The sequence below is a fragment of the Bidens hawaiensis genome, unplaced genomic scaffold (assembly GCF_021521415.1).
Source record: "Bidens hawaiensis isolate Kalapana, Puna unplaced genomic scaffold, B.hawaiensis_p1.1 tig00002866_1, whole genome shotgun sequence".
Lineage (NCBI taxonomy): Eukaryota > Viridiplantae > Streptophyta > Magnoliopsida > Asterales > Asteraceae > Bidens > Bidens hawaiensis.
The window spans coordinates 343,923-488,101 of record NW_027491154.1 but is presented as its reverse complement, the minus strand read 5'-3'; positions in this window follow the sequence as shown (position 1 = coordinate 488,101).

The following is a 144,179-nucleotide window of genomic DNA, read 5'->3' as shown; positions in this document are numbered from 1 at the left end:
GAAGAGATTAAGGCCTTGAAATGGGATTATCTGAAGGAGTTGGTAATGAAGAGATTCTGTGCTGATGCCGAGGTTGAGAGGGCTGAGATGAAGTTTTTGAACTTTAAGGCGGGAAAGATGACCCACCGCGAGTATACTACTGAATTCAACCGAATGTCTAGGTTGGTGCCTGATATGGTTAACACTGAGGCCAAGAGGAGCAAGTGCTATGTGAGAGGACTACCGCAGAACGTCCGCACACTGGTCAGGGAAAATAAACCTGCTACGTCTGACTCAGCAGTGGAAATCGATGAGATGGTTTATGATGACTTGGCTGCGGATGATGTTGTGGTGGTGGAAGAAAATAAGGATAAGAAGTGGGTCAATCATGTCAAACGACCCGATACTCAGTTGTGGAACCCTAAGAACAAGTAGCCGAGAGTTTGGTAGAAGAGGTCGTGTAAGACCCGCGGAAAGATGCATGGTGGTGAGTGCAAGTGGAGTAAATGATCTGATGTTTGTTACAAGTGTGGTAAGGCTCATGGTGAAGAATGCAGGCTTGGATCGAATTCCTGTTATAAGTGTGAAAAGGTGGGGCATTATGCTCCAGATTGTACTGCAAAGCCCGCATGCTACAAGTGCGGTAAGACGGGTCATTTTGCTAGGGAATGCACCCATGGTGGAACTGGAGGGAGCGAGAAGAAGGATGCTGAGCAAGGGAGGCCAAGGACTAGGGCCTTCATGCTGACTCAAGAACAGGCCAAGCAGATTCCATATGTCGTGACAGCTACGTTTCTAGTAAACGGTATTTCCGCTTCAGTGTTGTTTGATTCAGGTGAAAATAAAAGTTTCGTAACCACACCATTTAGTAAATTAGCTAAAATGAAATGTTGTCGAGTGTCTGAAACGTTTACAGTAGAGACCGCTAGTGAAACCACGGTTAAAATAATGAAAATGGTTAAGGACTGTAAGATAGAGTTAGAGGGACATGGGTTCTCTGATACCCTGTATGTTATGACCTTAGGAGGGTTTGATGTAGTTTTGGGAATGGACTGGTTATCCGATTTTGAAGCTCAGATAGTGTGTAAGAGTAGGATAATAAGGTTAAAGTCCTTGGATGGTAGTGCGGTGACGGTTTATGGTGATAAAGAAAGTTCAGGGCTTAATGTCATTTTGATGATAAAAGCCGAAGGATTGTTAAGGCGAGAGTGCGATGCCTACCTGGCGTATGTTGTAAAAGCTACGGCCGAGATGGAAGACATTGAAAGATGTTCCTATCATGCGCGACTACCCAGAAGTATTCCCTGAGGATCTTCCGGGGTTGCCACCGGAGCAAGAGATAGAGTTCCAGATAATTTAATACCAGGATCCCAACCCATCGCGAAAGCGCCTTAGCGTCTAGCGCCATCCGAGATGAAGGAATTGATGTCCCAGCTGCAAGAACTCCTCGACAAAGGTTTTATCAGACCAAGTGTTTCCCCGCGGTGCGCGCCGGTGTTATTTGTGAAGAAGAAGGATGGAAGTATGAGAATGTGTATTGACTATCGTGAGTTGAACAAACTGACGGTGAAGAATAGACATCCGTTGCCACGGATTGATGATTTGTTTGACCAACTGCAAGGTTCAAGTTAGTTCTCCCAAATAGATCTCAGATCAGGCTACCATCAGCTAAAGGTGAAAGAGGCAGACATCCCTAAGAAAACGTTTCGGACGCGGTACAGACACTACGCGTTCCTCGTGATGTCATTTGGTCTAACGAATGCTCCCGCAACATTTATGGACATGATGAGTAGGGTGTGTCGGTCAATGTTGGATAAGTCAGTTTTCTTCTTTATTGATGATATATTGATTTATTCAAAGAACGAGTCGGATCATGCTGAGCATCTGAGGGAGGTATTGGAGACTCTAAAGAAAGAGAAGTTATACGCTAAGTTTTCGAAGTGCGCATTCTGGTTGTGAGAAGGGCAGTTCCCAGGTCACCTGATTAATCCTGAAGGGATTACCGTGGATCCATCTAAGATTGAGGCGATAACGAATTGGAAGACTCCGCAGAACCCGACTGATATACGAAGCTTCTTAGAGTTGGCTGGCTATTATAGGAGATTCATCGAAGGCTTCTCCATGATAGCCGCATCGTTGACCGGTATGACCAGAAATTCGGTAGTATTCAGTTGGGTAAGTTACAAGAAGAACCTTTTGAGGAATTAAAGAGAAGACTCACGCAAGCTCCAATCCTTGCTTTACCCGATGGTGACGAGGATCTGGTTGTTTGTACTGATGCTTCGCATCGTGGGTTAGGTTGTGTGTTGATGCAACGAGGAAAGGTTATAGCCTATGCGTCCAGACAGTTGAAAGTTCATGAAAGTACTTATCCAACGCATAATTTAGAGCTAGCAGCAGTAGTGCATGCTCTCAAGATATAGAGACATTATCTGTATGGTACTAAGTGTACTATTTACACAGATCATAAAAGTTTAAAGTACTTCTTCGATCTAGAAAGAGCTGAATATGAGACAGAGAAGATGGTTAGAGTTGATAAAGGACTATGACTACGATATTAAGTACTATCCTGGTAAAGCTAATGTGGTCACTGATGCGCTAAGCCGTAAGAATGAAGAAGTCATTGCAATAGTGAAGTCATACCAATTGATCATGACCTCAAGTCTTTTCGAAGAAATCATCAAGGTGCAGACGGAAGTACTGGTAGATGAAGGACTAGTGAAGAAGGAAAGGATTTTCGGTCAGCGAGATAAGTTTTGATGGAAAATACTCATGGTGTTAAGACTAGGTTTGACCGCATGTGGATTTCACGCCATGGAAATCTTAGAGGTCGACTTAGATGAGGCTCATAAGTCAAGATATTCAATCCATCCGGGATCCACTAAGATGTATCAATATTTGAAAAGAGACTATTGATGGTCGGGTATGAAGAATGATGTGGTAGATTATGTTAGTAAGTGCTTAACTTGTTTGCAAGTCAAAGCTGAACACCAGAAGCCTTACGGAAAGATGCAACCTTTGGAGATAGCAAGTACATGCATAATGACTACATGTTATGTTCATATACACATCCATGCAAGTGCATGTGTATTCTAACATCAAGTCAGTTGAATACCTTAATGATGATAAGATATTCTAAGTAGATTGTATTCTAATATAAGGCCATGCTTATGAATACGATACCTTATAAGGCCATTAGAATAGACCAGACTTAGCCATTTTGGCTGAAACTTGAATAATGTGAATAAGACAAATATTGACACATGTAACTAATGTACAGTTAGCCGAGCACAGTTAAAGAGAGGGATAACGATTAACAGGGAACGTAACAGAATCCATGTGAGTTTTAGTCCCACTTTCTTGTTATGATTTCGGGGCTGCGCGCATACTCGATGTGATAGTTAATACACTTACCTTAAATGGTAAGGGTATGCCATGTACGATTTATACGATAATTAATATATGTCTTGAATGTGAACGAAAGCTTGTCGGTACGTGAACGATATTCGGATATTGCACGTATTGACAAAGAAGGTATGTATATGAAATATGAATGTGTATGAAGGATATATGTATGACATATGAGTATGTATGATTGTTAAAGGAAGTATATATATATATATATATGTTATGTGTATATAAATACAGTATGTATGTGTAACATTATGAAAATTTCGAGTTCAAAATGTCAAAATTCCAAAGTCTAGGGATCAAATCTGTCAAAATCCAAACCTTAGGGTTTAAAGTGAAAATTATGTTTTCCTGACCCATCGCGATACGCGATGGATCAGAAGAGAGACCCATCGCGTATCGCGATGGGTTGTTTGACAACGAGGCACGTGGCCACACGTGGCACACCGTTCGCCACGTGGCCACGCGTGGCACATCATCCGCCACGTGTCAACACGTAGCACAACGTCTGCCACGTGTTGACACGTGGCAGACCTATAGGGTGACTGGCATGACCTACGTCGCGATACGTGACGGTTGACCAGGAGGCCATCGCGTATCGCAACGGGCTTCCAAATTTTGTCTATAAGTAGCAAGTCCGGGATCTTCATTTCTCACACCAAATCAGCTCACTCCTCTCTCTCTCTCTCTAACATCTCACTAGAATCCTATTACCATATTATCGATCCACCTCGAAAAGCGTGCCCCGATTCCTTGGTTTTCGTGTTCGTTTTCTCGAAGTTTGTGCCACTCTCCATCGACGTATCAACCAAGAAGGCGTTTGCTATTCCCGACATCATGTTGAATGATCTCGTGAAGCGTGACGACGAGTGGTGAAAGATTGGTGTTCATCGTGTTGCGTACCAAGGAAAGAGTGATGAGTAGAAAAGGTTTGATCAAGAAAGAAAAGAAGGTGAAGCGGCGTTGGAGCGCTGCTCGAGTTATTAGGGTTTCATAAGCCAACCAAGGTAGGCGTAACGCCGATGAAAGTAATAATAAAATATTATAAAAGGCTTAAAACCTTAAGTCGAGGTTAAACTCGATACCTCGATAAAATAAAATAAAATATAACAAAGAAAGAACAAAAGATAGAATTATGAATATTGATATATATATATATGTGTGTGTGTGTGTGTGTGTGTGTGTGTAAGTATATATATTCTTTGTTATGAAAATATTATTTAAGTAATAATAACTATTATTAAATAAAAAAGAATACGTTTCTTAGAGAAGAAGAAAAGTAGGGTTTTGTAAAATAAACTAAACATTTATATTACTTTTAAACTAAAGGTTTTAAAGTAAAAGAGATTTTGAACTAAAGGTTCATCGAGGTAAAGTTTATAAAATAAGACTAAAGGTCTTAAGCTGGATTGTATGTCCGACTAACAAATGGTTATACTCGTACTATAGGTGCGAGATAGCAACGGGAAAGACCCTCGGAAGGAGTTTGAAGCCGATCCAAACTGAAAAGGTGAATACGCCCCAACTTTTACAAACTTGTTTTCAAACGAGTCAACGTGTTATATGAAAAACTTTACATGAGACTAAGTGTCTCTAAAACATTTATAAACAAGAGTATAAACACTGGCCTCAGGCTATCATGTACGTTTGTCTGGATCCTTTCATATGTGGTGGACACACCACACCTGGTCACAATTATGCTCGCCTGCGGGGAGTATGACCTTGTGTATACGTATAGGCACTCAACTAGTCGAACGCTGCGGTGTTTGCTGGGGGAACCGAGTGTAGAGACTTGAGTTTATGAATTGTGTTGTTTTAACTTGATTATTCCTAAGCCACGTTGGGCCGAGGCCTGCGTAGTTAAATAAAAGAAAATATTTTAGCATCAGCATATTCACCAGCATTCGTTACTGGCGTATTTTCTTAACATTTTGCAGGTGATCAAGGTTAGCGCTTGGAATGACGAAGTGCTCAAGATATCCGATGGCTCCGATCTATTTTGTATAAACTTAAAATATTAAAATGGTGGTTTGTATTTAAAAACAAGTAATACTTTTGTTATAACTCAAACGAATATTTTATAATCCCATCTTTTGTAATGTAAATATTACATTTTAATCCACAAGTTTATAAGACTTCCGCTATTAAACCGAAACTCTGCTTTATTTACAAATGTCGTACCAACATATGTGACATACACCTAGGCCGTGGTTGGGGTGTGACAAGTGTTGGTATCAGAGCCATCGATCTTAGCGAATTTGGTATTACAAGATAATACTTAAGCTTCGATCCAAGTATAGGAAAATATTTTCGTTACTTATTTTATTTGAATTAGGGATAAGATAGGCTGGTAAACTTTTCTTTCCCTCCTCACTCTAAACCAACCAAAATGTTAGATGTCATTCAAGAGCATGATGGAGAATTATGTACGCAAGGCTAAGGAGGCTGGAATTGCCGAACCTCTCCCCAAAGATAATATGAGTGAAGACTATTATGAAGCATTCTTCGACCAAGACGTAGAACATGACTTAACCAAACCTGTATACTTTCCTGGAACCGAGCACTATCCAATCAATGTTCCCGATAGCCCACCAAAACAAAGGAATGAACCACCGAGGCATTCAAGCTACCATTCGACAAGCATACCCATGTACCACCCAACTGAAGTATCAACATATCACCCGTCCGAAGTTCCAACTTATCAACCATCCGAGATACCGCCATATTAAACCGAAACTCTGCTTTATTTACAAATGTCGTACCAACATATGTGACATACACCTAGGCCGTGGTTGGGGTGTGACAAGTGTTGGTATCAGAGCCATCGATCTTAGCGAATTTGGTATTACAAGATAATACTTAAGCTTCGATCCAAGTATAGGAAAATATTTTCGTTACTTATTTTATTTGAATTAGGGATAAGATAGGCTGGTAAACTTTTCTTTCCCTCCTCACTCTAAACCAACCAAAATGTTAGATGTCATTCAAGAGCATGATGGAGAATTATGTACGCAAGGCTAAGGAGGCTGGAATTGCCGAACCTCTCCCCAAAGATAATATGAGTGAAGACTATTATGAAGCATTCTTCGACCAAGACGTAGAACATGACTTAACCAAACCTGTATACTTTCCTGGAACCGAGCACTATCCAATCAATGTTCCCGATAGCCCACCAAAACAAAGGAATGAACCACCGAGGCATTCAAGCTACCATTCGACAAGCATACCCATGTACCACCCAACTGAAGTATCAACATATCACCCGTCCGAAGTTCCAACTTATCAACCATCCGAGATACCGCCATATTACCCAACTTGAGTTCCGACATACCTACCACAAAATCCTCACCCATTATATGCTTTCCTCTCCAACCGACCAATCAAGGAGGAACCAAGATCTTCCTCATATGACTGGATGCAATGCCATTCAGACCAACGTAGATGGCACACTGGAAGTTCTGCTATTGATTCTGTTGACTCCCATCCCAACAATGGTGAATGACCATCCCACAAGCCCAAGATGAGAGTAATGATGCCATACGAAAGTTTCCGAATGCCCCTGATTGTGAAAAAGACTGTTCAACCCATGGAAGAAGAAGAACCTGAAGAAGATGAAGACCCTGAAGAAGAAGAGGATCCTGAGAAAGAATCCGAGGAAGAATTGGAAGAGGAATACCCTGATAATCCAAATGAAGTGTCGACTCCAATGGAAGAATCGCTCTCCCCCCAAAATCCAAGATATAGATTTGTTGACCCCTACACGCAATACCTTGAAGAGCTGAAGAACAAAGCATCATCAAGCTTTCCACCCTACCAAGGCACAATCCCAACGGAAGAGGAACAAGCGGACGAAATCCGCCAACAGAATGAAGCTGCCGAAGCTTTCTTCCACTACTCATCTGACGTGAGCGCATCTCCATATCTGGACCCGAAGAACCATTTCGATATAGTGATGATGGGTTACCGCGACCCATCGCCAAGATAAGGATATCCTAATGAGATTCCCCAGTCACAGGAAGAACACTTGGACCGAGCCTTACATGAGACAGATGACTTGAGAAAGAAGATATCGGTGGATCGAAAGAAAAAGAAGAAGATAGGAGAGACGCTTCTTCGGAAATGCGACAAGTTAACCAAGGTTGTGAGAAAGTTTATGAGAGATTGAAGATATAATGATGAAGGATGTGATGTGGAAGTTGTATGTAATCTTATGTGTTATGTGAAAAATGTGTAATAAAGAACGTTGGGACGTTCTTCAGTAAAGATAGGTCTATCAATATACATATATATACCAATCAAACGATATATATATATATATATATATATATATATATATATATATATCATTTCATGATATATATATATTTATGAAATAAAATTTTATGTTAAGAAATAAAATTTGTAAAATTTCAGATATAAAGAAATATTGAAAAGAAAAGATAATGTCTCAACAAAGTAATAATATTGAGAAAGCCCGAAAAGAAGAAGAAATAAGAAAGGAAAAGGGGAAAGACCCTGAGAATAAACAAGATGAACCAATTCCCGATAAATATATGAGTTAAATACAAAGAATGATTAAAGAAGCGGTTAGGGAAGAATCTATGGCTAGATCTCAATCGAAACACTCTAAACATTCTCAATCTGTTGATCTTTCCCGTAAATCCGTTAAGTCTCGTCCGAAACCATCTCGTGTTGAGGAGAGTGTTCATGAATCGAATGCTGATGGCGGAATCCGTCAAGAGTTTAAGAAATTGTATATTGGAGGCTGCTCATTCAAAGACTTCAAGTATTTTGGGCCAAAAGAATTTTATGGAGATAAAGGAGCTATCACAACCGTAAGATGGCTCGAGGAAATGGAATCGATTGTTATCATAAGCAAGTGTTCGAGTTAAGAAATGATACAATACTCCGCCCAGATGTTCAGAGGCGAGGCGTTGGAATGGTGGAACACACTAATATTAAGCAAGGGACGCCAAGTTCTACGCGACCTTTCTTGGGAAGAATTCAAGGCAATGATAATGGCGAAATTTTGTCCAATGCACGAAACCGATCAAATTCAAAAGAAATTCCTTAATCATAAGGTTGTGGGGACAAACCTCCGAGAGTACAACACAAAGTTTCATGAGTACTGTCGTCTGGTTCCCTAGCTGGCTAACCCTGAATCCAGCAAAGTCACAAGATACATATGGGGATTGCAACGGGAAATCCGCCACATGGTGAGGTCTCATTTACCTCAAACTGCTGACTCCGCGATGGAGCTATCTGGATATCTGATGGGCAGTCTTGTCCGCAACAAAGAGGAAGACAAGAAGGTGTCAACAACTAACAATCAAGGGAGAACAGGAGGAAACGCAAACTTCAAAGGCAAAGGCGCAAACCAAAGCCGATGTGGGTTCAACTCAAATGCTCCATTTTGTAAGATTTGTAGAAAGCGCCACCGAGGGCAATGCCGACATGTTTCATCAACTGTTTGTGAATCATGCCAAAGACTGGGCCATGCTACGGCTGACTGTTGGAAGATAAAGATGGCATGTTATAACTGCAAGGAGATGGGACATCTAAGTTTCGAGTGTCCGAAGAACAAACCCGCGACTGGTGGTGCGGGTTGAAGTGGCCAAAACAAGAAGGGAAACGCAAGAGTCTTCGTACTCGACACGAAAAAGGCCGCTGACATGCCGGAAACCATCACCGGGACGTTTCTAGTCAACGACAGCTATGCTAGAGTTTTGTTTGATTCAGGTGCCAATTTAAGTTTTATAGAATATAGCTTTTGTAGTCTATTAAACGAACCTTTAACAAAGTTAAATAAAACTCTAAGCGTCGAGACTGCTAGCAGCGAAATCGTTAAAATCTCCGAAGCCCTTGAAAACGGAAAAATTCTCTTAGCTGGTTATATTCTGCCTATCCAACTCTTACCTATGACTCTTGCTGGTTTTGATATTGTACTTGGTATGGATTGGTTATCCAACAACCATGCTCGTATCATTTGCAATAGCAAAACCATCGAACTTCAAGCCCTCGATAAACGAACCATTCAAATTGAAGGGGATAAAGACACTGGCCAAGTTAGCAAATTTCCATGATTAGGGCTAACAAATGTTTGAATCAAGGATGCTTAGCATTCATGGCCTATGTCACTGAACAATCAAAGCCAAAGGAGATAAAGGATGTACCTGTCGTCACCGACTTTTCCGATATCTTTCCTAATGAACTTCCTGGAATCCCTCCCGATCGTGAAATAGAGTTTATGATCGATCTTATTCCCGGTACTGCTCCGATCGCAAAAGCACCATATGGTCTTGCTCCGTCTGTGATGAAGGAATTAAAGAAACAACTCGACGAGCTTCTCGAGAAAGGCTTCATTCGACCGAGTTCATCACAATGGGGAGCGCCAATTCTATTTGTCAAGAAGAAGAATGGATTTATGCGTATGTGTATCGATTATCGTGCATTAAACAAAGTCACAATAAAAAACCGCTATCCACTTCCTCGAATCGATGATCTTTTTGACCAACTTCAAGGTGCTAGTTTCTTTTCCAAAATCGACATTTGTTCTGGTTATCACCAACTCAAAGTTCAATCCGAAGATATTCCGAAAACCGCTTTCCGAACAAGGTATGGCCATTATGAGTTCACCGTTATGCCATTTGGACTTACTAATGCGCCGGCTGCGTTCATGGGCATGATGAATCGAATATGCAAGCTTTACTTGGATAAATTTTTTGTATCGTATTCATCGACGACATACTTATTTATTCTAAGTCTAAGGATGATCATGAAGTCCACCTTCGAACATTACTTGAAATACTTAGAACCGAGAAATTATACGCCAAGTTCTCTAAATGCTAGTTCTGGTTGCACGAAGTGCAATTTCTTGGGCATATCATAAATGAGAATGGTATTCAAGTCGATCCCGCTAAAATCGAAGCCATCTCGAAGTGGGAGATTCCTAATCGCCAACCGAGATCCGAAGTTTCTTAGGTTTGGCTTGCTATTATCGAAGGTTCATTGAAAAATTTTCTCGTATAGCCGTTCCCCTAACTTCTTTGACTCATAAAAATATAAAATATGAATGGGGAACAAAACAACAAGAGGCGTTCGATATACTCAAACAAAAACTCACCCAAGCACCCATACTGGCCTTGCTAGAAGGTACTGAGGAATTTGTTGTCTTTAGTGATGCATCTCACTCCGGCTTGGGATGTGTACTAATGCAACAAAAGAAAGTAATCTCCTATGCCTCTCGTCAACTCAAGGTGCACAAAAAGAACTATACAACTCACGATCTAGAGTTAGGTGCCATAATCTTTACATTGAAGATATGGAGGCACTATCTATATGGAGTAAGATTTATCGTGTACACCGATCATAAAAGCTTAAAGCATATCTTTGATCAAAAAGAGCTTAACATGCGCCAACGACGCTGGATGGAAACTCTAAAAGACTATGACTGCGAAATCGTCTATCACAAAGGTAAAGCCAACGTTGTGCTGACGCCTTAAGTCGTAAAGAACATGAAAAGCCAAAAAGAGTCCGAGCGTTAAGGCTAGAACTTCAAATCGATCTTCTCGAACAAATCAAATCTGCTCAAACTCAAGCGATCAATGAAAACCAAATCTCCGACGAAAAACAAAACGGTACCATTGACTCGCTAGTCAAGGGTAACGATGGTATCCTTAGACTCGGTAATAGGATTTGGGTACCAATCGTTGGGGACTTACATGAGAAAATTATGAACGAAGTTCACAAGTCCAAATACATGATGCACCCCAGTAGTGACAAAATGTATCAAAATCTCAAACCAAACTACTGGTGGAATGGGATGAAAAAGGACATCGCTTCACATGTGGTGAAATGTTTAGCTTGTTTGAAAGTCAAGACTGAACACCAAAAGCCTTCGGGATTGCTTCAGTAACCCGAACTTTCCGTATGGAAGTGGGAGTTAATCAAAATGGATTTCATCACCAAACTCCTAAAGACAACTCGATAACATAATGCTATTTGGGTTATCGTGGATCGATTAAAAAAATCCGCGCACTTCATACCCATTAATGAATCGTACTCAATGGATAGATTAGCACGTATTTATGTGAACAACAATGTTGCTTTGCATGGAGTACCACTGTTTATAATTTCTGATCGAGACAGTCGTTTTACGTCTCACTTCTGGAAAAGCTTCCAACAAGCGTTAGGCCCAAAGCAAAACCTTAGCACCGCCTGTCATCCACAAACTGATGGGCAAAGCGAAAGGACAATCCAAACGTTGGAAGGCATGCTCCGCGTTTGTGTGATTTATTTAGGAGGAAGTTGGGATGACCACTTACCCCTAATGGAATTCTCGTATAACAATAGCTATCACACAAGTATTCAAGCCGCACCATTCGAGGCGTTATATTGTCGTAAATGTAGAACGCCCGTGTGCTAGTCTGAAACCGGAGACAATCAATTATCTGGACCCGAGATAGTCCAAGAAACCACCGACAAAATTCTCCAAATCCGAGAACGACTTAAGACGGCATGTGATCGCCAAAAGAGTTACGCCGACATTCGTCGTAAGCCGTTAGAATTTAATGTTGGTGACAAAGTTCTTCTAAAAGTCTCACCATGTAGAGGCATCGTTCGCTTCGGAAAGAAAGGAAAGCCAAGTCCTTAATTCGTTGGACCTTTCGAGGTACTCGAACGTATTTGTACTATCGCATACCGTTTGCGAATACCCGAAAAAATGCAAGGGATACACGATGTATTCCATATCTCGAATCTGCGTAAATGTTTAGCTGACTAATCTCTATCGATGCCGTTAAAAGATGTTGAAATTAATGAAAACTTAAAATTTGTTGAAAAACTAATACAAATAGAAGATTCGAAAACAAAGAAATTGAAAAGACGAACATTGAAAATTGTTAAAGTAAAATGGGACTCACGAAGAGGGCCCGAGTATACATGGGAACTCAAATCCGAAATGAGAAAGAAATACCCCCATCTATTCTAAAGAAGCAATCTCGAGAATGAGATTTATTTCAAGGTGGGGAGGATGTAACATCGTGAAAATTTCGAGTTCAAAATGTCAAAATTCCAAAGTCTAGGGATCAAATTTGTCAAAATCCAAACCTTAGGGTTTAAAGAGAAAATTCTATTTTCTTGACATATCGCGATACGCGATGGATCAGAAGAGAGACCCATCGCGATACGCGATGGGTTGTCTGACAACGAGGCACGTGGCCTGCCACGTGGCACACCGTTCGTCACGTGTCCCGCCCCGTGGCCACGCGTGGCACTTTGTCTGCCACGTGTCAACAAATGGCACAACGTCTGCCACGTGTCGACACATGGCAGACCTATATGGTGACTGGCGTGACCTACGCGCGATACGCGACGGGTGACTAGGAGGCCATCGCGTATCGCGATGGGCTTCCAAATTTTGTCTACAAATAGCAAGTTCAGGATCTTCATTTCTCACACCAAATCAGCTCACTCCTCTCTCTCTAACATCTCACTAGAATCCTATTATTGATCCACCTCGAAAAGCGTGCCCCGATTCCTTGGTTTCCGTGTTCGTTTTCTCAAAGTTTGTGCCACTCTCCATCGACGTATCAACCAAGAAGGCGTTTGCTATTCTCGACATCATAATGATTGATCTCGTGAAGCGTGACGACGAGTGGTGAAATATTGGTGTTCATCGTGTTGCGTACCAAGGAAAGAGTGACGAGAAGAAAAGGTTCGATCAAGAAGGTGAAGCGGCGTTGGAGTGCTGCTCGAGTGATTAGGGTTTCATAAGCCAACCAAGGTAGGCATAACGCCGATGAAAATAATAATAAAATATTATAAAAGGCTTAAAACCTTAAGTCGAAGTTATACTCGATACCTCGATAAAATAAAAGAAAATATAACAAAGAAAGAACAAAAGATAGAATTATGAATATTGATAAATATATATGTGTGTAAGTATATATATTATTTGTTATGAAAATATTATTTAAGTAATAATAACTGTTCTTAAATAAAAAAGAATACGTTTCTTAGAGAAGAAGAAACGTAGGGTTTTGCAAAATAAACTAAACATTTATATTACTTTTAAACAAAAGGTTTTAAAGTAAAAGAGATTTTGAACTAAAGGTTCATCGAGGTAAAGTTTATAAAATAAGACTAAAGGTCTTAAGCCGGATTGCATGTCCGGCTAACAAATGGTTGTACTCGTACTATAAGTGCGAGATAGCAACGAGAAAGACCCTCAGACGGTGTTTGAATCCGATCCAAATTGAAAAGGTGAATACGCCCCAACTTTTACAAACTTGTTTTCAAACGAGTCAACGTGTTATATGAAAAACTTTACATTAGACTAAGTGTCTCTAAAACATTTATAAACAAGAGTATAAACACTGGCCTCAGGCTATCGTGTACGTTTGTCTGGATCCTTTCATATGTGGTGGGCACACCACACCCGGTCACAATTACGCTCGCCTGCGGGGAGTATGACCTTGTGTATACGTATAAGCACTCAACTAGTCGAACGCTGCGGTGTTTGCTGGGGGAACCGAGTGTAGAGACTTGTTGGTACATGTTTGTCAGTAGTTCATAGTCTAGTATTTGTTATCGAGTCTGTAATATAGTTAATGGTTTGTTTATGGTTTGTTTTGTAAACTAGCGAAGTTATCAGCAAGTTCGCTATGGCGAACTTGCTGATCTAGCGAGGTTACTGACAACTTCGCCAGTGGCGAAGTTGTCGTGTTTAAATAGAACGTTTCAGCAGAGAACGTGAGTTAGGGTTTTGGTTTTACGTTTTGTTTCGTTTTGTTCTCTGTAACAGTGACCTACTGTCACGTGTTTGGTTATTCAATATAACGTGTTTACCTTATAGCTCGTGTTCATTGTTCGTGTATTCAATCTATACAATATCTACGCTCGTATCTATATACGCAGGGATTCCGCACCTGCGTTGTTAGAGATTTCCCGTATACGATCCACGTCCAGGAACCTACAATTGGTATCAGAGCCATCGGCTCGATTGTGAGGTTCGGGATTTCACGCGGGTGTAGATTTCGTCTCATTTCGGGTGTTACCGGGACGAGTTTTTGGTGTGTTTAATCATTCAAGCTACCTACCAGTGTGTTTAAGCCTTTAAACCTTCAAAATTCTCGTTAAAATCCGAGTTTCAGATCTGAACTGTTCTTCGTGTTCATCGGGCGAAGTTACCGTTCATCGGGCGAAGTTGCTGAATTCAGGCGAAGTTGCCGTCACTGGAGATTAGGGTTTCGGCGAAGATATAAGGATTAGCGAAGTTAACCACAACTTCGCTTACCTCATAAGTTCGCCACAGCGAAGTTATCCGTAACTTCGCTTACCACCCAACTTCGCTTACCACCCAACTTCGCTTACATCCTAAGTTCGCCCATTTTAAGCGAAGTTATTTTTAACTTCGCCAAGCCAAGCGAATTTAAGATCCGCGAAGTTCTTGTTCAGCGAAGTTAACTTCCAGCGAAGTTATTCTTAACTTCGCCATCTGAGCTGTTTTAATATTTTTTTGTGTTTTTTCAGGTTTTTTTTTTCAGGTTTTTGCAAGGATGTCCGCGATTAACATCTCAGATTTAGTCAAGATGGAGGTAGAGGCGGGGTCAGCCACTAAGGCCCCGAGGTTGATGAAGGGAACGGACTTCGTGGCGTGGAAGGACAGGTTCATCCAGTATATCAAATATCAGGACGCCAAGATGTGGGTGTGCATGCAGGATGGATATGTACCTCCAACCATGCAATACGAAGGACGTGATGTGGTTAAGAAGTACAGTAAGATGGATGACGAGGAGAAGAAAATGTACGAGGCTGAGAGTAAGGCCCATGCTGCTATTACTATGGCACTACCTCAAGAAGTTCTTCATACATTCCGAAAGTACACTTCTGCAAGAGAGCTCTGGGATGCTCTGGAAAACAGATTCGAGGGGAACGTGGGTATACGTGCCTCAAAAATTAAACTTTTAAAAACCCAATTCTCCGTCTTCAAATATTTGAAGAATGAATCCTTAGATGATATTATCACCCGATACTATCACTTAATGACAGAGCTTAGCAACTATTCAATTGCCTATCGAGAGGAGGAGATCGTTGAAAAGCTTCTAGATGCTCTCCCACCGAAGTGGGAAATGTACACCGTGTTAATGAGGGAAGACAGAGACTTTCCTAACTGTGACTTAGAGACTGCAGTAAACAAGCTCAGAACTTATGAGCTAAATATGGTACGAAAGGAGACACCTACAGACCAGATACAAGACCCTGGTATGTATGGTGCTAAAGTTAACTCAGGCTCAAGTTCAAGGCCTGAATCTGCTGCATTTTATTCGAAGGGGGAGTCAGGTTCTGACTCTGCACATGAAGGAAATGTTTCTGTGAACTCAAATGGGGACGTATGTTTTGTTGCTGGAGGATCTAGTGCTTCAAAGCCTCAATCCTCTACAAGTGGTTATTCAGCTGGTCCCACAAGCAATAATTACACCAAGATGCCTATGAGTGTAAAATCTGCTGAAGAGCAGTTTGCAGTCTACGCTTCATTTATTGCTTCATACGAGAATTATATCCAGGGGAAGATTGTGGACCCTGCCGTTCTTGATGAGGATTATGACCAGATTGATGCTGACGATTTGGAAGAAATGGATTTGCAATGGCAAATGGCAATGATCGTGAGACGGGTAAAACGTTTTATGAACAAAACAGGAAGAAAGTTTGTTGGTGGTAGGCCTGGATTTGACAAATCAAAAGTAAGGTGCTACAATTGTCAACAGTTCGGGCACTTTGCTAGGGAATGTAGGAATGAGAGAGTTGAACGGGGACAAGTTAGGCCTAACCAACACTCTGGAATTAACCGCGAGATCAATGCCATGTTAACTAGAGAGGCAGGAGAATACAACTGGAACCAACACTCAAGTGGTTTGGGTGAACAAGCACACATGGCTGAGACTGAAGCTGTAGAAGTTGAGAAGGTTGATGGAGAGAAGAAAGCAAATGAAGAAGAAACTGCTTTCATGGCGAACGATCAGGATGGTAGATCCAAGGTATGTCCCAAAATTATTTGTGCTAATTGTGAAAATTTGACTGAGCAACTAACCAATATAACTGATCAGTATGTCAAATTAGATGCTGAGTTTAAAACTGTTAAAGAAGATCACCATTTCATTAAAGCAAGAGAAAACAGTTATAAAGTTAAGATAAAGGCTTGTGAAAAAGACATTAAAAGTCTTAAAACTAAACTTGCTGAGAAAATAGAAATTATTGATCTTAGTTATGAGGTTTTGGAAGAAAAGACAAAATTGATTGCTGATAGAGATAAACAGATTGCTGACCACCAGGTAAAGGTGGTGGAACTGAACCGCAAACTTGAGCAGTTCAGAAACTCCTCGGCTATCCTTGATCACCTTGTGAGTGATCCAAGTACCTCTGCAAAGAGGGCAGGAATCGGATACCACGAGGTTCCACCACCCTTTAACCATAATTACACTTATAATCCAAGTGTTCAGAAATCTGTTGATTTTGAGATTGCTCAGTCAACCCCAATTAGAATTACTAGTGTCAAACCAAGTGTTAGCTGTGGCGAAACAAGTTCGCCTGTTTCTAGTGTGAATATTTCTGTATCAAGTCCAGTCTCATCAGATTCGGATATGTTGTCCGAATCTGGTCAGACAAAAGAAAAGGTAGAATTACCCACCAGTGGAGATAATGATAAAGTTTCTAAAAAGAGTTCTCCACTCAATCCGTACGTCCCACCTTATGTGAGACGAACGGCTGGTAATACTACCTCTACATCCAAACCAACATTTGACAAGAAAATGGAGAGTAGATGTTGCTTTAGATGTAACAGGTTAGGACATCTTGTTGCAGATTGTCCTTTGAAACCGAGATTTAGAGATGTGAAGCCAAATAAAAATGAGAATAAGCGTCATTTTATTCCAGCTAAAAATGAAAACTTTAAAAATTGCCAAAATGTAACGAATTCAAGTTTTCATAAAAACCAACCTCATTTTTACAACCAAACCACAAGAAATAACACTTTCTATTCTCAAAGGTTTGGAAGGCATTACACTCAATCTGCAGGGAGATTCCCTAACAGGACGTACAGAAATTATCCTGACGCTAACTTGAGAAAGCCAGGGTACGGGATGTATCGATCCAAGACCAACTGGTCTTGGGTCCCAAGATTCTAACTCATTGTTTTATTGTGCAGGAACAGTTGAACAGGGCTGCCAACAATCTTTGGATTGTAGATAGCGGCTGTTCCCGGCACATGACTGGCAACAAACACTTGTTGCAAGATTTAAAACCTGTTCAGGGAGCTAGAGTTAGTTTTGCTGGTGAAAGTGGAGGACGAATAACTGGAAGAGGAACAGTGTCAAATGGGAGGATGACACTAGAGAATGTGAATTTTGTGGAGGAGTTAAAGCACAATCTGCTAAGCGTGTCGCAGATTTGTGATAAAGATTATACTGTCCATTTCACGAAAGATGAAGCGATTGTGTTAAAGCCTGGTTTTCAAATACCAGAAGAATGGATTGTGATGAAAGCTCCACGTGAGACAAACACTTATGTGATGGATATGAGGTCAACTGTAATGATAACTGGAGAATCATGTTTACTGACAAAAGCTAGCGAATCTGAATCGGAGCTGTGGCACAGGAGGATGGGACATATTCATCTTCGGAAGATGAACTACCTTGTCAGAAATGGGCTTGTGATTGGTGTTCCTTTAAAGAATTTCAACTTTGAAGATAAATGTATTGCATGCAAGAAAGGAAAACAACATAAGAAAAGCCATCTCACCAAGAAGATTAATTCAATAGGTGGTACTCTAGAGTTACTTCATATGGATCTCTTCGGTCCAGTGAATGTACAAAGTCTTGGCGGTACTTCCTACTGCTTGGTGATAACTGATGATTACTCGCGATACTCGTGGGTATACTTTCTGAAAACTAAAGATGAGACTGCTCAGATGGTAAAGAATCTAATTACAAAAGTTGAGAATATCATGAGCAAATCAGTTAAGTACATCAGAAGTGACAATGGGACGGAGTTCAAAAATTTTGAAATGGAAATCTTCTGTCTTCAGAAGGGCATTGAGCATCAATTCAGCGCTCCGTATACTCCACAACAGAATGGAGTGGCTGAAAGGAAGAACCGAACGTTGATAGAAGGAGCCAGAACTATGCTGGCTGACTCAAAACTTCCTGTGATGTTCTGGGCTGAAGCGGTGGCTACAGCCTGCTATGTTCTGAATCGGGTGTTAACGGTTAAGAAGCTTGGAAAAACGTGTTATGAGCTTATGCAAGGAAGGAAGCCCAACTTGTGCGGTCTTGAGCCATTTGGGTCTCCTTGTTCGATTTTGAAGCCTAACTCGAAATTTGGGGAAGTAGCTGATGAGGGAATCCTCGTTGGTTACGTTGTTGGGACCCCCAACAGACGGATCTTCAATACTTCCACTTGCAAGGTGGAGGTGGTCTGTAACACTGACATTACTAGTTACCAACCGCCAAAACCAAGCAATGGACCGGCGGAGCTCTTTGACTATGTTAAACTTTTTAAGTCGTTTAACGTGCCTGATCTGGAGATTTCTGAAGTGGAAGAAACTACTGCGACGAAGATGATTTTTGATGAGGAAGAGAATTTACTGCACCATCAGATGACTGAAACATCTCAACCTTCCACATCAAACCCTTTCAATACCCCTGCGGCCTCAACTGAAGACGAATTCATTAATCCGTTTCACTCTCAGCCTGAAACAACCATAGATGAGCTCTCTTCAAACTTAGAAGACAATCTGCATGTCGGTGCTGTACCGACCACGAGAATTCACAAGAATCACCCACTGGAGAATGTTATAGGTGATGTGTCCTCCGGTGTACAAACCAGAAGTAGTTTGACCGAGAACACCTGTGTCTATACCAGCATAAGAGACACAGGTATACTGAATGAATGTTTGTATTCCTGCTTTATAAGCCAAATTGAACCAAAAAATTATCAAATGGCTTTAAAGGACAGCTCGTGGGTCGATGCCATGCAGGAAGAGTTGGCTCAGTTCAAGAAGATGGAAGTGTGGACTTTGGTTGAAAAACCAAAGCATGTGCATGCTATAGGCACAAAATGGGTGTTCAAATGCAAGAGAGATGATAAGGGAATAGTCGTGCGTAATAAGGCGAGGCTGGTGGTTAAAGGTTTCAATCAACAAGAGGGTATTGATTACAATGAAGTTTTCGCTCCTGTTGCCCGGTTAGAAGCAATTCGACTGTTTTTGGCATTTGCTGCTTTTAAGAAGATGAAGGTTTTTCAGTTGGATGTTAAGAGTGCGTTCCTTAACGGGAAAGTTGATGAGGTTGTGTATGTTGAGCAACCTCCGGGTTTTCCAGACCCGGACTTTCCTGATCACGTATACAGGTTGAGCAAGGCATTATATGGGTTACATCAGGCTCCTCGGGCCTGGTATTCAACTTTATCTGATTACTTGCTGGAAAATGGTTTCGAGAGGGGGTTGATAGACAGCACGCTTTTTGTAAAGAGAGATGGATGTGACTTCCTGCTGGTTCAAGTCTACGTGGATGACATAATTTTTGCAGCCACAAGAGTATCCATGTGTCAGGATTTTGAGGACGTCATGAAGAAACGATTCGAGATGAGTGCAATGGGTGAACTAACTTTCTTTTTAGGTTTGCAGGTGGATCAAAGGAAGGATGGTATGTTCATTCATCAAACGAAATATGTTCATGATGTGCTGGAAAGATTCAAGATGGGGGACAGTTCTCCATTTGACACACCAATCTGCGTCAATCACAAACTGGGAACTGAATCAGACGGTGACGCGGATGTGGACCCTACTCAATATCGGGCGATAATAGGTTCTTTGATGTATTTAACTGCTTCTAGACCTGATATTATGTTTGCTGTTTGTCTTTGTGCTCGTTTCCAGGCAAACCCAAAGGAATCTCACATGAAAGGTGTGAAGAGGATCTTGCGGTACCTCAAAGGCAAGCCGAAACTAGGGTTGTGGTACCCGAAAGGTGGAGACTTTGAACTGATAGCATACTCGGATTCTGACTATGGTGGTTGTAATCAGAGTCGGAAGTCAACAACGGGAGGCTGCCAATTTCTTGGAGGAAGATTAGTTTCATGGCAGTGCAAGAAACAAACATCGGTTGCAATTTCAACATGTGAAGCTGAATACATGGCAGCATCCAACTGCTGCTCCCAGGTTTTATGGATTCAGCAACAATTGCGCGACTACGGTTTGAATTTTCTACTCTCTCCCATTTTAATTGATAACACTGCCGCAATCTCAGTCATTAACAATCCCGTGAAGCATAGTAAAACAAAGCATATTGACATTCGTCATCACTTCATACGGGATTGTGCTGAGAAGAGACTCATAAAGATCGAAAAAGTTGATACTCTTGAAAATCTTGCTGACTTGTTCACAAAAGCTTTTGATAAATCAAGATTTCTTAACCTGATTGAGCTTAACGGGATGGTCAATCCCGAGTAACCATGTTCTACCTTAAAAAAAAAAAAAAAAAAAAAAAAAAAAAAAAAAAAAAAAAAAAAAAAATAAATAAATAAATTTTATTCATGTATCATTTTTGTACTTATGAGAAATAGTGACAATCAAGACGAGAACCGAGACTTCTCAAGATTTCTCAAGTTTGGAGTAAGAAGAAAACGGGAAGCAGACAACAAGTATCTACAAGTTAATCAGACACTATGGGTCGAAGTCAATTCGGGGTGACGTGGGTATAGCCAAATACGCTTTGAGAATAGATAGAAGTCATCATTACCTCTGAGTTGTTGCCATCTTAAATTTTTGAGCTTAACTGAACCTTAATCCGTATCACAGAAACAATGATAACCATTTAAGTTATTACATGCTTACAACCTGTCTCTCTATGTCATAATACAGCCAAACACGGATCCAAGTGACAGTCACATAGCTAGTATGATTCCTGTTCGGATCTTTTCAAAAACGTAGTGGTCCCTGACTAGACTGAAATTTGATCCCTTATTTCGTTAAAATTATATAAGTATTTTCTGTTACGTAGTTATTTTATTTTTATTATTTTATTATTATTGGTTACTTGGAAATAATCAGTTTAGTTATAACTCTTTTTGGAAGTTTTCAAGGTTAAATGACAGATTTTTCAAACTTAAAGGGCTGATTTTGAAGGTACTGGCGAAGTTGTTGAATTTGGCGAAGTTGTTGAATTTGGCGAAGTTGTGCTTAACTTCGCCATGGCGAAGTTAATCGTAACTTCGCCAGACACAACTCCGCCCTATATACGTTATGTCACTGTGCTCATTTGTTATCTTCCGGCGAACATATATTCACTAAACCCTACGGCAATCTTTATACTCAATCGTCTTTTCGATCTTGTGTTTCTTGTTACTATTATTCGTGTGGTATGTGTTATCTCTTGCGTCTTACCTCTCTCGTTCGTAATAGTTTACCCGGTTCGAGACCTCGGATCGTCGGTTTTTCAAAACCAAGTTTTTCCGACCCTTTGTTACGTGCTCATGGACGAGCCTTACGTCTCAAATCCTTTGAAATATGTTGTTCTTCACTTATAAATCATCGATTTTGTCCGAAAACCATCGGACAAAATCGATTGAATCTCAACAGTCGCTGGTTCTGGTTCTGGCGAAGTTAAGGTTTTGGCGAAGTTATCATCAACTTCGCCAGTGGCTGAAGTTCGCCAATGGCGAAGTTGTCCCCAACTTCGCCCTCGGCTTAAGTTCGCCAGTGGCGATGTTAACCGTAACTTCGCCAAGAATTTAACTTCGCCTATTTCCAATGCCTTATCAGTTTTCAGACGAACTTAAGGACGACGCGAAGTTGTCTCCAACTTCGCCTCATCCTTAACATCGCCTGTACTGGTTACCTCACAACTTCGCACTTGGTAAACCGCGAGCTTGTGATTTCGGTTTTAAACGGTTCTAACTTGATTTGTTTTGTGCAGATATGGCTGCTGTTGGAGGAACTGGTGGTAATGACGGTGATGACCAACGACGACAATTCTTTCCATCCCACAACCAATATATCACCTTAGATCCGGATGCACGAGGCTTAGATGATTTCAGGGAGATTATCACATTTCTCCAGCGATCAAGGATATTTCATGCTATAACGACAACATTGCCCATCTCCCTACCAAACATTGAGGACTTCTGGGAGACAGCTTACCTTGATTGCAGGGCTGAGCCTTCGGTGATTAGAGCAACCGTAAATGGCCAAAACATACAATTCTCTTCTGAGGATATACGGTTGGCTCTGCAATTCGGTGCAGAAACCAGAGATGACCCTACGGAATTCACAGCTCCTTTCCGTGATGGAGCATATTTGAGAATGGGCTATTCGGGTCCACTGGGGGACTCACAAAGGAGGAAAGGCTTTCTGCTGGACCAATGGCGGTTCTTGATGCATGTGTTGATTGTTTGCATGTCCGGCAGGAAGGCGGGGACAGACGGAATGGGGGCGACGATGCAATCGGCTATGCTTGCGCTGACTTATAATCGCAGATACTCATTTAGTCAGATGATATTCTATGAGATTGATCGCCAAATACGGGCTGCGGCGCGCGAGCGATTCACTATGTATCCGCGCTTCTTGCAGATGATTATCAATCACATTGCTCCGTCTCTACCGCAACGGCGCCCAATCCGATACGTTGAGGGTGTATCCAAGCGTATCTTCGCTCAGTGCAGGACGTCAAGCACACGGAGCAACCCTGAGCGTCGTCCCAGGCATACTCCTCTTTTCGGGTATCTAATTAACCCAGAGTATGTCCATGCAGGCGGGGATGAGTTCAGGGATCCACAACAACATCAGGCGGCAGCACCTCCTGCTGTATCTGCTGCGCCTGTTGTCACTTCTGCTGCTGTGCCAGCTACTTCATCGCAGGCTGTGTCTACTGCTGAAAACATTGATCTGGATGCTGCTTTCAGTGGACACGGTCTGTTCGATATGGATCTCTCGGATTCTCAGATTTTGGGTACTACCTCAGCGGCTACTTCGGTAGCTGAAACCGAGCTGGATGAAACATTTGCTGAGGCCAGACGGTTGTTGGTGACTCGGGAGAGGACAACGGGTAAGCGGCCGAGGGCTGTGGATGAGGATGAAAATGATGAAGATGAGGAAGAGGCAGTCCAAGTTGTGCTGAGACGCTCACGTCGAGAACGACAAGGTATGGCCACTGGAGCGGGGTTGCAGGGGCGATGAGTTGAGAACAAAGAGACGACAAGATCATGACGATGATCCCAATGCACCTTCGGGTGCAGGTGGTGAGCTGCCAAGAACCTCTCAGGCTCTTGGGGCTTCCACAACTGAGGGGGAGTCAACTGATGCAGCGGGTGATGATGTTGTGGATGTTGATGACGATGCTGATGTTGAAGATGTCATCGATGCTTTGAAGGACTTAGATGAGGAGGAGGATGATGACTGTGTGAATGATGATGACGTGTTGCCTGTGGAGGAGATAGAAAGGATTGGAGAAAAGATTGATGTGGTAAATGTGTTGGAAGAAGGAGAGATCGTGGATGATGCAGTGGAACATGAGATTCCAGCTGTTGAAAGAGCAGATTTTGGGGATAAGAATGTGGTAGATGAGATGGTGTGGGAAGAGCAGCCTAGATGGAAGGAAGAATATGCTCATTGGTTTGTCAAGACCAAGAAGCCTGCTGTTCCAACCATGTTCAGAAAGAGCTACAACATTAAAGGGTATGCAGAGGCGAAAAAGGGGATTATTTGTTGGATTTATGATGAACAGCTCAAGTTGTTTGTGGTGAAGCGTTATGATGGCGTTCAATATTTCAAGAGAATGTTGAGATCGTTCAACACATTGCCTGAATGCGAAGTAAAGGACTTGGCCAGGTTGGGCCTGATAAACAGAAGCAACGACAATATGGCTAGAATGATTGAGAAGATAATGTGGAAAGAAGGAGTAAAAGAAAAGAAGTTCGAGTTGGTAAAGCCACAAAAGGGAAAATTAGTGAAGGATACAGAAAGAGGTATGAGAGCAGATGGTAAACCGTGGATGGTGATGAAGTACAAACCAGTCCGATGTATCAAGGAGGTACCCATGAAAACTATGCCTCAAAATGTACTGAAAGATCTGAAATGGTGGTATGTGGATTGCGAGACAGCTGAGGCGGTTATGGAAGATGAGGACGAACAAGAAGTACTTCGGGTTTATGACCCGATGCATCTTGTTAATCTATCGCAGGCTGATCTGGAAGTGCTGAACAACAAGAAGATCTTCTACATTCCTGCTTGGAAGGATCAAGCGAGGAAATATCAAGGAGTTGTGTCGGTTTGTGTGAGAGAAGGGGCGCACGCGTGAAAGTGCAAGATTACAAGACTCAGAGATCAAGATATGAAGCTACTGCCAAGGGGGAGTCTGTTGGTACATGTTTGTCAGTAGTTCATAGTCTAGTATTTGTTATCGAGTCTGTAATATAGTTAATGGTTTGTTTATGGTTTGTTTTGTAAACTAGCGAAGTTATCAGCAAGTTCGCTATGGCGAACTTGCTGATCTAGCGAGGTTACTGACAACTTCGCCAGTGGCGAAGTTGTCGTGTTTAAATAGAACGTTTCAGCAGAGAACGTGAGTTAGGGTTTTGGTTTTACGTTTTGTTTCGTTTTGTTCTCTGTAACAGTGACCTACTGTCACGTGTTTGGTTATTCAATATAACGTGTGAAGGTTCCTGGACGTGGATCGTATACGGGAAATCTCTAACAACGCAGGTGCGGAATCCCTGCGTATATAGATACGAGCGTAGATATTGTATAGATTGAATACACGAACAATGAACACGAGCTATAAGGTAAACACGTTATATTGAATAACCAAACACGTGACAGTAGGTCACTGTTACAGAGAACAAAACGAAACAAAACGTAAAACCAAAACCCTAACTCACGTTCTCTGCTGAAACGTTCTATTTAAACACGACAACTTCGCCACTGGCGAAGTTGTCAGTAACCTCGCTAGATCAGCAAGTTCGCCATAGCGAACTTGCTGATAACTTCGCTAGTTTACAAAACAAACCATAAACAAACCATTAACTATATTACAGACTCGATAACAAATACTAGACTATGAACTACTGACAAACATGTACCAACAGACTCCCCCTTGGCAGTAGCTTCATATCTTGATCTCTGAGTCTTGTAATCTTGCACTTTCACGCGTGCGCCCCTTCTCTCACACAAACCGACACAACTCCTTGATATTTCCTCGCTTGATCCTTCCAAGCAGGAATGTAGAAGATCTTCTTGTTGTTCAGCACTTCCAGATCAGCCTGCGATAGATTAACAAGATGCATCGGGTCATAAACCCGAAGTACTTCTTGTTCGTCCTCATCTTCCATAACCGCCTCAGCTGTCTCGCAATCCACATACCACCATTTCAGATCTTTCAGTACATTTTGAGGCATAGTTTTCATGGGTACCTCCTTGATACATCGGACTGGTTTGTACTTCATCACCATCCACGGTTTACCATCTGCTCTCATACCTCTTTCTGTATCCTTCACTAATTTTCCCTTTTGTGGCTTTAGCAACTCGAACTTCTTTTCTTTTACTCCTTCTTTCCACATTATCTTCTCAATCATTCTAGCCATATTGTCGTTGCTTCTGTTTATCAGGCCCAACCTGGCCAAGTCCTTTACTTCGCATTCAGGCAATGTGTTGAACGATCTCAACATTCTCTTGAAATATTGAACGCCATCATAACGCTTCACCACAAACAACTTGAGCTGTTCATCATAAATCCAACAAATAATCCCCTTTTTCGCCTCTGCATACCCTTTAATGTTGTAGCTCTTTCTGAACATGGTTGGAACAGCAGGCTTCTTGGTCTTGACAAACCAATGAGCATATTCTTCCTTCCATCTAGGCTGCTCTTCCCACACCATCTCATCTACCACATTCTTATCCCCAAAATCTGCTCTTTCAACAGCTGGAATCTCATGTTCCACTGCATCATCCACGATCTCTCCTTCTTCCAACACATTTACCACATCAATCTTTTCTCCAATCCTTTCTATCTCCTCCACGGGCAACACGTCATCATCATTCACACAGTCATCATCCTCCTCCTCATCTAAGTCCTTCAAAGCATCGATGACATCTTCAACATCAGCATCGTCATCAACATCCACAACATCATCACCCGCTGCATCAGTTGACTCCCCCTCAGTTGTGGAAGCCCCAAGAGCCTGAGAGGTTCTTGGCAGCTCACCACCTGCACCCGAAGGTGCATTGGGATCATCGTCATGATCTTGTCGTCTCTTTGTTCTCAACTCATCGCCCCTGCAAGTCGTCTCCCCCTGAGATGCCAAGAATTCCTTGAAGGCATCGATAACTCGTCCGTGTTCTACCAGGAGGGCGGCTTGGATTTGATTGGCTTCCACTAGGCGTTCAATGGTCTTCGATTGTTCAGTAACAATACGCTCCAGCGAAGCAATCCGTTCAGAGTCTGAAGCAGGCGATGGAGTTGGTGGAACCTCAGTAGCAGAAGTGACCGCAGGTGGTACCCTAGGTAACCCTGCAGTTGTTGTAATTGTTGATTCGACGAAGCGTGCAACTACCACCGGGGGATCAACCAGTTGGGGTGGTAGCGACACAACTACTGGTGCCGACGCCTCGACCGCAGTAACCTGTGCAGTAGTAGGCAATAGAGACATACCTGACAAGGCAGGCGGAGCAAATCGTACGTACCTTGAAGTCTCCCCCGCTCCAGTGGCCATACCTTGTCGTTCTCGACGTGAGCGTCTCAGCACAACTTGGACTGCCTCTTCCTCATCTTCATCATTTTCATCCTCATCCACAGCCCTCGGCCGCTTACCCGTTGTCCTCTCCCGAGTCACCAACAACCGTCTGGCCTCAGCAAATGTTTCATCCAGCTCGGTTTCAGCTACCGAAGTAGCCGCTGAGGTAGTACCCAAATACTGATTACCCGAGAGATCCATATCGAACAGACCGTGTCCACTGAAAGCAGCATCCAGATCAATGTTTTCAGCAGTAGACACAGCCTGCGATGAAGTAGCTGGCACAGCAGCAGAAGTGACAACAGGCGCAGCAGATACAGCAGGAGGTGCTGCCGCCTGATGTTGTTGTGGATCCCTGAACTCATCCCCGCCTGCATGGACATACTCTGGGTTAATTAGATACCCGAAAAGAGGAGTATGCCTGGGACGACGCTCAGGGTTGCTCCGTGTGCTTGACGTCCTGCACTGAGCGAAGATACGCTTGGATACACCCTCAACGTATCGGATTGGGCGCCGTTGCGGTAGAGACGGAGCAATGTGATTGATAATCATCTGCAAGAAGCGCGGATACATAGTGAATCGCTCGCGCGCCGCAGCCCGTATTTGGCGATCAATCTCATAGAATATCATCTGACTAAATGAGTATCTGCGATTATAAGTCAGCGCAAGCATAGCCGATTGCATCGTCGCCCCCATTCCGTCTGTCCCCGCCTTCCTGCCGGACATGCAAACAATCAACACATGCATCAAGAACCGCCATTGGTCCAGCAGAAAGCCTTTCCTCCTTTGTGAGTCCCCCAGTGGACCCGAATAGCCCATTCTCAAATATGCTCCATCACGGAAAGGAGCTGTGAATTCCGTAGGGTCATCTCTGGTTTCTGCACCGAATTGCAGAGCCAACCGTATATCCTCAGAAGAGAATTGTATGTTTTGGCCATTTACGGTTGCTCTAATCACCGAAGGCTCAGCCCTGCAATCAAGGTAAGCTGTCTCCCAGAAGTCCTCAATGTTTGGTAGGGAGATGGGCAATGTTGTCGTTATAGCATGAAATATCCTTGATCGCTGGAGAAATGTGATAATCTCCCTGAAATCATCTAAGCCTCGTGCATCCGGATCTAAGGTGATATATTGGTTGTGGGATGGAAAGAATTGTCGTCGTTGGTCATCACCGTCATTACCACCAGTTCCTCCAACAGCAGCCATATCTGCACAAAACAAATCAAGTTAGAACCGTTTAAAACCGAAATCACAAGCTCGCGGTTTACCAAGTGCGAAGTTGTGAGGTAACCAGTACAGGCGATGTTAAGGATGAGGCGAAGTTGGAGACAACTTCGCTTCGTCCTTAAGTTCGTCTGAAAACTGATAAGGCATTGGAAATAGGCGAAGTTAAATTCTTGGCGAAGTTACGGTTAACATCGCCACTGGCGAACTTAAGCCGAGGGCGAAGTTGGGGACAACTTCGCCATTGGCGAACTTCAGCCACTGGCGAAGTTGATGATAACTTCGCCAAAACCTTAACTTCGCCAGAACCAGAACCAGCGACTGTTGAGATTCAATCGATTTTGTCCGATGGTTTTCGGACAAAATCGATGATTTATAAGTGAAGAACAACATATTTCAAAGGATTTGAGACGTAAGGCTCGTCCATGAGCACGTAACAAAGGGTCGGAAAAACTTGGTTTTGAAAAACCGACGATCCGAGGTCTCGAACCGGGTAAACTATTACGAACGAGAGAGGTAAGACGCAAGAGATAACACATACCACACGAATAATAGTAACAAGAAACACAAGATCGAAAAGACGATTGAGTATAAAGATTGCCGTAGGGTTTAGTGAATATATGTTCGCCGGAAGATAACAAATGAGCACAGTGACATAACGTATATAGGGCGGAGTTGTGTCTGGCGAAGTTACGATTAACTTCGCCATGGCGAAGTTAAGCACAACTTCGCCAAATTCAACAACTTCGCCAAATTCAACAACTTCGCCAGTACCTTCAAAATCAGCCCTTTAAGTTTGAAAAATCTGTCATTTAACCTTGAAAACTTCCAAAAAGAGTTATAACTAAAATGATTATGTCCAAGTAACCAATAATAATAAAATAATAAAAATAAAATAACTACGTAACAGAAAATACTTATATAATTTTAACGAAATAAGGGATCAAATTTCAGTCTAGTCAGGGACCACTACGTTTTTGAAAAGATCCGAACAGGAATCATACTAGCTATGTGACTGTCACTTGGATCCGTGTTTGGCTGTATTATGACATAGAGAGACAGGTTGTAAGCATGTAATAACTTAAATGGTTATCATTGTTTCTGTGATACGGATTAAGGTTCAGTTAAGCTCAAAAATTTAAGATGGCAACAACTCAGAGGTAATGATGACTTCTATCTATTCTCAAAGCGTATTTGGCTATACCCACGTCACCCCGAATTGACTTCGACCCATAGTGTCTGATTAACTTGTAGATACTTGTTGTCTGCTTCCCGTTTTCTTCTTACTCCAAACTTGAGAAATCTTGAGAAGTCTCGGTTCTCGTCTTGATTGTCACTATTTCTCATAAGTACAAAAATGATACATGAATAAAATTTATTTATTTATTTATTTTTTTTTATTATTATTATTTTTTTTTTTTTTTTTTTTTTTTTTTTTTTTGAATCAACATCAGTATTTACATCGGAGTACTAAACTACTGCAAGTCCCGAATCTGGATCACTGCAGTGTCTTGAGATGCTTTCTTTACGGGAATCAGAACACTCACGGGCTCGTGTATGACTGGGTAGTCGCCTTTCTGCCTATCATTCGAAAAGATATGTATGAAGCCATGCAAAACTCTTAAGGAGTTTCCACATAAATTCGAGTAAATTTAAGTTAGTATCACATACACTTTTACGCACCATTAAAATCACCATGACATACAATGACTGTTCTAAAGCCTTTTAAGCCTAGTAACTTCACTAGCTAAGCACACACTATCAGTATATCTATCATTTTCCAAGGTTGGATCAATTTTCTGTTAAACATAGCAAAGAACTTCTTACGAAGTAATAGACTTGAAAAGTAATTTCATTTCCCAAAAAAAATTTTGACTTCAATTGCCCCAATCATGTCAAAGTCATCAGGTAAACGGCTATCCTGAAGATCCTTGGATCAACTGGACCGACCACATACACGTATGTGTCCTTCTTACTAAGAATGACCGACTAATTTTCAGCAACTGAAAGAAAACATGTCAAGACTGCCCCAGTTACTTTCAGTCTTCCGGTTAATGGCTATCCTCATCTCCTAAATCGAAAACAAGGACCAAAACATATCCGAGGAGATGTCCATCAAACTGAGATAACCGACTAATTTTAAGCAATAAAGACATTTTTTTTTTTTTTTTTTTTTTTTTTTTTTTTTTTTTTAAAAGGTAGAACATGGTTACTCGGGATTGACCATCCCGTTAAGCTCAATCAGGTTAAGAAATCTTGATTTATCAAAAGCTTTTGTGAACAAGTCAGCAAGATTTTCAAGAGTATCAACTTTTTCGATCTTTATGAGTCTCTTCTCAGCACAATCCCGTATGAAGTGATGACGAATGTCAATATGCTTTGTTTTACTATGCTTCACGGGATTGTTAATGACTGAGATTGCGGCAGTGTTATCAATTAAAATGGGAGAGAGTAGAAAATTCAAACCGTAGTCGCGCAATTGTTGCTGAATCCATAAAACCTGGGAGCAGCAGTTGGATGCTGCCATGTATTCAGCTTCACATGTTGAAATTGCAACCGATGTTTGTTTCTTGCACTGCCATGAAACTAATCTTCCTCCAAGAAATTGGCAGCCTCCCGTTGTTGACTTCCGACTCTGATTACAACCACCATAGTCAGAATCCGAGTATGCTATCAGTTCAAAGTCTCCACCTTTCGGGTACCACAACCCTAGTTTCGGCTTGCCTTTGAGGTACCGCAAGATCCTCTTCACACCTTTCATGTGAGATTCCTTTGGGTTTGCCTGGAAACGAGCACAAAGACAAACAGCAAACATAATATCAGGTCTAGAAGCAGTTAAATACATCAAAGAACCTATTATCGCCCGATATTGAGTAGGGTCCACATCCGCGTCACCGTCTGATTCAGTTCCCAGTTTGTGATTGACGCAGATTGGTGTGTCAAATGGAGAACTGTCCCCCATCTTGAATCTTTCCAGCACATCATGAACATATTTCGTTTGATGAATGAACATACCATCCTTCCTTTGATCCACCTGCAAACCTAAAAAGAAAGTTAGTTCACCCATTGCACTCATCTCGAATCGTTTCTTCATGACGTCCTCAAAATCCTGACACATGGATACTCTTGTGGCTGCAAAAATTATGTCATCCACGTAGACTTGAACCAGCAGGAAGTCACATCCATCTCTCTTTACAAAAAGCGTGCTGTCTATCAACCCCCTCTCGAAACCATTTTCCAGCAAGTAATCAGATAAAGTTGAATACCAGGCCCGAGGAGCCTGATGTAACCCATATAATGCCTTGCTCAACCTGTATACGTGATCAGGAAAGTCCGGGTCTGGAAAACCCGGAGGTTGCTCAACATACACAACCTCATCAACTTTCCCGTTAAGGAACGCACTCTTAACATCCAACTGAAAAACCTTCATCTTCTTAAAAGCAGCAAATGCCAAAAACAGTCGAATTGCTTCTAACCGGGCAACAGGAGCGAAAACTTCATTGTAATCAATACCCTCTTGTTGATTGAAACCTTTAACCACCAGCCTCGCCTTATTACGCACGACTATTCCCTTATCATCTCTCTTGCATTTGAACACCCATTTTGTGCCTATAGCATGCACATGCTTTGGTTTTTCAACCAAAGTCCACACTTCCATCTTCTTGAACTGAGCCAACTCTTCCTGCATGGCATCGACCCACGAGCTGTCCTTTAAAGCCATTTGATAATTTTTTGGTTCAATTTGGCTTATAAAGCAGGAGTACAAACATTCATTCAGTATACCTGTGTCTCTTATGCTGGTATAGACACAGGTGTTCTCGGTCAAACTACTTCTGGTTTGTACACCGGAGGACACATCACCTATAACATTCTCCAGTGGGTGATTCTTGTGAATTCTCGTGGTCGGTACAGCACCGACATGCAGATTGTCTTCTAAGTTTGAAGAGAGCTCATCTATGGTTGTTTCAGGCTGAGAGTGAAACGGATTAATGAATTCGTCTTCAGTTGAGGCCGCAGGGGTATTGAAAGGGTTTGATGTGGAAGGTTGAGATGTTTCAGTCATCTGATGGTGCAGTAAATTCTCTTCCTCATCAAAAATCATCTTCGTCGCAGTAGTTTCTTCCACTTCAGAAATCTCCAGATCAGGCACGTTAAACGACTTAAAAAGTTTAACATAGTCAAAGAGCTCCGCCGGTCCATTGCTTGGTTTTGGCGGTTGGTAACTAGTAATGTCAGTGTTACAGACCACCTCCACCTTGCAAGTGGAAGTATTGAAGATCCGTCTGTTGGGGGTCCCAACAACGTAACCAACGAGGATTCCCTCATCAGCTACTTCCCCAAATTTCGAGTTAGGCTTCAAAATCGAACAAGGAGACCCAAATGGCTCAAGACCGCACAAGTTGGGCTTCCTTCCTTGCATAAGCTCATAACACGTTTTTCCAAGCTTCTTAACCGTTAACACCCGATTCAGAACATAGCAGGCTGTAGCCACCGCTTCAGCCCAGAACATCACAGGAAGTTTTGAGTCAGCCAGCATAGTTCTGGCTCCTTCTATCAACGTTCGGTTCTTCCTTTCAGCCACTCCATTCTGTTGTGGAGTATACGGAGCGCTGAATTGATGCTCAATGCCCTTCTGAAGACAGAAGATTTCCATTTCAAAATTTTTGAACTCCGTCCCATTGTCACTTCTGATGTACTTAACTGATTTGCTCATGATATTCTCAACTTTTGTAATTAGATTCTTTACCATCTGAGCAGTCTCATCTTTAGTTTTCAGAAAGTATACCCACGAGTATCGCGAGTAATCATCAGTTATCACCAAGCAGTAGGAAGTACCGCCAAGACTTTGTACATTCACTGGACCGAAGAGATCCATATGAAGTAACTCTAGAGTACCACCTATTGAATTAATCTTCTTGGTGAGATGGCTTTTCTTATGTTGTTTTCCTTTCTTGCATGCAATACATTTATCTTCAAAGTTGAAATTCTTTAAAGGAACACCAATCACAAGCCCATTTCTGACAAGGTAGTTCATCTTCCGAAGATGAATATGTCCCATCCTCCTGTGCCACAGCTCCGATTCAGATTCGCTAGCTTTTGTCAGTAAACATGATTCTCCAGTTATCATTACAGTTGACCTCATATCCATCACATAAGTGTTTGTCTCACGTGGAGCTTTCATCACAATCCATTCTTCTGGTATTTGAAAACCAGGCTTTAACACAATCGCTTCATCTTTCGTGAAATGGACAGTATAATCTTTATCACAAATCTGCGACACGCTTAGCAGATTGTGCTTTAACTCCTCCACAAAATTCACATTCTCTAGTGTCATCCTCCCATTTGACACTGTTCCTCTTCCAGTTATTCGTCCTCCACTTTCACCAGCAAAACTAACTCTAGCTCCCTGAACAGGTTTCATATCTTGCAACAGATGTTTGTTGCCAGTCATGTGCCGGGAACAGCCGCTATCTACAATCCAAAGATTGTTTGCAGCCCTGTTCAACTGTTCCTGCACAATAAAAACAAGAGTTAGAATCGTGGGACCCAAGACCTTCTGGTCTTGGATCGATACATCCCGTACCCTGGCTTTCTCAAGTTAGCATCAGGATAATATCTGTGAGTCCTGTTAGGAAATCTCCTTGCAGATTGTGTTTGAGACCTTTCAAACCTGTTTCTATTGAAAGTATTATATCTAACGGTTTGATTGAAGAACTGAGGTTTGCTTGTATAAAAACTTGAGTTTTTCACATTTTTGCATTTTACAAAGTTTTCATTTTTAGCAGTAACAAAATTACGCGTATCCTCAGTTGTTTGTGGTTTCACTCCTCTGAATCTCGGCTTCAAAGGGCAGTCTGCAACAAAATGTCCTAATTGGTTACATCTAAAGCAACATCGACTTTCCCTTTTCTTGTCAAATGTTGGTTTGGATGTAGAGGCAGTGTTACCAGCCGTTTGTCTCACATAAGGTGGGACATACGGATTGAGTGGAGAGCTCTTTTTAGAAATTTTATTTTTGTCTCTACCAGTTTGTAACTCTGCCTTCTCTTTTGTCCGATCTGATTCGGGCAACTTGTCCGAATCCGATGAGACTGGACTCGAAACAGAGATATTCACACTTGAAACAGGCGAACTCGTTTCGCCACAGCTAACACTTGATTCAACCCTGGTAATCTTAATTGGAGTTGACTGAGCAATCTCGAAATCAACAGATTTCTGAACACTTGGATTATAAGTGTAATTATGGTTAAAGGGTGGTGGAACCTCGTGATATCCGATTCCTGTCCTCTTTGCAGAGGTACTTGGATCACTCACAAGGTGATCAAGGATAGCCGAGGAGTTTCTGAACTGCTCAAGTTTGCGGTTCAGTTCCACTACCTTTACCTGGTGGTCAGCAATCTGTTTATCTCTATCAGCAATCAATTTTGTCTTTTCTTCCAAAACTTCATAGCTAAGATCAATAATTTCTATTTTCTCAGCAAGTTTAGTTTTAAGACTTTTAATGTCTTTTTCACAAGCCTTTATCTTAATTTTATAACTGTTTTCTCTTGCTTTAATGAAATGGTGATCTTCTTTAACAGTTTTAAACTCAGCATCTAATTTAACGTACTGATCAGTTATATTGGTTAGTTGCTCAGTCAAATTTTCACAATTAGTACAAATAATTTTAGGACATACCTTGGATCCACCATCCTGGTCGTTCGCCATGAAAGCAGTTTCTTCTTCATTTGCTTTCTTCTCTCCATCAACCTTCTCAACCTCTTCAGCTTCAGTCTCAGCCATGTGTGCTTGTTCACCCAAACCACTTGAGTGTTGGTTCCAGTTGTATTCTCCTGCCTCTCTGGACAACATGGCATTAATCTCGCGGTTAACTCCAGAGTGTTGGTTAGGCCTAACTTGTCCCCGTTCAACTCTCTCATTCCTACATTCCCTAGCAAAGTGCCCAAACTGTTGACAATTATAGCACCTTACTTTTGATTTGTCAAACCCAGGCCTACCACCAACAAACTTTCTTCCTGTTTTGTTCATAAAACGCTTGACTCGCCTTACTATCATGGCCATTTGCCATTGCAAGTCCATCTCCTCCAGATCATCAGCATCGATCTGGTCATAATCCTCATCCAAGGCAGCAGGGTCAACAATCTTTCCCTGTATATAGTTCTCGTATGAAGCAATAAATGACGCGTAGACTGCAAACTGCTCTTCAGCAGATTTTACACTCATAGGCATTTTGGTGTAATTATTGCTTGTGGGACTAGCTGAATAACCACTTGTGGAGGTTTGAGGCTTTGAAGTACTAGATCCTCCAGCAACAAAACATACGTCCCCATTTGAGTTCACAGAAACATTTCCTTCATGTGCAGAGTCAGAACCTGACTCCCCCTTCGTATAAAATGCAGCAGATTCAGGCCTTGAACTTGAGCCTGAGTTAACTTTAGCACCATACATACCAGGGTCTTGTATCTGGTCTGTAGGTGTCTCCTTTCGTACCATATTTAGCTCATAAGTTCTGAGCTTGTTTACTGCAGTCTCTAAGTCACAGTTAGGAAAGTCTCTGTCTTCCCTCATTAACACGGTGTACATTTCCCACTTCGGTGGGAGAGCATCTAGAAGCTTTTCAACGATCTCCTCCTCTCGATAGGCAATTGAATAGTTGCTAAGCTCTGTCATTAAGTGATAGTATCGGGTGATAATATCATCTAAGGATTCATTCTTCAAATATTTGAAGACGGAGAATTGGGTTTTTAAAAGTTTAATTTTTGAGGCACGTATACCCACGTTCCCCTCGAATCTGTTTTCCAGAGCATCCCAGAGCTCTCTTGCAGAAGTGTACTTTCGGAATGTATGAAGAACTTCTTGAGGTAGTGCCATAGTAATAGCAGCATGGGCCTTACTCTCAGCCTCGTACATTTTCTTCTCCTCGTCATCCATCTTACTGTACTTCTTAACCACATCACGTCCTTCGTATTGCATGGTTGGAGGTACATATCCATCCTGCATGCACACCCACATCTTGGCGTCCTGATATTTGATATACTGGATGAACCTGTCCTTCCACGCCACGAAGTCCGTTCCCTTCATCAACCTCGGGGCCTTAGTGGCTGACCCCGCCTCTACCTCCATCTTGACTAAATCTGAGATGTTAATCGCGGACATCCTTGCAAAAACCTGGAAAAAAAAAAACCTGAAAAAACACAAAAAAATATTAAAACAGCTCAGATGGCGAAGTTAAGAATAACTTCGCTGGAAGTTAACTTCGCTGAACAAGAACTTCGCGGATCTTAAATTCGCTTGGCTTGGCGAAGTTAAAAATAACTTCGCTTAAAATGGGCGAACTTAGGATGTAAGCGAAGTTGGGTGGTAAGCGAAGTTGGGTGGTAAGCGAAGTTACGGATAACTTCGCTGTGGCGAACTTATGAGGTAAGCGAAGTTGTGGTTAACTTCGCTAATCCTTATATCTTCGCCGAAACCCTAATCTCCAGTGACGGCAACTTCGCCTGAATTCAGCAACTTCGCCCGATGAACGGTAACTTCGCCCGATGAACACGAAGAACAGTTCAGATCTGAAACTCGGATTTTAACGAGAATTTTGAAGGTTTAAAGGCTTAAACACACTGGTAGGTAGCTTGAATGATTAAACACACCAAAAACTCGTCCCGGTAACACCCGAAATGAGACGAAATCTACACCCGCGTGAAATCCCGAACCTCACAATCGAGCCGATGGCTCTGATACCAATTGAAGGTTCCTGGACGTGGATCGTATACGGGAAATCTCTAACAACGCAGGTGCGGAATCCCTGCGTATATAGATACGAGCGTAGATATTGTATAGATTGAATACACGAACAATGAACACGAGCTATAAGGTAAACACGTTATATTGAATAACCAAACACGTGACAGTAGGTCACTGTTACAGAGAACAAAACGAAACAAAACGTAAAACCAAAACCCTAACTCACGTTCTCTGCTGAAACGTTCTATTTAAACACGACAACTTCGCCACTGGCGAAGTTGTCAGTAACCTCGCTAGATCAGCAAGTTCGCCATAGCGAACTTGCTGATAACTTCGCTAGTTTACAAAACAAACCATAAACAAACCATTAACTATATTACAGACTCGATAACAAATACTAGACTATGAACTACTGACAAACATGTACCAACAACGTGTTTACCTTATAGCTCGTGTTCATTGTTCGTGTATTCAATCTATACAATATCTACGCTCGTATCTATATACGCAGGGATTCCGCACCTGCGTTGTTAGAGATTTCCCGTATACGATCCACGTCCAGGAACCTACAAGACTTGAGTTTATGAATTGTGTTGTTTTAACTTGATTATTCCTAAGCCACGTTGGGCCGAGGCCTGCGTAGTCTCAAGGGGTAATTAAGTAAATGAAAATATTTTAGCGTCAACATATTCACCAGCATTCGTTGTTGGCGTATTTTCTTAACATTTTGCAGGTGATCAAGGTTAGCGCTTGGAATGACGAAGTGCTCAAGATATCCGATGGATCCGATCTATCTTGTATAAACTTAAAATATTCAAATGGTGGTTTTCATTTAAAAACAAGTAATACTTTTGTTATAACTCAAACGGGTATTTTATAATCATGTCTTTTGTAATGTTAATATTACATTTTTATCCACGAGTTTATAAGACTTCCGCTATTAAACCGTAACTCTGATTTATTTACAAATGTGGTACCAACATATGTGTCATACACCTAGGCCATGGTTTGGGGTGTGACAGTATGAGTGTGGAAGAAGGAAGGGATCAGACCCTAATAATATCTGAGATAGAGAAGGAAGCGACCAGACCCTAAAAATATCTGAGATAGAGAAGGAAGGGACCATGCCCTAGAAATATCTGAGATAGAGAAAGGAGAGGGACCAGACCCTAATAATATCTGAGATAGAAAAGAAGGGATCAGACCTTAATAGTATCTGAGATAGAAAGGACAGTAAGTATATAATATAGAAGTAATAAAGTATGAACGTATGTATGAATGTATGAAATGAAAGTAATAAGTATAGTACTTAATGTGTATCTTCAGATGCATAAATGAAGGTAAATGTATGTATTGTATGATGTATGATTAACTAGAACTCACTCAGCATAGCTGACTTTTAGTATGCACGCATGTAAGTAGAATGAGGCAACTAGCTTGAGTGGGGCACATGGCAGATGAATAAAGAAGCTGGCATCCGAAGACTCAAGACGTTCTTATGTTTATTTGATGTTTAACTTGAAAGACAAGAATTTTGTTAAGACATGTTATGAAGTAATATGTGATGTTTAATGCAAGTTTTTATATTTTGTGAAAGTTTTAATTAACTCTGATATTTAGAACCGTGTTTATGAGTAAATCCAACGACCAACGTAGGGCACCAGTAACGGGGCCTTATACATTTCTTATTTTTACGCTTTAAACAGGGGCGGACCTAGCTTGACGGTGCGAGGTTCAGTGACCACTGTGAATAAAACTTTGAATAATGTATATGTGTTAAAATCTCGACCTGACCGCTGTAAATTTTGACACCTACCATTGTGAAATACTATAAAAAGGAGAAGGAAAAACAATGAATGGAAAAAAATAATGAAACATATGGTCATTGGAAAAAACATCTCATACCGATAAGGCTGGCTGGAGAAGAAGTTAGGGGGTGTTTAAGTGAGCTTTTCAAATTTGCTTATTTGATTTTTTGAAAACAAAATCATTTTTGAAAATTTTCATTTTGAAGTTTTTGGAGAGGCTTTGCCAAACACATTTTTCTTTTCAAAAATCAAAAAAGAAATACTTAAAAGCTCACCCAAACACCTTCTTATGCTAGGTGTAGTGGATGACTACAAAATATGGGGGGATTTTTGACACGTGATGCCACATCAACAGAGAGACTATTTTTATTTTAGGGGTGTAGTGGTTTGTAGCCCAAAAATCGTCTCCCTTACTTGTTTTATTATTATTTTGAACTCTTAACCGGCGACATACCTTTGTCTCCCTCAACCCCCCTCCCCCCCCCCCCCCAATAAGTCGGCTCTTTGTAACATAAGGGCGGTATTGTAGCCCATATCACCTAACCCCCCCCACCTTTATCGCACCCACTATACGTCACTAAAAAGACAATGGTCCTTTTGTTTTGTAAGCTAAAGTAGAGGCATATTTGTAATTTGATATATATACTAAAAGTTAAAAACAAAAGTTTTAAAGTATTACCGTTTTTGAGTATATAGAGTGAAATATTTATAAAAATTACCAAAATTTATAACAAATAGTTTATTTTAATTCAGTTTTCACTTATTTATTAAAATGTTCTATATTAATGTATTTAATTTACTTTAGTTTATGTAGATGTAAGGTATTAAACCCATCCATTAGTCAATAATATCCTTTAACTGGATATTACGACATGCGCTATACGTAAGTCGTGACGCCAAAAGTTATGTCTCTAGGCGCCAAACATTCCTGACACCTCGGGAATGAGAGCGCCAAAGATATCCATAAGCATGGTGCAAGAAGGAGATATAATCATCGAAAAGGACACCCATCCAATGAGGAATTGACAACACACAATCAATAATACTACATTGTATGACATGTCAACATCAGTCGGCAATGCTGCCCTCCAACTATCCTGAACACACGTCCAAGGATCCTGATTGGTAGATGGCCTACATTCTCTCTCCTTTCCACCGGATATAATTACTAAACTACCTCCAAATGGTAAAGCATCCATAATTTTACTTGTAATTATTCTCTAAAAAGTATTGTATCTACATCGATAATGATTCTCACGCCAGAGGGTGGTTACGAGAGAACCCCCCCACATCTCCTTCTCGTAACTAGCTCACAGTGTTTTGTTTTGTAGGTGAATCTACTCATTCGTGCTGGATCATACATAACCCATCATGGGAGATACTTAATCATCACCGTGGACTAAGTAGTTAGACCAAAGGGTATTTAGTGTTTCTTCATTGGCACCATCCGTGCATTTTGCTAGAACTGTTCCCGTTTAATTTTTTGGTTCAAATGAGTGGAAAAACACCCACCAAAGTGGTTGGCCAGGCATCGACCGCCGACCAGAAGGAAAATCCTTGGGCAGACCCTATATGGTGAACTTCGAGGACATCACTGACGCGTCCAAACCTCGGCCACCCTTCACAGTAACGGCTGCCACCAGGCTACGACCGCGGCTACAACCACAAACGCCTCTACCACCAAGTGTCATGGCTTGGTGGGAATAAGAGCAAGAAAAACTCATGTCAAGAATGCAAGAAAAGTTTTCAAGTACCGTCCAACCTAGAAACCTGTTTGGCAGAGCCGAAAGTATTAGAAGAGTGGATGAAGAAGACAAAGAAGATTATGAATATGAGTCAACTCCTGATAGACGCAAAACCGGAGACTCACCATCCGTGAAAACACGACAAGGCAATGACCAAACGAATAGCCATGTAGGAGAGCGTAACAAAGCACAACGTTCACGTCATACGACTAATTTGCATCTAGACGACCCAGACTATGAAGAAAGCTGGAAATACCCTGAACACTAAGGTGCGTCGGTTAAGAAGCTTATCAAATATCATTCCGAAGCGAATGTGGACTTTTCCAAGCCATACAAGCCAATTGCCTCAGTGGGAAAGTATAAATTCACAAGATGGATCGCGGAGGCCGAGCTTCATGAAAACCCGAAAATAACACCGATAGTAGGACAATATGATGGCTTATCTGACCCATATGACCACTTACAAACCTACATCACTGCGGGTCTGGTCTCAGGATGGATGATGGTGTCACATATTTACATTAACACTCGTATGGGCGACAAGAGCTTGGTTCGAGCGCTAACTAGAGGGTCAAATTGCCAATTGGATGACTTAACCAGTAAGTTCTCTCAACATTTTAGCCAACAACGACGCTACATTAGTAACCCGGCAGATATTCTCACAGTCACTCGCAAAGATAACGAGATGGTAGATGATTTCATCACTAGGTTTAAGAAAGAAGGGCTTAATATCGACAGAGTAGGCGAAGAACTCATGCGACCAGCTTTCCGTCAAAACGTATGATGCGATGACCTTATCGCACCCTTTTTGGGAGTGATGGTATGCCTTAAAGCTGGGACGCTATCATGACAACAACCAAATGGTATGCGCTGGCCGAGAAAAGCCTGGGAAAGAATTGCCGCGTAATGACGCGCTGGACGACATCAATCGAGCCTGCCAAAACAAGCGAATCGGTTCCGTATGGTCAAGAATCAACCAAGAGCCTCCTTCCAAGGAGTCCATTTCATCTGTGGGACAAGGAAACAAATAGAAGGTGCATCCATAATAATACAATAGATGGACACCACTAACCAATAGCCCCTCAGAAATTATGTTTTTAGAAAGAACTGAATTCAAAAGGCCTCCACCGTTTAAGTAAAAGCCGAATACTGATATGTCAAGATATTGTGATTATCATGAACAACACGACCACACGACCTATCAATGTTCCAGTCTTAAAGATTCCATTGAGGAATACATGCAGAGTGAAACGTTAGAACACCTGGTAAAAAGCATCCGAGGTGGTGGAAATCGAGGCGCAGGCCATGAAGATGAGAGATCTGGAAAGAAAATTAAGGATCTACACGCCAACATGATTCGGGGTGGTACCAAAAGTAAAAAGCATCAACATCAACAGATATAACATGCCGCGTGGAAAGAAGAACATGCCATCTTTCCAAAATCTAAGGCGACACAAACAAAAAGGCACGACTTGTTATAACCGCTATTTTTGCCACTATAGAATCTCCCGCTTCTTCGTAGATGCAAGAGCGACATCCGATATCATGTATCGACAGTGTTTTGGCCCGTTGGAAGAAAAAGATAGGCACCGCCTCGTCTCTGTGAACGCCCCAATTACGGGCTTTAACCAGAGTGTTGAATACTCACTTGGTCAACTCACGTTCCCAATCACACTAAGTGATGGAAAAGATTCAAGGAAGAAAGATGTAGACTTCCTCGCCATAGAAAGTATGCATTCAAACTTTGACGTCATCTTGGGCAGAGAAGTGATCGGAGACTTCAACGCTAACCCATCCATGACACACGGGATATTGGGGGTACCAACCCCCACAGAGGTGGCAATGATTTACGCACTCCGCTGAACATAGCGCTGAAAGCGACGACACATGTGGAACAAGAGAAATGGGTACTTAATGGGAAGTTCCCTGAGCAAACCATCACCATTGGACCCACACTCTCTAATCCCACCCGCCTAGCACTCAAAAGGCTCTGCATCAACAGGATCGATGTATTCTCCTGGACACTCACAACATGACAGGTGTACCAAGGTCCAACGCGAAATATTAGTTAAAGGTTAACCTAGATTTTGTTCCTGTTGTGCAGAAGCGAAGGAAAATGGGCCCAGACCAGGCGAAGGCTTATAACAAACAAGTGCAACAGCTTCTAGACATATGTATCATTTGCACTATTCACTGCCAAACACGGGTCGCCAACCCTGTCATGGTACCTAAGGCAAACAGACAATGGCGGATGTGCATAGACTTCAAAGATCTAAACAAAGCCTGTCCTAACGATTGCTATCCCCTCCCCGAGATAGAATTGAAGGTGGAAGTACTAGTACCATTCCGTTACAAATTTTTCCTGGATGCCTATAAAGGGTATCATCAGATTCACATGGCAGCGATAGACCAAGACAAAACCGCATTCCGCACCGACAATGGCACATACTGTTATAAAATGACGCATTCGGGCTAAAGAATTCCGGGTCCGCTTATCATCGCCTGGTGGATCGAGAATTCCAGAAAAAGATTGGGAGGAACTTGGATGTCTTCATGGACGACCTTGTTATCAAAAGTAAAGAAGAGCCAGTGCTGTTAAATGACATTGAGGAAACCTTCAAAATGCTCCGGCATATCAGCATGAAACTCAATCCGGGTAAATGCTCCTTTGGAATGGAGGAAGGAAAGTTCCTTGGTGTAATCGTTACTAGAAACGGCTTTAAAGCCTATCCGAAGAAAGTAGGGGCCATTGTTAAAATGCCTCTCCCACCACAATCAAGTAGGTGCAAACCCTGAACGGGCAATTGGTAACATTGAACAGATTCTTGGCGAACCATGCAGACAAGTCTTTTCCGTTCGTATTGACGCTAAGAAATTCTCTTAAGAAGACGCAGTTCCTTTGGACAGCGCACGCAGAAGCCGTGTTCCAAGAAATCAAATCGTGTCTGGCGGAACTCCCTACGCTGACAACAACCTCACCGAAAGAGCCGCTAACAATGTATTTAGCCGCATAAAAAAAGGCAGTGGGTGCAGTGCTACAGGTAGATAGAGATAAAATCCAAACCTCTATCTACTATATCGCCGCACACTCACAGACAAGATATTCTACTTTAGAGAAATTGGTCCTCGCATTGATTCAAGTATCACGCTGCTCAGGAAGGTACTTCCAAGGCCACCCAGTTATTGTCCTCACCAACTACCAGTTACTAAATGTACTTTGTAAGACAGAACTCTATGGCAGGCTCGCCAAATGGGCTATCGAGTTGGGAGAACACGCAATAGAGTACAAACCAAGACCTGCGATCAAAGGGCAGATCCTGGCAGATTTTATCGCTGAGGTACCAGTGGCGCAGGAAAAAGAATGTCAAAGGGAATTAGAGCCTCCGACACAATAACAGAAAGAAAACGTTCAACAACTCTACACAGACAGGGCGTCAAATGACAAAGGATCAGGCGTAGGGCCGAAGTTAGTGGATCTCGAAGGCCACGAGTTTACATACGCTGTCCGCCTCAACTTCAAAAGCACGAATAATGAGGTGGAATACAAATCGTTTTTGACAGGCCTCATAATCGAAAAAGGAGCTAGGTGCCAGACATCTAGAAACTCACGTGGATTCTATGCTACCGCGACATAATTATTAAATCATTATTTATATCTGAATAAAATTACACAAATACTCAATCACTCACATCATCCAATCCCCCACCCCTTTGAAACATATAGAGAATAAGATGCTTTACCTTCGATGACGAACAATAGACCGAAATTGCTAGAAAGTTGAAAGTAAGAATATTCATTTTTATAATTTTTTTGAAAACACAGCTATTTTTAAGTTTATTTCTAAACAATATTTCAAAGTAATTCACCTCATGCCAAGTGTTCCACTATGAGATTTTATTTTACTTTATTTTATTATATTCTTACTTATATACTTAGTTTTCATATTTTAAAACTTATAGTTAATATGTTTCTTTTTTTTAATTATTCTTAAATTCTTAATATAAGCTTTATTCAAAAACAAATTATGGATGTTTACTTTAAAAAAAATTCAATTTGGTCACAAGTACAACAACCTTTTTTTTAGCCAAAACGTTTATTTTTGTGTATGCACAATTTTAAATTCATTTAAATGGACTTTACATTTGATTTTCTTTATGTTTAATATTTTTATGTCTATTTGGGTTCCATGATGTCAAATGTGTTTTTATTTTACTATGCTACTCGTTCACAAGTTATTTGTTATCTGTGCATGTATGTTGCTTGCTTTTGATCGTGAGTTTTTCTGAAAGCAGTCTCTGTGCGTCACAAATTCTCCATATAGCCAACCAATTAACTTCTGCTATACTATGTGCGTTTGTTTGTTTGTGCCTTCCCGCTGCAACATTTGGTCCTTCCTACCGCGACATGCGTTCGAATCCGCTATACCTCACGCAAGCCAAGGCGCTTAAAATCAGTCACATCGGCATGGCCATTCTAGGAATGGTAGTGGCAAAAATCATGAACACATGGTATTATTGGCCAGGCATGCATGTTGATGCAGTAAAAACAGATCCGCAAATGGCAGTCATGCCAACGACATGCGTCAAATACCCTCTGTCCAAAAAATAACATGATACCGGTCACGTCGGCATGGCAATTTCGAAAATGGGCTATCGATATTTCAGGCATGTTCCCAGAAGCGCGAGGGCGGTCGAAGTTTTTTATAGTCGCCATCGACTACTTCGCCATCGACTACTTCACCAAATGGATAGAAGCCAAGCCCTTCGCCACCATCAATGCCACCAACGTCAAGAAGTTTATATGGGAATTTATCATTTGCCGTTTTGGTCTACCATTTAATATTGTTAGTGACAACGGTACGCAGTTTGCAGACCAACACATCAAAGCCTGGCTCGCGGCGATGAATATACACTAGACATTCACATCCGTAGCACTTCCATAGGGGAACGGGGAAGTAGAATGCCCCAACTATAGCATCGTTGATGGAGTCAAACGAAGTCTCAATTGCTACATGTGTAGATGGATAGTATCACATGTTCTTTGGGTCATTTGCACGCAAAAGTAAACAGTCAACGCGGAAACACCGTTTAGCTTAACATATGGCACATAAGCGATGGTCCCTATAGAAACAGGCCTACCTTCTCCCCGCGTCTTGGCAATATAGTAGAATAATGATTAACAAAGGCGCATAGACCTAATGCTTTTGGAGGAACGGAGAGAGTTGGCTGCAATGCGTAGGCAGAATTAGAAGCGCCAACTTCAAAAATACTATAATGCGAAAGTAAAAATTTGTGTGTTCAATGCAGGAGATTATGTTCTTCGCAAAAACGAGGCATCTAGAGCACATGCGCTAGGAAAGTTGTAGCCAAATTGTGAAGGACCTTACTTAGTAGAAAAGGTCCTAGGCAAAGGCGCATATGCAATTATTCAAATCGATGGCTCACCGGAACACGACACATCTACGAAGGTGTTATATGTAAATTGATTTCATTACTATGTAAAAACGGGCTAAAGGCTGCCAAATTATTAATGAAAACGATAATCCACAGTTGACAATCTTTATTTGGCGAAGACATAAAAATTTAAATGCAACAAATAATATAAGAGATTCTTTAACAAAAGCCTTTCATTCATATAAAGGAATATTTACAAAAGCGGATACCAACACCCGCTAAACAAATACAAGGAATATTTACATGTCTTCCACTTCATCCTCCGTCGGACCTCGACGCGAAGCAGCGTCATCGCCAGTCGTCGAGGAAGGACCCGCCTTTTATGGCTCTAGCAGCTCCTTCAACTTTTGCACGCCATTTTCCTCTTTGGCGTACTGGGCAATAACATACAAGATGGGAGACGAGAGCGAATCATGTTCATCCTCTGTAGCTTGATATGCCGCGTCCACATCAATGCCATGAAGCGCACAGATTTATAGAGAAAGTTGATCTCGTACATGTGCCACAGCCTCATGGAATTCAACTTTATTCCCTGCTGCTGATCAGTCGTCACAAGCCGCCCAACGCTTTTGGTTATCGCATAGTCACTTATGATACGCTGGGAAAACTACAAAGTAAAATAGAAATTAGAAACATCACATGGTCAAGAAGATAATGAATAATAAAATCAAGACGACAATTTAACTTGCGGATGGCTTGCTTCAACAGCCAATCGCGATCATTGGCAAAGACATCACACTGAGCATTCAATGTCTCAATGGTTTGCACACGAGTTGGGATCGCATCTTCCAACTTAATGTCACATCCCAACATAAGGTGGAAATGCCGGGGCGCGAGCTGATTGCTCGCAGCTCTCAAGGTACTATAATGCAATATTTAAAAGGGGCAATATCTATTTAATTCAATTAAATGATTCAAATAAATCAAATACAAACAAGTACATAATCCATAATATACAACAAAACAAATTTATAATTCTAATGATCTTGATTAAAATTCTTCTAACTTAAATTCTTCACTAAGCATTCACCAAATCTAGTAACTATTCAAATGATAACCTGCATATGCGCATAAAATAGAAATAATTTTGTCAACACATGGTTGAGTGAGTAAAACACCTGATTTTGATACTACAAAAATAATATATAAGAAAAAACGCAAACTGTTCCCGTGAGATAAACAATTAAGCCATAGCATATAAACAATTCACATAGATAATAAACAAAGGGCTAAACCATTGCCAAGCGAATCGAGCATTGGTTACCAAAGATGGGTTGAAGTCCAGAATCTGGATCACTACAATATGGTATCAACCCGAACACGATGTTAGTGCGGAATCCTAACACAGTGGTGATTCAAGAACGATGTAGAACAATATGAATATAATAAACACGATGTAATACTCCAAATGCACACGATTATATTATTAAACCGTCTGGTACATGAGATTACACAGAATCGTTACTGATCTCTTGATGGTGGCTTACGTTTTCTCACAATGTGAATAGCCCCTGAAAACCTATACAATAAGATCTATTTATAGGGAAACCAAAACACTAGCCCAACTATAGCCCAAAGCCCACCGAGAACACAAGTGTGTTCTCGGTTTACATAGCAACCCGAAGCCCAAGCCCAATACAAGTAGACTAAGTACATATATCACATACAACCAAAACCAATTAACTAGAACTAAGTACAAACCACCAAATATGGACCCAACAATCTCCCCCTTGGTTTGTAGCTTCGTTCTTGTTTATTTCACTTCAGAGTAGCCTAACCGAAATCCATAGCGATTTCGGTATTGCACCAATGTAATTCTTCAACTCGTCTTCGTTTGCATTACTTTAGTCTTGATCATGTCGAGGCCTTTTGATATGCGTCAGTCTAACCAATTTATGACCCAACAATCTTGCCCTTAGACTGACGCTTTCAAGGTCTTCAGAATCTTTACTAGAACATAATCAGTAACTTCAGTGATCAGCAACTCCAGCATCTGCATCCAATAATCTATCATCTCCTCCTTTTTGATAGCATCATCCAATTTGAATCTCAGATACTTCATATGCTTCCGTTGCAAGAAATCAGTCTTGAAAGAATAATCAACTTTGATAGAAAGCTCAACCAAAATATTTTGAAAATAATTAAATAAAACAAAATAAGACAGACATATTTTTTAATTTTTATTTTTCTAATTTTTATGATTTTCTTGAAAAGACTTGAAATGAGATCATACAAGCTAAACTAACTATAACACACATAACCGACATCAGATTTCATGAGCTGAAAACTTCCAAACAATTTCTTAACACATTTGTTTCGACAAGAGTAATCAAGAAGTAAAAATAAAACAAATGAAATAAAATAAAACCAAAAACAACAAATAAAACAAATTTAATCACCTGGTCTCCTTGTAATTTAGCAAAAATTTGGGATCAAATTTCAGTTTTCTTGATAAAACTGCCACCTTTATGAAAAGATCCGAACATGGAATCATATCGTTTAAGGGGCTTTCACAAAGATTCATGTTCAGTGTTATTATGACATAAAGAAACAGGTTGATAGCAGGTATAACGAACTTAGCATGATTTTAATTGCATCAGTGATATGAATTAGGTTCAGTTCGGCATAAAGCTTAGATGGACATCACTCATGGACCTGTGATGCCTCCTATCTCTGCTCAAAGCGTATTTGGCTTTCCCCAGATCACCCGAATTTGACTCCAACCCCCTAGTGCTTGATCAAAAGATTTTTGTAGATAATCAAATAAAATTTTTATGCTTTTAGATTGAACGTTGGACTTACAAGCCATCCAGACTTACAGGCCTTTCATTCGAGACATGGCAGGACTTATTTTTGTGCCCCCATCTCTGTAGTTCTAGTTTGACCCTTTAAGCTTTTGAAATACGAAAATTTTATTTTTGCTTCACAATAATCTTTTTATTTTTTTTCTTTATTTTTTTATTATATATTTTTCTTCCTTTTTTTTTACTTGAGCAAAATCTTAGAAACATATAATTTTTGGTGATCAAGACACTAACGGGCTCATGTATGACTGGGTAATTGCTTTTCTGCCTAGCATTCAGAGAGATGTATCTGGAGACATGCACATTTCTTTAAAATGACTCTCCACAGTAAGTTTAGCATATTTAGTTTATATCACTTCAACTTTTACGCATCATGGAAAGCTACCACACAAATCAATGACTGTTCTAGAGCCTTTTAAGATTTATAACTTCACCCGTTAGGCACACATAAACAATTTATATATCACTTTCCAAAGGTTGGATCAATTTTCACTTGAAAATGTTTTGAGGCTTCTGAAAAGCTGTTAACTGAATAAATATATCACTTCCCATAAAATTACAGAAGACACACATGTTAAGAACTCAGTCACCCCGGTCACTCTTCAGTTTTCAGGTAAATGGCTATCCCGTAAGACCACTAGTGGTTAACAGGACCAAACACATATGAGAATACGTGTCCCTCCAACTTGGAATTACCGACATAATTTTAAGTGAAAGAATTCAAAACACAAAAACACATCACAATCTCCCCAGATGCTTTCAGTCTTTAAATAAATGGCTATCTGTGAATCTACGAGTAGATCACCGGACCAAACATATACAAGTATATGTTCTTCAAACTTGAGCAGCCGACATAATTTTAAGCGAGAGTGAAGTTTGAAAGACATAGATAAAATTTTTTATTAAACTCACACACACTCTTTTTGAAATTTTTTAATTTTCTCTTCCTAAATTTGTGCAAAAATTTGACAGAAAGGAAAACTTTTATGTACAAATTTAACCTCAAAAAGACTTGTCACACCCCCTTCCAGGGCCTAGGAGTGTGACCCACAAGTTGGTATCGTGTTTGTAAATAAATCAGAGTTGCGTTAATTTGCGGAAGACTTATAAAACTTTAAGGATCAAAAGTGTAATTTATATATATATTCAAAAGACGGGAATTATAAAATACCCGTTTAAAGTTGTTAACAAAAGATTACTTGTTTTATGTTTACAAACCACCATGTTAAACTTATACAAAAAGAATCCGAGCCATCGGATATTAGTACTTCGTCATTTCCAAGCTCTAACTTTGTTCACCTGCAAAATGTAATAAAATACGTCAGCAACAAATGCTGGTGAACAAGCTGACGCAAAAATATTTCTTTTACTTTATTACCCCTCGAGAATTCGCCTGCCTCGGCCCAACGTGGCTTAGAAATAACAAAGTCAAATAACACATTATAAATATGAGCCTCTACGCTAGGTCACCTCAGCAAACACTGCATCGTTTGACTTAGTTAAGTACCCGTAAATATACACATAAGGTCGTACTCCCTGCAGGAGAGTGTCCTACGACCAAGGGTGGTGCGATCATGCCCATACATCGCATAGTACCACCTATGTAAGGATCCAGGCATACGTATACCACAACCTGAGGGCTAGGTTTATACCCTTTATTTATAAAGGTTTTAGGAACACATAGTTCCTTGTAAACAATTTCACAAAACATGTTGACTCATTTTAAATAAGTAAAAGTTTGGGGGTGTATTCACCTTGTCTCTTTAGGATCGGCTTCACTCACCGTACAAGGGTCTTTCCCTTTCTTTATCTCGCACCTATAGTTACGAGTATAAATATTTGTTAGTCGGATACACGATTCGGCTTAAGACCTTTAGTCTTATATCTCAATCCTCGATGAACCTTTAGTTCATTTTCTTTTACTTGAAAACCTTTAGTTTAAAAGTAAATTATAAACCTTTAGTTTATATTCAAAACCCGACGTTTCTTCTTCTCCAAGAAACGTAATCATTTTCTTTTATTATTTAAGAATACTCTTTACTCATTAAATAATATTTCATAACAAAGAATATTTACATATATATATTTACACACATATATTCGTATTCAACAATATTCATAATCATACTTTCATTCGTTTCTTTGTTAATGTTTTATTTCTTTTCTTTTCTTTTATCGAGGTATCGAGTATATCCTCGACTTAAGGCTTAAGCCTTGAATATAATATTAAATTATATTGAATTCGATATTACGCCTAACCTTAGTGGCGTATAGAAACTCTAGGGACTCGAGCAGCACTCCAACGCCGCTTTAATCTTCTCGACACGCAAATCGAGGAACGCCAAATCTTCAACACTCGTTGGCACGAACTTCAAGAACAAACACCATCTTGGTATGTGGGTGGAGGGTGATATAAACTTCAAGGAAACGTTGTACACAAACGAGAGATCGAGGCACGCTTATCGAGGAAATTGTTTATATAAACTCGGAATTCTAGTGAGAGGTTAGAGAGATGTGAGAGGGCAGGTTTGGATGTGTAAAATGAACACCCCATGGCTGCTATTTATAGACAATTTTTGGGCTCCCATCGTGCTACGCGATAGGTCCTTAAGCAGGCCTATCGCGATATAGGCTTGATGACGCAGAGGGTAGGTTTGCCACGTGTCGACACATGGCAGTCACCGCTCCACGTGGCGGCAGTGTTGCCACGTGGTGACACGTGGCAACACATGGTGCCACCGTGTGCCACGTGGCACACGTGTCACACTATGTCAAACACCCCATCGCGATACGCGATGGGAGTCTCTTCTGACTCATCGCGTAGCACGATGGGTCAGGAAAACCATATTTTCATTTTTAACCCTCAAGTTTGGAATTTGGCAATTTTAGTCCCTAGACTTTGGAAAGTTGATACTTTGAACTCGAAATTTTCACGTTGTTACAAGACTCAATCGTCGAAACGTGGTATTTAATAAAAACTTTTATGAAGAAGTGTGATAGTCAGCCAACAGATGTACTATCATTTCTCATGCATGTTCAAGTCATTTTCTCATTTTTAAATAAAACAAAATGAAAAACTGTATTTGAAAAACTATACGTGAACATATTTTTGTATTTTTATAAGAATTTAAAATTTTAAAAACTTTTTGACTGATCAATCTTTCATACCAAAGTGATACGGTTACCTTTTATCTTCAAGACATCATTTTTCATTTGTGAGAATCTCCCCCTAGGATTAAGCTTGTTTTGAGATTCTGCATCCTTGCGAGTTGAATGTCTGGAACAAACCTTTTAATATGCAATGTATTCCCTAATTTGTTCCTACACACTTAGAGAGCATATTAAAAACGTTCTATCACCATAAAATTTCCGTCCAGGCAACAAATAATCCATTTCATGGTTTAAAGATTTAAAAAACAATGGATATTTTCCCTGTCATGTGCCTGGAACAACCCATTTAATAAACAATGAATTTGTGGTTGTTCCTACACGCATAACGGGATCAGTTGGACATAGGAACCCAAGTCATAAATGTCTTGGGGTTCCCTTGAGCATCAACATATGTGACCTCTTGCCAACTCATATCTTTCCCATCTTTAACAAAATCATTTGTCATTACAGATTCTGTTTGCTGAGTTTTAAGTTTCCAAGTCTATCTTGGTTTAGTGAAATTTGAAAGAACAGACTTTGGAGTGGAGCAATTCGAATTCGAATTCTTATAACTCTCAACACTCTTTGACTTCTGAAAATTTATTTTTCTTTTAACAGTTTCTAAATCATTTGAGTGCAAACATGTCATATTAACTTTGAATCCTTGAGTATCTGTGACCCGTTGTACAGATACTCGTGGTTTTCTAAAATAAGCATTTTGTTTTACCACTGTATTCGGTTGAAACTTGTTACATTTCACCTGAGGAGCTTGTCTATTAACAGCACGGTAGTGACACTCCTTTTCCAAATGCCCGCCATTCCCGCAGACGAAACACGCCTTCATCCTTCTTCTAAGGTCAACGAAAGCGCTTGCTTCATGTTGGAATTCCTTCTTAGTCAAGGTTTTTCCATTCTTCTTGCCCCTTGGTACAGCCTTCTGATTTTGCTTGAAATAGGGAACATATAGACGATGAACACAATTTCTGGCTATATGTCCTGGTGTGCCACAGTGGTAATATGTTTGCCTCTTAATATAAGTAGCACCCGATGATTTATCAACACATGGACATCCGGAGGATCTATGAAAACGAGACTATCCTTGTTGTGCTGATTTCTTACGTGCCTTCCCTTTGTTGCCACAACTTTGTGTATTATTATTAGCACAATTTTGAGTTGTGGTGTCATCTGAGTTTGATGACACGTTAGAATGAGATTCATTTTCACTAGCCTGAACCCCTTTACTATCAGAAGCAACATCGATTACTATATCTGCACATGAAGTAGAAGCATCAAAATTGTTCACACATTTAAAATCAGGCTTGATTTCCTCTAGGGATCCTGATCCAACAGTTTCAGATTGAACCTGTTTACCATACTTCATGTCTTTTATCTTTTCCTCCTGTTCGTTGGTGACAGGGGTAGGGACATAATTGTGGTTGTAGGGTGGGGGAACTTGACTGTATCCTATTCCCTCACATTCGTTTTCCTTCCACCACAATTGGTTCTCAATCATTGAGTTAACTACGTCTGGAAACATCGATTTTTTTAAAATCAAGTTCAGCCGTTTCAAACTTACTAGTTAGATTCAAGATCTCTAACTTGGAGGCTTCCAGTTTTGCAGTTAACTCAGCAATTTCTTGTTTGGCATCTAGATGGTGACAACTTTTTATACTAAAATCAGACTTAAGCTTTTTAATGTCCTTGTTCTGAGCTTCTATTTTGTCTAGAAAGCCCTTTTCATTTTTCTTAAGTTTAAAATTTTCTGATTTTATTCTCTCCATATCCCTACTTAGAGTGTCATTATGAAGCTTATACATTTATATTTTCTCACCACAATTTAAAAATCATGGTTGAAACCTTATCTCAGATGAACTCATTTTTTCGCCAAATTTTTCGAAAGAAAAAAAATGATCGCCAAAATTCTTAAAAAGAATGTCCCAGTCAAGAGAAGTGTCTAGGAAAAATTTGGTTGAAGACAAATTTTTTCAAATTTCCCGCCAAAATTTCGCCGAAAATCACCCGAAAAAAATTGTCTTCGCCAAAATTTTCAAAAATGAGTTTTTACTTATTAGGAGTATTCTGGAAAAAATTCGTTCAAGAAAATATTTCCCGCCAAAATACTTTTTTTTCCTTCAATACTCCTTGACCGAGAACCCTTCCTCTTGACCGAGAACCTCAAAAATCAACCGAGAACCTTTGACCGAGAACAATTTCGTTCAAGAAAATATTTCCCGCCAAATGGGTTTTCTGTTCTGATTGGCCGAAAATGATGACTGTTTGATCAGCTAATTGGAATCTTTGACCGAAATCCCCAAAATCAAACAAGATTGCCCGAAAATAAAGTTGACTGATTCAGATTTGCAACCAACTACCTTCCATGAATTATGGAATTCAAATATTTTCCAAATCAATCAAATCTATAACCAGAAATGAGTCTCTTCTCCTCCGATGAACAGTTCGCCGGAAAAATCACCCAGCCACCAAACAAACCGAAATCTTGAATCTGTTGATATCAAAATAACGAGCCTGAATACGTCCAAGGCTCTGATACCAATTGTAAGTCCCGAATCTAGATCACTACAATATGATATCAACCCGAACACGATGTTAGTGCGGAATCCTAACACAGTGGTGATTCAAGAACGATGTAGAATAATATGAATATAATAAAGACGATGTAATACTCCAAATGCACACGAGTATATTATTAAACCGTCTGGTACATGAGATTACACAGAATCGTTATTGCTCTCTAGATGGTGGCTTACGTTTTCTCACAATGTGAACAGCCCCTAAAAACCTATACAATAAGATCTATTTATAGGGAAACCAAAACACTAGCCCAACTATAGCCCAAAGCCCACCGAGAACACAAGTGTGTTCTCGGTTTACATAGCATCCCGAAGCCCAAGCCCAATACAAGTAGACTAAGTACATATCTCACATACAGCCAAAACCAATTAACTAGAACTAAGTACAAACCACCAAATATGGACCCAACATGGGTTGTCAGTGAAAACATTGTCATGCGATTGGATGTCTTCCACTACGACGGTCGTATGATCATACTTATGGACCTCTCCGAATGCGGTAAAATAAAGCAAGTAAGCAAATAGAAAGTTATGCATAAACTGATATACACACAAGGATTAACAGTTGCAGTTCTATATAATAGGTAAATAGATAAAGTACGCATATATCCCGAAAAGTTTTAAAATACATAATAAGGGGAATGATTACTCACCTTACAAAATAAGAGGAATAAGTGCGACAAGAATGGTAATTGATAAACGTCACGCTCGATGAGGCATATCAACGACGAATTCCTAAGTAATATTAATTACGGAAATTAAATATGAATTCAACAACAAATCTAAAACTAGATAGAGATTCGGGACTTGATGATCAGTGTGTTCTTGCGAAAGCTGTTTATTTCTTTAATTTATTATTAATTTTATTATCAAAGTTTATCCTAAATAACATGACTTAATTATATAAAATACTTAAATAAATATTTATATAGTTTATATAAAGAGATTTGTTTTAAAAGTTTATTCTAAACTAAAAATACGTTTAATTTATGTACATATATTTTTTATTATTAATAAATATTTCTTTTTATATTAGTATTGTAGATAATTAATGATAAATAATAATATTTATATAAAATATGATCTTTTATAAAATACTTAAACTGTATTTTTAATACATTATAATCAACAAGATTATATTAAATATATATTTTAGATTAAGGCTCTTTCTAAATATTAAAACCTTTATAATTTTTTAATAATCTATTACATATACATACATACATACATATAACATATATAACATATATATATGGTGTTTAACCAAAGTTCAGAAACGTGACTAGTTAACATGTAGATTTTTTAACAAAATATTAAGTAGTTACAAGTTTTATAATACTTATAATATTTATATTATGATGTGTGTATAACGATGCTCTCACAACTAAACTTTAAATTTATTAAACGAAATTCCTAAAGAAGCCACACAAAACCGGCAAGTGTACTGATCACTAATAGTATAGCACTAAGGAAGTCCGAGTGTCGAACACAAGGACACGTGAAAACGCATCTAATACTTAACCCTAAATAAGACTCACCTAAGAATAATATATTTTTAAATTGATTTTTATATTATTAAATACTTAACCTAACTTAAATTAACTTAAAACACTTAAATTAAGAAAACTAAACGAAACTGTGAAAATACGATTTATCAATGGGAAAAACGTCACCTAGGTAAGAATCCAATTGAAGGTATAGTAAGCTATTGGATTGTAGAATCTCACGACACCGACTCCTAAGGAATGACACAACTAAGGTTCACTCAGGAAGCTAGATTACCTCTCGGTCTCACTAACAAACCCTAACCTACACTTAGTTGATTTTAAGAACAAACGGGTGACGAATTGTTAACGTGCTCTAATGCCGACTCTCCTCTCGGTCTCACCGACACACTACCCTAATGGAGAAGAATACTACGCAACCAAGGATAGAGGAACAATTTATTTCAACTTAAACTAGGTCAACTAATCGCTTACAAACCCAAACCCGACAAGAACCGAACCCGCTCTCGCGCGATCCTAATCCTAACAATTAAAAGCTATGAGACGACCCTACTTCCTATCACCTCTCGGTCTCTAAGAAGGTGTCTACCCGCTGATTATATTCAATTAATACACTCACTTAAACCTTACGGTTGATCAATCCGCAAACAAACCCTAAACACTAAGTAAAGTGTCCTAACAAGCAACAATCAATCAAAACTCATTCAATTAATCAAAGCAAGAGGTATATGAGTGTAATTAACAAATTCACAGCCACTAAAAACAACCTAATTCAATGTTAAAACAAACTTTACATTAACAAATCAAGCCATGATCATCAACAATCCAAACTACTTACTAAAACCTAACAATATTCATCTAACCTAGGTAAAACTAACTACTTTAGCCTAACATAAGTTTTGGACAACATCTAACAATGGATTTAAACATCATAAACATCAACATAAACATAATAAAACTCATTCAATGATCAAGAACAATCAAGCACAAGTCAAACTTTAAATTACTTGCAAAACAATCCAACATAAAAGATCAAGTTTAACTAGTTAGGGTTCTTGAACAAAAGACAAAGTTTATGAATGTTTACTATTAATTTGGGCTGAGTTTTTATGATGAAAAATACCCCGAGCTGCTATACCAAGACTCCCTCGATGATCTCCTTCCTTTCCTAGCCATCAAGAAGCTTGCACAAAAGATTTTTCCCTCTTTCCCTTTGCTGCAATTCCGATCGGCCAAATATATGGGGGTGTTTGGTTTTTGCTTTTATATTATAAATATTATTAAATGTTGAGTTGCTACGTGAGTTGCTTCTAAGAAATCAGATTTTTCAACTTGTCTCCTAAAATCAAACAACTAAGAATAATAATATCTCACTCTAGTCGACAACAAAAAAAACTTTTTTATGTTTTTTCTTCTGTCCGATCGCAACAAAAAGCAGCCAAGGGTTAAGGTTTTTTTCTTTTTGATTAATTATTATATTAAGCATGAAAGGATTTGAACTTGTGGGTTTGGGTCGGGCCTTGAGTAGTATTAAAACTTGATCAAATAAGCCCCTGGAATCTCCAAACTTTACTCTTTTATCCATCAAATCTCATAACCTACAAGTAATCAATCCAACTTTGTAAAATCAAGCAAAAATAAGCTATAACTCTTAATAATTAAATAATTAAGTACTTAAAACATGATAAAATGATACGGAAAGTAAGTGTGATTTACAACACATCATATTATTAATTTATGTTTTAATATGATTAATTAATAAACAAACAATGATTTTACAAAAATAAAGGGGAGGGGGGTTCGAACCCGCGCCCCCAGCGGCTTAACCACTGGACGCACTACCCTAGCCAACTAGGCTAGGGTTCTAGATGGTATAAGCACAACAACCAAATAACATAACAAGGCAGACACAAGATCAAAACAAACTATAAACCCTAACAATCCAATCAGCCAAAACGTTGATTGTTTGGCCGATTAAACTTAGGGTTAATGATTTGGAAGACACGACGATTACAACCGTATAATTATTACCTTAATCTACGATAACTGACTGGTTAATTAGAACTATGAACAACTGGCCAATAAACGATGATGAACATGCTATTTGTAGGTCGATAAATCAAATTAGACTTAGGTGTTATGACGACGATGCTCCAAAGATGGTGTGGGCAAGATTAATTATAATATAATATCGATATATTGTATAATCAGAAACAGGTTATAGGCGGTTTATTCCTAATAGTAATACGAATAATATTTGATCTTGTTTCCTAATTCCTAGTGTCAATAGGCCGAATATAGTATGAAGAATCATAAGAGCAATTAGATTTTGATTATTGACGAAGATTAAGTTGCAAGCTATCAGTTTGGGTAAACGGATTGAACGTGGATACATGTTTTGGGTACATGGGTTGATGAGTGAGAGTACAATAATATTACCAGATGTGCAATTTAGTCCCTAGACTATTAAGGAGGAAACAAAATAGGTTTAAAGTTTAGATTTGGGCTAAAAAAATGTAAATATTTCAAAGTAGTTTATATATAATAAATAAATATAATTATCAATTAAAATAATATTAATAATAATAATAATAATTACTCGATAAACACGATATTTTATTGATAAAATTTTCCAAACATAAAACGGGTCGGGTAGCGGATATAACATATTAAATTAAAATCCGAGTTGTTACAGTATCCCCTACTTTTGGGAATTTCGTCCAGAAACTAAAGAATAATATAACAAAACCATTAGATTTTGAGGAAAAAGAAAATATTAATATAAAATATAAATTTTATCATAACACAGAACTTTGAATAGTCAAAACAACGCCCCAAATGAAAATCCAATAAGGACACTTATATATAGGATGTACCAGCGGTGTAACACCCCTAAATTCTCATAAAACGAAAGACACGAGTGTAGAGTTTGTAAATTAATTTCTTGGGTTTTGCTTGAGGGCTCGGGGACACATGGACATGCCGAAGAAGTATTATATTCAGTTTGGGAACAAGGTGGATGAGTTTACAAAGTGCAGGGACCAATAGAGTAACATTGAAGATTATAACATAAACCCTCTCCCCCTTACCCTAGCTTGCGGCCGCAAGCTTCACAGCCCCACACCCTTCATTTATTATTATACTAAATCAATTCCAAGCTTCTAAAGGTTGTTCAAGGTGTGTACGACACTCCACTAATATTTAATTTCATAATATAGGTCGTTAAGATGGTCAATTAATCAGTTTCTTGAACTAGGGATAGATTCAGATTAAAATCATTTGGTATGCTTCCCGAGGTCAAAAGTTGGAGTTTTTGGTGTCATAAGATTCCCAGGTATGTCTAGTATATCATATTAAAATTTCATGATGATTGGAGTTGTTTTGATAGGTCAATCGTTAAAAGCCGATTTCTAGGGTTCTTGAATGTTGAAATCGTTAATTGTTGTCTTTTGGGTATTGTTTGAAGGAATGGTCTACCCGATCAGTTTGAGGCGTCTTATGTCAGTGTATGGACACTAGAAAAATTATTTTTTTGGTTATAGGGGCTGGTTTGGTTGGTGATTCCTTAATCGAATTACAACAACGCGTAAAATCGGTTAATTATGAATTAAGGAGGAAAATGATGAGATTTCAAACCCCATCAACTTGGGTGGTTAAATATTGATGAGTAGGCTGTAATAATGTTAAATGTTATCAAAATAGGTCTGGTTTAGTTGGTGGTTGGTTAATCGGTTCGTTAATGCACGAATTAGACACAATTAACGTAAACATGCATAGTTTGGGGAACCATTGGTGGTGCTTATATTGGTAGGGAATTTTGGGTAATTTAAGGTCTCCGGGGGCTGATGTGGATGAATATGAGTCGTTAGGATGTCTCGTAGAATAAGCGAGTCGTTGCAGTCTAGTTAGCGATTATTGTGTGCTTTAACGTGACAGGATTGTGATTTGTGAGTGATTAGCTAGAGGATCTAGTTGTAATATTTGTGTGATTCGTTTCAGGTGAGTTTCATGGTGCCCCTTTTTAAATGTTTTATGTTTTGGGCTAGCATACACACTTTATGACGATTTTACCCTATTGAACCGTTTGGATGGCATTGCATAGTTTATGTTATTTTTACTATCTATGCTTGGAAGTTTGTATGTTTGATGTTTGTTTTATTTGGATGTGTGTGTGTGGACAGCACGTGAATGTTTTTGTTAAGCCGTGACCGGGTCGAAGAGAAGTATAAAAATTCCTTAAATTCCCTGTTGGGGGTTAAGATGGGATTGCTGCTTGGAGGTGCTCAAGACTACCCGAGATCTCGAGGCAGTTCAAGTCGAAGCTCTTTACCATTTTAATAATTAAGACAGTCATAAACTACTCTTCTGGTCTTAAGAACAATGTTTGGATGTTTTTATTAACTTTTCCGCTGCAAGAATACTCTGTGTTGGATTTTGAATTACATAAAACTGGTTTATCTTTTAAAATTTGAGTTTGCTTGGAATGATTATCAACATGTAGGACTCCCGGGTTTTGGGGTCTTACAAGTTGGTATCAGAGCCAATTTTCGAGAGATCCGGGCACCGGTCTGTGTTTGGAGTCGAACAACTATGGAAGGGACTAGAATTGCCAATCGCGGGTAGCTGCACTCCAAGAGGTAACCTTTCACTTAACGAGTAACAAAATATATGTTAAGTGTTTACAATTTGCTTTAAGTGTTGGGTAAAATATTAATATGAATAGGAAGGGCGGGTAACGTAAACAACTAACCACACGGGCTAAATGTTGTTAGCGGTTACCATTACTTTCGATATTCTAGACATTACTTGTGCTTAAATTTATTAGTTTGAGTATGATATTTCTAGAGTTTATTAATTTAAAAAAAGTAACATTTATGTGATTACCGGTTTGTAACGACAATGGGTCAGGTCTGGCGGTTCGAATCATGGGTCAAAATGAATTAGAGGGAACATGTCAATACAAAATCTGGTTAATTTGGTTCGGGTCAGGATGGGTTCAGGTCGAAAGGGGTCATGTCAAAAGAGTATCGGGTCGAAACAGGTTTCGAGTTAAAACGGCGTCTGGTCCATATGGGTTTCGGGTCAAAACGTATTGGTTTGAAAATCGATTTATTTGAAATTGTTGTACATTTTAGGCATCAAATATGTGATGACATTGTTTAAATGTACCATACCCAATAAAAACGTGTCCAACACCACGTAACAAGCATTACCCAACCTTGGCAAGCACCCAACACAACACAACGTAACACACAAGTAATCAACGTGAGTTACACACATGATTTCGGTTAAGCATGTTTAATTCATGTAACATACATTCAGGTGCCAGTTATGCATGTTCAACTGTCAGTTACACACGTAATGGCTTTGCACATGTTACGCGTCCAATTATGGTGTTTGACCAAAGTTTGGAAACGTGACTAGTTAACATGTCGGTTTTTAAGAAAATATTAAGTAGTTACAAGTTTTATAATATTTATATTATTAATTTATGATTTAATATGATTAAATAATTAAACAAACAATGCTTTTCCAAAAATAAAGGGGTTGGGGGGGGGGGGTTTCGAACCTGCTCCCCCAACGGCTTAACCATTGGACGCACCACCTTAGCCAACTGGGCTAGGGAGCTAGATAGTATAAGCACAACAACCAAATAATATAACTAGACGGACACAAGATCAAATGAAACTATAAACCCAAACAATCCAATCTACCAAAACGTAGATTATTTGGCCGATTAACCTTAGAGTTAATGATTAGAGAGACACGATGATTCCAACCCTATAATTATTACCTTAATCGACGATAACTGATTGGTTAATTAGAACTATGAGCAGACGGCCAATAAACGATGATGAACAAGTTACTTGCAGGTCGATATAATCAAATTAGACTTAGGGGTTATGACGACGATGCTCCAAAGATGGTGTGGGAAAGATTAATTGAAATATAATGATCGATATATTGTATAATTAGAAACAGGTTATAGGCGGTTTATTCCTAATAACAATACGAATAATTTTTGATCTTGTTTCGTAATTTCTAGTGTCGGTAGGCCGAATATAGTATGAAGAATCATAAGCACGATTAGATTTTGACTATTGACGAAGATGAAGGTGCAAGCTATCAGTTTGGGTAAACGGGTTGAATGTGGATATGGGTTTTGGGTACATGGGTTGATGGGTTATAGTATAATAATATTACCAGATTTGCTATTTAGGGGGTGTTTGGGATTGCTTATTTTCACCAACTTACAACTTATAAACTTTTTGAAAAGTAGTAAGGTGTTTGGGATTGCTTATATTGTGAGAGGAAAAGTTCGATAAGTTACATTTTTGTAACTTATTAACTTAATGAAGAGTTATAAGGAGGCAAAATAAGGAATACCAAACACCCCTTAGTACCTAGACTAATAAGGAGGAAACAAAATAGGTTTTGTCGTACTCCAAACAACAGCCTAGGCTTGTGACCCAATGTTGGTACCGCTTTTGTAAATTAAAAAGAGTTACGGGTTATTGTTGAAAATATTAGCGTGGATTAAAATATTAATATATATCAAAATAGGGGATTATAAAATACCCGTTAAATGTTTACAAAAAATCATTGTTTATTAAACCACCATTTACATATGTTTATCAAAAGATTTATCTGAGCCATCAGATCGCCTAATGGCCACTTTGATCCCAAACGCCTATTCTTCATTACCGGTAAAACAGTTTAAAAATACGTCAGCAACATATGCTGGTGAATAAGCTGACACATAAAATATTTTATTTGCTTAGTAACCCCTCGAGACATAACTTAGGTCTCGGCCCGTCGTGGGTTAGGAATAATCAAGTTAAAAAACTTAAATCACAATTACAAACTTAAGCTCTACTCAAAACCGCTCAGCAAACACCGCAACGTTCGAGGTTACTTAGCTACTGTAACAACTCAGGTTTTCGAGCTTATGCTTTTACCCGACTCGGTTCAATGTTCGGGTTATTTTTGTTTTAAGTATCACGTTAATCGAGAATATTAATTATTAAGTTATTATTGTTTAATTATTTATATAAAATATATTTAAAACTTTCAAGTAAAGGCAATAGTTATCCAAACTTAAACTTTGATAATTTAATGTTCCCATCCCCAAATATTAAGGACTAAATTGAAAATATTATTATAACCCATCAGGATTCGGATACCCCAAGATCCAACCCAAACCCGTTACCCTAATCACACACCCGGTTGCAAATCTAGAAGACTTTGACCTCAATTCTCGACGTGTTTATGGAAATTGAACCAAAGATCACCTTGTACATATCTTATTCGGCCTAACCGACATCACTAATATGTTAATTGAATCAAAAATGAATATGCAATTAATATTATACATGCCGACCCTAACCCTATGTCGTTATACATATAAACGGTTATATAAACTCAATTAAATTTGCATGCACAATCACTTAACCCTAGCCGTCCATAACCCTCTAATCAATTGTGTTATATCATCTGTTTGATTGTTCATTCAGCAATCCTTATCGCCGGCCACCGTTCCGTTCATTTACACCACCATTTGTCGTGATAAGAGGTAATTGATAGGTGAATTTTGATATCCACACTTAGTTTAATGAACACCCTAACGTTAATTTGACAAACAACAATGGATTTAAACGAATTGGGTTTTAGGGTTCATAAGCAATTGGGGATTTCTTTTTGTTTCCGTTTATGTTTATATATAATGGTTTCTAATCTTATTTGCACGTCGCTGGAAGCCCAGCTGGTTAAATCATATGAGTCGCAGGGGGGGGGGGAAGGGGAGGTTGCGGGTTCGACCCCTGCCACCTCGGGTTTTTAGATAATTTTTGTTATTTTTTTAAAATCATTTAAGTATAATAATAATAATAATGAATAAATAAAATTATTTTTATTAAAAACCGATTATTGAACCTGTGTTTTTCTTATCTTTCGCGCGTGTATGTACGTATATGTAAATGATGTGCAAAACGGTCTATTAAAACTTAACCTAACTTAGACACTCTAGTTTTAAATTTATAAATCTAGACTATCCTAATGCTAGACCACTAGACAGGAAAGTGTACCTATCAACCGTAGTAAAGCCTAATGAAGTCCGGATTTCGAACCCATATGACACTAGTGAAACCTAAACTAGACTCTGACTAATAACTTAAATAAATTGATTTGATTGATTTTGTCTTTTTTAATTATTAACTATAAACTAAATAATATTTAAACTAAAACTGACATGGAAACTAGACACGAACAAACGGTTTAGAACTCAAATAGGGGAAACAACTACCTAGGTAAGGAATCCTACTAGTTAACTCGTAAACTCTCGGAATTGAATTTATGATTGGTACCGTATTCTAAAAATATGAAATTTAAGGAATAACTAAAGTACGCTAGATCTCCACCCTGTCACACCAACAATACCTAAGAACCCTAAAAATCATGTAAGCTCAACGGTTTAATGGTTCGGATCACCTCCCGGTCTCACCTTACCTAACTATGCTAAGGTACCCAAAGATTAAATTACCTCCCGGTCTTTTTAATTACAAAACACCCTATGGCGTAAAAGGGTATTTCTGTTAAATTCGGTAATAATTCGGATCTGTAAGAATCTAAAGGAATCTAGGGTAACTCACTCCCATGCAATCACTACCCAAACCCGCAAATAACCAAAACAGACGACACTTAACCTCCGGGTCTCTCAAGTGACAGAATATAAGGTACCTCTAAACTCTCAATTACCGTTCCTATGGAATACGTTAACTATAAACCATAAACTAGTTGTAAACACACAGTAAACAACCTAATTTGCATCCATACACGAAAGACATTCACAAAGACGCATATGGAACAAAAACTGATAATACATTGATACCAAATACGCATAAGCATCATAACCAAATAAAATAAAAACTTTACCAAAACATGAAACAATCAATAATAATCCAAGACAAAAAATAAAACGAGTCTAAAAAGTATTCATCCAAACCCAAACAGTATAACAAGTTTAGCCAACCATATTATTCGAATGAAACAAGAATATAATATATTTTATGGTTCATTGAAAAATAAATTAAAAGAGAAATAGAATGCAGCTCATAAAAAAATATTATTCAATTCTTCCTTCTTGTCTTCACGAGTTGCACAGTAACCTTCAAAAAGGAGGCGCCCCCAATATGCTGACCTCCTGTTCTCTCTTTTTCGTCATCCCTTTTTATAATTAGAATTGTCGTTTTATTTTTTTCTTGCACCTACTCCAGCCCAACTAAACATCCCATTCATTTTTTTTTCAAAGTCCAGCCCATATCAAATAATTTTTAATCGGGACTTTAAAAAAATCCAAAACCTTCATGTGGGCATATTCTAATTTATTAAAATGATACGAGCTGATTGAAAACCATTGTCTTTTCTTTATATTCTTTCATAATGTAACTCAACTTTAATTCTTCACCACATAAAATAACAATTCAATTAATGCCATTTAATTTCCCCATTAAATCCATTTTGTAAATATTAACAAGGTGAACAAAGTTTGAACACAAATATTAATCAATGAGTCATGATAACTATTACTTTTGATATAATTTTTTTATTAAAAACCAACTCATGAACTAGTAAAAGTGCAGAAAATATCTATGTATATTATATATAATTTAGCCCATATCAGTAAACATATATGTATATATACGTATATATATAATATCACGTAAATGGTTTAATATATATATATATGCAACAAGTAAAACTTTATATATAAATGTGTTTATATAATTTGTCAAACTAATAATATTTTTAAAAGATGTATTTTACTTATATAATATTTTTATGTATAATAAAATATTATAATATACTTATGATATATTTTTAAAAGGATTTTTACGAACTAATAATATAATATTAACTTAATAAATATTATAACTATCGACTCTCATATCTGATTCATTAACTTAGTATCTTTGTATTCTATTATCCTTATTAGGCTTTATCGTCAACGCGTGATCCGCAATCATATTCCCTTTTCACTTTAGTTCGTCTATCGAGGTGAGTACCACATTCCACCTTTTTAACCCATTTTTAACCGTTTTGGGGACGTATGCTTTTAATATTTATTTCTCTATTATATAATACACAAGCTGCAAATATTGTCACTTGTGCTTAACGATTTGTACCTTACTTGTTATATGCTTATTTGCTTTACGTGAACAGCATTCGGAGAGGTCCAACATAATCTCGAAATAGTATGATCATACGACAGTCGTAATAGCCTCGTGCTTTTCGACAGCTCATTTATTTACTCATTGGTTGAATTGCTTAGCTCATTTGACTTTGTTGCGCATTTATTTATCTATTATATATATACACCAAAACTGGTGTGTTACCCACTCAACGTTGTGTTGACAAATCTACTTTATTTTTAACGTATATGCAGGTCATCATGTGATGTGGAGTTAAGTTAGGATTGGAAAGATAATTTAGGATTCAAGATAGAGAAATAAACAAGACTTTTGATTTATGATAAATGTTTGTTTGGTGAATTATTTGATTTTGGATATTGTATTGAAAATTTATTTTTAAATGAATTTAATTTAATAGATATTGAAATTTCCAATATTACCTAATAGTACATTGAGAGCTGTGGGCAATCAGTTCACGTACCCGACATTTCTGCCATAGGTTAGGGTGTGATAGATTGGTATCAAAGCCAAGTTTAATATAGGTCGTTAGTGGTGCCTTAGTAAAATGCTTAGAAGCCTCATACTCGCTTATCTGTTTGCCTTATGTGTTCGAGTTAAATTGTTTACAGCTTTCTTAGATAATTAATTTATTATTGTATTGTTATGCGCACACACACACAACTCCAAGGCTATGCCTTAGCATTCAAATAAAACTTTTCACAATTAGATTGCCTTTTTATTTTTATGAAATTCCTTAAGAATTCCCTACTTTTGTTTTTACTCTACACCTTAAGGTTAGGTAGTGTGACAAGTTCCTGTCGTAACTGGAAGGGGGAGAGTACTGTGAGTTGGGCCAATCAAAATGCCATGTAACGCTCATGGGCTGTCCAACTCAGTTGTTTTTTATTCGTTAGTTTCGTTGGGCCATTCGAATTGCCACGGAAAGCTCATGGGAGGCCAACATCCACAATTTTATAATTTCGTTAGTTTATTGTAAACTTAATCAAATAAAAATCTAAATTTTAAATTGACTTATCTTCTCGTGTAGTCATCACACATTAATCATATTGACTACATCATTTAATAACTATTTACGCAATGTAACCCCTCATCTTATAATCTTTTACTTTTAACCCTTATGACGCATATCCTCCTACTTCTTAAGGCAACGTTATTATAAGTTATCTACATAATTAAACATTTTATTATTCTTAAGATTTCCTCAACTTATCCTTCATCTTATAAATCCTTATTTTTGGTCCCTATAGAATGTCTTCTCTAAGAAACCACCGTCGTCACCAACGTTCATCGATCGCCGCTTGGCTGCTAGGATCACAAAAGAATTCGCTGCTGTAATGCCCACGATAGTCACTCAGATCCAAAGCCTCAACTCCAACGGATCAGCCTCCTCGGCCGCACCAAATAACTATGATTTCCGTAACTTTTTGAGCACCAAACCTCCATCCTTCCGTGGGGAGGAAAATGCCACCGCCTAGCTTCAATGGTTCGAGGAAATGGAAAACATCTTCATCCGCGAATGTCCAGATGCCAAACGGACCAAGTATGCCTCGAGCCGATTCGAGAGTCGAGCTGTCAACTGGTGGAATTCCCTGAGGAATGATCAAGGGTCTTACTTGGTCGTATCCATGCCTTGGGAGGAACTTAAGGAGGTAATGAAGAAAGAGTTTTGCCCGGAACACGAACTACAGAGATTGGAGACTGAATTTTGGGAGCTTAAGCAGATTGGTGGGGATAACTCCACCTACTCTAACCATTTTCACGAGCTTAGTTGGATTGTGCCCCACTTGGTAACCCCCGATACTCTCAGCATCCAGAAGTACATTCGTGGTCTACCGATCAACTTCCATGATGTTGTGTTGAGTCGTGACCCTCTAACCATCGGTGAGGCGATGGACCTAGCCGCCTCTCTCACCGATAGTCATGTTTGGGATGGAACCTTGTCTTGCAAGGACTCCAAGCCTACACCCGACAAGACTAAGACCGACACCTCCACTGAAGCCAAAGCCAAACCCAAGCCTGCTTACAACAACCACAAGCGTAAGACGAACCACCAAAACTACTCCGTCTACTAACCCAACAACTAAGCTCCCAATTACCTTAATTCCCCAAACAAGAAGAATCACCTTGGTCCTTATCCTCTTTGTGCCAATTGTAACCAACATCATCCTGCTCAATCCCGTTGCCGACTGTGCACTTAGTGCAACCATTACGGTCACTTTGCTAAAATTTGTCGTGTCCCACCTAATTCACAAGCTACCCCTCATGCTCAAGCTTGAGTTCCTAATACTCGGTCTTGCTATAAGTATGGAGACCCAAATCATCTTCGTAATATGTGTCCCCAACTTATCCATGCCCATCAAGCCCAAACTATGACTACACCCGACTACTTGATCCATGCTCACCAAGTTCAAATCCATCAACCCCATATCCTTAACGCTCCACCCATCAACCAAGGCCAACCTTACCTACCCCAACTTTATCAGACCCCGCATCCGCAAGCTCAGGTGTATTGATATACATAACATTATACATCTTTTTAGCATCAAATAATTTCTAAAAACTGCAACTCCTATCAAATAATACAACTCACAAGGCTACTTATCACATTAAAATGTAATTTCAGATAAACCCAAGCCTTAAATGAAGAAACAAGAGAAACGAGGAAGAAAAACGAAAGAAACTTTCATAAACATTACATAATAATCCATAACTTTGTCTTATCGAACACATTGTCTTTCAAATCAAAAACATTAATTATAAAACGTCTAGAGTCTTCAGATGCCAGTCTCTTATTCATGTGCCACGTGCTCCCCTCAAGCGAGCTGCTTCATCCTACTCACCTGCGTGCATACTAAAAGTCAGCTACGCTGAGTGGGTTCTAGTTAATCATACAACATACAATACATTCATAACTACGTACTTCATACATTCATACTTCGTTCATAATATACATATTACCTTCATACTTTATTTTTAACTTTACTTTACATTATTCTATTCTGCCTCGAATATTATTAGGGTCCGATCCCTTTTTTGTCTCGGATATTATTAGGGTCCGATCTCTTTCTACCTTGAGTATTATTATGGCTCAGTCTCTTTCTGCCTCGAGTTTTATAAGGGCTCGGTCCCTTTTCTACCTCGAATATTATTAGGGTCCGATCCCTTTCTACCTTGAGTACTATTAGGGCTCAGTCCCTTTCTTCTGTACGTACCAAGCCATCTCTTTCATTCATTCATAACATACATACATATAATTTATACATTATACATAGCATTCATATCCATAATTATAACTTGACAATACGTGCAATATTCGAAGATCGTTCACGTACCGATAAGCAATCATTCATACCTTTCACACATATCACATATGGCATACACTTATCACTTAGGATAAGGGTATTAACATATCACACAGAGTATGCACACAACCCCGAAAACATAACAAGGAATGGGGCTAAAAAACTCACCCGAATGCGGTTACGTTCCCCGTTAATAGTTATTCCATTCTTTAGCTGTGCGCGACTAACTGTATAACAATTTCACATATCAATTAACTATCACTACTCATATCGCGTTTCTAGTCTAATTATAACCCTCAACGAACGGGGGTCCGGGGGCAGCGCCATTCACTAATTGAATCCTTGAACTGAATGTGTTTTATCTCACCACACTGTTGTGCATTCGAGTGAGTGTTCACTGACGTTGACCTTTGGTGAGTGTTTTTCGATAATCGAAAGACGATTGTACCCCGATATCATACATTTAGTCAGTAACCCATTTAAAAGATTCGTTGACCATTAAAAAGCTGTAAACCTTATTTAACTATGATTCATAACTATTTTAACCAAACACATTTATTGGCAATAACTATTTTATAAAAATCAAATATTTATTTTAGTCATTAATCTAACCTTATTATAATAAATACCTTACAACTTCAGATATAACATTAATTAAAATCATAACTTTTATAGATTTTTTTTCATTGAAATGGGGATGGGTGATATTTTATTTACTAAAATAAATGATTTTAAAAGTATTTAAAAAATAGGTTTTTTTTTCCTTTGAATTAAGATAATGTTCTATAATTCATTCTTTTTTATTTTTTTATTTAAACAGTTATCTCTTCACTATCTTTCACATTTTCATTTCATTAATCACATTACGAAATATAATTTACTTGTTTTATAGTATTTAATAACTTTTAAATATTCTTAATCAAACCATTACCTCATAATCTCATATAATAATATTTAATCAAACTATTAGAAAAACTATTAACCTTATATAACTATGATTCATAACTGTTATAACAAAACACATTTATTGGCAATAACTATTTTATAAAAATCAAATATTTATTTTAGTCATTAGTTTAACTTTATTATAATAAAGACCTTAGAACTCCAGATATAACATTAATTAAAATAACATTAATTAAAACCATAACTTTTGTAGCGTTTTTTTATACTAAAATAGGGATAGCTGATATTTTATTTACTAATAAATGATTTTAAAAGTATTTAAAAATGTATATTGGTATTTATTAATCTTAGCTATTGTCTTTTGATCACTGTCGATCCCAACTAATGAATTGGCTACTGGCGGTCCCAACTTTTAACATATTTGTTCATAACGGTCCGCGACTAACAGAATCTTAACGCCGTTAGTTTCAAGTCTCCGGAAAAACGTTTTTGGCCGGAAAAGTCAATTTTTTTTCGGAAAACATCACTTGAACACCACCGCCACCGCCAATTGACTCACCGCCAACCAACCACCACCACCACTTGAGCACCATCAACTGATGATTCCCACAATGGTTCTAAGGGTCCTGCAACTTTAATAACTGAGACTTTTGCTAGAAAAATGTTTATAAAGATTTGATACAAAGTTACCAAGATGTCTAGGATAAAAAAGTTGAGTTTTTGAGAAAAAAATTGAGTTTTCCGGCCAAAAACGTCTTTCCGGCGACCTTGTAAGGCCCTGTTCCCGGTGCCCTACATTGGCGTTGGATGTACTCATAAACATGGTTCTAAATATCATAGTTAAATTAAACTTTCGTGGAATAAATAAAACTTCAATCATTTGTTACAAAGCATTCAAACTTATCTTTAAAAATATAACATAAAAATATCTTATTTAAACATCATGACAAATCTTTCAGATGTCAGCTTCCTCAGTTCCTGCCATGCATCTCCCTCAAGCTAGCTGCTTAAGTCTATTTACCTGCGTGCATACTAAAAGTCAGCTACGCTGAGTGAGTTTTAGTTAAAACAGGTAACATACAATACATCCACATACTTACTATTACGTATCTAAAGATACACATTTCTTACTTAACATTTTCATTCTTTCTTTCACACTTACATTATTATATTTTAAGAGCATTTGGCCTTATAACATTCGCATATATTATTAGGGTCTATTCCCTACATTCACAGATATTATTAGGGTCTGTTCCCTTCATTAGCAGATATTATTAGTGTATGTTCTCTACATTCGCGGATATTATTAGGGTCTGTTCCCTTCATTCACATATATTATTAGGGCATGTTCCCTACATTTGCAGATATTATTATATTATTAGAGTCTGTTCCCTACATTCGCAGATATTATTAGGCTATGTTCCCTACATTCGCACAACCATACATTCATACTATCATTCATACGATTTCATACACACCCTGCTTTATCATTCATACATACTTTATACACAATTACATATTCTAACACTTACCTTCCTTGGAGATATGTGTAATATCCGAAGATCGTTCACATACCGACAAGCATTCATTTGTAACTTCGATAACTATCACATAAATCATATAACGCATACACTTACCATTTAAGGTAAGTGTATTAAATGATCACATCGAGTATGCACACACCCCGAAAACATAACAAGGAGAGGGGCTAGATACTCACCTGGGTCTGATTCTTTTCAGAGTTAATGGTAACTCATTTCCTTAATTGGGCATGGTTAACTGTATAACAATTACACGTATCAATTAACTAGCCCTATCCAAGTCATATTTCTAGGTTATTGTAACCCTTAGCTACGGGGTTCTGGGGGCAGCGCCCCTAGCAGCGGGGTTCTAGGGGCGGCAACCCCTAGAGGGGTCCAAGGGGCAGAGCCCCTGGCTGGAAAAACCTCATCAGAAAAACTGAAGTTCAATTATTTAATCAATTCAAATCTCCATTTTAAATGTTACCTTTTGATATTAATTATTTACTTATTCTTATCTTAACCATCATTTAAGTCCATATCTATCGTTTACGTACGTATGCGCTGGTTATCTTTCATTTATTTTAGAAAATCATTTAAGCCTGTATAAGTTTAGTGCGTGTAAGTTAATCTGGTGCATAAGTCCCTTTGGCGTGGGCATAAGTCATGCATATATGTTATACATATACGACATACATACACGCTATATGCATATACGACGTTACATATACATATACGTTATAAACATATACGTGCATACATATACGGCGCTATATACATATACGTGGACATATATACACGTTACATACAACATATACGGAGTACACATGCACGACGTATAGATATACGCTACTATACTTACACGTTGTTATACATATCAGCATATATACTTATACGCCGTATAAGTTCAGTTCAACTCTTATATTTGCGTTTTTGGGGTTTTTCTTTGATTCAGGCGCCGTCAACCACCGTTAACCACCATGGTTGGCAGGATTTTGATCGTCTATGAATTTGGTAGCTTAAGGGTGTCCAGATCTGAGCTAAGGTGGCCCTTAAGCTCGTATTTGGTAGATTAAACACCCGGGTAGAGCTTTATCTAGATTCAAACGGCTCATTAAGCATCACGGGGCTGCGGTGTCGGGTTCTAACATGTTGGGTCAGCTGATATAAATGATTTCTTACCTTCGGTTGGTCTCTGATCGTTAGATAGAATATAGTAGAGAGTGTTTGGCTTAAGTGTGTGTTTTTGATGGTGTAGGCTAATGTGTAGAATGATCAAGATGGAAAGGATTTAGGGCTTAAGGGGGTATTTATACTCCCTAAGCCCATGGACCTTAGGACCATATTTCCTCTAAAGTCCATATTGAATTCCATCTATCCTTCTATCTTTATTATTATGCCATTATTATTATTCTATTAACTCAATTTAATTCTTCCAACGTAAATAATATATTAAATATTATTCTTAGAAATTTCGGGATGTTACAACAAATCCTTTTTGTTTTTGTCCCCCTTTGCATTTTAACCTTTTCCTTTTAAAATATTATCTAAATCAAAGAAATAGTAGATGTCTATTTTGATAAATACTTTTATAACCACCTATTTTGATAAATAAAAATTCTCTATCAACATTAATATTTATATATGCCATTAATTAATAAATTTCAAAAAGTCCGGTTACTACACAACTCCGCTAATTTAAGTATAAATATCAAGAGGAACAACATAAAACTTCATCATAGCATAACAATTTTCTAATTTTGTAGAAAGATAAAGATGTCTCTTGCTCAAAAGACAACCTTATGCATCATGTTGATTTTCATCTCTGGTAAACTATATATTCTCTGTTGGTGTTCTTTTAATGCAACATAAATGATACATATATTTCTTTAATGGTAGCTAATGTTTTGTCCTTTTTTCTTTTGTTTCGACAGCAATGATGAATTCTCCCCAAGTTTCATTTGCCTACAAGACTAAACAACGTTGTCAGTTTCCTGAAGATTGTCATACATGTGCTATACACACGATTCCTATTTGTTTGTATACTTGGTGCTATTGTATAAGCAAAGCGGAGTTTTCACCCAAAACTCATAATGTTGACGGAGATAGTGATAAAACATCAAGAACATGATGTGTCGTGAATTCTAATAATCTACACTATTGTGTTTGAAGTTAATGTTGATAATGGTTTAATAAAATTTTAAACTTTTATACCATTTTCCCTTATTGTTTTAAATAATATATTCTGTTTATCATCAAAATCATAAAATAAAGGTTGATGCACACCTTTTTTAAGTTCCAACTTAGGTATTATTAATTTTTTTAATCTTACCACCTTATATTTTATTTTTAAGTAATTGTTTTGATCTTAGAAAAAGTTCATATATAACATATAAACTTCCTAAATATAATTTTATCCGTGGAAAGTTATTAATTTTCTAAATTTAATCATTAATCATATATTATTTTCTTTTTGTTGATACATGTGTTATTAGAGTTCCATTAGAAAATCAATTCATGATTTCAGATAGGCATATGATGTTTTTAAGTAACACAAATAATCTTTAAATATCCAAGATAAAACTTTTAACAACAATAAAAAAATAGCAATAGTTTATTAAATTATCAAGATATAATTTCATAGTTTAATAATAAAATAAATAGCAAATGTTTAGTGGTCGAATGGGTGTATCACGTGACGATAAAAATAGGTGATTATATACCAATAAATAGCAAAAGTTTAGAAAAGATGTAGTTACGATAAGATATATGTAAGGGCGGTTTCGAAAACTTGTACACTAGTATTAACAGAATGGTGTTCAAGTGACAATAAAAACAAGCAAGCCATGTGGTTAAGTAAACATGTATACGTTAAAAGTTCACTTTAATTATAACAATTAAGTTAAATAAAACTGAGTTAAATAAATATGAAAAAACAAACATATAGAAATAATAGAATAATATTGGTCAAAAAAGAATAAATAACCTTGTTAAAGGAAATATGATTAAAGGAAAAAAATATTTAAAGTTTATGGTCGTATAAGTATACTAAAAATTCAGGGATAGAAACAAACTAGGTGCAAATGTAAAAACATGTTAAAAGATTAAAAGAGAGAGAGAGAGAGAGAGAGAGAGAGAGAGAAAATTCAGGATTAACAAATATCCAGCCCTGCCTTAATATAGTGAAAATTATACAAACAATCAAAAATCCTATTAGTAAGTATAAAATTTGATATGATAGATGTTTTTAAAGTACATATAAAAATAGGTAAATAATTAAGAAAATTATAACTATTTCAACAAAATTTAAAAGTTTGAAAATTTTTTTTACTAATAATAATATTATTATAATAAAATTACATATAATATAATGGGACATGATGTGATATGATGTTACAAGGCGTATGCATATATTAGACGGTTTCTTATATTTCTTATATTATTCTATAAACAAGGGCGGACCAACCTTGACGGTGCGGGGTTCGATAACCACTGTGAAGAAAACATTTAATAATGTATACGTGTTAAAATCTCGACCTAACCCCTGTAAATTTTGACACTGACCCTTGTTAAATACTATAAAAAGGAGAAGAAAAACAATAACAGAAAAAAAATGTAAAATATGGTCATCGGAAAAAAACATCTCAGACCAATAAGGCTGGCTGGTGAAGAAGCTAGGGGGTGTTTGTGTAACAACTCGGGTTTTTCGAATTAATACTTCTATTAAATTACCCGACTAATTTCGATGTTCGGGAAGTTTTTATTGCGTTTATTGACTGTAATTTATTATTATAATATTATTGTTTAACTAAATATATAATATATAGTTATAACTTTCACTTTATGGCAAATTTAACCCAAAACATAAAGATTTGCCTATTTTGTACCCACTTTCTAACTCCAGGGTTCCTTTTGTAAATGTTATTAGAATCCATATCATCAAACTGGTTATCCAGGACCCAAAAACGACCCGTATAGAAAACCCATGACCCGGTTACGTTTCTTGAACCTTAATTCTCGCACTTAACTTGGAATTTATTTGTGATCTTTGTTAATCATGGCAAATTGGCTAACCAACGTGAATAATTAGGGAATTCAGGATCAAATATTTGCGAATTACTTATTCGTGTAACCGACCCTAACCTAGATTATTATATACACAATTGGAGCATCATAATTCAATTCATCGCATCTGTACAACCCTGGATACGTCGCCAAGCAAACCCTATGCCCAATTATGTTATAACAGTCGTTTTAATGGTGCGATTAGTCTGCTAGCTGCCGTTTTTGTATCGTCCTAATTAACCTTTATAAATTCATTGGTGTGTTGGATTGGATGATCTTGTAAGGCCCCATTACCGGTGCCCTACTTTAGACGTTGGATTTACTCATTTACGTAGTTCTAAATATCAGAGTTAATTAAAAACATTCGCGGAATATTAAAAACTTCAAACCAATATATTACATAACCATCAATTCTTGTCTTAACAAGCATTCAAATCGTTTAAACATACAACATTGTCTTTTAAATGACATAACATTTCCTTGAGATGACAGTATCTTCAATTCCATGCCATGTGTTTCCCCTTAAGCGAGCTGCCTCATTTTACTCACCTGCGTGCATACTAAAATTCAGCTACGCTGAGTGAATTCTAGTTAATCATACAACATACAATCAGTTCACATACTTGCACACATGCCCGAAGGTGTGTACATCATTCATACTTTACTTTACATGCATAACTATCCATACTACTCGAAGAGCCTTCCGCCCTATAACCTTACAGATATTATGAGGGTCTGGTCCCCAACATCACAGATATTTTATCAGGGTCTGGTCCTTACCCTTACAGATATATAAGTGTCTGGTCCCTATCCTCACAGATATTATTAGGGTCTGGTCCCTATCCTCACAGATATTATTAGGGTCTGGTCCCTATCCTCACAGATATTATTAGGGTCTGGTCCCTATCCTCACAGATATTATAAGGGTCTGGTCCCTTTGTTTCGCGCAACTGTATCATACCTGTCTTTACATACTTTCCTTAACAATACGTGCAATATCTGAAGATCGTTCACGTACTATGAACATAACATATATACATCATTCATACATCATATATATCAATCATATCTTTAACTACCACCTGGCGGTACATGCTATATCCGAAGATCGTTCAAGTACCGTCAAGCAGTCATCATACATGGCTCATACAAGGCATACACTTACCACTTAAGGTAAGTGTATTAACTATTACATCGAGTATGCACACAGCCCCAAAAACATAACAAGGAAGTGGGGCTAGAAACTCACCTGAATTCGGTTGCGTTCACCGTTTATGTTTATTCCTTTCTTTGAGCTGTGCACGACTAACTGTGTAACAATTATACGTATCAATTTTACTATCACTACCCATATCGTGTTTCTAGTTTAATTATTACCCCCAACGAACACGGTCTGGGGGCAGCGCCCCTGGCAGCGGGGTTCTAGGGGCGGCAGCCCCTAGCGGGGTCCAAGGAGCAGAGCCCCTGGCTGGAAAAATTTTATTTTCATTAACTGTCTTAACACATTTTCCATTAGGATTTCATGATAATATTTATTGTTAACCTCTCAATCCTTTAAGGTATCTTCTCTAAATTAATAAAGTTCAAGGGCTATTTTGTAATTAATTCATTCTTCCCTAAGTCCAGGGACTGTTCTGTCATTATTTTAAACTTGTAATTCATTATCCAATTTCTTAGCGAATTGGGGTTCATTCGTTACTTATGTCTTTCATAACGAATTGTCTAATTTGTTACTTCATAACGAATTGACCTCCATAGCGAATTGGCCTTTAAAACGAACTAACCCTTATAACGAATTGGTCCTTATCACGAATGATCCATTTTATAACGAATGACCCTTCTAACGAATGAGGGTTCATTCGTCATTTCCCATAACGAACTGTCTGACGAATTGCGTAACGAGTTGCTTAACGAATCAGGCTAATTCGTTATTCTTCCTTAACGAATTACATGCTAGTTCGCTATTTTTCCTTGACGAATCGCTGTGATGAATTACTGCTAGTTCGTTAATTTTCCGCTAACGAATTAGGGTTAGGTTGTCAGAGAATGTCAGAAACATTCTCTGACACCTTAACCTCGTACCTGTCTTTTCCGGCGCCGCCATTGCTGGAAAACCGGGATCTCGCCAGAAAAGCAAGATCTCAGCCGTTTCCCACCGTTTTACACCGTTTTTCATCCCGTTCGTTCCAGATCTGAGCTAGGGTGACCCCTAAACTCATCTTTTGATCGGTTTATAGCCGATTCCATCCGGATCTCGTGATTTTAACGGTTTAGGGTGTCGGCTCATCGTTTCACGACTAGATCTAGCGGGTTTGGATCTATACAATATCATACTATCATTACCTCGGGTTGATGCTCGGTTTCTCTTGGTGATTCATCTAGAGAGAGAAAGTGGGATAGGAGAGAGTTAAGTGTGTGTTTTTGATGGTGTATGAAGTTAGTGGAAATGAATGGATTAATGAATAAGTATGGTTTGTATACTATGGGCCATGGGCTCAAGCCCATGGTCTTTTCTTCCTTTCTTTTTAATCCAAGTCCATAACCCATATCTATTTTACCCAATACTAGCCCGACTCATAATAACTCATATTTTTATTTTATTAACCGAAACGAGAAAACGGGATGTTACAGATCCAGTGGTTAAGATTGGAAGTTGGTTTTTTGTGGGAGTGTTATACTTTTCTACTAGTTTTATAACACTCTAAGGGCATAATCGTCTAATGTGTTACATTACATATATTGAAACTATTAATAGGTAATTAATAATTGCGATTTTTTTAGGATATATAAAATTTAAAATTCCAAATATAATTTTTTTTTGGAAATTCATTGTGTTATTTTATGCATACATTCCAAAATGTAAAAATTTTTGTTGATTCGTTTATGCCGATCGGTGTGTTATATTTGATATTTTGTTGATTCGTCCATGATGATCATTGTGTTATATTTCATTTTTGTCATAACACCAATACCAGAAACACATCAATATTAAACACCAGAATATAAAACACTAATAAAACGATAAGAATACAATAACATAAACACACCAATAATTTATCGAGCAAAAAAAAACTAAGAAAAGAAACGAATATACATGGCCCATATGAATTAAAACACGCCATCAACAATATCATAAACCCTCAATTCTATATAATATCCCGTCTCTACAAACTCTTCTTCCTCAAAATGCTGCAATATTCATATGCCTCTCGTTCTTTTCATCTTCCATTTTTAGAATATATACACAATATTTTCTGAAAAAGCCAAAAGAATCATCAATTATAAGATAAACAAAGGATATAAATTATTGCGTTTTCATTGATAAAATATTTTATAATATATAAAGAGATGTTTCTCAAAATAATAAGATGTGAACACGGACATAATTAACAAATGATTGATGAAATATATACTATCTATAATTATTGTGTATTTGAGAGGGAATGAGATGAATGTTTAATAGCAGGTAAAGAAACATCATATACCAAGCACACCAAACATACAAATCAAACTCATTCAAGACATATATACAGAGTACATAAAATGGAAAAAAATCAATTTTGTTTCTACACACAATAGAAAAAAACAATTTTGTTTTACAAATTAGGTGCAATATCGGCTCAACCAATTGATGATATTGTCTCAACGTAACAGAAGGTGGCTCAGATTTGACGATGACCGATGGTTTTTAGATTGATGATATTGGATGGATGTGACTGATTCTTTGCATTCCTTAAAACAATGGGGAGTATGGAGATGGAGAGAGAAGATAAGTTAATTCCAAAATTAACAAAAAAAATATGGACAATCCTACCCTTGTGTGTTATATTTAATTCAATGGTTCAGATCTTTTCCTACACATTTTACAAAAGTTTGTCTTTATATTATAACCTTCCTATATATATATATAACAAGTAAATTTTATATATAAATATACTTATATAATTTAACAAACTATTAATATTTTTCTTTAAAAGATGTATTTACTTTTATATAATAATATACATTATATATAATTTAATAAACTAATAATTTTACATATAATATCTTTATATATAATTATGATTATGTCAGGTCGCGTTAAGAGTCGGATCTTAATCAATCATGTCATAACTCACATAAAATTAATCGTGTTGACAAGAGAGTTAATGACGGGTTACTAAGTTTAGAAAGATGACCGTTTGTTAAAGGCGGAATCAATAACAAACATACGGTTGCAATGAATATTCAAAATACGAGGACACACGAAGGATTCACTCAAAAGATTTCCATTTATATAACGTTAATCATACAAAAGGATAATCGATTTAGGGTTTAGGAGGAATCCTAGGACAGCCGTCACACACACAATATTCTCTTAATTAATGTGTCGGTCTTATCCACTCGTATATTCTGTCTATTTTGTGTCTCTGGCGGCGTGCCCTAATTATTCTATTTATAGCCCTGCCAACCTAAGACAGGCTGTCATTCCTTCTAGAAACCCTATCCGATAGTACATACTCAATTTACATATTCAAAAATATACTAAGTGTAAAACAAGTCTTCCGGGTAAGCTTTTCATTAAACTTCAGTCTCCGAGTACGCAGTGTACTCGGCCGTCCTTCAGACTTGGTAAACATAGAAGTGTACTCGGAATCAGTTTCCGGGTAGACTTTACTTAGAGAATATTTTACCAAGTAAAATATTCACCGAGTAGACTTCAATCTTCTTGGACTTATCAAACTTTGCTCGAAAAATCCTCACGAGCAACCTTGTTCTTCTATGATCCTGTTCGGCTCTTTGTTAGTTGAATAACTTATTTGATAAGGCGTACTCGGGAGTACATACCTTACTCGAGCAGAACCTTACTCGATATAACTTAGAGATATTCCATCAACTCATCAAGTATACTCGGACCATAATTATTAAATAATACTTTGCCCGGTCTTCCAATTACTTGGCTTCTTGGACTTGGTTGACCATACCTTACTCGGAAGAGTAAAAAACTTGGTCTTGAAGAACAACCCTGCTTAACAAAGTGAACCTTACTCGGATATGCCAAATAGATGAACCTTACTCGGAAATCACCAAAAAGCATACCTTTCTCGGATATCCACTTAAGAAGATTCTTTGAAGTAAACCGTGCCCGGAAGATAAAATCTCGTACTCGGCTAAGTAAAAGCTTACTCGAAGGTCCAAGGTGTACCCGGATTCAATACTCAGCAGTTTCTGAGGAGGTTGAGAAGATTCCAATCTTCAATATTCTTCAATTAGGTCAAATCTTCTCATTTGGGTCAAACTTTTGACCCAACAATCTCCCCCTAGATTGGAACACCTCAGCTGACCCAAAACACTCTATGGTTATTTACACTTAGCAAAATACACATCATATTTCGTAATTGAATTACATAAGTAAAAAATTACATAATCAAAGGTTTGTCCGAAGACATTACAAAGCAAAGCCTATTCTATCTCATTTGTCTTTTCCTCTCATTGTAGGCTGCTTGTCTTCTCAGCTGGATCACAGATGCTGCCCTTTCTCTGAATATATTGAGCACTTGGTAGTGAATGTGTCCTTCTTGTATCACCAAGTCTCTTATATCAGCAAGATCATCATTATGTAGGCGTGTCAGATCTGCATCCTTCTTAATTGTTGCCAAGGCCTTCCCATCTGAATTCCTCAGCACATAGTGGCCAGTGTCTTCTCTGTATTCAACTTCTATAATGACACCATTTTTCTGCACTGTGTAATTCGGCCTTCTCATCCTTCTTCCCAAGCTTATACAAGTCTCCATGTTGGACAGAGGATTTTGATCTCGGACTCTCATCTGGAAGTTCAACTCAGCCCTGTCCATTTTCTTCAGTTTTTCTGACCTCCTTGACTTGTGAAGTTGGATCAGTCTCCAACTTCTCTTTTCTTTTAAAAATTTGAAGCCATCAGCCGCCTGTTCTTGCAGATACTTAGATAAGTCATTCATTTGTCTTCCTGCTGATCTGTCTCTGTCCCTGAAATCATATAAGTGAAGTGACTCCATTCTTCTTAGTTGTTCTTCTTTGTATTCTCTGAAATCACTTCTTACAACAATCTCCCTTAACTGCCTACTTTCCATTATGACTTTCAAAGAATCAGTAACTGAGTCATAGTAAAGCTCTCTTGGTAGATCCACATCAGACTGTGGTCCATATGATCTTTGTTGTGCAGAGCTACTTGACTCACCTCTTCCACCATGACCTTTTCCTCTAGGGAATCTCTGATGAAATGGAGGTCTAATAGGAATTGACTTTCTTGGCTTTTCAGGACCCAAATTAAAGAATTTTCTGTATGTGGCCTCCATCATTTCAGTTGCTAAATTTTCAAGCTCTCTCACATTCACCCCATGCTTGTGAAGCTCATTTAACATATTTGCCATCCCCACTGTATTTGCTGATCTTGCTGGTACAAACCTGCCATCTGCATAATACCTAGGGTTTTCACCCTCCTTTAAGGCCTTTTCCCATTCTGCCTTCTGGATATAAAATAAGTCTTTCAGATCAACCTTTTCCAGGGCATTGAAATCAGCTTCAGTCATGCCTCTTTGATGTATCATTATGTTCCTGAGGATGTTTATCATTTCCTCATTTTCCCATGGCAAGAACTTCTCTTCATCAGACTCAGGCTCAGGCTGTTCTGGCTGAGGGATAGGAGTTTCAGCAATTTTCTCTAGTTCCTTCTCTTTCTCACTCACAGTCCTGATTCTTCTTCTTTTCACAGGTGGCTCATCATCAGTTTCTTTCATAATTGAGCTCTCAGTATAGACCCTTTTCATCTCTTTCTGTTTCAATTTGGAATATTGGTCAAATACTGCCTCTTTGCTTAAGTTTCTCATAACTTCAGGCTTTATCCCTTTCTCAATCAGATAACCACACATTCCATCATACTTTTTCTTTAATTCTTCCAGCTCAACCCTGTCATCCTTTTTAACAAATTTTTCTGACACTATCTCTTTCTCACTTTTGTACAGATCTTCAATTTGATCAACAGTGTATCTTTCTAAAGCAGCTTCAGGATACCCTCTAACCTTCAAAAAGATTTTATAGTGCTCAGTGTTTTTCTTTCTTTTCTCAACCTTCTTTAGGACTTCCTCTGCATTTATTTCAATTATGCCCCTTTGAATATAAGTCATTTCAGCTTGAGGGGTCTCAGCATTAGAGCTTGTGTCAACTTTCTCACCTCCTTGATCAGGGTGATCATCACCCTTTCCATCAGACTCCTCAGAGTCATCCTCCCCATCATCTGATAGATCATTCATGGCATCTATCTTTGGTTCATCAGAGGCAGGATGCTCTGGTTCAGCAATATCAATATCATGAACCTCAACCTCAAGGACATCAACATCAGGAACCCCTGGTAATTTTTCTACTGGTTTCAGTGTTTTCAAAGGGATTGCCCTGATTGGTTCATCAACAGTCTGTTCAGCAGATTTCTTTCTTCTTTGATAGGTCTTTTCATATCTTCTTTCTCCCCAGTTACTAGCAGGGTTCTTTTTCATGTCTTCTTTTACTTGATCAACCCATTTCTTAGCAGCTTCAGATGCAATTGACTCCCCAATCTCTTCAAGTATAATCATGTCAGTGTGAAGATTGGTTGATGGTTCAACAGTCTGCTCTTGTTGCTCTTGAAACTTGTTAACCACCTTTCTCAAAGAGTCATCAACCTCTTGAGTTTTGTTCATATTCACCAGTATTTCAATAACCTCTTGATCTGCCACATCTTGAAATATTTCTTTTGCTACATTGGCTTCATTGATCAATAGGTCCTGTTGTGCCAACTCTTCTTCAGTCAAGGAATGGGCAATTGCTTCCCTTTCCATTGACTCTTTAATCAGTCTTTCTCTCTCAGCAAGAGCAGCAGCAGTATCAACAAAGGATACATCTTTCTCAACATATACAGCAGGCTCATCCTCTGTTGCTATCATTTTACCCTTTTCTTTTCTTCTCATCACATGTTCTTCATCCTCTTGTTCATCACTTTCAAACTCATCAATCTCTTTGAATAAGTCTTCCAATTCAGAGTCATGCTCTACCCTCTTGGAACTAGCTTCTTGATCATCAATTGGCTCAGTGTATTCTAGTTCCTTAGTAGCAGCATTCACATTCACATTCTCAACAGTCAGTTCTTCATCAATAATCTCAGTCAACTCTTCTGTCAGCACATTCTCAACATCATCATTCACATTCATTACAGATTCATCACTTTCATCATATTCATTCATGATCCTCATCAAACCATCAATATTTTCAGCACTTTCAGCATCAGTCTCTTGATCCATATTCTCCCCCTGTTTTGGGGCAGCTGAGGTCTTCTCAACCTCCTGCACCAGGGTTTGAATCATCAGTTCAGCCTCAGCTAGCTTTTTCAACAATATTTCATTTTCATTTGTCAGCTCTTCATTCTTTCTACTCAACTCAGCATTTTCATCCCTAACCTCCTCAACTCTCCTCTTTAGCTCATCATTCTCCAACATTAGTTCAATATTTCTTTGAAGTGTGTTCTCTTGTTGGCTTGAGGGTGGGGTTGTAGGTAATGGTTCATAAGTGGGTTGTTCAGTGATGGATGGGGATTGTGTGTGTTGTGTGGAGGTTTCTGGTTGTTCTAAGTTGAAAGATTGAGGTGGTGTTTGATGTGGTGAAGTATGTGGTGGTGATTGTGGTAGTGTAGGGATAGGTTGTTCAAGTTCTTCATGTTGCTCCCCCTGTACTTGTGCCATAATCTCCATATCCAGACCATCTCCCCCATCATTTCCATCTTCATCATCATCAGAGTCTCCTCCAGCACTCTCATTATCACTCCCTTCTTCCTCCTCTGAGCTCAGCTCAGGTACAGGCATAACAGCCAAATCATGGTTTAACAACCATGGCAGAATTTCCAATGGAATACTTGCATCAAAATTGTTAGAAACACCAGGATTCTTTATTCTCTTGTATGCATCGGGATCTTGCAGTTTGTGGGTGGTTCCAATTGTTGGTAAATCATGCAGTGTGCTATTAAATATGATCTGCAGGAATCTCGGGTACTGTAAAAATCTTTTGCATTCTGGTTTCTTCAGATTCCCCACTAGCCCATCAAAAATCATCTTGGAAAAATTAAATGGCAGATCAAAAATTGTACCAACGGTGGCATTTGCTAGATCAAGGATCATCAGAGTCAATGATCCCTTTCTTGGAGCAAATCCATGAATAATGTGGTGAATCAGAAATCTGTACAGCATCGGAAATAAACCCTTCTGAAACTGTCCCTCATGAACATTTCGTTGATACCCCATTGTTTCTCTGAAAATCTTCAACAGATGCTTTGTATCGAAGCTGATGTGATTGTGATCATCGTCATTTAGTCTTAAACACCTTCTTATCATCCTTTCAGTAATCTGAATCTCTTGTCTGGCCACGGTCGCCTCGATTCGTCTTTCATTACCGTCTTCAACAAGCTCTGCTGATCTCCAGAAATCCAAAGAGTGATTTCTGTAGATAATCGGGCATTCAGTTAGTGCAAAGCTAATGTTTGACCGTGCCATCCATAGGATCATCCGAGCCATCGGTTCATTCTCTGGTGTTACTTGAAGTAGTGCGCACATATTGTGCTTTGGCTCAAACACATAATTCGGCTCGTTGTCTGCCATATCTGTAAAACATAAACAAACATATTCAAAGTGAAATTAGACCTAAACTTTAAAACTTTAGACAATTTCAAGTTATAAAAATGAAGAAGAAAGATAAAAAACTTCAAGAACATGTTCTTCGACAAATTAATAACCTAAACACATAAACAGAGTGTTAGTACTCGAATACATAATCAAGTCACAATCACAATCTAATCGTGATCGGAAAACATAAAATTGCATGCTTACCGAGTCGGAAATAAGTGGCTGATAAAAATTAGGGTTTGGATTAATCTTGAATTCGATAAGTCGGTTAATTTTCTTAGTAAGAGAGATTTGCAGTGGAAGGAGAGAGATAGAGGGAAATAATGTAGAAGAAATTTGCCTAAGTCCCTCTTTTATACATTTTGAAAGTGGGTTTTAAATGCCTTTTGTCTTCTTGTGAATTACTAGCTATCAACCAGTAACATTATCCACTTGATATATTAAAAACATTCAATCTTATTTAAAATCATAAGACCTTACTCGAAAAATTAATTAATCCAAAGTCTACTCGGTCCTCTTCCACTAACAAACCTTACTCGGTCAAACTTTACTCGAAAAATATTCATTTTGAATATAAAGTTTGCCCGAATACTTCTCTATTTAAACCTTGCTCGATCAAGTAAATTAATTTAAAGTTTAAGATATAATGAAGAAAGCTTACTAGAAATACTTGATTTCTTGAGAAATAAACCGCAAGACAAATAATCAAATATAGTTATCAAATAAACATTCTTACTAAGAATCAATTAAGATCCTCCAAAAATTTCTCAAATTCAAATTAAAACTTATCTAGCATGAACCCTAAAAATCACAATCACTAACATATTCAAACAACGTATTCATTCAAGTATGAGTCTAAACAATTTTATCATACTAACTAACATATTCAATCAATGCATTCATTCAAGTATGCTTGTATGAAAATTGTGCTCGAGCATTCTTTCAAATGTAAAGTGTGCTCAGACAATAATCTTGTGCTAAGTATACTCGAATAACTTTCATATAGTACAAAGTGTGCTCGAAACCAAATTCTAGCAGACAGTGTACTCGGAAAGTTGGGTTTTGAAAATTACCAAGTATATTAAAGGAACACAAGTGTACCCGAAATATAAAGTGTGCTCGGTAAACGAAGTTTGCCCGAAAACACTTGTAATTTCAAAGAAATCATATACAAACATATCAAAGAGCATGCTCGACATGAAATTAAACACAAACATTTACGTGTGCTATAGTCTAAAATTTCATAGAGCTTGCTCGAAAATCCTAAGTTAGCATAATGCTAGCTAGGATAAACACATTCAGACATCAGGTATGCCCTTGCTCGAGGGAACTTATCATATTAAACCATACCCGAAAATGACAAACTTAAACAGTAACATTTAAGCGTGCCCGGAAAGATTAACAAGTCTTTCCTAACAACATATTCACTCAAAGCTTACTCGGTACACTCACTTAAGTGCACAAAGTTTGCTTGACAACACAATCAGCATATTACATGCATAGCTTACTCGAAGCTAACATATAACATGCATAGCTTACTCGAAACAAGAATTTCTTGTTAACAGTTAGCTATTTCAACACATAATCATCTCAAGACTTCAAGCTTGCTCGGAAAGTGAGTGCAATAGTGCAAACATTTCAAAGCATGCCCAAAAATCATAATGCTAGTCAAAAATGACTAAGCTTACTCGGAAAGGTTGAAAGTTGTCAAACCTTACCCGAAACAACATATTCACACATAATCAACTGTTCTGTACTCGGAAAGGTTATAATTCAATAACCTTACCTGAAAATACATATTCAAACAGTTTGTGCTCGAGAAGGATTAGAAATCATCAAACCTTACTCGAACTTACATATTCAGCCTATTTTAGGCAAAATGCAACACTTTTTGACTTAAACCACTTTTCAAAGACATTTCTAAGTTATGTATCATTTCAGAACATAGTTTAAGAGCAAATGGTGCATTAAGAGATCAAATTTCAGTTATACTTCATTTCAAAACAATTTCTTTTATAAACTGAAAAGATCTCAGGAATGGGATCATATTGACTAAGTAGCTATTCATTACTTCACTCTCAGCATTATTATGACAACTTAGATAGGTTAACAGCAGGTATAAACTTAGCATGATTTTCATTTCTTTGGTGATATGATTAAGGTTCAATTTGAGCATAATGCAATAATGGTCAACACTGTGCTATGATGCCTCATATCTCTTCTCAAAGCTTATTTGGCTTTCCCCAGATCACCCCAATTTGACTCCAACCTCCTGTATTTGGTCAAAAATAGTTTCTTATGACAGAACTTATTGTATTTTTGGACTTCTTATATTCAAACATGTATAGAGGTTGAACGTTGGACTTACAGTTAGCAACATGCCTTTCATTCAAGATGAGACAGATTTTGCCAACATCTTTGTAGTTCTTGTTGTAACCCTCTTGTTTGATAAAATATTTAAAACATTTATCAACTTTTGGTTGATTTATTCATTCTTCCCCTTGTTTTTGATATTTTCTCAAATTTTCTTAAAGCATGTTCTTTGTCATATTTAAAAAAATGTTTCATTTTGGTTGATCAAATAACAACAGGCTTGTGTATGACTGGGTAACCACTTTCTGCCATATCATTCGGAGAGATCTATCTTGAGACATGCAAAACAACTATGCATCTCCACATAAAGATTAGCATATTCATTATGTTTATATCACTTTAGATTTTACATCATCATGGGAAAGCAACCATACATGTTAATGACTATACTAAGGCCTTTTTAGTCTATTAATTCCATATGATCAGCTAAGTAGTCAATGTACTATCATTTCCCAAATATACAGTTTAATATTCAATCAGCCCAATACCTCTTCATTGTCAGGTTAATGGCTATCCTGTATTGACCAAAAGTGATCAACAGGACCAAACATACATGTGAATATATGTCATGTCAAAGTCAGAGTTATTGACATAGTTTTAAGTGAAGGAATAAGAAACAAGTCATAATTGCCCCAAATGCATTCAGTTTTCAGGTCAATGGCTATCCTTTGAATCTATAGAGATTTAAGGACCAAACATACACAAGTGCATGTCCTTTCAACTGGGCAAATGACATAATTTTCAGCAAAAACAACTGTTTGAGATCTTTCCCTTTAAAAATTCTTCTTTTAAGCTTCTTAAAAGCTTGAACTGAATAATCTTATCATATCTCTACACCATTAATCAACTTGCTCATGTTTTGACCAAAATCTAGTATTTATGCAAAATTCATTAAAAATTTCATTGAATCACATAATTTTGACATAAAACACATTTTTGACATAAAACACATTTTGACACAAACAGTTGCATCTCATACTCAAATCTTAAACATTCTATCATCATTAAGAAAAAAACAGACTGTAATCTCATTCAATGTCTATTCTACCTTAACAACTTCAGAAGATCAGATTAGGATCATATTCAAGTAATCATAAACATGTGATTACTCATGACATTATATAAGCAATTAATCTCACCTAAACAGATTTAATTACTTATCATAACATCAGATCAGTTAACAAGATAGTCAAGTATTATCATCAAAATCAACCAAATTGCACAAGTAGTCACTCAAGTACCTATCAATTAACATCAAAGCAGTGACATAATCAAAACATATTAAACAACCTATTTAGCAACATATTCAGCAACTTATTCAGCATGTGTGACCTCTTTTAAAATATTCAAGTGGCTCATAGAGGTACACAACTAAGCACACATCCTTAATCAGATTTCATCAGAGTTGATCATCCCCAGGGCTTTCAAAAGAAAGTTGAACCTAGTTCTATCAAGTGGTTTGGTGAATAGGTCAGCCAGATTATCACTTGTATCAACTCTTTGCATTTCAATCAAACCCTTTTCACTACAATCTCTGATGAAGTGATGTCTGATTTCAATATGCTTAGTCTTAGAATGTTGCACAGGATTCTTAACAGTAAAATATGCAGCTGTATTATCAACCAGAATAGGGGTGTTTAGAAAGTTCAAACCATAGTCCAGCATCTGATTCTGAATCCAGAGAACTTGTGCACAGCAGGCAGATGCAGCAACATATTCAGCTTCTGCAGTGGAGCTTGACACTGTTGTCTGTTTCTTGCATTGCCATGACACTAGCCTTTCACCTAAAAACTGGCATCCCCCTGATGTTGACTTTCTACTCATATTGCATCCATCATAATCACTGTCTGTGTATGCAATCAGATCAAAGGGTTGGTTCTTTGGATACCAAATCCCTAAGTCTGATCTTCCCTTCAAATATCTGAATATTCTTTTCACAGCATTCATGTGGGAGACTTTTGGATTTGATTGGAACCTAGCACATACACACACAGCAAACATGATATCTGGTCTTGTTGCAGTCAGATACATAAGTGATCCAATCTTGGCTCTGTATTCATGTTCATCAACTGGCTCCCCCTTTTCATCAGCTATCATCTTTTCTTTGGTGTCCATTGGAGTTGAAGCAGCCTTGTAATCATGACAGTTGAACTTATTTAGAATGTCCTGCACATACTTAGCTTGGTGAATGAAGATTCCTTCATCCTTTTGTTGAACTTGTAGTCCCAGAAAGAAATTCATTTCACCCATGGAACTCATGCTGTATTTGGACTTCATCACCTCTTCAAACTCCAAACACATATTTTCATTTGTAGATCCAAAGATGATATCATCAACATAGACTTGTACAAGCAGCAAATCTGACCCTTGTCTTTTGTAGAAGAGTGTCTTGTCTATGGCTCCCCTTGTGAAGCCATTTTCAAGTAAATGAGTTGATAACTCATCATACCATGCTCTAGGAGCCTGATGTAAACCATAAAGGGCTTTGTTTAGCTTATACACCCTGTTTGGATACATGGGATCCTCAAAGCCTGGTGGTTGAGTCACATACACTTCTTCATCAATCTTTCCATTAAGGAATGCAGATTTGACATCAAGCTGGAATACCTTAATGTTCTTTGAGGCAGCATATGCAAGAAAAATCCTTATGGCTTCCAGTCTTGCAACTGGTGCAAACACTTCCTCAAAGTCTATCCCTTCCTTTTGAAGACATCCCAGTGCTACAAGTCTTGCTTTGTTCTTAATCACCAAACCCCTTTCATCCCTTTTATTTCTGAACACCCATTTGGTTCCTATTGCATATCTGTCATGTGGCTTGTCTACAAGATCCCATACATGTAAATCTCTGAACTGGGCCAATTCCTCTTGCATTGCCTCTACCCAACTATTGTCTTTTAAAGCTTGAGCAATATTCTTTGGTTCTAATTGGGATAGAAAGCAAGAGTACAGACAGATGTTAGCTATCTCAGAATGACTCCTTGTTACTCTTTCATGCAGGTCACCAATGATATTTCTAGCAGGATGATTCTTTTCAACAGTAGGAGTTTGTATTATCATATTTGTAGACAAATTTATGTCAAGATTTGTTTCATTGATTTCAGGTTCTTCAAGGATCAAATCAGCTTCTGCATCATGAAACTCTGGTGCTTCATCATTGGTTTGTCTTGAAGTTGATGCACCATTGTTTCCCAGATTCAAACTTTGAAACAAGTCTTGGAATCTTGCTGTTGTTGCAGCTTCTTCATCATTTGTTTTGTTGCCTGTGACACTCCCATTATGAACATGATCATTTTGTACATCAGTACTATCTTGACTTGTCATTTCCTGATCTTGTTCAATGTCATTGTTTGTGGAGCTATTCACAAAAGTGTATTCTTTTTCTGTTCTAGCAACTGACTTCCACAATTCTTCCAAGTCCAGTTCTTTCTTCTTATTTTCTTCAAGTACACTGGTCTTGTAGAATGTTTCATCAAAGTCTTCAGAATAAATCTTGAATGACTTTATCAATTTTTCATGATCAAACAGCCATGTTGCACCACTGACTGTGTTGAATTGATTTTCATTAAAAATAATGTCAGATGACTCTATTACACTCATGTGATCTTTCACATAAACTCTGTAAGCCTTTGAGTGAGTAGAATATCCAACAAAGAAACAGTCTAGTGACTTAGTTTGAAACTTGTTCAAATAGTCTCTAGTGTTCAGTAAGAAACATTTGCAGCCAAAGGGCTTGAAGAACTTGATGTAAGGCTTTCTATTGTTGAAAATCTCATATGGAGTTTTATCATGCCTTTTGTTCACAAGCACTCTGTTCTGAACATAACAAGCAGTATTGATTGCTTCAGCCCAGAATGTGACAGGTAAGTTAGCATCAGCCAACATGGTTCTTGCAGCTTCTATTAGTGTTCTGTTTCTCCTTTCTGCAACACCATTTTGTTCAGGAGTTCTTGGAGCTGAAAATTGTTGAAGTATCCCTTTCATAGCACAAAATTCTTCCATAACTCCATTCTTGAACTCAGTACCATTGTCACTTCTCAGCATCTTCACTTTCTTATTCAGCTTGTTTTCAATCATTGTGACACAGCCTTTAATCAACTCAGCAGTCTCATCTTTGGTACTTAGGAAATAAACCCAAGTATATCTTGAATAGTCATCAATGATTACCAAACAGTATCTTTTCTTTTCAATACTTGGTACACTCACAGGACCAAAAAGATCCATGTGAAGTAACTCAAGTGGTTGATCAATTGAGTTGATGAGCTTTGTCTTATGAGTAGAGTTGTGTTGTTTTCCCTTCTGACATGAGTCACAATGATCATCTGACTTAAATTCTCTTGTAGGTAAACCAATCACATGTTCACCCTTGACCAGTCTATTCATATTCTTTAAGTTCACATGACACAACTTCCTATGCCACAATTTAGACTCATTTTCAGTGGCTTTGGACACAAAACATGCACCACCTCTTGAAATAGCATCTTTCATATTCAACTCATACAAGTTGCCATTTCTTGGTGCCATCATCATAAACATGTCAGGTGGGATCACAAACTCAGGTTTTAAGATGAAACAATGAGAATCATCAAAACTGACTTTGTAACCCTTATCACACATTTGAGATATACTCAACAAATTGTATTGTAGTCCCTCAACATGAAAGACATTGTCAAAAGACACCTTCCCATTTGTCAATATCCCTTTACCCTCAATCTTTCCTCCATTTTCATCACTCCCAAAGGCAACTGGACCCTCATACTTCTCTACATAATTCACAAGTGACCTCTTGTCACAAGTCATGTGCCTAGAACAACCACTATCCATATACCATATATCATTCAATGGAGTGGCCTTAGATGAAGATGCAGAGTCTATAGCCATGAATGCCACATTAGCTCTTCTGATATCATCTGCTATATCTTCCTCATGGTTACTCTAGTCAAAGCTTCCCTCATGCTGAGTAGTTACTGCCACATTGCCTTGATTTCTTGGTTGATTTTGGTTTGCTGGAATGTTTTGAGTTGCAGGGATTTGAACAGCTTGATTCTGATTGTTGTTCATTTGATATACTTGATTCTGATTCATTCCCTGCTGGTTGTTCATCTGAGGCTGATAGTGGTTATTAAATTGGGATTGAAGTTGTTGTTTGGATGGAAGTTGTTGTTGTTGGGATTGAATCCTTGGTTATTGTTGAAGTTCTGCTGGTTGTTGTTTCTATGCACATTCTGCTGGTATTGTTGTTGGTTTCTAGGCTGTTGGAACTGATTGACTTGAAAGTTCCTTGGCAAATTGCACTCTCTTGCAAAGTGTCCAGGCTGTTAACAGTTGTAGCAAATAGCCTTGGACTTATCAAATCCTATTCTCTCATTTGGACCAGAAACTAGTGATCTACCAGTTCTGTTGTACAGTCTCTTGCTTCTTAATTGTTGGTACATGATGTCAGTAGTTCAGTGTCTAGTGTCTGTAATCGAGTTAATTGGATTTGTATTTTGTATTAAGCGAAGTTAGCTCACAAGTTCGCTTATATAGGCGAACTTGTGGAACAAGCGAAGTTAGTGACAACTTCGCCTAAACATGTTAGGCGAAGTTGTCGAATGTTAAATAGGCTAGGTTACGGCTTAGTTGTTAGCGAGTTTTTACGAGTTCAGAGTTTTTGTGTAATCGGTGATTTGATATCACGTGTTTCCAGTTGCAATACAACGAGTTCTTTGTTGATTGTAACGTGTGTTTGTTCGTGTTTAACGTATATCGTCTTCTACGCTCGTATCGTCTTACGTAGGGATTCCGCACCTACGTAGAACGAGATATTCCGTGTAGATCCGGCTGGGAACCTACATTAATGCCAACATTGCAGCTTGCCATTTGAGATCCATGTCTTCAAGGTCATCAGCATCTATTTGTTCCAAATCATCTTGCACTACACTTGTGTGAATCATGTTTTTGGCCACAAATGCATTGTAGGACTAAGTGAACATAGACATTAGGGCTTGTGCCTCACTCCCTTGAACATGCCCTGCACCAGCACTTTGAGCATTTCCATTTCCCACAGAAACTGAATCATCATCAATCAATTGAACATTAAATCTCTGTTGACCACTTTGATTGCTTGAACCACCTCCAATGAAAGACCTAGCAGTCTCATTGTTGTGATCACTTGGTTCTTCAATGATGGGAACTTGTTGTTGATTCTTTGTTGTAAGATTCCCCATTGGAGCAATTAAAGCATTTGACACATTGAAACTTGGTTTATCTTCCATGATCATTTCATTCTCAATCATTTCAAGTTCAGCAGCTTGAAGAAAACATACTACATCATCCAATTTCAATTCATTGAAATTTTGCTTTTGAAGAATGAATTTGCAAGCAGTATACCATTCTTTTGGCATTGAGTTGAGCAACTTTGTATTTAAATCAAAGTCAGTCATTACATAGTCAGTTGTTCTCAACTCATTCACAATACTCAGAAAACGTTCTAGTATTGACTTCAACCTTTCCCCATCTCTATACTTGAATCTTTCTAACTGTTGCTTCAGTCTTTGCTTCTTAATGTTCTTCAATTCAGTGTTCCCTTCATACATCTCAAGGATTGCATCATACATTGCCTTAGCAGTTTGATGATGTGCAACCTTTGTGAGGATTTCCCAAGACAGACCAAGTTTGAGCATAGCCAATGCCCTGTCATCAACCTTTCTCATTCTCTCTCTAACAGCAGCAATAGCGTTTGCATTAGCACCTTCTTCAACTGCAGCTTGTGGTCCATTCTTGATAGAATTACACATATCCACATCATTATAACAAACGGCAGCCTCAAAAAGCACTTTCCACTTGGTAAAGTTCTCCTGACCATACAATCTAGGTATCTTATTAGTAGACACCTCTTGTTCCTCATATCCAGACATTTTCTTAAAACAAAAGTTAAGCTTTTATCGAAAATAAAGTAAAATAATCAGATCTGAGAATAAATTCTTAGATCTGAGGTGTCTGATATGAATAGGACAAGATTCAACAATAAAAATCAAAGCTTTAAGTGAAATAAGGAAAAGAAAACACCTAAAACTTGTAGATCTGGAAGAAAAATGAAGAACAGAGCCTCTGACGTCACAAATCAATCGAACAGTGCTCTGCTTACATCATTCTTCTTCAAAACTTAATCAGCAACAATCTTTCTAAAAATAGCAGCAACAAGCTCTGATACCACTTGTCAGGTCGCGCTAAGAATCGGATCTTAATCAATCATGTCATAACTCACACAAAATTAATCGTGTTGACAAGAGAGTTAATGACGGGTTACTAAGTTTAGAAAGATGACCGTTTGTTAAAGGCGGAATCAATAACAAACATACGGTTGCAATGAATATTCAAAATACGAGGACACACGAAGGATTCACTCAAAAGATTTTCATTTATATAACGTTAATCATACAAAAGGATAATCGATTTAGGGTTTAGGAGGAATCCTAGGACAGCCGTCACACACACAATATTCTCTTAATTAATGTATCGGTCTTATCCACTCGTATATTCTGTCTATTTTGTGTCTCTGGCGGCGTGCCCTAATTATTCTATTTATAGCCCTGCAAACCTAAGACAGGCTGTCATTCCTTCTAGAAACCCTATCCGATAGTACATACTCAATTTACATATTCAAAAATATACTAAGTGTAAAACAAGTCTTCCGGGTAAGCTTTTCATTAAACTTCAGTCTCCGAGTACGCAGTGTACTCGGCATTCCTTCAGACTTGGTAAACATAGAAGTGTACTCGGAATCAGTTTCCGGGTAGACTTTACTTAGAGAATATTTTACCAAGTAAAATATTCACCGAGTAGACTTCAATCTTCTTTGACTTATCAAACTTTACTCGACAAATCCTCACGAGCAACCTTGTTCTTCTATGATCCTGTTCGGCTCTTTGTTAGTTGAATAACTTATTTGATAAGGCGTACTCGGGAGTACATACCTTACTCGAGCAGAACCTTACTCGATATAACTTAGAGATATTCCATCAACTCATCAAGTATACTCGGACCATAATTATTAAATAATACCTTGCCCGGTCTTCCAATTACTTGGCTTCTTGGACTTGGTTGACCATACCTTACTCGGAAGAGTAAAATACTTGGTCTTGAAGAACAACCCTGCTTGACAAAGTGAACCTTACTCGGATATGCCAAATAGATGAACCTTACTCGGAAATCACCAAAAAGCATACCTTGCTCGGATATCCACTTAAGAAGATTCTTTGAAGTAAACCGTGCCCGGAAGGCAAAATCTCGTACTCGGCTAAGTAAAAGCTTACTCGAAGGTCCAAGGTGTACCCGGATTCAATACTCAGCAGTTTCTGAGGAGGTTGAGAAGATTCTAATCTTCAATATTCTTCAATTAGGTCAAATCTTCTCATTTTGGTCAAACTTTTGACCCAACAGATTAAAAAGGGTATAATAGTGACTTAATAATAATTATAATGATCGAGCTTTCTTAATCGATCTAGTTCATTAACTTAGCGTGTCCATATTCTATTTTCCTTCTTAGGCTATATCGTCAACGCGAGATTTACGCATTTTTAATATTCTATTTCAACTTTGTTCGTCTGTTAAGGAGAGTACCACATTCCCCCTTTTAAAACTCATTTTATACTGTTTTGGGGACGTATGCGTTTAATATTTATTTCTTTATTATATATACTCAAACTGCAACTACTGTCACTTGTGTTTAACGATTTGTACCTTACTTGTTATATATTCATTGGTTGAATTGCATAACTCATTAGACTTTGTTGCGCATTTATTATCTATTATATATATAAAACAAATCTGGTGTGTTGCTCACTCAACCTTGTGTTAATAAAACTACTTTATTTTTAATGCATATGCAAGTTATCGTGTGATTGTGAGGTTAAGTCAAGATTGAAAAGAGAACTTAGGATTCAAGTGAGATAAATAAACAAGCCTTTTATATTTTGATATATGTTGTTTGGTGAATTATTTGATTTTGAATGTTTGTATTGAATAATTTGTCTTAATCGAACTTTATTAATAGGAAATGAAATTTTCAATTTTGCATAATAGTACCTTGAGAGCTGTGGGCAATCAGTTCACACCCCGGTATTTCCTCCGTAGTTTGGGTTGTGAGAGATTGGTATCAGAGCCGAAGGTTTAAGATAGGTCGTTAGTGGTGCCATAGTAACATGCTTAGGATCCCCATGCGTGCTTATGTTTGCCTTAAGTGTTCAAAATTAATTGTTTACAACTTTCTTAGATAATTATTTAATGATTATTTATTATTTTATTGTTATGCACACACACACAACTCCGAGGCTATGCCTTAACATTCAAAGAAAACTTTTCGAAATTAGTTTGACTTTTTATTTTTTGGGAAATTCCTTAAGAATTCCCTACTTTTGTTTTTACTCCTTCATCTTAAGGCTAGGTAGCATGACAAGTTCCTCTCGGCCAAAGAGGAACACAACTGTCATACGACCGACACCTTAGGTTTATTTTAAACCGAACTCACGGTGATTCGTGGCTAAACTCGGTTTTTTCGATTATTGTGTTTTGTTATTTTAATGGTTAGTTGGGTGAAAAATCCATGGAACCCATGGGCACTCCTACTATCCATTTTTCACTTTGTTTTATGTTTTTGTTGGAGTTCATCATACGTGGTGGTTCACGGAATGCTCCAACTACTCATATTTCTCTTGTTTGTTCGTTATTTAGTTTGGTTGGTTAAAATGTCATGTAACTCTCATTGGGCAGACAAACTATATTGTATTGTTGATTTGTTAATTAGTTGGGACAATCAAAATGCCATGTAACGCTCATGGGCTGTCCAACTTAGTTGTTTTTATTCGTTAGTTTTGTTGGGTCATTCAAATTGCCATGGAAGGCCAACTTCCACAAATATATTTCATTAGTTTATTGTAAAGTTAACTTAATTAAATATAAAACTAATTTCAAACTGACTTATCTCCACGTGTAGTCATTACACATTAATTATATTGACTACATCATCTAATAACTATTTACGAATGTACCCCTCAACTTATAATCTTTTACTTTTAAATCTTTATGACGCAAATTCCCTTTACTTCTTAAGGTAACGTTATTATAAGTTACTACATAATTAAACATTTTATTATTCTAATGTTTTCCTCAACTTATTCTTCAACTTATAAATCTTTATTTTTGGTCCTCGTAGAATGTCTCATCTAAGAAACCACCGTCATCCTCGACATCAGTCGTCTGATTCTTATGACCACCGTATGGCCGCCTGTATCGCCAAGAAGATAGCTGCTGCAATCCCTAGGATAGTGACCCAAATTCAAAACATCAATGCAACCGAATCAAATTTTCCCACTAATTCCCTTGCTGGTGACTATGAACCATCTACCTCCACTCATCCCCACAACAAGAAATGTAAGAACCTTGCTGCAACAAAACCTACACACCCGCAAGTCTCCTCAAACAAGAAAGCCTACCAAGGTCCTTTTCCGTCATGCTCCATTTGTAACCGTCATCAACCGGTTAATTCCATATGCCGTCGTTGCACCCAATGTAACCGTTATGGCCATTTTTCTAACACATGTCGTGTCCCACCTAATGCACAAGTTATCCCGCAACAACCTACCCCTCATGCTCAATCTTGTTGGTGCATTGTGCCAGTAGTTCATTAGTATTTAGTTTATCGTGTCTGTAATCAGAATATTGTCGTTATCTTTTGGTTCTTGGTTTAGGCGAACTTGGTGATATGTTATTATCAAGCGATGTTAGGCGAAGTTGTCATGCCTATATATACTAACTTAGCCGTAGGGTTTGGCGTGACTTTGGTGAACAGAAATTCTGCACGCTTTGTCTCTTACGTGTTATGAGCACTGTGTTGCTAATAACATATAAGCATTTTGGTTACATGTTTGTTCGTTTGTTTGTTTCCGATTCATATATTCGTATACCCTCGTAATCGAATACAAAGGGGATTCCGCACCCGTTGTGTTCGAGATATTACTGTGAAGATCCGGTTGGGAACCTACAATTGGTATCAGAGCATAAGCTCTTGATTGTGTGGTTCGGGATTATCACACGAGTGTTAAAAATCCTTCCACGAGGATTTTTGCGAATTTTACACGTAAAATCTACCAGTTTTTATTCCTTGTTGCCCTCACCGACAAACCTACAACCCTATAATCCATCCATGTCGTGAAATTTCGGTTCGAAATTGATAAACCTATAATCCAGATTGCAAGGTAAAGTTGCCGTCTAGGATTTTAGGGTTTAGGAGAATATATAGGTTTTAAGAGAAGTTGTCCTTAAGCGAAGTTATGAAGCGAAGTTGAGGAGATCTTGTCTTAAGCGAAGTTGACAGAGAAGCGAAGTTATCTTAAATTCGTCGCTCACTGTTCACAGAACAAAGTTGAGAGAATTACGTCTTTCATTTCAATTGAAATGACTTCGATAAATATCTCTGATCTAGTAAAGATGGAGGCGAGGATGGTTTAGTGACTAAAGCTCCAAAGCTTCTTAAGAGTACTAACTTTGTTGCTTGGAGAGATATATTTGAGCAATACGTGAAGTACCAGGATGCAAAGATGTGGGTATGTATTCAGGATGGTTATATTCCTCCACCAACAAAGTTTGAAGGTCGGGAACAACTAAAGAAATATAATAAGATGGAGGATGATGAAAAGAAGATGTATGAGGCAGAAAGTCACTACTACACAAAGGAGCAAAAGCGACCGAAATTTGCGACCTACCAAAATGGTCGCAAAATTAGAGACCGTATTAGCGACCAAATCAATAGTGGTTGCAAATTTACTGACCAAAAGAAAATCGGTCACAAAATTAGAGACCAAAACAAAATTGGTCTCAAAATTAACGACTAAACATTTTCGACCGTTAATCGGTCGCAGTTGTAGCGACCGAACTTGTTTCGGTTGCAAATATGGTTGCAAAAATTTTTTTAAAATAAAATTATAAAATATAAATATGTTCAGTCGCAGAAATGGTTGCAAATTTTGTCGACCAAATTGTTTCGATCGCAAAATAAGTTACCAGAACAAGATCGGCCGCAAAATTAGCGACCAAACATTTTTGGTCATTAACCGGTCACAAATGTTGCGACCGAAATGTTTCAGTTGTAAATATGGTCGCAGTTTTAAAGAATAACAAAATCGAAGTTTATTTGGTCACAAAAATGGTTGCAAATGTGTAAGGCCCCGTACCAGGTAGCCCTACTTTAGCATCGGATTTACTCATAAACACAGTTCTTATAAATCATAGTTCATTAAAACTTTCGCGGAAACGTTAACTGAAATCATTTGTTACAAAACATTAAATCTTTTCTTTAAAACCGACTTAAAACATCATATTTTAAACACCATTTCTTCCGTCTTCAGATGCCAACCGTTCAATCCATGCCATGTGCCATCCTCATGCTAGTTCTTTAATCTGCTCACCTGCGTGCATACTAAAAGTCAGCTACGCTGAGTGAGTTCTAGTTAATCAAGCTACTTGTCATACAACCACTACATAAAATATATACGTATCCGAAGACGCATAGTCCACTGTCTAACCTGCTACTGCTTATCCACTTAATTACCCCTACAGCTTAGCCAATTATGCCACTTTATGCCACTTATGCCACTTTAATAACGAAGGCACGCATAGACTCACTCTACCACGTGCTCACATTATGCCCCTAACACTAATACTAGACCCCTATCCACTTCTATCTCACTATACTTCTACTTATCTATAACCCACTTCCTACCAGCACATTATTTACATAATAAGCAAATCACATCAAAACAATCACACACACTAATAACCACTTGACAGTCACTATCCTTGGCGATACGTGCAAAGATCGTTCACGCATCGGCAAGCATTATATATTAGCTTCTTGTATAACATCTATAGCATACACTTATCACCTAAGGTAAGTGTATTCACACTTCACATTGAGTATGCACACAGCCCCGAAAACATAACAAGGAATTGGGGCTAGAAACTCACCTGATCTCTGCTTATTTATCCGATAGTTGTTAATCCATTCTTTAACTGAGATCAGCTAACTGTATATGAGTTACACATATCAATACTCATATGTTCTAATCTAATGGCCTAGTATTAGGTTACTTCTACTTAGCATTTTATGGTTTTCCTTTAATTTAACCTTATCTCTTAAGTCCTTACAAGGCATACCATCACGTGTGTACACCTGTATGTATACATATACGAGTCGCCATGTATTCGGGTCTTAATGTAAGCGAACTTATTGATGAGCGAACTTATTGATGAGCGAACTTAGATATATAAGCGAACTTATTGATAAGCGAACTTAGATATATAAGCGAACTTATTGATAAGCGAACTTAGATATACAAGTGAACTTACATATCAGGCGAACTTATATGTGGCGAAGTTTATAGTAGGCGAACTTGTATACAGGTGAACTTAGATAAGGCGAACTAAACAACCCGCGAACTTATATGTAGCGAAGTTACAGCAGTAGCTACGGATTCTTTCTCAACCCCCATAATCATCTTCATTTTAACATGTAACCCCTTGATATGATATTAACCAAACCCGTGAACATTCCCATGATCATTTTCGGGTAAAATCGGCCCGGAAAAGTATAAAGTTTGGACCTTTAAGCTAAAAATGTTCGATATTAGATCTAAGATTTATATTAAACGAGATATATGCAGTCGTAAGTTCATTAAGTTCGTTTCTAACATCAAGTTTGTTACTTTAATACTCATTTATACCCGATCTACTCTAGGTTCAAGTTTCAAGGCTAACCGTTCATAAAAACATAACCTTTAACGACAAAGAACATACCTTTACCCGTTTTTAGGTCATGAGTTAGCTTGGTTATGAACTACAATCTTGTATCTTGATTGTATATCAAAAATTAAGGCTAGAATCGATCTCGGATCTTCTTCTTCTTCTCAAGGCCGTAGGGAGGCTTGTGTGTGTGTGTTTTTGAGTGTGTAGAGAATAAGATGGATAAGATGGATGGAAATGGAAAGGATTAGGCTTTAAAGAGGTATTTATACTCCCTTAAGCCCATGGACCTAAGGCCCATCTTTCCTTTTTGGTCCATAACTAATCCCATCTAATTATCCTACTTACTCTTTCATATTTTATTATTATTATCGCTCCGCTAACTCATTTATTTTACCCGACGCAAATAATATATTAACTATTATTCTAGAAATTTCGGGATGTTACAAAATGTTTACACCGAATTATTCGGTCGCAAAATTAGGGAAAAAAAACAAGATCGGCTGAAAAATTGGCAATCGAACTTATGCGGTTGTTAAACGTCACAAATGTAGCGACTGAATTTTTTTTATCGCAAATATGGTATCTGTTTTTAAAGTATAGAATATATTAAAAATGGTTGTAAATTTTCCTACCAAAAGTGTTCTATCGCAACATTAGCAATCAAATCAAAGTTTGATTTGCTAGTCACGTTATCTTAAAATGAAAAAGAAAAAAAAATAGTTTGTAGCATCTACAATATTAGTCTTATGTTTATTTAATAATAATAATAATAATAATAATAATAATAATAATAATAATAAACAAACGATAGAATTATGGAAATCCCTTTTTCTTCTCATTATCTACATCAACAAACACACCTAAAATTTAGAAATTTCAACTCTCTTCCCTAAACCTCAAATCGATCTTACGAAAGTCTACCCTAATATCGGTAAGTTGCCTGATCCCGCTTAAATCATCGCTAACTTGTCGTCCATAAGGAAGACGATTCTATATGAGCCGGATGTCGTATTCATCTATCCACGTAATACAACCTACCCCCGGGATCTGTTGTATATGTTCCTTATACGTTTAAAGTATTCGATTCTAACTTAGAACATTAACACCAGAAACTTAGATGAGTTGAATAATCATATATGAATTAAATATGATCCTCTAGTGATGTATTAATCTTATAACCTGAATTTAATGCGTAAGAATGAAGATATCAAAGTATAACCATGCTTAGTACTTTGGCTTTAAACTGATCTTAAAATCTATAGACATGGCATGATAAGATAAACTATCTTTAAAGTATTACCTCAAGTATTTAAAGGCTTGAATGTCATTAGCAATTAATCTGAAAGGCTTGAAAACACATTAATGTGATCCTTCAACTTTTATTTGGTTGCAGCCAATCAACTAAAATAGTTTAAAACACCTCCGATTTTTTAAGCCACCTGGTCCAGTTACAGATGGAAAAAAAAGCCCGAGCTTGACAGGTATACTCCAAACAAATGGGACGGGTATACCCGAAACCCGATGGATATGGGTTGGGAATGGGATTAGGATTTAAAGAACTTGGGCGGTCTGCCACCGTAAATGAAATTTGGATGCAATCACACGGGAAGAAAGGGACAAGATCTTTAGATAGATTGGCGAGTCGTAGAGGAGGCGAGGGTTCAGGAGATGCAAACGTTTTGGATGAGATCGATATACATAACGATTTTGATTGGGTTGACACTCGAGCAAAGGATTCTCTTGTAAGTTTCTTTACTTATAAAATGTATGTTCTTATTAGTTATTTATTGAAAGTTGTAAATATTACAAATTAAACATTATTTTCTTGTATGTTATAGATATCATATCATAAATATGTCAAGAAAAGGCATGGAGATGATGCTAGAAAACGCCCGTTATTTGATCCAGACTCATGGGTATAAGCTGTTGAGGGAAACAAAAAAAGGTAGACTTTATGGGTTTAATGATATCAGTGATCCATATGATGTGATGACGGGTATACCGTCAACACCGGGTACTAGTGCTTAGTATTTACCTGCAAGAAATGAAGAGGTATGTTTATTCTATTTTGGTCAACCTTTTCATTTATATTCAAGTGATATAATATATAATTTTGTTACTTTTTGTGCTTAGAGTTACATGACTGTAAATAAATAGGGGTTTGTAACAGGATCGGAACCGGTTAAACCATATTTTCAAACCCGGAATATGACCACTACAAATGGGCCACTCCACGTTTTGAAACGGGTTCAACGGGTCAGGTTGACGGGTTTCACGGGTCTCTTATTGACCACTAATCTGCAGCTAATTGGTTTTTAAAACAAGGTTTAAACTGGATTTGTGAAACTGGTTTACAAAATTAGAAAATATATGAATATTTCAGCGTGTTTTGATCATAATCTAGTTATGTTCTAGCTAAATATATTGAGTTCCTAACCTAATATAATCTATATTTAGTTTTATATTTGTGTCCACTAAATATCTTGTGAATACTTGGCTTCTAGCATTCTCCAATTATTGGTGAAAACCTTATAACATGCCCAAACCATGATACAAAGTTTACTTGTGTATCAGTTTACTTTGTATAGAAAGTGTGATGAATAAATAAAGTATAGAACCCCATATCTATGTTACAAAAGTTTGATCTTCACGGGCTCGCGGTTCCGACATTGCCCGTCGGGTATGACTCGTACCGAGATGTTTCCAGTTTATGTCAAATCTTCGAACCCGGATTTGGCTGGTCGAGTACACCTAATTATGGGTAATACGGGTTTGTTAAATGGGTTTGGTGGGTGTGACCCGTTAGATGCTCACCCCTAACAATAAGCATTCTAAATTAACAAGATATACTAATGAGAAAATAAGTACTATTTAGTGAGATGTTAAACCATTATAATCTTAAAAGTATTATATGATTTAATTTTACACGTTGAAAATCTTCTAAAATGTTGTAAAAATTTGTTTTTAATGTTTTATTTCAATTATAGGTACAACGATTGAATGAGGAAATAGTGCAACTATGACAAGTGAAAGAAAAGGAAACGCTAGAAAAGGAAAAAGAAAGAGCGGAGAAACTTTCAATGATGGAGCAAATACAGGAAAATAGGTTGCGAATGCCAAAATGCAAGAGAAAAATAATGAAATGCAAGAGAAAAATCAATTCCTTTTGAAGAACATAACAAAAAATATCTCTAATTAGTTAAATTTGGTTTTTATTTTAGTGCAACTATGTTTGACAATTCTCATTGTACCACTATACTTTTGTCGTGTTTGGTTTTACAGTTTAGTTTGTTTATTGAATCGGTTCAATCTTGTTAACGTTGCAACTATTTGATTATGGTATTGAATTTTATAAATATTGCAAAGCTAGAAAAAAAGTATAATTATATGAATTTTACGTATTAGTTTTTGACCGAAACTATAGCCAAAAGGCCGGCCGCAAATTTATACCAAAGCTCGGTTGCAAAATCAATCGCAAAATCGTGTAAATAGATTGTCGCAATTTCGGTTGCTAAACGCATCAGTCGCAAAAAGGTTCAATTGCGGTCGCTAACAATTTGGTCGTAAAATCAGTCGTAAAAGTTTCCGGTTGCAAAATTAGTCACAAAATTTTCGGTCACAAAATATAGGTTTGGTCGCAAAGCCGGTCGTAAAATTTTTGGTCACAAAAACGATCGTAAATATGTTCGGTTGAAAAGCCGATTGTAAAATTTTCGATCGCAAAATCGGTTGGTAAAAATTGCGATCGCAATCTCGGTCGCTAAACATTCGGTCACAAAAATGACTCGGTTGCAGATTCGGTCGTTAAATTTGCAACTACAAATTTGGTCGCAAAATCGGTCGTAACAATATTATCGGTCGCAAAATATGGTCGCTAAATAATTCCCGACCAGGGTTTAACCGACCATTGAAACCGGTGTCAATTCGGTCGCAAAAGGGCATTTGCAACCGATTTTCTACCGAAATGGCGGCTGCAATTTGCCAGTTTTCTAGTAGTGAGTAAAGACTTAGCTGCCATAACTATGGCACTACCTCAAGAAATTATCCATGCGTACAAAAAGTTTAAGTCTGCTAGAGAATTGTGGGTAGCATTGGAAAATCGTTTTGAAGGAAATGTGGGCATACAAAACTCAAAGACAAAACTGCTGAAAACTCAATTCTCAATGTTCATGTACTTTCAAAATGAATCACTTGATGACATCATCACAAGATACTACCACTTGATGACTGAGTTGACTAACTACTCCATAAAGTATACTGAGATTGAAATAGTAGAGAAGCTTCTGGATGCTCTTCCACCCAAATGGGAGATGTACACTGTGTTGATGAAAGAAGACAAAGATTATGAAGATTTTGACCTAGAGAAGGTAGTCAACAAGTTACATACCTATGAACTTAATATGATAATAAAGGAATCATTTACTGATCAGGTTCAGGACCCGGGAATGTATGGTGCAAAAGGTTCTCCAAATTCAAGCTCTAAAGGAGCTTCTGGTGCTTATTACTCTGGTGCGAAACAAACGCAACTCAAGATGGTCATGTGATGATGAACGTGGATGGAAACATATGCTTTGTTGCTAGTGGAAGTACTTCTTCAAAACCTCAGTCTGCAGTTGGCAACTCTACTGCAAATCCTCCAAGTATGAATTATTCAAGGATGCCTATGAGCGTAAAGTCTGCTGAACAACAATTTGCTCTTTATGCTTCTTTCATTGCTTCTTATGAAAACTACATCAAAGAAAAGATAGTCGACTGTGCAACATTAGATGAGGACTATGATCAAATTGATGTTGATGATATGGAAGAGATGGATCTACAATGGCAGATGGCTATGATAGTGAGAAGGGTGAAAAGGTTTATAAAGAAGACAGGAAGAAAGTTCGTGGGAGAGACATAGGGCTTTGACAAGTCAAAAGTCCGATGTTACAATTTTCAACAAAATGGACACTTTGCAAGAGAATGTACTAATGACAGGGTTGAAAGGAGTCAGAATAGGTCTACTCATCAGAATGGAAATGGAAATGGAAATGGAACTGAGGTGAGAGCCATGGTGTCTCAACAAGATGGTGGGTATAATTGGAACATTCAGGTAGAAGAGGTGAGTGAACAAGTTAATCTGGTGAACATTGTGTCTGGAAGATATGAAAAGGAAGCAGTGGTGGACCAAGCTTACATGGCTGAAATAAATGATCAGCTCTCAAAGGTATGTTCTGAAATTCAATGTGAACAATGTGAGAAATTATCTGAACAATTAACTGCTTTAACTGACCAGAATATGAGTTTGGAAAAAGAATTATAATGTTTAAAAGAAGAACACCACTATTCTAAGCAAAAAAGAAAGCAGTTACTCTATAAAAATCAAAGCATGTGAAAAGGAAATTAGAAGCCTTAAGGCCACCCTAGCTGAGAAAATACAAGTGAATGATTTAAGTTATGAGGTAGTTGAAGAAAAGACCAAACTTATAGCTGAAAGAGACAAATAGATAGCTGATTACCAAGTGAAAGTGGTGGAACTTAATAGAAAACTTGAGCAGTTTAAGAACTCCTCCATGATTCTAAATCATGTCCTGAATGTCCAACGTTCTCCGAACAATAAAGAGGGAATTGGATTCTCTAAGGTTCCACCACCTTTTAATAATAACTATACTTATAATCCTAGTAATCAGCCACTTGTTTGTGTTCAGACTGATCAAACCATAACGTGTACCATAAATTTGGACAAATCACCCGTTAAGGTTGTGTTAAACAGAACCTCCGTTAACCCAGTCAACCTTAAAGAGGTAGACAAAGACGTTAAAAAATCTGTTCAGAAAAATTCCTCAGTTGTTGATCAAGAGTCCCAGTCTAGTAAGCCTGTCAACACTGGTAAAATGAATGATGAAGTTGTGTTACTGAAAAGGGAGTCGAATGTTACTTTTAGTGATAAGAAATTTCTTTAAACCCATTCGTTCCCCCCCCCCCACGTGAAACTCATCTTCTGAAGTAAGTCCTAAGAAGGATGTTCATATGACCAAATGTAATTTGAATAGGAGTTGCTTTAGATGTCATAACAAGGGACACGTTGCCAGTATTTTTCCCTTGAAGAGGGAGAAAACAAAGAGTATGAGACCAAACAACGCTGAGAACAAAACAAAACCTAAAACTGGTGTAAGAAAAAGTGCCAAATCCACTAACACCAAGCCTAGGATAAACCCTAGATTTCAAAGAAATCAACCTAATTTATTCCCGGTTAACCTTAAAACCCGTAACTTTGAGTCATCCAAAACTTTTAATACTAGAAATTAAGGGCTTTTTGGGTGGTTTCATGATCAATTCTGTAGAAGACTTCCTTTCAGACCAAATGTTAGGTCTCCTCAATGGACCCTTAGACAGCAAGCTAGTAGGACGTCGTATAACAGGTTTGAACAACCCAAGACCGGGAGGTCTTGGTCCCCCGCTTTTAATTGTTTTCCTTAAATGTGTAGGAACAGTCTGAAATGACTGTGAACAACAGGTGGGTTGTCAACAGTGGTTGTTCTCGTCACATGACTAGTAACAAGAATTTGTTACTAGACTGTGTTGGGTCCATATTTGGTGGTTTGTACTTAGTTATATGTTTATTGGGTTTCGTACTGGGCTATGAATGTAAACCGAGATCCTTATGGATCTCGGTGGGCTTTGGGCTATGGTTGGGCTTGTGTATTGAGTACCCTATATATAGAATGCAGTTTATAGGGTTCCACGTTGCCGGTTCAGTTTTTGGTGAGCATAAACGAAAATCATAGCCACCATCTAGAGAGCAATACAGATTGTGTAATCTCATGTACCAGACGATTTAATAATATAAACGTGTGCATTTGGAGCATTACATTGTGTTCATCATATTTATATTATTTCATATCATTGTTCTTGTATCACCACTTTGATAGGATTCCGCACTAACATTGTGTTCGGGTTGATATCATAGTTGTAGTGATCCAGATTCGGGACTTACAATTGGTATCAGAGCCTTTGACCTTATTCAGGCCCGTTATTGTGATATCACGGATTCAAGAATTCTGTTGTTTGGTGGCGTTAATTGGTTTTCCGGCGAGTTTTGATCGGAGAAGAAGATAAGGTTTAATTTTGGTGGAAGATTGATTTTGTTTTGGAAACAAATCAAATCCCATAAATCTCGGGAGTTTGTTACAGTTGAAATTCTGCAGATCCTCTAGTTCTCGGGCAAGATTAAATTTGCTGAACAAGTAATCATTGTTCTCTGCCCAGAATAAGAGTTTTCGGCCAGATTAAAAGGTTTTCGGCCACTTTTGAACGTTCTCGGCCAGATTTGAGGGTTCTCGGCCAACTTTAATCGTTATCGGTCAACAAACAAGTGTTCTCGGTCAAGTATTGTTCTCGGTCAATTATTTTTTGTTCTCGGTAAATAAAAAAAAATTTCTTAAACGAAAATTTTCTTGAATACTCCATATAAGCGAGACTTCATTCTTGAAAATTTTGGCAAAAACAAATTTTTCGGGTGATTTTCGGTGAATTTTTGGCGGGAAATTCAAAAAAATTGTCTTGAACGAAATTTTTCCTAGATTCTTCCTTTGAGTGGGACATCTTTCTTTAGAATTTTGGCGATCATATTTTTCTAAAAATTTTGGCGGGAATATCAGATTAATTACTCAATGGATTCTCCACAACTCGTCTATATATTTGGAAAACCTCTTAATCAGTCTGCTCCCTCACGAGTAGTATATCAGAGTTCATCTGAGATACGTTTTCAACCATGTTCTTTAAATTGTGGTGAAAAAAATAGAAATGTATAAGCTTTATAACGATAGCCTGAGTAGAGATATGGAGAGAATAAAATCAGAAAACTTCAAACTTAAGAAAAATGAAAAGGGGTTTCCAGACAAAATAGAAGCATAAAAGAAGGACATTTCTAAGCTTAAGTCTGATTTTAGCATAAAAAGTTGTCACCACCTAGATACCAAACAAGAAATTGCTGAGTTAACTGATAAACTGGAAGCCCCCAAGTTAGAAATTTTGAATCTAACTAGTAAGTTTGAGAAGGCTGAACTTGATTTTAAAAAATTCGATTGCTCCAGTTAAGTAGTTAACTCAATGATTGAAAATCAATTGTGGTGGAAGGAAAATGAAGGTGAGGGAATAAGATACAGTCAAGTTCCCCCACCTTACAACCAGAATTATGTTCCTACTCCTGACACCAAAGAACATGAAGAAAAGATAAAGGGCATGAAGTATGGTAAACAGGTTCAATCTGAAATTGTTGGATCATGATCCCTAGAGGAAATCAAGCCTGTTTTTAAATGTGCGAACAATTTTGATGCTTCTACTTCATATGCAGATATAGTGAATGATGTTGCTTCAGATAGTAAAGGGGTTCAAGCTAGTGAAAATGAAACTTATTCTAACGTGCCATCAAACTCATATGACACCACGACACAAAATTGTACTAATAATAATACACAGAGTTGTGGCAACAAAGGGAAGGCACATAAGAAATCAGCACAACAACGACAGTCTCGTCCTCATAGATCCTCCGGATGTCCATGTGTTGATAAATCATTGGGTGCTTTTTATATCAAGAGGCAAACATGTTACCACTGTGGCACGCCAGGACATATAGCCAGAAATTGTGTTCATCGTCTATATGTTCCCTATTACAAGCAAAATCAGAAGGTTGTGCCAAGGGGCAAGAAGAATGGAAAAACATTTTCTAAGAAGGAATTCCAACATGAAGCAAGTGCTTCCGTTGACATTAGAAGAATGATGAAGGCGTGTTTCGTCTGCGGGAACGGCATGCATTTGGCAAAGGAGTGTCACTACCGTGCTGTTAATAAACAAGCTTCTCAAGTGAAAGGTAACAGGTTTCAACCGAATCTAGTGGTTAAACAAAATGCTTATTTTAGAAAACCACGTGTATCTGTACAACGGGTCACAGATACTCAAGGATTTAAAGTTAATATGATAGGTCTACACTCAAATGATTTAGAAACTGTTAAAAGAAGAATAAATTTTCAGAAATCAAAGAGTGTTGAGAGTTCTAAGAATTCGAACTCGAATTTGGATTGCTGCACTCCAAAGTCTGTTCTTTCAAATTTCACTAAACCAAGCCAGATTTGGAAACTTAAAACTCAGCAAACAGAATCTGTATTAACAAATGATTCTGTTAAAGATGGGAATGATATGAGTTGGCAAGAGGTTACATATGTTGATGCTCAAGGAAAACCCAAGACATTTATGACTTAGGTTCCTATGTCCAACTAATCTCGCTACGCGTGTAGGAACAACCACAAATTCTTTGTTTATTAAATGGGTTATTCCAGGCACATGACAGGGAAAATATCCATTGTTTTTAAATCTTTAAACCATGAAATGGATTATTTGTTGCCTAGACGGGATTTTAGGGTGATGGAACGTTTTTAATTTGCTCTCTAAGTGTGTAGGAACAAATCAGGGATACATTGCATATTAAAAGACTTGTTCCAGACATTCAACTCGCAAAAATGCAGAATCTCAAAACAAGCTTATTCCTAGGGGAGATTCTCACAAATGAAAAATGATGCCTTGAAGATAAAAGGTAACCATATAACTTTGGTATGAAAGATTGATCAATCAAAAAGATTTTAAAATTTTATTTTTTTTAAATACAAAAATATGATCACGTATAGTTTTTCAAATATAGTTTTTTATTTTGTTTTATTTAAAAATGAGAAAATGACTTGAACGTACATGAGAAATGATAGTACATCAGTTGGCTGACTATCACACTTCATCATATGTTATTATTAAATACTACGTTTTGACAATTGAGTCTTTTTGAGGTTAAATTTGTACATAAAAGTTTTCCTTTCGGTCAAAATTTTTGCACAAATTTAGGGGGAGAAAATTAAAAAAAATTCAAAAAGAGTGTGTGTGTGTGTGTTTAAAAAAAATAATAATAAAAAATAAAACTTTTTATTTATAAAAGTTTTGTCTATGTCTTTCAAACTTCACTCTCGCTTAAAATTATATCGGTTGCTCAAGTTTGAAGAACATATACTTGTATATGTTTGGTCCGGTGATCTACTTGTAGATTCACAGAATAGCCATTTATCTAAAGACTGAAAGCATCTGGGGCGTTTGTGATGTGTTTTGAATTCTTTCACTTAAAATTATGTCGGTAATTCCAAGTTGGAGGGACACGTATTCTCATATGTGTTTTGGTCCTGTTAACCACTAGTGCTCATACGGGATAGCCATTTACCTGGAAACTGAAGAGTGACCGGGGTGACTGAGTTCTTAACATGTGTGTCTTCTGTAATTTTATGGGAAGTGATATTATTATTCAGTTAACAGCTTTTTAAAAGCTTCAAACTATTTTCAAATGAAAATTGATCCAACCATTGGAAAATGATAGATAAATTGTTTTTGTGTGTCTAACGGGTGAAGTTATTAAGCTTAAAAGGCTCTAGAACAGTCATTGATTTGTATGGTATCTTTCCATGATGCGTAAAAGTTGAAGTGATATAAACTAAATTTGCTAAACTTACTTTGGAGAGTCATTTTGAAGAAATGAGCATGTCTTCATATACATCTCTCTGAAGGATAGGCAGAAAAACAATTACTCAGTCATACATGAGCCTGTTAGTGTCTTGATCACCAAAAATATTATGTTTCTAAGTTTTTGCTCAAGTTATATAATATATATATATATATATATATATATATATATATATATATATATAATAAAAAATAAAAAAAAGGATTATTGTGAAGCAAAAATAAAAAAATTTCGTATTTCAAAAGCTTAAAGGGTCAAACTAGAACTACAGAGATGGGGGTACAAAAATAAGTCCTGTCATGTCTCGAATGAAAGGCCTGTAAGTCCGGATGGCTTGTAAGTCCAACGTTCAATCTTAAAGCATAAAAATTCTATTTGATTATCTATAAAAATCTTTTGAACAAGCACTAGGGGGTTGGAGTCAAATTGGGGTGATCTGGGGAAAGCCAAATACGCTTTGAGCAGAGATAGGAGGCATCACAGGTCCATGAGTGATGTCCATCTAAGCTTTATGCCAAATTGAACCTAATTCATATCACTGATGCAATGAAAATCATGCTAAGTTCGTTATACCTGCTATCAACCTGTCTCTTCATGTCATAATAACGTTGAACATGAATCCTTGTGACAACACCTTAAACAATATGATTTCATGTTCGGATTTTTTCATAAAGGCGGTAGTTTTATCAAAAACTAAAATTTGATCCCAAATTTTTGCTAAATTACAAGAAGGCCGGGTGATTAAATTTGTCTTATTGTTTTTTTTGGTTCTATTTTATTTCATTTATTTTATTTTTACTTCTTGATTACTCTTGTCGAAACAAATGTGTTAAGAAATCGTTTTAAAATTTGTCTTATGCTAATGAAATATGATTTCGGTTATTGTGTTATAGTTGGTTTAGCTGGTATGATCTCATTTCAAGTCTTTTCAAGAAAATCATAAAAATTAGAAAAATAAAAAATTAAAAAATATGTCTGTCTTATTTTGTTTTATTTAATTATTTTCAAAATATTTTGGTTGATCTTTCTATCAAAGTTGATTGTTATTTCAAGACTGATTTCTTGCAACGGAAGCATATGAAGTATATGAGATTCAAATTGGATGATTTGGTCAAAAAGGGGGAGATGGTAGAGTATTGGATGCAAATGCTGAAGTTGCTGATCATGTTCAAGTAAAGATTCTGAAGGTTTTGAAAGCATCAGTCTAAGGGGGAGATTGTTGGGCCATAATTTGGTTAGACTGACGCATATCAAAGGCCATGACATGATCAAGACTAAAGTGACATAAACAAAGACGAGTTGAAGAATTGCATTGGTGTAATACCGAAATAAATCCCTATGGATTTCGGTTAGGCTAGTCTATAGTGAATTAAACAAGAATGAAGCTACAAACCAAGGGGGAGATTGTTGGGGTCCGTATTTGGTGGTTTGTACTTAGTTATATGTTTATTGGGTTTCGTATTGGGCTATGAATGTAAACCTATGGATCTCGGTGGGCTTTGGGCTATGGTTGGGCTTGTGTATTAAGTACCCTATATATAGAATGCATTGTATAGGGTTCCACGTTGCCAGTTCAGTTTTTGGTGAGAATAAACGAAAATCATAGCCACCATCTAGAGAGCAATACAGATTGTGTAATCTCATGTACCAGACGGTTTAATAGTATAATCGTGTGCATTTGGAGTATTACATTTGAAGGTTTTGAAAGCATCAGTCTAATGGGGAGATTGTTGGGCCATAATTTGGTTAGACTGACGCATATCAAAGGCCATGACATGATCAAGACTAAAGTGACATAAACAAAGACGAGTTGAAGAATTGCATTGGTGTAATACCGAAATAAATCCCTATGGATTTCGGTTAGGCTAGTCTGTAGTGAAATAAACAAGAACGAAGCTACAAACCAAGGGGGATATTGTTGGGTCCATATTTGGTGGTTTGTACTTAGTTATATGTTTATTGGGTTTCGTATTGGGCTATGAATGTAAACCTATGGATCTCGGTGGGCTTTGGGCTATGGTTGGGCTTGTGTATTAAGTACCCTATATATAGAATGCATTGTATAGGGTTCCACGTTGCCAGTTCAGTTTTTGGTGAGAATAAACGAAAATCATAGCCACCATCTAGAGAGCAATACAGATTGTGTAATCTCATGTACCAGACGGTTTAATAGTATAATCGTGTGCATTTGGAGTATTACATTTGAAGGTTTTGAAAGCATCAGTCTAAGGGGGAGATTGTTGGGCCATAATTTGGTTAGACTGACGCATATCAAAGGCCATGACATGATCAAGACTAAAGTGACATAAACAAAGACGAGTTGAAGAATTGCATTGGTGTAATACCGAAATCCCTATGGATTTCGGTTAGGCTAGTCTGTAGTGAAATAAACAAGAACGAAGCTACAAACCAAGGGGGATATTGTTGGGTCCATATTTGGTGGTTTGTACTTAGTTATATGTTTATTGGGTTTCGTATTGGGCTATGAATGTAAACCGAGATCCTTATGGATCTCGGTGGGCTTTGGGCTATGGTTGGGCTTGTGTATTGAGTACCCTATATATAGAATGCATTGTATAAGGTTCCACGTTGCCAGTTCAGTTTTTGGTGAGCATAAACGAAAATCATAGCCACCATCTAGAGAGCAATACAGATTGTGTAATCTCATGTACCAGACAGTTTAATAATATAATCGTGTGCATTTGGAGTATTACATTGTGTTCATCATATTTATATTATTCGTATCATTATTCTTGTATCACCACTGTGTTAGGATTCCGCACTAACATTGTGTTCGGGTTGATATCATGGTTGTAGTGATCCAGATTCGGGACTTACAGACTGGAAGGCTATACAAGGAGGAAAGGTAAGTTTTGCAGGAGAAAGTGGAGGAAAACTTTCAGGCATCGGTACGGTAACTAACGAAAGGATCAAGTTGGAACGGGTCAATTTTGTGGAAGAATTGAAGCACAATCTTCTGAGTGTTTCTCAAATTTGTGACAAAGAATACACTGTGCACTTTACAAAGGAAGAAGCCTTAGTGCTTTATCCTGGTTTCAAGATCCCAAAAAGTTGGATTGTCATGAAAGCTCCAAGAGAGAAGAATACCTATGTGATGGACATGAGGTCAACCAAAATAGCAACAGAAGAATCATGTCTTTTGTCTAAAGCAACAGTATCTGAATCTAAGTTATGGCACCGAAGAATGGAACACATCCATCTACGGAAGATGAATTACATTGTAAAGAATGGATTGGTGTTAGGGGTTTCATTGAAAAGTTTTAACTTTGAAGATAAATGTGTGCCATGCAAGAAAGGGAAACAACACAAGAAGCCACGTCACTCCAAACCAATTAATTCGATAGTCACACCTCTGGACCTGCTCCACATGGATCTCTTTGGTCCCATAAATGTCAAAAGTTTGGGTGGGGCATCTTATTGCTTAGTTGTGACTGATAACTACTCACGATACTCGTGGGTGTATTTTCTGAAAGCTAAGGATGAGACTGTACACTTGGTGATTAATTTGATTACCAAAGTGGAAAACATTATTGGAGGAAAGGTCAAATTCATCAGAAGCGATAACGGCACAGAGTTCAAGAATTATCAAATGGAGATGTTTTGTCTGCAGAAAAGGATAGAGCATCAGTTCAGTGCATCGTACACTCCACAAAAAATGGAGTGGCTGAGAGAAAGAATATGACGCTAATTGAAGGAGCCAGGACCATGTTGGCAGATGCTAAGCTTCCTGTGGTGTTCTGGGCTAAGGTTGTCGCTACAGCTTGCAACATCCTTAATCGTGTTTTAATTGTCAAAAGATTAAACAAAACTTGTTATGAATTAATGCATGGTCGAAAGCCTAATCTGAAATGTCTCGAACCTTTTGGGTCTCTATATTTGATATTAAAGACTAATTCAAAATTTGGTAAAAAAGCTAACGAAGGAATCCTTGTCGGTTATGTGGTTAGGACTCCCAACAGAAGAATCTTTAATCTATCGAGCAACAAGGTTGAGGTGGTCTGTTACACTGACATTGTCAGTTACAAGTCACCAAAGCCTAGCATGAGACCAGATGAGGTTTTTGATTATGACAAACTGTTTAAATCTTTTAATCTACCTTCTTATGAGTTTGCATATATGGAAGAAAGGATGGCCATTCATATGTTAATTGATGAAGGTGAGGCCATCACTCATAGCTCGAATGTTGAAGATAAAACACCAACATTCTCCAGTGTTGAAGAAAGATCTACAGGTTCAGATGCTGAAGAGTTCATAAATCGGTTTCATGATCAACATCATACCGATGAACTCACTCCTAATCTGTGTGAAGACTTGGTAGTTGCTCCAGTCCAAACAACAAGAATCCACAAGGATCACCCTCTAGATAATGTGATTGGTAATCCTTCTGATGGTGTGCGTACCAGAGGGAGCTTGGAAGAAAACACATGTGTTTATGTGAGCATCAAAGAAACTAGTATTATGAACGAATGTTTGTATGCATGCTATATCAGTCCAATACAGCCGAAAACTATCAGATGGCTTTGAAGGATAGCTCTTGGGTCGAAGCTATGCAGGAAGAATTGGCTCAGTTTGACAATATGGAAGTCTGGCACTTGGTTGAGAAGCCACGAGATGTGCATGCAATCAGCACAAAGTGGGTGTTTACATGCAAAAGAGATGAGAAAGCAGTGATCGTCCGAAACAATGCAAGACTGGTAGTTAATGGATTTAATCAGAAAAAAAAGGAATATACTACAATGAGGTGTTTGCTCATGTAGCTAGGCTGGAGGCCATTCGACTTTTCTTGGCCTTTGCCGCTCACAAAGAAATGAAGGTGTTTCAATTAGACGTAAAGAGTGCATTTCTGAATGGAAAGATTGATAAAGTGGTATATGTCGAGCAACCTCCAGGTTTTCCAGATCCGGACTTTGCAGATCATGTGTACAAGCTCAGCAAAGCATTATACGGTCTACATCAAGCTCCACGGGCTTGGGATGCAACTTTATCTGATTACCTGCTGGAGAATGGTTTTGTTAGAGGGAAGATTGATAGTACGCTGTTTGTGAAGTGGAATGGGAAGGATTTTCTTCTAGTCCAGGTCTATGTTGACGATATTATCTTCGGGGCTTCAAAGATTTCTATGTGTCAAGAATTTGAAGCGGTTATGAAGAAAAGATTTGAGATGAGTGCCATGGGTGAACTAACCTTCTTTTTAGGTTTACAAGTAGATCAGAAGAAGGACGGGCTGTTTATTCATCAAACCAAATATGTTCATGACGTGCTCAAACGACTTAAGATGGAAGAAAGTGCACCTTATGATACTCCAATCCGCGTCAACCACAAACAGGGTGCTGATTCGGACAGTGAGGAAGATGTGGATCCCACTCAATATCGCGCAATAATAGGTTCTTTAATGTATCTAACTGCTTCTAAACCTGACATTATGTTTGCAGTTTATGTTTGTGCGCGTTTTCAGGCTAATCCGAAGGAGTCTCACATGAAAGGCGTGAAGAAGATTATGCGATACCTCAAAGGAAAGCCTAAGCTGGGTCTCTGGTACCCAAAGGGAGGTGAACTGGATATAGTTGCATACACCGACTCTGATTATGGTGGTTGTGACCAGAATAGGAAGTCACCTATTGGTGGCTGTCGATTTCTTGGTGGGAGGTTGGTGTCTTAGCAATGCAAGAAGCAGACCTCAGTCGCAATATCCACTTGTGAAGCAGAGTATATGGCAACATCAAATTGTTGCTCCCAGGTTTTATGGATACAACAAAAAATGAGAGATTATGGTCTGAATTTCACTCACACTCCTATTTGCATTGATAATACTGCTGCTATCTCAGTAACTAACAATCCCGTAAAGCATAGTAAAACTAATCATATTGACATCTGTCATCATTTCATACGGGATTGTGCTGAGAAGAAATTAATCTTTCTAGAAAAGGTTGATTCTTTGGATAACTTTGCCGATCTTTTTACAATGGATTTTGACCGATCTCGTTTTCAAAACCTTATTGAGTTAAATGGGATGATCAATCCCGAGTAACCATGTCTTTTCTTTTCCTTTGTTGTTTAAAAAAAATTAAAAAAACCACTTTCGCTTAAAATTATCTCGGTTGCTCAAGTTTGAAGGACATATACTTGTATATGTTTGGTCCTCTAATCTACTCGTAGATTCAAAGGATAGCCATTCACCTAAAAACTGAAATCATCTGGGCGATTGTGATGTGTTTTGTTTTAATTCCTTCGCTGAAAATTATGCCGGCTACTCTTAGTTTAAGGGACACATGTTTATATATGTGCTTGGTCCTGTTAACCAGTTGTGGACATACAGGATTTCCATTCACCTGAGAACTAAGAAGTGACGGGGGCGATTGAATATTAAAATTGTTTTTTTGTATTTCTCCGGGAAGTGATATGATTATTCAGTCTACAACTTTTTAGAAGCTTCAAAGTTTGTTTTTAAAATGAAATCGATTCAACCTTTGGAAAATGATATGTAAATTGATTCTCTGTGTCTAATGGATGAAGTTATTAAGCTTAAAAGGCTCTAGAACAGTCATTGATTTGCATGGTAGCTTTCCATGATACGTAAAAGTTGAAGTGATACAAACTAAATATACTAGACTTACTATGGAGAGTCATTTTAAAGAAATGTGCATGTCTCCACATACATCTCTCCGAATGATAGGCAGAAAAGTAATTACCCAGTCATACAAGAGCCCGTTAGTGTCTTGATCTCCAAAAATATTTTGTCCAGTTCCATAAAAAAATGTGTTTTTGTGGATATAATATTGAGTTGTTAAAATTCGTTTTTCAAAAGCTTAAAGGGTCAAAGTAAAACTACAAGGCTGGAGCATTCAAATAAGTCCTAAACACTCTGAATGAAAGGCATGTAAGTCCAACGTTCAACCTTAAAGCTTTAAAAGTTTTCTTATTAGATATAAAAATTTTGATCAAGCGCCAAGGGGTTGGAGTCAAATTGGGATGATTTGGGGAAAACCAAATACGCCTTGAGAAGAGATAAGAGGCATCGCAGGTCCATAAGTGATGTCCATCTAAGTTATATGCCTAACTGAAACTAACTCGTATCACGGACGCAATGAGAATCATGCTAAGTCTTTTATACATGCTATCAACCTATTTCTCTATGTCATAATAACGCTGAACATGAATCTTTGTGACAGCACCTTAATCGTTATGATTCCATGTTCGGATCTTTTCATGATTGCGATGGTTTTATCTAGACTGAAATTTGATCCCAAATTTTGCCTAATTACAAGAGGATTGAATAGTTCATTTTCTTTTGATTTCTGTTTTATTCTATTCTATACTTCTTTCAAGTTCTTAGCAGCTCAGGGGGGAGCAGTTGTAAGGGAGACGAGTTGAGCACAAAAAGACGGGAGGAGAAAGATGATGATCCCAATGCATCGAAAGATGCATGTGGTGAGCTACCAAGAACTTCACAATCTCTTGGTACTTCCACATCTCAGGTGGGGGGGAGTCTAGTGCTCCAACTGGTGGTGCAGGTGGTGACTCTGTAGCTGTTAATGAAGAGTTTGAGGTTACTAAAGATGTGTTTTCATATAGTGAGATCGAAAAACTTGTTGAACAAATTGAAATTGATAGTGGTATGGAGGAAGGGGAGATACCATAATATGGTATTGAACATGATATTCTTGATTTGAGTCAAGAACCGTTGATCCAAGGTGAAAGTGTATGTGGTGAGACAGATTGGGAAGAACAGCCTAAGTGGAAGGAGGAGTGTGTTCACTGGTTTGTAAGAACAAAGAAACCAAAGTCACCTCCTATGTTTAAAAGGAGTTACAATATTAAAGGGTACAATTAATCGAATAAGGGAATCATAGTTGGCTCTATGATGATCAGCTCAGAGTGTTCGTGGTTAAAAGATTTGATGGGGTATAATATTTTGAAAATAAGCTGAGATCGTTCAACACGTTGCTTGAGTGTGAAGTAAAAGACTTGGCTCGTTTGAAGCTAATTAACATAAGTGGTGATATATATGCTAGCTGGATTGGAAAGATTGTGTGGAATGAGGTGGTCAAGGAGAATAGGTTCGAGTTACTAAAACCTCTGAAGGGAAAATTGATTGAGGATACTGAAAGGGGAATGCGAGCGGATGGTAAACCTTGGATGGTTATGAAGTACAAACCCATTCGATGTTTGAAAGAGATTCCGATAAAGGTCATGCCTTAGAATGTGCTGAAAGAACTGAAATGGTGGTATGTTGATTGTGAGACCGCTGAAGCCGTGATGGAAGATCAAGATGAACAAGAGATCTTGAGGGTGTATGATCCTATGCATCTGGTTAACTTGTCTCAAGCTGACTTGCAGGTACTTAACGAAAAGAAGATCTTTTATATACCAGCATGGAAGGACGAAGGGAGAAAATATCAAAGGGTGGTCTCGGTTTGTGTGAGACAAGGTTTGAATGCCTGAAGTTTGTGGAAATGGCTTTTTGGATTGCAGGGCAAGACGAAGCTATAAGAGAAGTGAAGCTACTGCCAAGGGGGGTCGTTGGTGCATTGTGCCAGCAGTTCATTAGTCTTTAGTTTATCGTGTCTGTAATCAGAATATTGTTCGTTATGTTTTGGTTTCTGGTTTAGGCAAACTTGGTGATATGTTATTATCAAGCGATGTTAGCTAACGGCGAAGTTAGGGACAACTTCGCCTAGGGATGTTAGGCGAAGTTGTCATGACTATATATACTAACTTAGCCGTAGGGTTTAGCATGACTTTGGTGAACAGAACTTATGCACACTTTGTCTCTTACGTGTTACGAGCACTGTGTTGCTAATAACATATAGCATTTTGGTTATGTGTTTGTCCGTTTGTTTGTCGTAATCGAATACAAAGGGGATTCCGCACCCGTTGTGTTCGAGATATTCATGTGAAGATCCGGCTGGGAACCTACAAACCCGATGCCCCTACTACCCGTGCTTGCTACCCTTTAGGAGACCTTAACCCACTCTGCAATATATACCCTCAAATTTTCCAAACTAATCAAGTTCAAACCATAGTTACACCTTACGACACTACTCATCAAGTCCGAACCTTTCAAACCCTCATCCTTCAAGCTCCTCTCGTCAAGCAAGATCATTCCTACTTAATCCAAACTTATCAAGTTCCGCATCCGCAAACTCAAGTTTACCAATTCTACTCAAACCAATCAACCCTCTTGCACACCGTTCAAGCTACAGTTATACAGGCAATGCCGAATCAATCTGCCTCAACTGCTCCTACTTCTATGAATGCAACTCCTCAGCGATCGTGAAGACTTTTGCCGTTTCCCTTTTATCTTACCTTATTTTTTCTTTTTCTTAATTACGTATTGTAACGCCTCTTTATGGCTTTGAATTATTTCCCCGTTTGAACTATTTATCTTCTATCTTGTGAATAAAGTTTCTTTTGTTTAATTAGTGTTTTCATTGAAGCCTACTTTTGCTCTACTTCCTTACCTTCATTATCCCAACCCATTCACCTCAACTATTAATAAGATATCTCTTTTTCAACACCAAATACTTGTACTTTTACGTTTGAAATATGTTTTAGAAAAATCCTTGCTTTAGTAAAGTCCACTGCAACTCATCAAATTGTTTTATATACTGGTGATTTTCTAGTGTTATAATTAAAGCTTCTTAAAATTTTTGTTTCCTCAAAATCATTTTTTACTCGAATGTTTTGTAACCCACACAATGGGACGCGTTATGTGGATCATCCGACAATCTAAGTAATTATGGATGCATACGTAATTACCAAGGTCCTCGCATGGAAATCATAATCTGAATACTTGTGTGTCTTAATATAGAATCGAAAGTAGTTGGGATAAAGGTACAAATGTCAAGATGATAAAGACATGGTGGATACGATGCCGGTATATCCTATATATAAGTGCCCTTATCGGATTTTCATTTGCAGCGTTGCTTCAACTACTCAAGGTTCTGTATTATGATAAAATTTAAATCATATTTAAAAAAAATTCTTTTATTTTTCTTAAAATTTTAATGGTGTTATAGTATACTCTAATTTCGGGACGAAATTCCCTAAAGTAGGGGAGACTGTAACAACTCGGGTTTTTCGAATTAATAATTTTATTAAAAATACCCGGCTCATTTCAATGTTCGGGAAGTTTTTATCGCGTTTATCGAGTGTAATATATTATTAAAATATTATTGTTTAGCTAATTATATAATATATAGTTATAACTTTCACTTTATGGCAAATTTAACCCAAACCATAAAGATTTGCCTCTTTTGTACCCACTTTCTAACTCCAGGGTTCTTTTTGTAAATGTTATTAGAATCCATATCATCAAACTGGTTGTCCAGGTCCCAAACACAACCCGTATAGCAAACCCATGACCCGGTTACGTTTCTTGAACCTTAATTGTCACACTTAACTTGGAATTTCTTTGTGATCTTTGTTAATCATGGCAAATCGGCCAACCAACGTGAATAATTAGGGAAATCATGATCAAATATTTACGAATTACTTATTCGTGTAACCGACCCTAACCTAGATTATTATATACACAATCGGAGCATCATAATTCAATTCATCGCATCTGTACAACCTTGGATACGTCGCCAAACAAACCCCTATGCCCAATTATGTTATAACAGTCGTTTTAATGGTGTGACTTGTCTGCTAGCTGCCGTCTTTGTATCGTCCTAATTAACCTTCATAACTTCATCGTTTAAGGTAATCTGATTCATTAACATGTCCGTTTTATTTCACCAAACTTTAACCCTATGGTTAATTTAACCATCAATCCTCGTATTGATCGATTTTATTGTATAGGTTCCTTTTCTTATTGGGTTTGTGTAACTATGCTTATTAATATATCAGTTCGAGTTATAATCAAACTAAACCCCCTAGCCCCTAGACCAATGGCTAGGGGTGTGCGTTTAAGTCTCTAGGCCGGCCACTGGCGCGGGTTCGAGTCCCGTCCAGGCCATATATTTTTAGAAACATATTTTTTATTAATCATATAATCATAATTAACCATCAATTAATATTGTAAATATATATAAATTCATAAATAAATTATTTTATTAAAAACCGACCTATAATATGGGTGTTTCTCGCATCTTTCGTTCGTGTATGTATGTATATATATGTAAACATATATATATATATATACACATATAAATAATGTCACGAAAACTAATATTTATGATTTAATATATAGGTTTAAGTTCAAGAGAAAAGTTATCTTAGCCCAAGAAATGCGAGAAGTCAATTCAACCAATTAAAAATTTTCTTTTATTTATTCTTTAATTTATATTTAGGGGTATAATAGTAAAGAACTAAAACTACTATATTTGGTAACTATTAAATTCTTGGAAGTTTCATATTTAGTCCTTTACTATTTTATTTATTTATTCATGAAGTTTAAAAAACATTAATAATTCATTGTATCTTAATCGTATATCATAGACCTTTCATTTTTTATTTTGTTAAATCTTCATCGTTCAGTACACTATAAATTTCAAGTTTGTGCTTTAATTAGTTCCGCTAAAGGAATCAATTTAATAGTGTGCATTTTATCTACAAAATTTCGTTTTAACTTTAGTGTTTGAATTCACTATAAAATTTTATTATATCTACTAGATTTTCAAGACTTTTCTAGTAACTACATTATGAAATAACAAAATAATTTAAATTCCATGTATATATTTTTTTTGACTCAGAAGTTTCTTCTATTTTTCCATCTATAGGAAATCCGACGAGCTAATTTGGTTAATTCACTATTTTTTATAACATTAAAAATCAAAAGTTTATAATCGGATTCTTATTTTTTTTAATCTACAAAATATCCTACCATGTGAGATTCACTTATCCATTGCTAACACAACTCATCCTATTACTTGCACAAATAATCAAATTAAGTTATCAACCTACACATAACATATTGACATGCACATAACAGATAATCATATTAACCTACACATAATCATCTTAACCTCACATAATATGCACATAACCTACATAGATGATCATATTAACTGTCACACCCTCAAAATCCACTAACGGAGTTTTACCGTCAGAGGGTGTGAACTAACAGGATCGGAATCATCAGTTATAATCAAACCATAAAAACGTTTAAATGAAAATAAGTGCGGAAGCGTAAAACCATAGAAACAATGTTACGTCACGCAGGACGATTTAAAACCAATGATAACAGTTAAAAGTAAGTTTGCATAGTTAAAAGTTTATCAAGCAATGCATGTTCCTAAACCGCGCGCCCGCCTCGGCTACCTGAGAATAACATACTAAAAGTGTCAACACAAGGTTGGTGAGTTCACAAGTTATATAAAAATAAATCGTTTAGCGTTTGCGTTCAGCGTTTTGCGTTACAGCGTTACAGCGTTTTGCGTTACAGCGTTACAGCGTTTTTGCGTTACAGCGTTTTGCGTTACAGATAGTGTTATGTCAATTATATATCGATAGGTAGCTAGTCTATACAACAAGTATTACTAAGTGTTCGACACCGAAGCTGACTCGTTTATTAAGTGCCTTGTCACCAGGTCCTCCAGACCATGGTACGTGTTAGCCAAAATTACACCCGCTCGACCTCCAGTCGAGTTTAGCGTTGGGTGGGGTTTGTCAAACCCAGTAGTACTACTCAACAGTGACTCGCTATTCAAAATATTAACCGCTTCGATGTGTAGGACTTCAAATGTTTCGTTTGCCACTTAGCCTTTACAAGTGATATATAATTTATAACAAAATCTTAAATGCGTTGTGGAGTATGTTATCTCCCCCAAGTGAAAAGCGTTTAAAACAGTTTAAAAGAGGGGAAAGTGAAACTCACTGTTTGCGAAGAATTTCCCAAATTAAATCACCAAGATGCGCGTCACCGAAAAACTCTCTCTAGCGTTCTAAAACAATAAAGAGATTTTTCTAAGTGTCGGAATATTATCGAGTCTCTAGACCCGGCACATAATACCTATGCACATAACATGTTTCGTGTTTCGTTTGTGAATCGTGTGTGACTTTAACAAGTGTTTTTGTGACACATTACATGTGTAAGCAATCATATACGTGTCATGTATTCATAACGTACATTACTAGCAATTATTGCCCGTAAGGGCATTTTGGTCAAATCATGACAATTATCTTGCAATCATTCCCCTCAAGGGCAATTTGGTCAAAACACGATAATAAATTAGCAAGTATCATATTTCATGCATTTTTACACAACTCAGCAGCTAGTTTCACCGAGACAGAAATCCTACTAGAAAGATTGTACTATTTCACCGATCATAGCATCTCAATTAATTTACCAAAAATCATCACAGAAGCACATATGTCTTAGGTTTCCAGAACATATTTAATTATATTTTTATTCCACATAGTTTTCTCACAATCATCAAATCATTACAGCAAACTCATAACAGTCAAATTCATGCGCAACAGAATTTTATTTGCAATTCCCGTTAAACGAAAAATCCAATAAATGCAAGACCACTTGGGTTAGGTTCCTAACTCAATAAGTCAACTTCCAGAAGTGGAACCAACCCAATTGGTCTCGTAGTTCATGAGATATAACATTTACAAAACAACCTAACAGCAGGTCTAACAGCTCAGCTTTGCACAACGTTTTTGTAAAATCATAAAAGTTAACTTCTACTTATCCAAAAATTACAAATTTATACTTTATAGAAACTAGACTCAACCTAGTTTACTGTAGTACCAATAATCTCAACCAATTTTCACGTTTACACTTCGTTACAGTCACTTAAACATCATATACACATTCTGTCCAGGAACTGTTTGCATCCAAACTCAATATATTAACAACCTATGAACTATCATACATTCATATAACACTCTAGACTCCACAAACACCATCCATGCACATCAATTACCCATTACATAAATGATTAGGGTTTTTGTTTGAACTCAAATCATAGACACAACAATCAACATGTAACAACATCCAAACTAGTTATCAAATCATCAATTAATCAACAACAATCATATTAACTACATATACATATAGAATCGGCAGCTAGGGTTTACAATTAACCCAACAAACATCAAAATCAAGTAATAAGAATGTATAGGATAATCAATTATACCTTCCTAGCACCTAATTCTTCAATCAAAGCTTGAAAATGATGGTGTATTTGTGTGTGTATGTTGACGGCAGCCAAGGGAGCAAAGGGAATGGGGGCTGATCGGTTTTGAGTGGGGAAAGAAAAGAATAGTTAGGGTTTAGTTAATGATGTATTTATAAACATAACATGTTACATTCAAGTCCCTCCACTTCTAAGTATTACTTTTCTAGCCTAACTAACTTGTTTACATCTTGAGTTAACGTTTATAATCATGTTATCACATAACACATAAGTCTAACACATAATTATCACATAATTACTGTTTTGACGTTTTTCGTTTATTCATCAATCGTTTGCGTCAACTCGTTTGCGTTTCGGTGCAAATCCCGAAAGACTACACATGTAGTAAGTGTTAAGCGTCATTTAAACCCTAGTTTAAATGTAATGAAGTGTGTGTTATAGATTCAGTGATCTTAAGTTTGAATTGACGGAATTGAGTTAACGAAGTTAACCTGAAATTGACGATTGTCACATCATTCCCATGTTAAAGAATTTTCGTCCCGAAAATTTGAGTCAAGTCGTGATGAGTGTCTGAAAGAGTAAGAAAAAAAAATCAGTTTGTCATATCATCCCCTAGTAGAAAGAAATTTCGTCCCGAAATTTAATTCATACATCTGGTGATGTCTGACGGTTTGCCGGGTTTCACGGTTTTCTGTGTTTGGTTAGCCCTTCAAAAAGGTGAGGATACTTTTTCATCATTTGATCCTCGCGTTCCCACGTGAACTCCGGTCCACGTCTCGAGTTCCAACGAACTTTAACGATTGGAATTTTGCTGTGCTTGAGCGTTTTGGTTTCCCAATCCAAAACCTCGACTGGTTCTTCAATGAAACGTAACTGTTCATCAACTTGCAGTTCCTCCAAAGTAACTACTTGGGTTTCATCGGACAGGCATTTCTTCAAATTTGATACGTGGAATACATCGTGTACGCCACTGAGTTCCGTTGGTAGGTCCAGTCGGTACGCCACCGGACCAACGCGCTCAGTTATCCGGTAGGGACCAACATATGGTGGGTTGAGTTTGTTTCGCTTACCAAAGCGAACCACACCTTTCCAAGGTGAGACTTTGAGTAACACTCGATCGTTCACTTGAAATTCGAGAGGTTTTCGGCGCTTGTCGGCGTAACTCTTTTGGCGATCTCGTGCTGCTGCCATGCGATTTTGGATTTGAACAATCTTTTCCGAAGTTTCAAGTACCAGTTCCGGACCAGTGATTTGGCTGTCACCCACCTCTGCCCAGCAGAGTGGTGATCGACACTTCCGTCCGTACAGCGCTTCAAACGGCGCTGCTTTAATACTTGTGTGGTAGCTGTTATTATACGAAAACTCTACCAAAGGTAAGTGAGGTTCCCAACTTTTTCCGAAATCCAACACGCATGCACACAACATGTCCTTCAGGGTCTGAATAGTTCGTTCACTTTGCCCATCCGTCTGAGGATGGTATGCTGTGCTCATATCAAGACGGGTGTCTAGTGCGCTTTGCAGCGACTTCCAAAAGTGCGAAGTGAAACGAGAATCTCGATCGGAAATGATCGAGACAGGCACTCCGTGTCTAGACACCACTTCTTTCGTGTAAACGCGAGTTAGTCTTTCCATTTTGTCTGGTTCCTTAATCGCTAAGAAGTGTGCAGACTTAGTCAATCGGTCTACGATCACCCAGATGGTATCGCATCCCGTCGGTGTCTTAGGTAAACCCGTGATAAAATCCATTGAGATGTGTTCCCATTTCCACATTGGGAGTTCCGGTTGTTGCAGTAGACCAGATGGTTTCTGGTGTTCTAACTTAACTCTGGCACAAGTCAAGCATTTGCTCACGTAGGTGGCAATGTCGGCTTTCATGTTCGGCCACCAGTAAAGTGCCTTTAAATCATAATACATTTTATCTGAGCCAGGGTGGATAGAATACCGGGACTTGTGAGCTTCGTCCATCACTAGAGTTCTCAACTCTCCGTATCGTGGAACCCAAATCCGGTTCTCAAAATATCGGACCCCGTCCGATTTGGTTTCAAGTTGCTTGTTCATGCCCCGCATGAGTTCCGATGGAAGATTATCATCTTTCAAAGCTTCAAGTTGCGCATCGCGAATCTGATCGGGTAAGCTGGCATGAATCGTGAGTTGCAATGCTCGCACTCGTCTGGGTTTATCTGTTTCTTTTCTGCTGAGGGCGTCGGCCACTACATTGGCCTTGCCAGGGTGGTACTTGATGGCACAATCATAATCCTTGAGCAGCTCGACCTAACGACGCTGTCGCATGTTCAGCTCCTTCTGATCGTAGATATGTTGGAGACTCTTGTGGTCGGTGTAAATGGTAAACTTGGTACCGTACAAGTAATGCCTCCATATCTTAAGAGCAAACACCACAGCTCCGAGTTCCAAATCGTGGGTCGTGTAGTTCTTCTCGTGAACCCGTAGTTGTCGAGAGGCGTAGGCTATAACCTTCTCGAGTTGCATCAGCACACAACCGAGACCTTGTATAGATGCGTCACAGTGTACCTCAAAATTTTCCGTTCCCTCGGGGAGGGCTAGAATAGAGGCGCTACAAAGTTTGGTTTTCAACAGTTGAAAAGCGGATTCTTGCGCGTCACCCCAATTGCACTTAGTGCCTTTGTGAGTCAAAGCGGTGAGGGGTTGAGCAATCTTTGAAAATCCCTCGATGATACGCCGGTAGTAGCCGGCCAGTCCTAGGAATTGTCGCACCTCAGTCGGAGTCTTAGGTGCTTCCCAGTTTTTGATGGCCTCTACCTTACCGGGATCGACATGGATACCATTCTCGTTGATCACATGTCCTAAAAAATGAACCTCGCGAAGCCAAAATTCACATTTCGAGAGTTTAGCATACAGTTGTTCCTTCTTCAATAATTCCAGAATTACCCTTAGGTGCTCTTCATGGTCAGCTTCGTTCTTGGAGTAGACGAGAATATCATCGATGAAAACAATCACAAACTTGTTGAGGTACGCCTTGCATACTCTATTCATGAGATCCATAAATACGGCTGGTGCGTTGGTTAGGCCAAAAGGCATAACCGAAAACTCGTAGTGACCATACCGTGTTCTGAAAGCCGTCTTTGAGATATCTTCTTCGCGCACTCTAAGCTGATGATAACCAGATCGCAGATCGATCTTCGAGTAGTAACTCGATCCTTGAAGCTGGTCAAACAAATCATCAATTCGGGGTAAAGGATAACGGTTCTTGACCGTCACCTTGTTCAACTCCCGGTAGTCGATACACATGCGGAAAGTCTCGTCTTTCTTTCGGATAAACAAGACAGGGGCTCCCCATGGTGATGAGCTAGGTCGGATAAAACCCTTATCCAGCAAATCTTGCAACTGAGTGGACAACTCCTGAAGTTCCGCCGGTGCGAGCCGATATGGGGCTCGTGCTATGGGTGCTGCACCGGGTGTCAACTCGATTTGGAATTCGACTTGACGAATAGGAGGGAGTCCAGGCAAATCCTGCGGGAAAACTTCCGGAAAATCTCGCACAACCGGTATATCTTCAATTCGTTTCTCCTCCGCGGGTTTCTCAACAATATGCGCCAAAATTGTCGGATGACCCTTTCGCAGGTACTTCTGCGCCTTCATAAGGGTAATGACGCTGGTGGTCATGCCGCTCCTCTCACCTCGGACCGAAATGATCTCGCCGGAAGAGGTAGAAATGTGAACTATCTTGTCGTGACATATAATCTCCGCTCGGTTCTCGGATAACCAGTCCATGCCGACAACGACATCGAAACTACTAAGCGTAAAAGGAATAAGGTCGATATCAAAGACATGACCGGACAGTTTTAACTTACATCCCGCAAGTACATGAGTCGTTACTATAGTCTTACCGTCAGCTAATTCAACAGGAAACTTAGCATCTAACGGAGTTGGAGTTAGGTCTAAGAGTTGACTAAAGGCTTTCGACACAAAACTCCTATCAGCTCCAGTGTCAACAAAACAGAAGCAAAACAATCGTTTACAGGGAACTTACCAGTCACCACGTGCGGATCATTGCGGGCTTGACCCGACCCAATCACAAAAGCTCTTCTCTTGCCATTGCTTCCACCATTACTGCCACTTCAATTACCCCCATTGTTGTCGTTCTGTTTCAGCTTGGGACAATCTTTCCTGAAATGACCTTCCTGCCCACATTCGTAACATCCTTTCGTCGTCATAGGTGGTTTAGGAGCACCCTTTGCCGCAAGGTCTCCTCTACATTCTTTCGCTTGGTGACCCATCTTTCCGCATCTCTGACACTTGACACGGTCACACTGGCCAACATGATGATAGTTGCACCTGTTGCACTTTGGATATTTCCCAGCATATTCGCTCGAAACCTGCCCGCTACCGTTGTTGTTGTTGTTATGATTCTGAGTGTTAAAGCTCCGAGTGGATTCGGGCTTACGGTAGTGTTGTTGCGGTGGGAGGTTCGAGGACGAGGATCTGGTGTTGTCAAACTTCCTCTTTCCGCTGCTCGGGTTGCTATTGCTGTTGTTGTCGTTCCTCGGGTTGTCACGGGCTTTAGTAGTTGAACCCCTAGGTGGTAACGCACCTTGGGTCACAGCCTGATCCGTCAGTTTGTGAGCTAAACGGATCGCTTGTTGAATCGTGGCTGGTCTGGAAGACGTCACCATGCCCTGAATCTGCGGTGCTAACCCATAAATGTACATTTCAATCCTCTTACTCGGCGGATCCACCATCCGCGGACACATCACAGCCAACTCGTGAGAACGGGTGGTGTAGGCTTCGATTTCTGAGCCCACCATCTTCAGTGACCAAAATTCCGACTCTAACTTTGAAATCTCTTCTCTAGGACAGTACTCTTCTCGCATCATGTTCTTGAACTCCTCCCAGTTCATAGCATTAGCCAGTTCCAATCCAAGGATCTGCACGTTTGAATTCCACCAAGTGAGGGCAGAATCCTCAAGTGTTCCAGCAGCAAATTTGACCCTACTGGCAGGGGGACAATTGCACATCTCAAATGCCGACTCGGCCTTCTCAGCCCAACGCATGAAGCCTATAGCTCCCTCAGTGCCCTTAAACGTACTGGGCTTGCAGTCAAGGTAGTTCTTGAATGTACACGTTCCACTTGGACCTCTAGCTTGATTCTGAACGTGTGCGGCTAAAGCGGCCGCTGCATGGTCGTTCAGCAGAGTTTGGAGTTCAGCTGCAGTCAAGTTGATGCTACCACGTCCACGTCCAGCGTTTCTTCCAGCCATCTAGGTGTTATCACCCCGAGATGTCGTCGCCTGAGGACACGTCTGAGTGTGCCTCTGGCTCAGCCGGTTCTTCCTCCGGTTTCTCCTCGGGATTTTCCTCGGTTTCCTCTTCGGGATCTTCTTCGGGTTCCTCTTCAGGCTCTGCCTCAGGTTCTGCCTCAGGTTCGGCTGCGTTCTGAGCAATTTTCATTTGTAAGACATCGCAACGCTCTAGAGCCATCTTGGTTCGGGTCCTTTCTACTTGGAGTTGCTCTTGCAAGTCTATCATCTCGGCTTGCATCTTTCTCATGATCTTCATCTGTTGATCACTAGCCTCTTGCATTTCCTTCATTGCCGCTGCCATGCGGGCAATCTCCTCCTTAGTCTCGGTTCCGTCTTTTAACAATCCGGAAACGTTCGCTCTCGTATAGCGCATGTAACCCACATCACGTTCCAAACATGAAACAACAGCTGCGAGAACTCGCTCTACAGGTTCGGTTATGGGTGCTAGGGTGTTGGGATAAGCAGGATGGTTCGGGTGAGGTAACGGGGAACTTGTTCGCGATAGACCATACGTCTGATCATGTTAGGGTACCAATCCCAGCTAATGTCGTTTTCGTATATGCCTCCGGATAGACGGTACCTCTTCGGTGCGGGAGCTTCGAGTTCCGGGACTACACGGGGTGGCGATGCGGTGGGTAACTGCGGTTCCTTCCCGTGAGCATGCGTCATCGAATCGGATGATGGTGAGGGTGGCGTCGACATTCCTACAGGTAAGCCGTGTATGCGCGCGCGTATGGGTGAAAGAGGTAAAGAGATAGGATAACAAAGACTACACAAATCTATGCAGTGCGTATCATTATAACTAATGGGTCGTCGCGGTTATAGTCTAGTATGCATGCAGCTTCTAGTTCGCTATAACCAATGGCTCTGATACCAATCTGTCACACCCTCAAAATCCACTAATGGAGTTTTACCGTCAGAGGGTGTGAACAAACAGGATCGGAATCATCAGTTATAATCAAACCATAAAAACGTTTAAATGAAAATAAGTGCGGAAGCGTAAAACCATAGAAACAATGTTACGTCACGCAGGACGATTTAAAACCAATGATAACAGTTAAAAGTAAGTTTGCATAGTTAAAAGTTTATCAAGCAATGCATGTTCCTAAACCGCGCGCCCGCCTCGGCTACCTGAGAATAACATACTAAAAGTGTCAACACAAGGTTGGTGAGTTCACAAGTTATATAAAAATAAATCGTTTAGCGTTTGCGTTCAGCGTTTTGCGTTACCGCGTTACAGCGTTTTGCGTTACAGCGTTACAGCGTTTTTGCGTTACAGCGTTTTGCGTACAGATAGTGTTATGTCAATTATATATCGATAGGTAGCTAGTCTATACAACAAGTATTACTAAGTGTTCGACAACGAAGCTGACTCGTTTATTAAGTGCCTTGTCACCAGGTCCTCCAGACCATGGTACGTGTTAGCCAAAATTACACCCGCTCGACCTCCAGTCGAGTTTAGCGTTGGGTGGGGTTTGTCAAACCCAGTAGTACTACTCAACAGTGACTCGCTATTCAAAATATTAACCGGTTCGATGTGTAGGACTTCAAATGTTTCGTTTGCCACTTAGCCTTTACAAGTGATATATAATTTATAACAAAATCTTAAATGCGTTGTGGAGTATGTTATCTCCCCCAAGTGAAAAGCGTTTAAAACATTTTAAAAGAGGGGAAAGTGAAACTCACTGTTTGCGAAGAATTTCCCAAATTAAATCACCAAGATGCGCGTCACCGAAAAACTCTCTCTAGCGTTCTAAAGCAATAAAGAGATTTTTCTAAGTGTCGGAATATTATCGAGTCTCTAGACCCGGCACATAATACCTATGCACATAACATGTTTCGTGTTTCGTTTGTGAATCGTGTGTGACTTTAACAAGTGTTTTTGTGACACATTACATGTGTAAGCAATCATATACTTGTCATGTATTCATAACCCGTAAGGGCATTTTGGTCAAATCATGACAATTATCTTGCAATCATTCCCCTCAAGGGCAATTTGGTCAAAACACGATAATAAATTAGCAAGTATCATATTTCATGCATTTTTACACAACTCAGCAGCTAGTTTCACCGAGACAGAAATCCTACTAGAAAGATTGTACTATTTCACCGATCATATTTACCTACACAGATAATCATATTAACCTACATATAAGATGCTACCGACCTACACTTTTTTATATACCTCCTACACATACAACTCGTAATACCAACAACACGTGGCATATAAAACTTCATGAATCATGCTTCTAACCTACATTTAAAAAGAATAAATATAAAGTATCACTATGATATAATATACAACAATCGATACTATTTACCTATACGCATTATTATACTAGCCATCACTTCGTGTATCAATGTCTATCGAATTTGAAGTATCATTTGTAAACTTTGAAAGTGAGGTGTTATGTGCAATTCTTCCACTTTTCCTTACTACTAGAAAATAAAATGGATTTAGCATTTTTTTCAAATTAATAAAAAACACAAAATTTGAATGAGAATATACTTACCAATACACATAGTTTGAAGCCAACAACTTCAACAAAGAAAATAACAAAAATCTACATTAGCACTACATATTTAGTAACTACTTTAGTTATTCATATTTTTTTATCTTACATAAGAATGTTTAAACATTAAAAGAAACAATTTAATTTAATATAGAAAAAAATGTATCGCACTTACAAATAAGGAAACAAATTGACTTGTAGTGTATTAGTTTAGAAAACTGAAGCCAAGGGACTAAATTATTATTGTATTAAATGAGAGATTGTGATTACTAAATTACAACATTACCCTTTTCAATTAAAAGACATTAAAAACATGAACCACTTAATTACAATAATGTCATAATGAATCTAGTACATAGATCAATCTTCATCAATGGTTATAAATCACTTCTCGTATTTCTCGCATTAAAATGACTTCTCTCCTGAACCATCCCCTTAATATATATATATATATATATATATATATATATATAATTTAACAAACTAGTAATATTTTTCTTTAAAAGATGTATTTTACTTTTATATAATAATATATACCTTATATATAATTTAATAAACTAATAATTTTACATATAATATCTTTATATATAATTATGATTAAAAGGGGTATAATAGTGACTTAATAATAATTATAATGATCGAGCTTTCTTAATCGATCTAGTTCATTAACTTAGCGTATCCATATTCTATTTTCCTTCTTAGGCTATATCGTCAACGTGATATTTCCGCATTTTTAATATTCTATTTCACATTTGTTCGTCTGTTAAGGTGAGTACCACATTCCCCATTTTAAAACTCATTTTATACTGTTTTGGGGACGTATGCGTTTAATATCTATTTCTTTATTATATATGCTCAAAATGCAACTACTGTCACTTGTGTTTAACGTTTTGTACCTTACTTGTTATGTGCTTATTTGATTTACTTGAACCGCATTCGGAGAGGTCCAACATAATCTCATAATAGTATGATCATATGACAGTCGTAATAGCTTTGTCTTTTCGACAGCTCATTTATTTACTCATTGGTTGAATTTTTTTAACTCATTTGACTTTGTTGCGCATTTATTATCTATTATATATATACATCAAATCTGGTGTGTTGCTCACTCAACCTTGTGTTGACAAAACTACTTTATTTTTAACGCATATGCAGGTTATCATGTGATTGTGAAGTTAAGTCAAGATTGGAAAGAGAACTTAGGATTCAAGTTAGAGAAATAAATAAGCCTTTTATATTTTGATATATGTTGTTTGGTGAATTATTTGATTTTGAATGTTTGTATCCAATAATTTGTCTTAATCGAACTTTATTAAATAGATATTGAAATTTCCAATTTTGCATAATAGTACCTTGAGATTTGTGGGCAATCAGCTCACGTCCCGGCATTTCCGCCGTAGGTTGGGGTGTGACAGTGTGACAGTTAGGGTGTGACATTTTTGAAAATATTCATGTTGAAGCTTTTGGAGAGACTTTGTCAAACATCTTTTGTTTTTCAAAAATCAAATAAGCAAAACTTAAAAGCTCTCTCAGACACCCTCTTTTATGCTATGTGTTGTGGATGACTACAAAATATGGGCGATTTTTGACACGTGACGCCACATTAGCAGAGAGACTATATTCATTTTAAGGGTGTAGTAGTTTCTAGCCCAAAAATCTCCCCTCACTTATTTTATTATTATTTTGAGCTCACAACCGGCGACATACCTTTGTTGCCCCCCCCCCCCCCCTCCCAACAAAAAAAAAATACAAGTCGGCCCTTTGTAGCATACGGGCAGTATTGTAGCCCCATATCACCTAAGAACCCTCACCTTTATCGCCCCACTATACTTACTCTTAGTGAAATCAACAATGATCCTTTTGTTTTGTAAGTTAAAATAGAGGCATATTTGTAATTTGATATATCTACTAAAAGTTAAAAACAAAAGTTTTAAAGTATTGTCTTTTTTAAGTATATAGAGTGAAATATATATAAAAACATTTTATAATAAATAGTTTATTTTACTCCTCTTTTCACTTATTTATTAATATGTTTTATATTAGTGTATTTAATTTATTTTAGTTTGCAATGTCTACAACAAATTTTTTATTTTACTTAGTGAAGAAACGTGAATCGACTCACTGGTGGACGATCTACTTTCCTCGGGTATGATTAGACTATTTCACCGATGGTTTCTCTTGGATCTGTGTTCTTCCACCTACAAAATGAACAGCACCGTCAACTTACCCCTCAGAATGGGACAGAGGGGTCCTCTTTGGGGTAACCCTCCGGTGTGAGAATAAGTATTTGTGGAGAAGATAATAATATGTGAGAGTAAGGAATTCTGGAGAGTATTGCTTAATAGCTGAATACTCTGTGTGATTGTGTTACTGGCTGTAACTGTCTGTGAGTGAATGTAATTGAATATGATTGAATGTGAATCAATGTCCATGAATCTGTCTCCTTGTGGAGTTGATGCTGTATTTATAGTGCTAGGGTTTCCACTGATTGGGCTCAGCCTTGTTGGCCTCCTCCAATCGCTTTGCGCCACGTGTCCTCTGGGACACCTGGTGCTTTCTCATTGGGTGTAATCACGTGGTAGCACATGTGTCATGCTGAGTTGTCCACCTTTCATTTGGCAGCTGTCAACATCAGCATATTCTTATTCCTTAAAAAGATACCTTCTGGAAGGTTGTCTGACGTGCACAATCAGGGTTGCCCTAATCCTGATTTGGATAAGGAGGAGGTTGATTATGTGCATGTGTGATACGCGCCTATCCTGAGGATTCGCGAGGTCTTCTCTTTATTCTCACGCGCAGATGTTTCATGCGCAGATGTGATATGCGCCGCGCGCATATGCGATATGCGTGAGCATATGTGGTGCCTGAGCATGTGTGGTGCCTGGGCATATGATGCCTGAGCATGTGTGGTATGCGCCATGCGCATAGGTTTTGGCTTTGTGCCTTCGTAATGTCTTGATTTCAAGCCTGTTGTCTATATCTTGTGGGTTGACCCGCCTTGCTCCGTGTTGAGGCGGGTACATACCTCTTCAAGCCCCCCCAGTCTAATGTGTGTCTTGTCTCGCGCGAGCGAGGTAAGATAGATGTTAGACTAAATAGTTTGCTCTTTTAATAGGTGTTTTGTCTTTTTCTTCTTATTATTCACCGTTGCGCGAAATTCTATCCTCTTGGTTGCAAACGAATCGTCCCTGGACTTGGTTGGTTGTTGCTGACGTGGTTCAGTGATGGAGACGTGTCAGGCCTTTCGTGTGCTCGAGGTGCTACAGTTGCCTTTCGTGTCCCCTCACATGCTGTCAGGGACACGTGTCGCGCTCGCGTTGGTCTGTTCCTGCGAGTGGTGGCGCGTGAACTCTGGCAGCAGCCGTATAGTTTCCTTTCATGTCCCCTCACACAGTGTCAGGGACACGTGTCGCGCTCGTAGTGGCTTAAACCTGCGAGTGGGGGCGCGTGAAGTCCGTTCAGCACCAAAATTTCTCTCTCCTGGGCCTATAAAAGCCAACCCTTAGATTTTTTTTATCCTTCATCTTCTTGTTTAATAATCATAGCTCTTTTCTTTCTTTCCTTGTATTCCGATTACCCTTGTTCTGCTTCCAGCTATCTGTTCTTCAGAAGTTTCCCTTGTTCGATTTTAGAGTTGTATGTCTGATAGTTCAGACAATACAATCTCCCCCATCCATTGCCGTAGAAAATCGTTAGTAATGTCTACATTGAAGAAGACCGGCAAGGGGAAGAAGGCTGCTGAGGGCTCATCGGAGGAGGTAGGGAGGACCAAGGCGGTGAAGAGGTGGAATGAAATCCCCTGCAAATTGAGGCAGGCTGATCTTGACAGCCTTATCGCCTCTCAGGGTTTTCCCACCCTGTTTGGCTGCATGTTGCCTGGGGCCGGGCAAACGGCGGCGGACCCGCCTACCGACTATATATCCCTATATAGCCATTTTTTCACCCACTGCAACCTTCGTCTCCCAATGACAAGGTTTGTGGGTGCACTGCTTCAGTTTTATGGGATTCATATATCCCAAGTCCATCCGTTTGGACTTGTGCGCATGACTCACTTTGAGTTCATGTGCAAATCCCAGCGCGAGGAGCCCACCCCTCGGCGCTTTCAGTTTTTTTACAAGCCCAAGATCCAAGACAGTTGGTTCTCTTTTATTCCTCGCAGTCAGAAGGTGAAGTGCTCCACTGTTTCATTCAAGAGCCTTCATGACTGGTCTGAGAGGTTCTTTTACATAAGGGCTGGTGTGATCCCCATCCGCATGACCATGCGCGCGATTTCTTCTGCGCCTTCGGATGTGGGTGTCCTCAAGAACCCAACTGGTGCCTGGGTTAATAAGCTGACCGCTGAACCATCCCCCGCCAAGAACATTTGTGAGGAGGCGCTGGTGGGGGTTGGTATGAGCAAGAGGTGGGCGGACAGCGCGCTTGAGCCCGTTATCCAAGTCGACGGGTTATGTAAGTTTTATCTCATTGCTTTACTTCTGCGCGAATATAATTCTTTTTGCTGAACTCATTTGACTTGTTTTGTGCAGTCACCAAGGAGTATATCCATGCTGCCTATGATGAGCACATGGAGGGTGGCTCCGTCGCGCTTGGCGCTGGGGAGGTTGGTTTCCCTGATCGCTTTGATGACATGTTCATCCCTGTTGATCTGGGATTTGTCTTCGACAGCGATGATCCTGGTAAGCCTTTGTACTTATGCATTTTCCTTTATAATACCAAATTTTGCTAACACTTCTGTTGCGTGTATTGTAGATGCGCTGGAGAACTACGAGCTGGAGCTCGCGGGAGAGGAGGAGGAGGAGGCGCCCCAACTAAAGCGTAAAGCTAAGGGGAAAACTGGCGCAGGGGCCAGTAAGAAACAGAAGAAAGATGTTGCCCCTGTTGTTCAGGATCCTCCTACTCGGGCGGGAGGATTTGGGAAAACCCAGGAGTTTACCACCAAGGTTTCCTTGTCTTCCCTGCCTCAAAAAGTGGGCAGACCTCCTGTCCATCTGAGGCATGGTGCCACTACCTCCTCCCTTCGCGCGGCTGAAACGCCCGCGACAGGTAAACTTTGCTTATCCTTTATGTTTCTATGAGCGCGACCCTTATAGGATTACTAATGAATCTTGTCTTACTCAAATGTTTGTAGAGCTGGCGACAGCGCCACAAGATGCCGAGGCTGCGCCGGCGGTCGCTTCGAAGTCCCCTGTTTTACCCTCAAAGAAGGGTAGAATGGACTTCATGGCGATGTTTGCTTCGCGAACGGAGTTGCGCCAAGGTACGTATTGCGCTCTTGTTTTCTGACTTTCTTTTAGATCAAGTCCTTAACCATTTCTTTTTGTTGATATTTTCACAGAAGCCGTAGCTGGCACACAAGCTTCTAGCGGCACTCCTGGCGCCGGTGCCAGCGCCGTTGGCTCTGCTCCTGCTCCTGCAAGCGATGAATCTCCCCTCATCGGCATTACTAAGGAGCAGGAGGCCGTTTTGCGCGCCGACTTGGCGGCGTCGAGACCTCCCTCACCTCCTCCTGCGCACAGCCCTCCTTGCGAGACCGATTTTGATTCTAGGTCGCAGGAGAAGAGGCCTATTCCAGAGGAGGATGAGGATTTTGAAGTTGAAGAACTTGCTGGCGCCCGCGCCAGCCCTGCTGCGCCACGAGGTTTCGCGCCGGAGCCTTCTCGTAGGGCTGGCGATGACTTTTCTGCTTCATCCCCGCAGGTATAGGTTATTTTTGTTCCGCTGCGCGGACTTCCATCTTAGTGTTTTGATAACTTAAATAATTACTTTGCTTTTGCAGGAATTCGATCACATTTACCGCCCGAGATGGAATATAACTGAAGACAGCACCTTTCAGTCCATGGGTGTGTGTGCGGAATTCTGGGCTCATGCTGTGCCTCCAACTGAAAGGAGGTTCCAGGAGGACCGCGCTCGCGACGACCTGCTCAACGACCATATGTTTGCTGGGTCGGCCTTCTTTGCTGCCTCCCAAGAGCTTCTCTCTGATTACGTAAAAGTACGTGATGCTCTTGCGGAAGCCAAGCAAGAGGCTAAGGTGTCTGCTTGGCATCTTTCTGATGCTCGCGAGAGAGCTGAGAAGCTCCAAGCCGAGCTCAGTGAGAACAGAGCCAGCGCCAACAGCGCCTTCGTGAAGCGCGGTCATGAGCTTCAGGCTGCGCGGGAGAAGCTGCAGGCGGCGGAGGCGGACGCGGCCAAATACTCGCGCCGAGCGCGCGAGTTGGAGCTTGAGGCGGAGGCGCGTGACCAAGCTCTTGTCCAGTCTATAACTGAAAAATCATCACTGGAGAGTGAGGTTGCGCGCCTGAAGAGGGAGCTGGCGGCCGCGCAGGCCGATAAAGATGAAGCCCTGGCGACGGCAGCGTCTAGCCAGGAAGCACTTGATGCTGCGCGGGTGGAAAAAGAAGAAATCCTGGCGGCAGCAGCGTCCGACAAAGAGGAGATAATAAAGACTAAGGAAACTGTTGAGTTATTAAACTCTCAGGTTCCTGCCCTCGAGACGTCTGTTGCTGGCCTCGCGCAGGATCGCCAATGGCTGATCTCACAGGGCATGACTCGTTGCGCTTACGCGATGAAATACTCAAACGAGTTTCAGGCCCTGGTGATGGATTGCAACGCTGCCGCGCGCTTGGTGGGCCGAGCTGAAGGGTTCACGGATGGTTACGAATATGGCATGTTAAAGAAGAACCCATCCGAGTACCCTTATCAGAGCAACGCTGCCTGCGCGGAAATGGCCGCGATGGGGGAGAAGTATATGAACACCCCATTCCCATCCTTGCGCAGGTATTTTAACCTTAATGAGATTACCTTGACTTATTTTCTAAGTCTTTTTGTACTCATATTTTTGCTTATGATTTGCAGATATCCGCGCTTGCTGACCAGCCCGATCTCTTCGCGCTAAAGAAATTACTTGACGAGTGCGAAGGGGCTGGCGGCGGCGATGATGGCGCGGCGAATGCTGGCGTTGCTAGCGGCTCTGGCGTGGCCAAAGGATCCGCTCCTGATACTGTTGTGCTGGAAGACTCCATACAAGATGAAGAACTTGACTATGGTCAGTTTGGAGATGAAGAGGAGCAGGCTGCGCCAGATGCTGAGGGCGAGGATGAGGATTATGAAGAGGCTGACGTCGACGTAGAGACTTGAGAAGCCCTTCATGTTTTTATTTTTATTTGTAATTTGTATCTCATCTTGTAAACTTGTAAATTTCAATGCTTTTGAATGAAATTCTGTTTTTCCCTTCTTCGCATCTTGCGCATGCCCCATTCATCTCTTTATATCGCATGTGTGCTTGTTGAATATAAGATATGCTTGCACGTTGGAATAAGAACAAGGTTGTAAGGAATTTATTATACTTAATCCTTGTCATATTGTAAGTGATATTTCCATATCTTGATTATGTTGACACGCGCCTTGGCGTTTTCATTATTCCTCTTTTGCGCGATGTTATCGCGCATGGAATTATGAATTTTTTAGCCTTTACGTGTCAATATGTGTTACTCAGATATCCATTACATTTTCATGCGCGACCTCGACCTGAGACCTTAACAACTATGTTTTGGCATTTGCTTTGCCTTAGTTGTGTTTAGGTAGTTTTATGGTCAGGGTGCGCAGTATGTAGGATGGATGTTGTGAGTGAATTGAGCTAAGGCTCTCATTATTGGGCTAAGGCCCTGACGTTTTAGAGTTAAGACTAGTTAACGCGTTTGAGCTTGAAGCTCGCGCATGTATGTTTTACTTCGTTTTATTTCATTTTGATGTCAATACAATGTTGTCATATTGCTCAAAACTAATAAAGGGAAGTGTGAAACATGTATGCAAAAGGTAATAGAATTGGGCTAAGGCCCTGACGTTTTAGAGTTAAGACTCGTTAACGCGTTTGAGCTTGAAGCTCGCGCATGTATGTTTTACTTCGTTTTATTTCATTTTGATGTCAATACAATGTTGTCATATTGCTCAAAACTAATAAAGGGAAGTGTGAAACATGTATGCAAAAGGTAATAGAATCCACATTAAGAGAAGATAGCGCGTATCATTATTCATAATGGCTTAAAAAGCCTTGATTACAAACTTGATATTTTTTACATGAAACATTTTCTAAGCTGTGCCGCGTTCCATGAGCGCGGGATCTTCTTTCCATTCAAATCTTTTAAAGCATATGCGCCCTTCCCCAATTCTTCTGAGATTTGATACGGTCCCTCCCAATTGGGTGACATTTTTCCTGGGGGTATCGCGCGGCTAGCTTCATTGTTTCGAAGGACAAAATCATTTTTCTTGAAGTGGCATTCTTTCACGCGCTGGTTGTAATATTTTTCCAGCTTTTTCTTATACTTGGCTTCACTGATGATAGCCGCCCTTCAAGTAAGTTGAGATCCAACCGTCTTTCGCGCTCGTTATCAATCTTGCTCATCATGAGCACTCTATGGGATGGGCATCCAATTTCTGCTGGAATCATTGCCTCTATTCCATAGGTTAGGCTGAACGGGGATTCGCCATTGCTGGTTTTGCTTAATGTCCTGTGTGCCCACAGGACATTAGGTAGCTCTTCGACCCAAGAATGGGATTCTCCCTCCAACCTTTTCTTCAGCCCATTTAACAAGCTTTGGTTCGCGCGTTCCACTTGTCCATTCCCCTGAGGGTGATAAACTGAAGTGAAAATTTGGTTGATGCGCAATTCCTTGAGCCAGCTGGATATCTTCTTGTCAGTGAATTGCTTGCCATTATCGCTCACAATTTCCATGGGCAAGCCGAAACGGCATATGATGTGGCTCCAGATAAACTGCTTCATCGCTTCGGCTGTTATTTTTGCTAGTGGCTTGGCTTCAACCCATTTTGTGAAATAATCTACTGCCACTACCAAAAATTTTACTCGCCCAGGCGCTTGCGGTAGGGGACCCACAATGTCGATTGCCCATTTGTGGAAAGGCCATGCAGAGGTCACTGGAATCAAGTTGTTCTTTGGCCGCATGGTGTTTGGCGCATAGCTCTGACATGCTTTGCATTTTTGGATCTCCTTCAGAGCGTCCAAGTACATGCCTGGCCAATAATAGCCTGCGCTCATTGCCTTGGCAACCACCATGCGCGGGCCAGCATGAATTCCACAGATTCCTTCGTGTATCTCTCTGATCACATAGCTCGCTTCCTCAGCATCTAGGCATTTCATGAGCGGCCCAAGATAAGAGCGTCGATATAATGTACCGTCAAGCAGTTCATAGTTCTGCGCCTTGTGTCTTATCTTCCTCGCTTGCGCGCGATGATCTGGTACTCTTCCCTCCTTCAAGAATTCCATTATTGGAGTTATCCATGATGAAGGTGTTGTATGAGTTACCAGGACAGACTTCGCTACCACCGACGGGTTGCTCATTACTTCTACCCTGACATCTTTGCCAAAGTGATCAAAACTGGTTGATGCCATCTTACTCAGCGCATCTGCAGATTTGTTTTCACTGCGCGGAATATGAATGATTTTGAAGCAGTCAAATTGCTCGATGAGCTTTTTCGCCTGCTCTAGATACAGAGGCATGGTGTTCTCCTTGGCATCATAAAGGCCATTGACCTGTGCTGCTACCAAGTATGAATCAACATGGGCCTCTAGCTTTTTGACTCCAAATTTGTGCGCGATGCGCAGGCCAGCCAGCAGGGCTTCATACTCAGCCTCATTGTTGGTGCTCTTGAAGTCCAACCTGATGGCGTAAGTATATTCATGATTCTCTGGATCCACCAGTTTGAGGCCTGCGCCGGACCCTTCATTGTT